Source organism: Mauremys mutica, chromosome 7 (genome assembly GCF_020497125.1).
Source record: "Mauremys mutica isolate MM-2020 ecotype Southern chromosome 7, ASM2049712v1, whole genome shotgun sequence".
NCBI classification, from domain to species: domain Eukaryota; kingdom Metazoa; phylum Chordata; order Testudines; family Geoemydidae; genus Mauremys; species Mauremys mutica.
In genome coordinates this window covers 48,541,733-48,685,276 of record NC_059078.1, presented here as the reverse complement: position 1 = coordinate 48,685,276, position 143,544 = coordinate 48,541,733, and the positions used below count along the sequence as shown (strand labels likewise).

The 143,544-nt window shown below is 48.7% G+C and overlaps 1 protein-coding gene and 1 long non-coding RNA gene across 7 annotated transcripts; both read left to right on the top strand.

Moving 5' to 3' along the window:
• The first annotated feature begins 38,692 nt into the window (after positions 1–38,692).
• GLYCTK (glycerate kinase) lies at positions 38,693–93,955 on the top strand. 6 transcript variants are annotated; one of them, XM_045024197.1, is made up of 5 exons: positions 38,693–39,152; positions 84,728–85,130; positions 85,574–85,725; positions 89,218–89,393; positions 91,042–93,955. In XM_045024197.1, the coding sequence occupies exons 2-5, from the start codon at positions 84,844–84,846 to the stop codon at positions 91,942–91,944; spliced, it is 1,518 nt and encodes a 505-aa protein (XP_044880132.1). In that variant the 5' UTR covers positions 38,693–39,152; positions 84,728–84,843; the 3' UTR covers positions 91,945–93,955. The 6 variants fall into 6 exon arrangements, with proteins under 6 accessions (XP_044880132.1, XP_044880133.1, XP_044880134.1 ...); XM_045024198.1 differs by lacking the exon at positions 38,693–39,152 and adding an exon at positions 68,389–68,507; XM_045024199.1 differs by lacking the exon at positions 38,693–39,152 and adding an exon at positions 69,327–69,345.
• A 1,444-nt stretch (positions 93,956–95,399) lies between these two features.
• On the top strand, positions 95,400–107,109 carry LOC123374784. The gene is made up of 3 exons (XR_006581199.1): positions 95,400–95,676; positions 102,898–103,084; positions 106,529–107,109. It is a non-coding gene; the product is annotated as an uncharacterized LOC123374784 (long non-coding RNA).
• The last annotated feature ends 36,435 nt before the right edge of the window (positions 107,110–143,544 follow it).

Here is a 143,544-nt window from a genome sequence, read left to right as displayed (position 1 = left end):
GCCCAGCCCCAGACATGCCGGTTCTACGAGGCACTGCATGCCATTCTCAATGGGTCTGCCCCCACTGCCCCACCAGTGTCCGTGGACTCTGACGATGGGATAGTGTCGACGGCCAGTTCCTCGGCGATGTTTGCAGACGGGGAAGATGAGGAAGGAGATGAGGAGGGGGGGGCAGTCGACAGCGCTTACAATGCTGATTTTCCAGACAGCCAGGATCTCTTCATCACCCTCACTGAGATCCCCTACCAACCCTCCCCAGCCGTTACCCCGGACCCTGAATCAGGGGAAGGATCAGTCTGTAAGTGCTTTAAACATGTTAACATTTATTTTTAATGGAGCAGGAATAGTTACTAGTTGAAAAGAAGGTCAATATATATGGGGATATAACAGAAATCCTCTTGGGAGATCTCCGAGAAGCTCTCCTGGAGGTAATTGAAAAGCCTCTGCATGAGGTTCCTGGGGAGAGCTGCTTTATTGGGTGCTCCGAGGTAGCACACTTTTCCGCGCCAGACTTTCATCTGGTACTCCGGGACCATTGCCTCAACGAGCATGGCAGCATAGGCCCCTGGTTTGTGCTCGCTTTCACGCAGCATGCGCTCTCAATCTCTTTCTGTGACCCTCCTCAGGGTGATCTCGCTCGGAGACTCCTGCATTTAATTAGAGTAATTTGTGTACTATTAGTATTGGGAGTGCTTCACTGTTCCTTTGCATAACAAGAAGCGTCACTTTACAGCCACGTGGTGGAGGCTGCAGAGTGGCAGCATACAGGGATCTTTCCCAGGGAACAGACGCAAGGGGGTGGAACAGGGGCAGAGTTTATGCTTTCAGGATTGCCTGCAGCAAGAGGACAGTGGTATACATTCACTTTTAAGCAGCCAAAAGTCTTTGGCTTACCATGCCTGGCTGCTCCATGGATTCTGCTGTCCTGCCCCGCTTGTCTGATCTGCCGTGCAATCCCCCAGGCAATGAAAGTGAATTCCGAAAATTCGAACTTTCCCTGAGTGAGTGCGCGTGAGATAGGTGCTGTGCATGGTCTTGTTCACAGAGACTAACTAGACTATGTTTCTTCTTTGCAAAAATGTATCTTTGTAAGGAATTCACTCCCTTTTTCCCATCACACAGCTGCAACTGTATCCCGACCTGCTCCAGCATGCCCCTCACAGAGGCTGGCGCAGATTAGGCGGCGCAAGAAAAAGACACGGGACGAGATGTTCGCTGAACTTATGGGCTGCTCCCGAGCCGAGGCGGCCCAGCAGAGCCAGTGGAGGGAGAACCTCTCTCAGCAGCAGCGCTCACACAGCGAACGGGAGGACAGATGGCGTCTGGAGGACCAGCAGGCGACACAAACGCTGCTTGGGCTAATGAGGGAGCAAACGGACATGCTCAGGTGCCTTGTGGATGTTCTGCAGGACCGCAGGCAGAAGGACAGAGCCCCCCTGCACTGTATCTGCAACCACCCTCCCCCGCCACAAAGTCCAATACCCCCCTCACCCAAAATAACAAGAAGGAGGTGCGCCAAGGGCCGTGAACACTGTCATTCCACCCCAGCAGAGTGCTCAAGTACCAAAAAGCTCTCATTCGCTAAATTTTGAGAAGTCCTTCCCTTTCTGGGTCACCCAAGCCCAAATCCCAGTTTCATCCCCTAACTGTGTAGTTGATTATTAAAAATAGTTTGCTGTTCATTACTGTTTCCGTCATGTTTCTTTACAGAAGACTTTGTGCGAAGGGGGCGGAGGGGTTTGGTAATTGCATAGGACAGTCACCATTACCAGGGTACAGACACGGGGGCAGGATCTACAGCAGGTCACACACACAGTGCAGTCACTAGGCACCCTGATCAGTCTGGGAGGTGTTTTTCATGTTCTGTGCATAGGCGGCAGGTGCCCTGCTCCAGCTATATTTGGAGCTGGGTCTCTCCCCTGGCCCTGCCTGGATCGGGCCCTGGCCCCCACGGGTCTCCCCCCGCCCCACCGCACTGCGTCCCTGCCTGACAGTAGAGCGGCTCCCCGCAGAAATGCTGTCTGCTGCCCCAGGGTCCTAGCGCCTGCCATCCACAAATGGCAAGGCAGGCTGCCCTTACTCTGCCCTTCCACCATAGCCCTGAGCCTCTCCAATGCCCCAAACCCTCAGCCCCAGCCAGAGCCCTCATCCCCCTACACCTCCTCCCCCTTCCCACACACCCCTCACCCCTTCCTACGCCCCGACCCCCAGCCCAGAGCCTGCACCCCTCACCCCTTCCTGCACACCCACCTGTAACCGTCCTCTCCCCAGTCCTCCCCTGCCACAAGGCCACATAGCCCCCGCACACAGAGTCCCGAAAAGGAGGGATGGCAGGCTTCGTTGAAACAACCAGTCCGGCAGTGCAGACCGCTCTAGGAGCAGGAGCCTGTCATTCCTCGAGTGTAGAAGCGGTCTGTACATCACTGCACACTCTACCCACCACAGTCTGCGTCCCTGTTTCAACCCTTTAACGCGAATTCATTAGTAAAGAAAACGTTGTTAATTAAAAATGTTCCATTAACTTTATTTTTAAACGTGTGTTGGAAGGGGGGAAATGTGGTGAACGGGGTATGTAACCGCAAAAGAAAGTCAACAGTAACTGAAACAGGGGCAGGTTCAGCTTCTCTGTAAAGAAACTGAACAGTCACAGGTTACCCTGCAACCTGAGGAATCTATCTTTCAAAGCCTCTCGGATGCACAGCGCTTCCCGCTGGGCTCTTCTAATTGCACGGGTGTCTGGCTGAGCATAATCAGCAGCCAGGCGATTTGCCTCAACCTCCCACCCCGCCATAAAGGTCTCCCCCTTGCTGTCACAGAGATTGTGGAGCACACAGCAAGCTGCAATAACAATGGGGATATTGGTTTCGCTGAGATCCGAGCGAGTCAGTAAGTTCCTCCATCTCCCCTTGAGACGTCCGAAAGCACACTCCACCACCATTCTGCACTTGCTCAGCCGGTAGTTGAAGAGTTCCTTGTCACTGTCTAAGGCGCCTGTATAGAGCTTCATGAGCCAGGGCATTAGCGGGTAGGCTGGGTCCCCGAGGATCACTGTAGGCATCTGCACATCCCCAACAGTTATTTTGTGGTCCGGGAAGAAACTACCTTCCTGCAGGCGTCTAAACAGACCAGAGTTCCTGAACACACACGCGTCATGAACCTTGCCCGGCCACCCGACGTTGATGTTGGTAAAGCGTCCCCTATGGTCCACCAGTGCTTGCAGCACCATTGAAAAGTAGCCCTTTCGGTTTATATACTGGCTGGCCTGGTGGGCCAGTCCCAGGATAGGGATGTGAGTCCCATCTATAGCCCCACCGCAGTTCGGGAATCCCATCGCGGCGAAGCCAGCTATGATGACCTGGACATTTCCCAGGGTCACTACCTTTGAGAGCAGTAGCTCAACGATTGCGTGGGCTACTTGCATCACAGCAAGCCCCACGGTAGATTTGCCCACGCCAAAGTGGTTTGCTACTGACCGGTAGCTGTCTGGCGTTGCAAGTTTCCAGAGGGCTATGGCCACTCGCTTCTGCACAGTCAGGGCTGCTCGCATCCGGGTGTCCTTGCGCTTCAGGGCAGGGGACAGCAGGTCACACAGTTCAAGGAAAGTGCCCTTACGCATGCGGAAGTTTCGCAGCCACTGTGATTCATCCCAGACCTGCAGCACTATGCGGTCCCACCAGTCCGTGCTTGTTTCCCGAGCCCAGAATCGCCATTCCATAGCATGAACATGACCCATTGCCACCATGATCTCCATGGCGCGGCGTACCGTGCTTTCTGAGAGGTCTGTGCCACTCTGTGACTTCATGTCCTCACCGCGCTGCCGTTGCCTCCTCGCCCGATTTCTCAGCATCTGACTGTTGAAGAGGTGTACAATAAGGTGCGAGGAGTTGACAACGGCCATAAGTCCAGCGATGATCGCAGCGGGCTCCATGATCGCAGTGGAATGCTGTGGCGTCCGCGCTGTCACTAACAGGAAAAATGTGTGAACTGATTTCCCGCCGGCGGGAGTGACGGTTGAATGCTGACAGTTACCCAAGACCACCCTCGACACAGTTTTCCCCCCAGCATGCATTGGGGGGAAATCCCAGAATTCCAATGGGCAGCGGGGAGTGCGGGAACTGTGGGATAGCTGCCCACAGTGCACCGCTTCCAATTTCGACGCTTGCCCCGTTAGTGTGGACTCACAAAGTTGAATTAGTGTCCTTAGTGTGGACACACAAATTCGACTTTGTAAGGTCGATTCTACAAATTCGAATTAACTTATATCGAACTAATCTGGTAGTGTAGACATACCCTTAGTCTGCAGAAGAGAAGAACGAGGGGGGATTTGATAGCTGCTTTCAACTACCTGAAAGGGGGTTCCAAAGAGGATGGATCTAGACTGTTCTCAGTGGTAGCAGATGACAGAACAAGGAGTAATGGTCTCAAGTTGCAGTGGGGGAGGTCTAGGTTGGATATTAGGAAACAGTATTTCACTAGGAGGGTGGTGAAGTACTGGAATGGGTTACCTAGGGAGGTGGTGGAATCTCCTTCCTTAGAGGTTTTTAAGGTCAGGCTTGACAAAGCTCTGGCTGGGATGATTTAGTTGGGAATTGGTCCTGCTTTGAGTAGGGGGTTGGACTAGATGACCTCCTGAGGTCCCTTCCAACCCTGATATTCTATGATTCTATGATTAAAGATGAGTGCGGCTCGATTTGAGCCGTGGCTTTGGGGTAAAAGTGGCCTTTGTCATTAGCGTGACCGAGTCTTCTCACCACGGAACTGAGTCAGAAAATTTCAGATGCGTTGTTGGGCTAGTACAGCTAAGAACGTAATGTGTGATTTCTCATTCAGAGAATCTGCAGGAACTTTGCTAGCCAGGTGGCCCTTTTATTCTGTGAGGGTGGGAAAGTCAGAAGTAAACGATCCTCAGAGTTGGTGCAAAATCCTTGGCAAGTGAAGTTAAATTTATTTCTCATGTTCTATCTTGAAACATTCCAAGTATGGAGCTCCTGGTGCCCAGTCGCCAGTTGGAGCAATTAAGAGCTCCCCCTCCGGCGGAGATAAATATCAGAACGACCGCAACTCGCTTACTGGATGCTGAAATGAAGTCTGTTCTTCAAAGGACTGACTTAGCCGAATACGAAAAGGCTAAACTTTACAGTGCCATGCTTCAAAGGTACCTGACGTACGTGAAGCAGAGCCATGCGGATAAAAGGAAAATAAGTCTGTTTCTACCAGTACAGGAACAGAGCGTGACTGCAAAACCTCCAGAAACACCAAAGACCTCAGACTCTGTTGCTCAGGAGGTGTTGGATAACATGAATAAGCGTTATAAGAAAAATGCGTTAGTATTGCTAAATAAGCTGGGCCAGGATAAAAAAATCTCTCTTCATGGAATGATAAAGGGGCTTTTGTGTACAAAGGCTCGGTCTCGGTGGTTAACAGTTCTAACATGCTCAACTTAGCCAGGGCCGTCATCCAGATGCACTCTGTTCCTAGAGGGACATGTCCCTAAAGGATGGGATGTGTTTATGAATACCATGGCAGAACTGAATGTACCATCTTCCGTCATGGGCAACGCGGCCAACAGAGATCTTTTGGAACGCCTGAGGGCCTCAACCGCCAACACCAGCGTTGATCAAGAAACACTGCCCCGCTTTTGGCCGTCTAAAAAAACGAAAATTGGCTAAAAGACCCGAATGGCTCAGTGTGTAATGTTTTTCATGTTCTTAAAAAAAAATAATTTAAAACTGGTAATGTTTTGCTTTAAATAAAACATTTCTATACTTTTAAAAAAAAATTGTCCTATGTGTACTTTTTCTGAATTGGTCTTTTCTTTTTTTTTTTTTTTTTATAAAGAACAAAAACCCACCAAGCATCAATTGGATGTGAAATTTAAACCCCTCGCCTGGGGTGCTTTATTGGGTAATGCGGCTATGAAAATTGTTGCAAGATGCACACGTCTGGGTTTGTTGAAACATGTTTTGAGCGAGGCTAGGCATGCCCGAGAATTTACATTTAATATTTTTTACAAAATTAATCATCATCCTGTTGTTTTGCACTAAGTCGTTAGAATACAATTTCAAAATCTGGTTAAAAGATAAACCCTTGCTATGGTGATGTAAGAAAAACATGGAGTGATAGCCGCAGGCGACGGAGCGGGGGTCTTGTAATTGTCTAGTGTGAAACGCAATGTAGGTGGCATTTTTGTTTAAAAATTTCATAGTGCTTCTAGGAAACAACACACTGTTCAGGGGGATGCCTGTATGAGTCAAAAAACTCTCCACGGTTACGTTCCGCCAGATACAAGGTAAGCCAGTGTTCACCTGGTTGGTTGTGCGGATGCGTGTTGACCACCAAACCTAGGCGTCTCTGAGACAACTTGCTGCCAGGGAGCCAATAGCAGGGGAACACGTCTAAGAAATTCTTTTTTGTGTAAGGGTCCGCTGATAAGACACGTGAGAGCTGCATGGTGTCCATATTCACATGTAGTCAAACAGAACATTTCACCTCTGATTTATCTCTATGATGTTGTCAAAAACTCCATACCCGATCATATTGACGGTGACAGTCAAAGCCTTCCCAAAACGTATTTCTGCTCTCAGGTTCCCGGTTTTAATCAGGGAATAGTGATCAGCACATTCCTGGTCAGGAGGCAGGTCAAAGGCAAACAAGGCCTCTGAATAAATCCATGGTATGCCCACATCTTGAGTACTGTGTGCAGATATGGTCGCCCCATCTCAAAAAAGATATTGGAATTTGAAAAGGTTCAGAAAAGGGCAACAAAAATGATTAGGGGTATGGAACAGCTTCCATATGAGGAGAGATTAATAAGACTGGGCCTTTTCAGCTTGGAAAAGAGACGGCTAAGGGGAGATATAATTGAGGTCTATAAAATCATGACTGGTGTAGAGAAAGTAGATAAGAAAGTGTTGTTTACTACTTCTCATAAAAGAAGAACTAGGGGTCACCTAATGAAATTAATAGGAAGCAAGTTTAAAACAAATAAAAGGAAGTATTTCTTCACACAACAGTCAGTCAACCTGTGGAACTCCTTGCCAGAGGATGTTATGAAAACCAAGACCATAACAGGGTTCAAAAAAGAACTAGATAAATTCATGGAGGATAGGTCCATCAATGTCTATTAGTCAGAATGGGCAGGAATGGAGTCCCTAGCCTCTGTTTGCCAGAAGCTGGGAATGAGCGACCGGGGATGGATCACTTGATAATTACCTGTTCTGTTCATTCCCTCTGGGGCATGTGGCACTGGCCACTGTCGGAAGACAGGATACTGGGCTAGATGGGCCTTTGGTCTGACCCAGTATGGCAATTCTGATGTTCTTATGTAAGGTGTAACCCTGTGCAAACTCCTCATGGTCGATTAACAGACAACGATCTTTCATGTGTTTGCCAGCCATCTGTACCAGAATCATGTATTCTCTCATGCAGTGTCCAACCTCAAAGTCTGGTTGCAGAGGTTTGGTTGGTATCTGTTCTCCATCCACATGCAAGGCCACAAAATTAATATCGTAATGTTTAAAATGAAAGGGGTTTTTAGCATAACTTCCACTAAAGGCATCATTATCCACAAACCCTAGGACAAACACTTTGGGTAACTGTCCCAAGAACATGTTGTCCTGGTTACTGACCCTGCTGCCTGTGGGAATGCTAAACACTTTCATTCCCACACGGTCAACGGGGTATTTGGCATTAGCGATAAGCAGGGCCTCCATGTTCCTCAGACAGACACCCGGGGTCACCCGTACTTTCTTCAGAAAAAGGGACGCTGCACTGCCCATTAAACAGAAGGTGTCTTTACTGCATGTCAGTTTAATTTTCACATCCACACCGTTCAACAAAAGTTTTTCTTGAAAAAACAGGTCACTATGTAGATGACCCAACAACTCCAGCTCAGGGCTGTCAGCTTTGCCCGCCTCACAAACCCTAGATTCCCGCCATCCAGCTTTGTTTATTTGTGTTGTCTAGGAGTGTCTTTGTAAAACAGGCTGGCGGAAAATTGTGCTGTGAGGGTGTTGTTGCTGTAATTGAGCACCGATTCTATAAAGGCCCTGTAAGGGTAATAGTTGTTGCTTTGGCTTACGAGGCAGTCTCCCAGCGTGACATCCAACTGGCTAAAAATAGAGGCCATAGGGTAATTCACCAGGCCCACCTCAGCCTCCCCGGCAAGTTCAGTTCCATCTCCTTTTACAATCTTGCAACATAGGTACAGCAGCATGTTGTTTAAATCCATATAATCTATGCCATTTCCTGCTCTAAAACAGTTGATGAGGGCAGTCTCCGTAATGGCCGAGAGAGGCGGCACCTCGATGTAGATGCTTTTCTCAATGCTGGTCTGCATAGGGGCTATTTGGAACAAGTCTAGTTCAGATTTGGTGCAATCTTCAGAACCTCTGTGAACAAAAGCCATGTTGATTAAAATACTCTCTACCTGGTAAAAGAGATATATCTCCTCTTTCACCCAGGCTTCCTCTTGGACTTTCACTTATGGCCGGCCCTGCGCATCAAAGCCCTTCTTTTAAAGGGTTTCAGGGGACCCATGTGTCGTGGGTATGATGCATTTCTCTTTCTCTTCCTCCTTTTAATGTACATCAGCCCCGATCCCTCCTGTACAGCTGTATTCCGCACCTTCTCCAGAACTGCATGGGGGACGTGGCCTACCACATCTTTAGCTATGTTTTGAGCGGCATTTTTTATGTGGGGTTTAATAATCTCTAGCCACCTCCTCAAAAGCGGTATGACTTTTTGAAAGAGGCTACAGAATATTCCGCCCACGCCAGCTCCATACATGACAGGGGCCCCATGATATCCAAGAAGGGCGTATCCAGCCTGGCCTTTGTAATAGTTGCTGTAGACGGTGGGTTGCCATAATTTTTTAGGGTCACCATAGTGCTTTGCTTTTTAGAAACCCCTCGCTTTCTCGGGGAATGCAGGTGCAGCTTGACGATCATCTTGCCAAAGCGAAATGAGATGTGTCTATTCTGATTGGTCTTTATTTCAATAGTGATGGTGTCAATATGGTGTTTACTGACAGGGATGTAATGAGATTTATCATAAATGATAGTGACAAATTCATTGTTTCTTTCTTGGATGGAGACACAGCGTAACAGGGGAATGGAAAAGTACCCCACAAACTGGTGTTCTATGATATCCATGTATAGATACAAGGCATGAAACTCCTTGTGATGTCTGCAAAGAAGGAGATTTTTTGGACGCTGCGCTTGGGGCCCAAATCCAGAATGTTAGCTAGCTCCCCGCCAGTAGAAAACATATAAGTAAAGTCGACGGATTTAAGTCTAACTTGTCTACCAACGGGGGTCGTAGTTCATGACCACCTCAGGTGGTCTGGGATGATGAGGCATGGTACTGTTCATATGATCCAGTAATTCGGGTATGGACGAGTAATAACCTCATCATAGGATGAAACTCCACGCCATATCTCCAAAGGTGATTTCGAAAGGGGTGTTTTCGTTGATAGTGTTCCAGCTGTGCGGGTATTGTATTTCCACTAACCCCACCTCCCAGGCACCTGGGAGATCCAAGGGCTTAATTAGCTGTATTGTAAATTTCGAGCGGGTGTTTGGGGGAAAAAAGTCAGAGCTGGCGTTGCTGGGGAAAGTGATGTAAAACCTGCCATCACTCATTTCTCTTTCTCTCGCTTTGCAGGAGGAATTGTTTTCGTTCGAAGGTTCCACCCAACTGTTAAATTTATCAGGCCACCCCAACCATTTCACCTGCAGCTGCTTTTTTCTCTCTTTTCCTTTCTCCACTAGAACTTTTTCAATCCTGACTCGTTTGGGGTTTACTTTTTGTAATTCTTCAGGGTAAAAAGATCCAGTAACTGCCTCACCCTCGTAATCTTTTAATCGGTATAAGATCTCTGGCCCTTGGTTAAGGCTTCATCCACTATGAATATATCATCGGTAAACATTTGTTTATAACCTTTTTCAAAAGCTCCTTTGGTTTTAGATAGTTTCACGTGGTTGCCTTTTCTAAAATGGGCAACAACCAGTTTTATTTTAAAACCGTCGCCATAAATGGTTTTCCATACCTTCACAGAATATGAAGGGTTAACATCAGTGGGTCTGGTATGTATAGTTCTGTGAAAGCTCTGGTTGTAACTCTTTATAAAGTCAGGTAACACATCGATGTAGCGAAAGGTGTTATGGGCTGCGTCAAGGCTGATTCCCCACTCTGATACTTTGAGTGCAGAAGGTGGGGAATTCTAAAAAATTATTCTGGCCACTCCAGGCTGGTATTAAACTCCCAAGGTCACAGCTTCTCTCTGACTTTGGATGGGTAGAGGCTGCCACCACCCAAGTGCAAAAAACCCCTTTGGAGCCAGGAAGGTGCGCTTGGGAATTCCTCCCTGTGGGGTACCCTCAAACCCTTTCACCCTGCTCCAGGGAAGAGCTGAGAAAGAAAAACAAAGGAAATCAGTTGTTGCCACCAGCTAATTAAACAATGTGCACAAACCTCTTAGGACACACAAAACCCAATCCTGTTCTTAAGATAAATTTGATTAAAAACAAAAAGAGAGAAAATACATCTGGAACTTAGGTTAATGCTAGATTTAAAAAGAGCAAATATAATAATTAAGAATGGTTTTCTTGAAGTTAAAGCTTAATGGTTACAAGCAAAACAAAAGCATTTGGGGGTTAGCACAGAGATGACCACAAGCCAATAAGAAAAAAAAAAGAAAGAGGTAAACCTAATTGTGTCATCCTAGACATTCCCTGATCTACTTATATATCTGGGAGTTTCAAATAAGTAGTTTCTAGGTATGATCTGATGTTTTTTTCATACCTGGCTTAAAGCTTCCTACAGCATAGTTCAGCCTTGTTCCTGCTCTGCATCTCCTCTCTCTGGAGAACAACAGACAGACAGACAAAGGGAAAGTTTTCCCCCAATTTTAAAAAGTTCTAGCCCTCCCATTGGCTCTTTGGGTCAGGTGCCCACTCCCTTCTTTTTACCTAGGGGCTTTTTTAACCCTTTACAGGTAAAGCAAGTAGAGAACAGCTACTAAAAGGGATTTTATAGCTAACTGGCTGGCTGGATGTCCATAAAAGGAAGCTACCGCCCCACCTTTCATTTATCACAGGCTGCAAAATATCTTCACATCGTAGTTTTTAAAGTTCTGTTAAATCACTCCACAAACCCTGCTTTGACTTCATTATTAGTAACAAAATGGCGAATGCCATGCCGCTTTAACAATCTGCTTAAAGGTTTGTTTAAAAAATTTTGAGGCATGTGACCTCAGCTGAAAATGGCTTTAAAGGCTTTGGATACCTCACCACCCGTCTTGTCTTTTAGGCCTAAGGCTCGGACATATTTGGATAGACTGTCTACCACTGTTAAGATGTACTTAAAACCGCTGTTGTGTTTGGAGAGCCAGTGCATATCCACTAAATCTGCCTGCCATTGCACATCCACATCTGAAACAATGGTCTTGTTTCTTTTAAAACATATTAGAGCCGTTTTTTGTAAAGTGTAAGTGTCCTGGTCTGAAAGCCAAGCTTTACCTGTCTTCTATTTAAAGTTTTACTATGCTTTTGGCCGCTTGAAAAAGAGGGTTCACCCCGCTGAAGCTCCCAGGTTCCCCGGGGGTGTAATATATTTTCTTTAACAGAGCTGTCTGCGTAGACATGATTGTTACTTGTACCATCTCTTATTAACACGACTATAGAGGGGACACATTCATATTGACAAATTTAAATAAGTTTTATTAAACACCTGGTTTAATACAATCTTTTACAGTTGCCTGTGAAAATGGACGCCATGACCCCTACCATTAGGGAGTCTGAACTGGTTTATTCTTCCATTTTGTCCTTTTCCAGATTTTCCTCTTGAGATCTATGTCTCAGACATGAGCAAAAACAGTTGATGCATGATAGATTTACTCCCACAGGGCTACTGATGTATAAGTTCTCAAAGGCCTCTAGAAAGGCATCGTTGAGCTGTCGAGAGATTTTCAGAAAAGAAACAGTGTAAGACCCCCACTGCATGTTTTTAGATTTACGCAACTCCGGGTTGGTTCCTATCCCCATTACACCCCATCCTCAACCGTCACTTCTTAATCATTCATTTACCTGAGTGATGTCTTTTCCGTTCACCTTGTCCACAGTGACTCCCATGAGCCGTTGTCGCCTTTCTCCACAGGGGTGGATAATGAGAGGCCATCTCTCTCGTCGGTCTGTCTCATGAGCGCTTGGATTTCAAGATTGGGTTTCAGCGTATCCATCAATGGCTGGGCCAAAAGGCTCCCCGTGGCCTCTCCCTCCTCAGAACTGTTGCTGATGTAGTGCTTCCTCCACGGGTCGAAGGCCCTTGGAGCTAAAACAAAGTTCGAAGTTTTTATGGGGTAGTGAAGGAGTCCATTTTTTCTCTCAGCATTTCCACGATTTCTAAAACACATGTTCTTGGAATGAAATGGCCTCTTCTGCATGGTGCTCTGACTTCTAGGGGCAGTGCTGCACTCTGATTTGTAGAGAGCGTTAGGGGGAGCTCTTAGAGGGGTCACACAACCCTCTTCTAAGTGGGTCAACCCACCCTGGAACTCCCCCCAATTGGTCAAATCCACTCTCCAGGCTGTCCTAAAGGAGCTGAAACACATCCTGATTGATAGAGGGTGGTGGGAGGAGTTCTTAGAGGGGTCGCATGACACCCTTTGCTTCCAGTCATGTGTTCTTCTTGACCCCAGAAGTATGCCGAGGGGGCGGTTCTTGGGGTGAAAGGTGAATGGTGCCTGATGAGGTAGGGGGCGTGGCCTATGTTTGATTGATGGTAGGCCCCTTATACTACTAGTGTGGGTGGAGGGGTCTTTGCTGGCTCTCTTGGCACATCTACCTGGGATATCTGCAGAGTTGCCGCTCATTATTCCTGGGCCATGGTACCTACATTTTGCTCTTTAGCGGCTGTCTGCCTCTGTACAGTGCCTAGTGGGATCCCATCTCGCTTGGGGTCCCTAGATGTTACCATAGTTCACATAATAACAATGAAATATGCTTCTCAGGCTAAGCAAGGCCCGAGAGGGCGTGCAGTACTAGCAGGGCTTGGGGAAAGGGGCTGCAACAGTGGGTGTTGAGGGAGATCTGGAGGCTGGCATGCATAGGATTGCTTACAAGGCACAGAAGTAGAGAGCTCATACACTTTGCTTGTTCTTGTTCTGCGAACCTCAAATGTCAGTTAAATGTCTGCTTTACATTAGCTAGCTGAGTTTATTCAAGCTGTACATTATAGTGAATTCCAGGCCTTGTCTGCTATTGGAAAGCATTACTCCAGATTTAAAACCTGCTTCAGCTAAAGTCAGATTGGCATGTCCCTGTTGTGATTCTTCCTGGGAGGGCTGAGACAGGCATAGCTGGGTGCTCCTCCACAGCAGTCATGCCTGCCCCACTTCCTATAATGCCTCTGGTTGAGACTAGCTAAGTGTGCCCTCTTAGCCAGAGCGTCTGTCCCATTCACTGCAGCACCTCCTACTGGAAGAAGCTGGGAATACAGTGGGGTGACCTTCCTCACTGTAAATACACCTTAATTCTCTGAGATGACTCCTTTGGGGTAGACACCAGACACAGAGCAGCTGGGAGCTCTCCTACAGCCCTCCTCACCATGGCTTCTGGAAGGAGAATCTGGGCAGGTGCAACTGGCATCTTCCCTTGCATCTTGTGCTCTTACATCATTCTTGACAGTGCCTCCTCCTGGAGAGTCTAAGAGTGGGACAGTAGGGCACTCCTGTGTCGCTATTCCCCCTAAACCATGCCTGAGAACACCATCTGCTGGGAGGGACTGGGGCTTAAGTAGCTGCAAATACCTTACTTTAACATGTTTTCAATGATGACCATCGCCTGCTGAACTCTCTTGGTTTCTGAAGTAGCCTCGGGTGACCCCTGGACTCTCTTCCTCACTGGCACTCAGTCCCACACCTGCATCTTATTATGGAACAGGGAAATATTTTTTGTTAAGGTGGCTCAGTGGGATACTTCTAATACCGTTCCCTAGGCCATCCAAGTGCCCTAGTGGAGGACATGCCCATTCTTGTTCTCAGGAACCCAAAGGGTTAACAAGAAACAGTGTAAGACCCCTCCTGTGGGAAAAGAACGAGCCCCTCCTCTTTATCAATCCTTTTGGTGCTGTCTGCTTTTTTTAATCATCTCAGACTTTGAATGCCTGCTCCAAAGATTGTGTGTGTGTGTGTCTCTTCCTCTTCCTCTTCAGCGGCTACCAGGTCCGGAGGCCTAATCAATGCAAGATATTGATAGCAAATCAATTAACTCAGACAAAGGATCAAAATGAAGGCGCTTTCACTAAATTAATAAGTGATCCTAAGTCTTTTAACAGAGTGTTTCAGATAAGGAGAGCTCAGTCTTCTGGGACAGCAGCCTCCAGTCCTCTGTTTCCAAAGGCAATAGCAGCAGAGAGCGCTCTGTCTTAATAGAATTTTTTTCCTTCTTAAATGGCACTTTCTCAATAGAAAGTGCTTAAAATGTGACAGTGGAGAGGATGCCAGGCACCAGGGCCTAGCTGAAAAGAGCTGATTTATTTGTACAAGCTAGCCAAGGCCTTGATCAGCTGACTCAAGAAAGATCAGTTATTTCAAAGGCCAGATATGTACAAGATACACCCAACATCAAAACAAACTCAATATTGATTTTCATAGTGAGTGTATGCGAGGCCTGGCTTATATTGGTGGTGATGTATATCCTGGCAATTTCAGTTTCATCTACCCTGTGTCAGTTTATGTTGAGAGTAGCTGGGAGCTCCTCCACAGCCAGCACTGCTGCCCCACTCTCTGCAGTGCCTCCTGCTAAGAAAGGGTGGGACTGGAGTAGCTGGACATGCCTAGCACAGCTAGTGCTCTTACCCCGTTCTTTACAGTGCCTCCTGCTGGGAGAGGTTGGGACTGGATTAACTGGGAAATTCCCACATCTAGTATTCCTGAGTCACTCTCTACAGCATCTCCTGTTTCCATTTTTTTCCCTGATGATTTGACCAAAGGAATTCCAAGGATAGCTCCTATACGGGAGAGGGAGAGTTTTACGTCAGTCATTGTATATGTAACTGATGCTGGCCTTCCCTCTTATTTTCCTACGTGATAAGTAGGGACAGGTTTCTATTCTTTGAAATGCCAGAAACTTTCCTGTGGTGACAATAATCAACAGGGATGCATACGGAGCTAAGAAGTGAATCACATACAAATACAGTACAGGGCTTATTCAAGATGAAACGTGATTCAGGGTCAATCCATGATTCCCTCCTGTAATGTCCTGGATAGATCCCCTTCCTGCTCTTGACTAGGACTTTGGAACAATCAAAATACAGACCATTCCCAAAGAATCCATCCTGGGTTTTACCTGACAGTCAGAGGATGCTGGGACATAACCTCAAGATCTTTATTTAGCACTTGCAAGCCTCTGTCTACAGGCATGCCATAAACCGGCTGGGGTTTATATTAATGTTGAGCCTTAGCTTATTATTAAATTAAATCTCCCAAAGACCTGAGGCACAACCTCTCCCACTGTCCAATATCCCTGTTTTGCCACTCATGCCTCCCACTGAACTTTACCTGGCACTTCCTGCCCTGACCCCATCTTCAGATCCTTGCCCTTCTATGCCATGTAGTTCCTTCCATAGACCCCTCTTTCTTCATAAGAACGGCCATACTGGATCAGACCAATGGTCCATCTAGCCCAGTATCCTGTCTTCTGACAGTGGCCACTACCAGATGTTTCCAAAGGAGTGAACAGAACAGGGCAATTTATTGAGTGATCCATCCCCTGTTGTCCTGTTCCAGCTTTTAGCAGTCAGTGATTTAGGGACTCCCAGAACATGGGGTTGTGTCCCTGACCATCTTGATTAATAGCCATTGATGGACCTGTCCTCTATGAACTTATCTAATTCTTTTTTAAACCCACTTATACTTTTGGCCTTCACAACATCCCCTGGCAATGAATTCCATGTGCTGACTGTGCTGTGTGAAGAAATACTTCCTTTTGTTTCTTTTAACCTGCTGCCTATTAATTTCTTTGGGTGGCTCCTGGTTCTTGTGTTATTTGAAGGGATAAATAACACTTCCTTATTCACTTTCTCCGCGCTAGTCATGATTTTGTAGTCCTCTATATCCCCCCTTAGTCATCTCTTTTCCAAGCTGAACAATCCAAGCATTTTTAATCTCTCCTCATATGGAGTATTCTGAGATCCTTTGTAACTCTTTGCAGTCTGCTTTGAGTACTATCTTGGGTAATTTTGTATCAACTGCAAACTTTGCCGCCTGTTTCCCCCTTTTTCCAGATCATTTATGAATATGTTGTACAGCAGTGGTCCCAGGATAGATCCTTGGGGGACCCTGCTATTTACCTCTCCACTTGAAAACTGACCTTTTATTTCTACCCTTTGTTTCCAATCTTTTAACCAGTTACTGATCCATGAGAGGACCTTCCCTCTTATCCAGTCACTCCTTACTTTGCTTAAGAGCTTTTAGTGAGGGACCTTGTCAAAGGCTTTCTGAAAGTAGAACTACAGTATATAAATTGGATTACTCTTGTCCACATGCTTGTTGACCCACTCAAGGAATTCTATTAGATTGGTGAGGCATGATTTCCCTTTAAAAGAGCCATGTTGACTCTTCCCCAACAAATAGATGAACACTATGTGTCTGATAATTCTGTTCTTATATATAGTTTCAATAGGGTGACCAGATGTCCCAATTTTATAGGGACAGTCCCGATTTTTGGGTCTTTTTCTTATATAGGCTCCTATTACCCCCCACTCCCTGTCCCGATTTTTCACATTTGCTGTCTGGTCACCCTAAGTTTCAACCAGTTTGCCTGGTACTGAAATTAGGCTTACAGGCCTGTAATGGACAGGTTCACCTCTGGAGCCTTTTTAAAAAATTGGTGTCATCTTAGCTACCCTCAAGTCATCTGGTATCAGGGCTGATTTAAGTGATAGGTTACATACCAGAGTTAGTAGTTCTGCAATTTCATATTTGAGTTCCTTCCGAACTCTTGGATGAATCCCATCTGATCCTGGTGCCTTATTACTCTATAATTTATCAATCTGTTCCAAAACCTCTTCTATTGATAACTCAGTCTGGGAATACCTCCTCAGATTTGTCACCTAAATACAGTGTCTCAGGTGTGTGAATCTCCCACATATCCTCTGCATTGAAGACCAATGCAAAGAATTCATTTAGCTTCTCTGTAATGACCTTGTCTTCCTTGAGTGCTCCCTTAGTACCTTGATTATCCAGTGGCCCCACTGATTGTTTGTCAGGCTTCCTGCTTCTGGTGTACTTAGAATTTTTTTTGCGGTTAGATTTTCTGTCTTTTACTACTTGCTCTTCAAATTCTTTTTTGGCCTGCCTAATTATATTTTTACACTTGACTTGCCAGAGTTTATGCTCCTCTTTATTTTCCTCAGTAGGATTTGACTTCCAATTTTTAAAGGATGCCTTTTTATCTCTAACCTCCTCTTTTATTCTGTTGTTTAGCCGGGGTGGTGTTTCTTTGGTCCTCTTACTGTTTTTTGGGGTATACATATAGTTTGAGCCTCTATTGTGGTGTTTTTTAAAAAGTTTCCATGCAGCTTGCAGGCATTTCACTCTTGTGAATGTTCCTTTTAATTTCCATTTACCGGTAAGTAGCTTCTTCATTTTTTTTTAGTTCCCCTTTTTGAAGTTAAATAATTCTGCGATGGGTGTCTTTTGTATTTTCCCCCTTGTAACAATGTTAAGTTTAATTACATTATGGTTGCTATTACTGAGTGGTTCAGCTATATTCACCTCTTGGGACCAGATCCTGTGCACTACTTAGGACTAAATAAAGAATTGCCTCTCCCCTTGGGGGTCCTAGGACTAGCTGCTCCAAGAGGCAGTCATTAAAAGTGTCTAGAGATTTTAGCTCAGCATCCCATCCTGAGGTGACATGTTCCCAGTCAATATGGGGATAGTTGAAATCTTCCATTATTACTGGGTTTTCTGTTTTTGTAGCCTCTCTAATCTCCCTGAGTATTTCACAATCACCATCACCATCCTGGTCAGGTGGTCGGTAGTATATTCCTACTGCTATGCTCTATTATTCAAGCATGGAATTTCTATTCATAGCGAATCTATGGTACTGTTCGATTCATTTAAGATTTTTACTATATTTGACTCTCTATTTTCTTTCACATTTAGTGCCACTCCTCCATCCACGCAAACTACTATCATTCCTATATATTTTGTACCCTGGTATTACTGTGTCCCATTGATTATCATTATTCCACCAAGTTTCTGTGATGCCTATTATATCAATATCCTCATTTAATACCAGGCACTCGTTTACCCATTTTAGTATTTAGACTTCTAGCATTTATATACAAGCATTTATAAAATTTGTCAATATTTAGTTGTCTGCTTTCATGTGATGTAATTGAATGGGACTCTTTTTCGTTTGACAGTTTCTCTTCAGTTCCAACCTGTACTTTATCAATTTCTATCCTCTCCTCTTTACTAGGATATAGAGTATCCCCTTCAATAAATCCTCCCCTCAGGGATGTGTCTGTCTGCACTGCGTGCTCCTCTGCACCTGTCAGCTTTCCCTCACCCCTTAGTTAAAAAACTCCTCTATGACCCATTCAATTTTACATGCCAGCAATCTGGTTCCATTCTGATTTAGTGGAGCCCATCCTTCCTGTACAGGCTCCTCCTTTCCCAAAGGTTCCCCAGTTCCTAATAAATCTAAACCCCTACTCCCTATACCATCATCTTATCCACGCATTGAGACCCTGCCTGTCTAATTGGCCCTGCACCTGGAACTGGAAGCATTTCACAGAATGTTACCATGGACATCCTGGACTTAAATCTCACCAAGCAACCTAAATTTGGCCTCCAGGACCTTTCTCCTATTTTTCCCTATGTCATTGGTACCTACATGTACCACAACAGCCAGCTCCTCCCCACCACTGCACACAAGTCTATCTAGATGTCTCAAGAGATCCGCAACCTTTGCAACCAGCACACAATTCACCATGTGGTTCTCCCAGTCATTAGAAACCCAACTATCTATATTTCTAATAATTGAATCCCCCATTACTATTACCTATCTCTTCCTAATAACTGGGGTCTCCTTCCCAGGAGGGGTATCATCAGTGTGAGAGGATACCATGACATCTGGAAGGAGGGTCCCAACTATGGGATCGTTTCTCTCTGCTCCACCTTGATGTTCTCCTTCCCTGAGACTTTCATCCTCCTGTAGAGCACAGAGGCTGGGGACTAATTTTATTGCCCTGGAGCACTGTGCTTCCCAGCTGGGGTGTCTAGGTGGGGGCTTGCTTGAGCCAAATTTGTATTTAGGGCTTGTCATAGGCTGGTTGGCGCTCTAAGGGAAGGTGGGCCCAGCCTCACCTGTGATGAGCAGCCACCCCCCCAGCTAATCCTAATGGGCTGGGCATCAGATGGCCCTGTTTGTTAGACCAAGCTGGGAAAGGTCATGGGATGCCTGCAAAGGGCTGTCTGAACTCACTTGGGAGAGTGGCAGAGGGATGATTGTTCCTTGTGACGGGCCCTGAAGCAAGAGGGTGGTAGGCTGGGGCAAAGGCCAGTTCTGAGGCAGGTGGTTTGGGAATAAGGATTCAGCCTATGGAGAACCAGAGTGAGGGAAGGATTCTGGGCAAGAAGCCCTGAGTGTCAGCAGCCCAGGTAGGACCTGGGCCTCCAGGCAGAAAGTCCAAAGGGACATCGCTCTACATGTGAGTGGGATGGAAGGATACCGCAGAGACCTTGAAGTTTGTTACCACAGATGGTCCTCCACTGGGACCAGAATTGACCCGGTCTCAAACCAAAGCAGCAGTGCTGAGGAGCTGCCAGGTGTAGAGACCTGGCACAAAGCCCTGATACAAGGGTGATTGAAGATCTCAGGGAGGGTTGCCAGCAGCAGAGAGTTTTGACTATCTGTTTTGGAACTGGGATGTTGTGGGAAGACCTGGAGGGAAACTGAGGCAGGCAGAGTAATGCCATGGTGGGCCACAAATGGATGCTGCAGAGGCTGACCCTGCCATGGGGCTCCACTGTGTCTTCTGTGCCCTGACCTGAGGATGGTGCTGCACTGGCCAAGGGGAATTCTGGAAATGTTCTGCCTCATGGAAACAGAATCACACTTGCGGCTTTTTGCATCCTCACGGTTACGCTCCCCAAAGATGCAGCACTCTAACCCTGTGTGACTGGCCAGTGCAGAAGGCGCATAGAGCCATTGCCATGCCCCCTTTGGGGTGTCTGACACTCCGGAAGGGAGCAATTCTTCAATATCTATGGGAGTCAATGGATACTGACGCCTGCCTTGTGATGGGGGTGTCAACTTTCCTAACCCTGACCCTGCCACATGAGGAAATAAAAGCTAGTCTCTTGACAGCACTGCTGTGTGCCAGGCCTTCCTTTTGGGGGCTGCTGTGTGCCAGAGGCTATACTGAGGAGCACAGGGTACAGGGAGCTTTCTTGATTTCTTCCCATGCATCTGGGGAGCGGCTGGACACAGCTACCATCTACCCAAAGAGAGCGTGTTGTGCCACCTGAACAGTCCTTTGTACTGTCAAAGCACCTGACAGAATTTCTGCATAACTCCACCATCCATTCCAGGTAGGCAAGTTCCTTCTGTGTTTGGGTCTGGAGTCTGCTCATGAACAGAGTAACATTCGTAGAGCCAGTTATAGGTGATCGCCTTCTGTGAAAATGCCAAAGTGTTATACAGCCAGGCAGCTGGTGGCCAGCTAGTGTCCTACTCAGCAGTCTGGTTCGAGGTGGGTGCTAAGTCTGAGAAGAGCTGATTTAGCATGCATAGATCACTATCTGTCTTTATTATAACTGCAGCATGACAAAGTGGAGGAGTGATTCTCTCGCTCTGAACTCGGGGGTCTGTGCCCGGTTGCGCGAGCAGTGGCGTGATGTTACCGATGTTTGAGAATTTGCTTCTGCACCTACCCACTGTATCGGGAATTATAGTCACTGCTGTGCTGTCACTTGCCTTCTCCAGGAAGAGTTTGCAGTGCAGGACTGCGATCTGCCTTCTCTTTCTACCGCTACTGCTTTCAGTTTCACCCACAAAAGCCTCCATTAGCTGTAGTTCTCTGCAGCTGCATGTCCAGAATAATTGTTTAACCTCAGAATCGTCACCAAAAGGATTGGATGTCATAAAGCCCTGGAAACGGCTCTTCTGTCCCCTTTCCCCTCCCCTGTACCTCTCTTTTCTTTTCCTGGGATATATGAAAAGCTGCAACTAGCAAATCAAAATCTATTTGATTTCTGTACTCCCTTGATAACCGGGCAGCTGATGTCTATCAACCACCTGAGGCTTATCTGCTGCCTCCAGTCTCACTGCTATAGCAATTGGTTCCTACGGGGACGGCGCTGGGTTATAGAGTGAGACTGATATCATGGGCAGGCTCTTGCTTTCGAACTGCATCCATTGTCTGGCTGAGCTAGAGACATTCCTGAGCAAGCAGCTGAGTGTTCCTCCTCCCAGCGCTGGGCCCATGTGTCACTGCTCTGCTCTGATTACTGTGGGATTGGGATGAGGAAAGAAATCAGAGGGATGTATTTTTAATTTTGAGCTGATCTTGGAAATCAACACCACAGGCTGGAGCCAAGGCTAATGTGTTGTTAGTATTAGCATTTCTTTGCTGCCTAAAGGCCCAAGTGAGATCTTTGCCCTCGTGCTAGGCACTGTACCCACACATAGTCAGAGCAGGTCTCTTTCCTGAAGAACTGAGGGTATGTCCACACAGGGATAAAAGACCTGTGGCAGGTAGTGGCTGGTCTGAGTCAGCTGACTGGGGCTTGCGGGGCTTGGGCTGCAGAGGTAAAAATCACTGTTTGGATGTTCAGGGTCGGGCTCTGGGACCCTCCACTCTCACAGGGTCCAGCCCAAGCATCTACATAGTGATTTTTCAGCCTTGTGAGCCTGAGTCAGCTGATCCAGGCCAGCCATGAGTTTGTTTAATCCCTGTGTAGACACAGCCTTAGAGTCCAAATAGTCAAAGGGCAGCAGGAGAAGTGGAGACGAAGTGGGTATTCACCCACGAAAGCTCGTGCTCCAAAATGTCTGTTAGTCTATAAGGTGCCACAGGATTCTTTGCTGCTTTTACAGATCCAGACTAACACGGCTACCCCTCTGATACTTGACACAAGCTTTAGCTAGTGCCAGAGACAGGATGCTAGACTAGATTAAGCAGCATTGTACAGGGCAGATTTGCCATCCTGGCATAAGCACCTTTCAATCAGTAAAACTGCATCAACTCTAGGGTGTTGTTGCAGCTTTAACTATACCAGTGCCATTAAAGTGGTACAACTTGTGTGTGTGTGTGGACAAGGCCTCAAAGTTGCTCTGTGCTAGTTTTGCCCTTGCTTGGTGAAGGAGGAAGTGAGTGAGAGAGAGGAGGAGAAGCAAAGCTGCCTTATTTTCCGTCCTTTGCACAGTCTGGGTAGTGGACTTTCTAATCTGTGATGCCAGAGTTGAAACTAGTGTAACCTTCTGGGTTTGGTGTTCTGTCCCATCTAGTGGCACCGAGACTGAGAGATATAGATATTAATGAGCTTGCTCTATAGCCTTAGCTAACAGCCAGTTGGCTTTTAGCTCATGCGGTAGAGGCTCATGCATTAAGGTCCAGGGGTCCTAGGTTCAATCCTGCCTGCGATGATGGGGGCTTGTCAATGTTACAAGTGGGGGCTTATCTGGGATTTCAACTGGGAAATCTCTGAAGCTTGGATGTGCTTCCTCAGCTAAGGGAAGTATGTAACCCACACCTCCTGGGTGTGGTGTTCTGTCCCATCTAGTGGCACCAAGACCACTTGGAGAGAGAGTAATGAGTTTGCTCTACAGCCTTAGCTAACAGCTAGTTGGCTTTTAGCTCAAGCGGTACAGGCTTATGCACTAAGGTCCAGAGGTCCCACGTTCAATCCTGCCCGCTGATTACCAGGGTATGTCAGTGGTACACTAGCACAGCCAAGGCTGACATAAGAACAGGCATCCTCTGCATTTATTCTTCTTGGTGAGGCCTGGAGATTTGTATCGTTACAGTTCAGTTTTGTCCTCTACTGATCACGGACCCACCACTACAGAGTACAGGAACTCTTCACTTAAAGTATCAGAGGGGTAGCCGTGTTAGTCTGGATCTGTAAAAGCAGCAAAGAATCCTGTGGCACCTTATAGACTAACAGACGTTTTGCAGCATGAGCTTTCGTGGGTATTCTTGCATCCGAAGAAGTGGGTATTCACCCACGAAAGCTCATGCTGCAAAACGTCTGTTAGTCTATAAGGTGCCACAGGCTTCTTCACTTAAAGTCATCCTGGTTAACGTTGTGTCATTGTTACGTTGCTGATCAATTAGGGAACATGCTCATTTAAAGTTGTGTAATGCTCCCTTCTAACGTCGTTTGGCAGCTGCCTTTGTCCACTGCTTGCAGGAAAAGCAGCCCATTGCAGCTAGCTGGTGGGGCCTTGTAACCAGGGTGGACTGGCAGCCCCCCTAGTAGCTCCCCTAAGTTCCCTGTGCTGCAGTTACCCAGCAGGCTATCAATTGCTGGGCAGTTCAGCTGTCCCTCCCCCAACTGCCATATCCTGCCCTCTGCCTTGGAGCCAGGGCCAGCTCCAGACCCCAGCGCGCCAAGCGCGCGCTTGGGGCGGCATTTTGCCGGCAGGGCGGCAGGCGGGTCCGGCGGACCTTCCGCAGTCATGCCTGCGAGAGGTACACCGGAGCCGTGGGTCCAGTCGACCTCCCGCAGGCATGACTGCGGACGGTTTGCTGGTCCCGCGGCTCGGGTGGACCTCCCGCAGGCATGCCTGCGGATGCTCCACCGGAGCCGCAGGACCAGCGAACCCTCCGCAGCTGCGGGAGGTCCACTGGAGCTGCGGGACCAGCGGACCCTCCGCAGTCATGCCTGCGGGAGGTCCGCTGCTCCCGCGGCTCCGGTGCACCTCCCGCAGGCATGACTGCTTGGGGCGGCCAAATTCCTAGAGCCATCCCTGCTTGGAGCTGCTCCCAGAGACTCCTGCTTGCTGTGCAGGGGGGGAAGGGGGGCTAATGTCAAGGTGTCCCCCTCCCTGCTGCTCCTGCACCCTGCTTACCCCTTCTCCATATAGAGCGGGGAGGGGACACCGATGGAGAGAGACAGAGAGAGCTTGGGGCAGCAGCTGCTGTCTCAACTTTCTGATCCACTTAAAAAGGAAATGCACTTAAGAGTGGGTCAGCTTACTTAAAGGGGCAGTGTGCATCTCTCTCTCCCACAGACAAGGTGTGTGTCTGTCTCTGTCTGCTATGCTGTCTCCCCTCCCTCGTGTTCGTGCTGCCTTGTGTGAGAGGCTACATTAACAACAATGTGTTAACCCTTGAGGGCTCAGCCGAGTGTTAGTTCATCATTTAGCAGCAAGGCATTCCCCAGGAAATATCCCTCCCTCTTCCACCTCTAACTTCACCACCTCAACTAAGCTTAACAATCATCATAGCTGAGAACAGTATTAAATTGTTTGTTTAAAACATATACTGTGTGTATATCTATATCATATATATTTTTTGTCTGGTGAAAATTTTTTCCCTGGAACCTAACCCCCCCCCATTTACATTAATTCATATGGGGAAATTGGATTCGCTTAACATCGTTTCACTTAAAGTTGCATTTTTCAGGAACATAACTACAACGTTAAGTGAGGAGTTACTGTACCTGTAGAGACAGGGATAGAAGTGACAAGCTTTGGCTCTAACGGTATGGTTTCCGTTTCAATAAACTAATAATGTATGCTTGCTTGCTAGCTTGCAGAAGTAGCAGTAGCATTTCCTTAACCCACTCGAAGGTGAGCCTGCCAGAGATTCAGGAGCAGATCTGGTTAGAACACAAGTTAATTGATTACAAAAGTAGCTCAAATATGGCTGATAACTGATTCAAATGAAATGTGGGTGTGTGTGTGTGGGTGGGAGGGGAAGTGCCTCCGGGCTTGCAGTATCTGCTCAGATTCACCCTGAAGGGAACTCACAGGGCTGAGTTATAAACCCCTCAAGCAGGGTGATAACTACTTTGGCTTTGCTCCCAAGCACTCACATTGACTGCTGAGACACACTTAGGGCTTGTCTACACTGGCATTAACAGCGCTGCAACTTTCTCCCTCAAGGGTGTGAAAAAACACCCCCCGAGTGGTGCAAGTTTCAGCGCTGTAACATGCCAGTATAGACAGTGCCCCAGCGCTGGGAGCTATGCCCCTCATGGAGGTGTTTTTTTTTTAGAGCGCTGGGAAAACTCTCTCCCAGCGTTGTGCTTCGACTACATAAACCACATTAAAGTGCTGGTGTGGCAGCGCTGCCATGGCAGTGCTTTAACGTTGCCAGTGAAGACATGCCTTACATACCTTCACTTCCAAATGAGCATGGCTATTCCCATAGGTGGCCTTAGTGTTTTAACTAGCTGGAGCAAACCAGAGCCTGGATTCACTCTAGCTCTAGGTCAGGGGTATTTTCAGACTGTGGTAGTGGCATTTGCGTTAGCACTTGAAAACACCAAATCACTTCATCAGACTGTGTCTGTAGCAGGCCTCTGGTCAACATCTCTCTACTGTGCTCCTGATTAGATACGGACACAGAGTCGTGCTAATGACTTCATGAGGCCTGGCAGTTCTAAGTGGTGAAGCAAATTCAAGTCTAGGTGTTTGAGGGCTGAGCCGCAGGAAACCTGCATTCAGGGATGGTTATATCTAGTGTTTAGGCATCGCTATTCATTAGTTTAGAAACATTATCGAAGTCTCTCCCAGGGAGGGAGGTATGGTTCCCCTCTTTTACAGATGGGGGAAATTTATAGCAACAAGCTTAAGTGAAATGTGTCCACAGTCACAGAAAAAATTGTATACACATTTAAAAAAAAATTCTCTAAGCATGCATGCACATTTGTGTGCATCAGAATTACGCACACAAAGCAGCTGGTGGGTACGTGCATGTGTGTACAAATCCCAGTGTAATTATTGGGGTTACTCTGTACCCCAGACCCAATGATGCCAGTAGCATGCCCAGTGTACTACAGGTGCTTTAGCAGCTAGGCTTTGTAGGCGCTAGCCCTGGTGGGTCCCAGTAACCACTCAAACACATGGCTTAGGGCAAGGTTTTATTGAGGCTGGCAGGAAAGGGAAAGGTCACAAACATGCTAGGTACAGCAGCTTAAATCGTTGCAGTTCAAGGTGAGCAATAGCCATTCCTGTGTGGGTTCTTGGGACAGACCCATGGAGAGTCAGGGTTCTGCAGGCCTGATGCCTGGGGTGCTCTCTCCAGTCCAGTTTCTGTTCAAGCAAATAAGCATTTGTGGGTTTCCAAGCCAGGCTCAGCTAGTGTCTCTCATTGGGGCCCCTTTGCACTGACTCCCTGCCCAGCCGCTGCTGCTTCCCCATAAACCCCACCCAGAGCTGCACCCAGCTGTGACGTCTGGCAGTCACAGCCTGTTCCACCTGCAGCTTTGGCCATAGTTCTGGGGCGTCTCTGCAGCTCCCTGCTGCCATGCGGCCCCCACTCCCAAACAGAGCCCTGGGCACTTCCTCATTCAGGATCTTTCCCCATATTTGACCACAAGGACTGGGAATTAGGAGGGGGCTGAAGGGAAACAGTCCCTGCTTACCCAGTAGGAACCGGATGTAGAGTGGGGAAGGGGCTGATGGGAGCTGTAGTGCCCTGTTTTGCAGATCCACCACACTAGTTTGCACATACATACATCAAGTGTCTTGTATATAGATAAGACAGAAATATCATAATGCCACTATATGAATCTATGGTACACCTACACCTGGAGTGCTGCGTGCAGTTCTGGTCACCCCATCTCAGAAAGGATATATACTAGAATTGTAAAAGGTACAGAGCAGGGCAACAAAAATGATTAAGGGTATGGAACAGCTTCTGTATGAGGAGAGATTGAAATGACTGGGACTGTTCAGCTTGGAAAAGAGATGACTAAGAGGGGATATGATAGAGGTCTATAAAATCATGACTGGCGTGGAGAAAATGTTTTTACCCCTTCACATAACACAAGAACCAGAGATCACCCAATGAAATTAATAGGCAGCAGGTTTAAAACAAACAAAAGGAAGTATTTCCTCACACAGCGCACAGTCAACCTGTGGAACTCATTGCCAGGGGATGTTATAAAGGCCAAAACTATAACTGGGTTTAGAAAGAATTAGATAAGTTAATGGAGGACAGGTCCATCAGTGGCTGTTAGCCAAGATGGTCAGGGATGCAAACCCATGTTCTGGGTGTCCCTAGTCTCTAATTGCCAGAAGCTGTAAGTGGACAACTGGAAATGGATCACTCAGTGATTGCCTGTGCTGTCATTCCCTCTGACACACATGGCATTGGTCACTGTCAGAAGACAGGATACTGGGGCTAGGTGGACCTTTGGTCTGACCCAGCATGGCCATTCTTATGCATACACTCTTTACAATTTGGGCCTCCTTAGCAGAGCTGGAATTAGAGTTTGGGATCCCTGTCTCTCACTCTAGTTCTGCCGGCTGGGGACACAGGAACTTTGTGGAGGTGATAGGTGGGACAGTTCACATGTCTGGAGCACTGTCATGGATGGATATAAACTGTTCAGGAAGGACAGGTACGGGAGGAAAGGTGGAAGGGTTGCACTATATGTAAGAGAGTGGCATGATTGCTCAGAGCTCCAGTAAGAAACTGGAGAAAAGCCTGTTGAGAGTTTTTGGGTTAAGTTTAGAGGTGAGAGCAACAAGGGTGATGTTGTGGTGAGCGTCTGCTACAGACAACCAGAACAGGAGGATTAGGTAGACGAGGCTTTCTTTGGACAACTAACTGAAGTTTCCAGATCACAGGCCCTGGTTCTAGTGGGGGACTTCAATCACCCTGACATCTTTTAGGAGAGCAATACAGCAATGCACAGACAATATAGAAAGTTTTTGGAGAGTGTTGGGGACAACTTCCTGGTACAAGTGCTGGAGGAACCAACTAGGGGCCGTGCTCCTCTTGACCTGCTGCTTACAAAAAGGGAAGAATTGGTAGGGGAAGTAGACGTGGGTGGCAACCTAGGCAGCAGTGACCATGAGATGGTTGAGTTCAGGATCCTCACAAAAGGAAGAAAGGAGAGTAGCAAAATACGGACCCTGGACTTCAGCAAATCAGACTTTGACTCCCTCAGGGAACTGATGGGCAGGATCCCCTGGGAGGCTAATATGAGGGGGAAAGGACTCCAGGAGAGCTGACTGTATTTTAAAGAAGCCTTATTGAGGGCGCAGGAGCAAACCATCTCAATGTGCAGAAAGAATAGCAAATATGGCAGGCGACCAGCTTGGCTTAACAGTGAAATTTTCAGTGATCTTAAACACAAAAAGGAAGCTTACAAGGAATGGAAATTTGGACAGATGACTAGGGAGGAGTATAAAAATATTGCTCGAGCATGCAGGGCTGTAATCAAGGCACAATTGCAATTGCAGCTAGCAAGGGATGCAAAGAGTAACAAGAAGGGTTTCTACAGGTATGTTAGCAACAAGAAGAAAGTCAGGGAAAGTGTGGGACCCTTACTGAATGGGGGAGGCAACCTAGTGACGCATGATGTGGAAAAAGCTGAAGTACTCAATGCTTTTTTTGCCTCAGTCTTCACAGACAAGGTCAGCTCCCAGACTGCTGCACTGGGTAACACAGTATGGGGAGGAGGTGAGCAGCCCTCAGTGGTGAAAGAACAGGTTAACAACTGTTTAGAAAAGCTGGATGTGCACAAGTCCATGGGTCCAGATCTAATGCATCCAAGGTCTCAAGTTGCAGAGGGGGAGGTTTAGGTTGGACATTAGGAAAAACTTTTTCACTAGTAGGGTGGTGAAGCACTGGAATGGGTTACCTAGGGAGGTAGTGGAATCTCCTTCCTTAGAGGTTTTTAAGGTCAGGCTTGACAAAGCCCTGGCTGGGATGATTTAGTTGGGTTTGGTCCTGCTTTGAGCAGGGGGTTGGACTAGATGACCTCCTGAGGTCCCTTCCAACCCTGAGATTCTATGATTCTATGATTCTAAGGGTGCTGAGGGAGTTAGCTGATGTAATTGCAGAGCCATTGGCCATTATCTTTGAAAATTTGTGGTGATCGGGGGAGGTCCTGGATGATTGGAAAAAGGCAAATATAGTGCCCGTATTTAAAAAAAGGAAGAAAGAGAGCCTGTGGAACTACAGACCGGTCAGCCTCACTTCAGTCCCCGGCAAAATCATGAAGCAGGTCCTCAAGGGATCCATTTTGAAGCACTCGGAGGAGACGAAGATGATCAGGAACAGTCAACATGGATTCACCAAAGGCAAGTCATGCCTGACCAACCTGATTGCCTTCTATGATGAGATAACTGGCTCTGTGGATTTGGGGAAAGCAGTGGATGTGATATATCTTGACTTTAGCAAAGCTTTTCATACGGTCTCCCACAGTATTCTTGCCAGCAAGTTAAAGAAGTATGGATTGGATGAATGGACCAGGGCTGCCCAGAGGATTCTGGGGGCCTGGGGTCTTCGGTGGAGGGGGGCCCTTCCATTCCGGGACCTGCCGCCGAAGTGCAGCCCGGTCTTTGGCGGTAATTCGGCGGTGGGGGGTCCCCGCCGCGGGTCTTTGGGGCACTTCGGCGGCGGGTCTTGGAATGGAAGGGCCCCCCGCCGCCGAAATACCGCCGAAGACCGGGCTGCACTTTGGCGGGGGGTCCTGCTTTGGCGGTAATTCGCCAGTGGGGAGTCCTTCCGCCCAGGCAGGGTAGGAAGTGACCCAGGGGCATTGTAGAGACTGACAGCCTTAAAGCTGCAGTACCGCTCGGCGTGTTGCGGGCGGATCCCCGCCGAGCGGGAGGCAAGGAGAACTTGCCACAAACAGGGCCCTGGGTCGGGGCTCGGTGGAGAGGGAGGGCCCGAGCCCCCCTACCCCACCCCGTAATACCCCACCCCGAAGGGGGTATTTATGGACTCCGGCCGCTAGGCCGCGCTACCCCGCCCCGAAGGGGGGCGGTTTGTGGACTCCGGCCGCTAGGCCGCGCTACCCCGCCCCGAAGGGGGGCGGTTTGTGGACTCCGGCCGCTAGGCCGCGCTACCCCACCCCGAAGGGGGGCGGTTTGTGGACTCCGGCCGCTAGGCCGCGCTACCCCGCCACGAAGGGGGCGCTTGTGGACTCCGGCCGCTAGGCCGCGCTACCCTGCCACGAGGGGGCGCTGGGGCACCTGGCCCATCACATTGCCAATTGGCCATCCAGATCTTTGGAGGTTTCATATCACTGCAGGAAGGGAGGGGAATTGTGTATTGTGCTACCCAGCTACATTAGAACAAGATTTTGGTTTGTCAATGCACCAAACACTGCTCCATCGATGGGAAGGGAAGGTGCTGTGAGCCTGGATAAAGCTGTACAGCAGTGACTTTTCCCAGTTGCACCAGTGTTTCTTTAACGTAGCATCAAACCACTTTACAACAATCCACACAGGCAAAGCCCGTTACAGTTAGTGACATGGTAGTGCACCATGGCCCCAACCACAATGGAGGCTCCATTGTGCTAGGGGCTGTACAAACATGACACGGGAAGAGACAGCTCTTGCCCCAAAGAACTTACACTCTATATAGACAAGATAAAGATTTGGAGGGGAAACAAAAGGACAGAGAGGGGAAGCAACTTGCCTATTTTACAGGGGAGGTTATTGGCAGAGTTGGGAAGAGAACCCAGTTGTCCTGGATCTGGGTCTAGTGCTGTTCCCACTAGAACCTGCTGCCTCCTGCTGAGCCCTGTTGTTACACTATTGGGGCACCATGCTATGCCCCAGCATGACCAGAATTGTAGACAGGACCTAAAGAGGAACCCCAGTTCAGGGGGCAAACTTCATTGCACCGCAACCCCCTTCTGACAACAAAAATTATGACACAACCCGACGATGGGGGACTAAAGCTGGAGCCCGCCTGAGGGTATGTCTACACTACGGGATTATTCCGATTTTACAGAAACCGGTTTTTAAAAACAGATTGTATAAAGTCGAGTGCACGCGGCCACACTAAGCACATTAATTCGGCGGTGTGCATCCATGTACCGAGGCTAGTGTCGATTTCCGGAGTGTTGCACTGTGGGTGGCTATCCCATAGCTATCCCATAGTTCCCGCAGTCTCCCCCGCCCATTGGAATTCTGGGTTGAGATCACAATGCATGATGGGGCAAAAACAGTGTCGCAGGTGATTCTGGGTAAATGTCGTCACTCAATCCTTCCTCCGTGAAAGCAACAGCAGACAATCATTTAGTGCCCTTTTTCCCTGGATTGCCATGGCAGACGCCATAGCATGGCAACCATAGAGCCTGTTTAGCCTTTTGTCACTGTCACCGTATGTGTACTGGATGCTGCTGACAGACGCGGTACTGCAGTGCTACACAGAAGCATTCATTTGCCTTTGCAAGGTAGCAGAGACGGTTACCAGCCCTATTACACGGTCTGCTGCTTTGGAAATTGGCGATGACTGTTACCAGACCTTTTGCACCCTCTGCTGCTTTAGAAATTGGCGATGACGGTTACCAGTCCTTTTGTACCATCTGCTGCTAGAAATTGGCGATGACGGTTACCATTCCTTTTGTGCCATCTGCTGCTGTCATGGATGCTCCTGGCTGGCCTCACTGAGGTCGGCCGGGGGCGCATGGACAAAACTGGGAATGACTCCCCAGGTCATTCCCTTCTTTATGTTTTGTCTAAAAATAGAGTCAGTCCTGCCTAGAATATGGGGCAAGTCTACTAGACAACCAGAGAGCACAGCCGCTCCGGGTCAGAGCCCCAGATATCCTGCAGAAATGATGAACTGCATGCCATTCTAGGATTGCCCCTGCAACAACACCACCCATTGCTTCCCTCCTCCCACACCCCTCCTGGGCTACCACGGCAGTGTCCCCCCATTTGTGTGATGAAGTAATAAAGAATGCAGGAATAAGAAACACTGACTTTTTAGTGAGATAAAATGAGGGGGAGGCAGCCTCCAGCTGCTATGATAGTCCAGGCAGTACAGAATCTTCATTAGACATGAAAGAGGGGGGGAGGAGCTCAGCCTCCAGCTGCTATGATGAGGACAGTTACCAAGCCTATTGCACTGTCTGCCTCTCCAGGAGAAGTTTAAAGAAGGGAATGACCCAGGGAGTCATTCCCATTTTTTCCCAGGCGCCCCCGGCTGACCACACTGAGGCCAGCCAGGAGCACTCATGGGATGATGAGGACAGTTTTCAACCATTTTGTACCGTCTGCCATCAGGAAAGGAAGGGGAGGGGATGCTGCTGTTCAGCGCCACAGCACCGCGTCTACCAGCAGCATGCAGTAGACATACGGTGACATTGAAAAAAGGCGAGAAACGATTTTTTTCCCTTTTCTTTCGCGGGGGGGGGGTGGGGTGGTAAATTGACGACATATACCCTGAACCACCCGGGACAATGTTTTTGACCCTTCAGGCATTGGGAGCTCAGCCAAGAATGCAAATGCTTTTCGGAGACTGCGGGGACTGTGGGATAGCTAGAGTCCTCAGTCTTCCGTCCCTCCCTCCATGAGCGTCCATTTGATTCTTTGGCTTTCCGTTATGCTTGTCACGCAGCACTGTGTTGAGTCCCTGCTGTGGCCTCTGTCTGGAGATTTTTTCAAATGCTTTGGCATTTCGTCTTCTGGAACGGAGCTCTGATAGACCAGATTTGTCTCCCCATAAAGCGATCAGATCCAGTATCTCCCGTACAGTCCATGCTGATCAGCGCTCCACGCTGGGCAAACAGGAAATGAAATTCAAAAGTTTGTGGGGCTTTTCCTGTCTACCTGGCCAGTGCATCCGAGTTCAGATTGCTGTCCTGAGCGGTCACAATGGTGCACTGCGGGATAGCGCCCGGAGGTCAATACCGTCGAATTGCAGCCACACTAACCCTAATCTGACATGGCAATACCGATTTCAGCGCTACTCCCCTCGTCGGGGAGGAGTACAGATATCGGTATTAAGAGCCCTTTATATCGAAATAAAGGGCTTCGTTGTGTGGACGGGTGCAGGGTTAATTCGGTTTAACGCTGCTAAATTCGGTATAAATGCGTAGTGTAGACCAGGCCTGAGTCTTGCCGCCCCAGTGGGAGGCCTGTAACCTGAGTCCTGCCACCAGGGCTGAAGCCTTCGGGCTTTGGCTTCGGCCCTGGGCAGCGGGGCTCGGGCTTTGGCCCTGGGCTCCGGTAAGTCTAACGCCAGCCCTGGTGACCCCATTAAAACGGGTCTGAGAACCATTGCCCTTTTAGTTGAGGAAGGAGCCGTCAGCTGAGGCTAACCGCAAGTGGCTGCCCCACTTTGGACAGCTGTACCTCAATACCGTAATAAAAAGTAAGAGTCTGGGTTCTTGTTGCTCCCCCTCCCTCTCCTTTTCCTTTGTATAAAAAGCCCTAAAAAGCCCTTTGCTAGTGAAGGAGTCCATGTGGGACTGTCAAATAAACACATATCCAGGAAACGTGCCAGGCTTACATTTGCTTTTTGTTTTTCCTTGGGCCACAAGGGGCTGCTTTAATTCTCCGCATTGAAAGCTCTCTGACTTCTTCATTTGCCGGGAGAAGACATCTCCTCAGCCTGCTGTCAGCAGCGGGGGAAGGCAGACAGCTGTTTTCAGCCTATTGGGCAGGAGCACTGGCTTGAATCTTGTGCAATAAAAAAAATTATACAAAAGAAGTAAGGACAGAAAAAAGCCCCACCACCATCATGAATATTTCAAGGTGCCTGAGATGCAGCGGGAGCATGGCTGCTCCCCTGGGCTGGATACGCATGGAGCTATCAATAATGAATCTCGCATCTCCGTGTATAAATGCTTTTAAAAATACCATTTCTCTTCTCTTCCCTCTGCCTTGCAGCAACATGCTCGCCTCACCACCTATAATCACACAAAATATTCTCTTTGCAAAGGGCAGCAGCTCATCCAGTATTTCCCACCCCCCAACCAACCAAACCCCCACCCCCAAATTTCAAATTGATTTTCTAGCAAAGGGAATGGAAACACTCAGTGCAATGTGGTTTGTTTGCTGAATGCACGTTCACCCACCTCCCTCTCCCCCTTGCTGTATTAAAGAAGTAATTAAAGGAACCAGCGTACCCTGACCATCACTAGCTAGCAAGAAAACTAAGTAGGTCTGTTTGTTTGGCAGCACTGATATTTTGGGGGTCTGTCTTTTGCAAACTGCCTGTGCTGTTGTTTTTTGGTGCTGACCAGGTTGGGATCCAGGCTAAGCTTGGCTAAGACCAAGGCAGAAAATAAAATGTTGGCAATCGAACATTTCTCTGAAGGGGATGCTGCTGGGTGGAAAATGCAGCGAGAGTGGAAGTTGCTGTTGCGGGAGAGAATGAGGATGAATTTTGGATGCTGACACACCAGCGGTGGCCCACGGCCATGCAGAGCTGAAGCTGTGTCTTTCTGCTTCATGTATGAAAATGCATGTGGGACAAATCTGTATCTCTCCCCTCTCTGTATGTAACTATAATCTTCTGTTCTTCCACCTCTTCCAATATCGTGAATGTCCAGCAGTTTTCCCCTGGTGGAAGCTTGCCTTTTTTATGTGGAAGGCTTTCCTTTCTATCTTTAATAAAGCCCTTCTCTAGCACTGGAGCATCCCAAAGTGCTTGCATACATGAATGAATTAAGCCTCAATGGCCCTGAGAGGTAGGGAAGTAGTATCCGCCTTTTGCATATATGGGGAAACTGAGTCACAGAAGTGCAGTGGTTGGCAGAGGTCATACAGAGGGTGAGTAGCAGAGTCAGGAACAGATCACAGGAGTCCTGCCTCCTAGCCTGTTTTTGTCATAAGACCACCCATCTTCCATCACATGGCCTTTCCTTCTTGTGGGAAAAAATGTGATGAGAGCAAAAGAAATGCCTCACTTTCTGCAGAGATGGGCTATTTATCGGGTTTGCCAGCGAGCTGAGTGTTTGGACACAACTCTGTGTCTGAGCAGGTACTTCACCTGAGGCCTGATCCAAAGCCCTTTTGTGTCAATGGAAAGACTCAACGTGCTTTGGATCAGGTCCTTGCTCCCCATTGGAGAGGCTACCTTGACCCACTAGCCCAAGGGTTGTACTTCATCTGTTGTTATGCTGGAGGCAGGAAGCTTTCTGCACCCATCTGTTAACCACCAACAATCACCGATTCCATCCTCCCAGTGTCTCCTGTTGAGTTCAGTCCCTGAGCCCACTCGCTCGACAGGCACTAGAAATGTGGGCAGCTGCCCAGATGCTCTTTGTGATGTGAGGGCTGGGAGGATAAATCCAGAGGAGACTATCTGGAGTCAGCCAGTGTGTCCCCTAAATGTTGTTGTTGGCATTCAGCAGGCAGTGGAGCGTTGGCTGCTTCCCCATCCTCTATCCCCAGAGAACAGGCTTTACTGGCCGGCATTGCCACATCTTCTGATTCCTTATGATGCCGTGTGACAGCCATGTGACTTGAACACAGGGCTGAAAGGACCTCCAGACCCCTGCTAGCACAGGCAATCACATCAGATAATGTCCATAAACTGTGTCACGATCCATCTTAAAAGTAATTAGGTATCTTGCCCCCACACCTCCTATGGGAAGGCTGTTCCAGAACTTCACTCCTCTGATGGTTAGAACCTTCCAATTTCCAGCCTAAATTTATCCATAGCCAGTCTACATGCGTTTGTTCTAGTGCCATTGTTGTCTTTCAGCTGCAATAACTCTTCTCCTGGCAAAGAGTTCCATAGGTTAACTGTGCTGAATGTATTTGTGCCCTGCCAAGTACAGGAGTACTTGTGGCACCTTAGAGACTAACAAATTTATTTGAGCATAAGCTTTCGTGGGCTAAAATCCACTTCATCAGATGCATGCGGTGGAAAATACAGTAGGAAGATATATATACACACACAGAGAAAATGAAACAATGGGTGTTACCATACACACTGTAAAGAGAGTGATCAGTACTTAAGGATCATGTCCTCCGTCACGTCTATCCCTGCAAAACTAGATCAAAGTTGTGGATGAGCTGATCCTGTTCCTGCTCCATATTGTGGGACAAGTGTCTATGCAGTGGAGTAGGTGCTTGGCAAGATGAGAGCTGACCCTTCTGCAGCATTTTCAGAGAAGTCGAAGATAGCAAGCCTTGAGGGAGGATTAACGTCCATTTTTGGCACTGTAGACAGATATGTTGAATGCAGCTATTGCCACTGGTGTATTGGTGGTTCTGGTACAGGAGAACTAGCATGGTGTAGTGGGATCCCACTGCCCTGCAGACTTGGGATAACCAGCAGTGGCTCCAGATCTTCTGCATGAGGAACAGACCTACATGGAGCCATGGGAGAAGCCTGCACCAACCCTCCAGTGCCAGAACGCTTGATGGAGGGAAGCCATACGGCTACAAAAGTGGGTCACTGTTTCCCTGTGGAAGCTGGCTACCCTTGACAATTACAGGTCCATGGCAAAACACTGTTGGAAGTGGAAAGGATGCTATTGAGGTAACGGTTGTGGAGGTTCTATGAGGCGATGAACAGTGTGGTTTACCCACAGATGGTTGGCATAAGAAACATTCCTGCAATAATAGCTGGTTTTCAGAGTATAGGGTTCCCAAACTTCCCTGGGGACATCGCTGGCACTCATGTGATCTTAGTTTGCCTGCCACAAGGGTGGCCAGTGGCAAGTTGTTCTCAACAGGGGTTGCTGGGACCGGTACCTCCAGATTGCCCATCACACCTGCAGGCCCAGTGTTGTCCTGGCCAGTTGCAGGGAAGGGGTTGTGCATAGAGCTGCCAGTGTGGTAGTACACTGTACTGCAGATGAGGAGGAGCCGACTGACGGGATGGGGTCTCAGCAGCAGGTGGATACTCTTCTCTGTCCGATATCGGTCCTATTAACCGCTCCATGAGCTCACGCTCCCTGTGCCGTCTCTCTTCATCTAGGCAGCAATCCATCAGCCTTTCCTCCCACTGCAGAGCAGCTGCTCGTTGTCCCTCAGGAATTCAAACTGTTCCTGATTCCTCCACTCCATCCCACCAAGCAGGTCCTCCATGGACCTTGTCTGTCCTCTCCCTTCTCTGGGGTCTTGTCTCTCTCTTTGGTGGGAGGATTTCCATGTCTACTGTGGAAGGTCCTGCCAATCCCATGAAGAAGAGAACATTATACTGTGTCTTGGCAAAACCTGAGCACTTCCCCCCACACAAAATATTGCTTTGCAGTAGAAGGCCACTCTTCTGATACTTTCAAACATTTGAGGAATGTAACTGTGCACCTTAGTTTTCAGAAAACCATTGCTGCCCATGAGGAAGGGCCAGACACACAGAAAGTGAGATGCTTATAATAGTATTTTTCAGAAATTCAGCTCTTGAGCATGTAGCTAGGTGGTGGTGGGGTGGGGAATTTGTCCTCAGCCTTTGTTAGTAATGTTACTTTCCTTTAAGCCTGGACAACCTATTGAGGATATACCTGTTGTGCAAGTAGCTGAGTGGGGAAAAAGATGCAGCTTTCCAGGTCAGTTGTGGGGATTCCTCAGTTTAAACCAGGGAGAGTTCTATGCGAATGGTCACCACACACCCTGTCAAGGTGTGTGGCCCTAGCAGATGCACTCCCGGGAAAACCTGACGGATCATCTGGGAGTTCATGCTGCATGAGGAATTTTCTAAAATAAGCTTCCAGGATTGGGAACAAATAACAATGGAAATAGATAAAAGCCTGCACTAGGATAGAGAGCTGTGACCCAGAAAGTGAGCTGAACCACCACCAACCCTGCCCACTCCCCAGAGCCTTGTCTGTGTGACTGCCTGTTGGCCAACGGAGAGAGAAGTACTGCAACTTTACTGAGAGTCCTTGGGCCCAAAAATGCACCAGAAACCTCTCTTTCTCAGACATAACTTCAAATGCCCGTGATTTGGAAAGTGGAAGTTTTTCTCTACACAAAGGGAGGTATTGGGGAAGGGGGCATTTTAACTTACCAGACGGGGTTCTGATCCCAGTCCATCTTCAGGGTCCTCCTCAAGGGTTTCTGCAACCTAGTCCTCTGACTACAATTGCAGAATCACTTCCTCCTGGTCTTCAAGGGTGTCCTCGATAATCTCAGCTGCATCAGGAGTCTTGTCACTGTTCCTTCGGGCAATAAGCCCAGCAGTGTTCGGCAGCACATCATGAGCGATGGTAGGTTCCATATTGGGGGGCTTGTACAGTCATATTCCTCCTAGAACGGGCATGTGGCAGGTGCATTCTCGGACTGGGTGTTGGAAGCTCAGGCCTTCCTGTACAGGTACTTTGGGTGCTGCATTTGCTCCCTGCACTGAATGTCAGTACCCTGAGTGTCCAACTCCTCCAGCCTGCTGGAAATTTGCAGGTACAGGTGCGTGTTCCTGCTGCTCCTCATGAAGTTGTGCCAGCCACTGTACTCCACCCAGATATTTATTAAAATCTGGGTATGTCCTTAGGGCTGGCTAGCTGCTCACTGAGCTGTTGCCATTGTCCCCTGTAGTAGCAAACTTTGCAGCCTGCAGCAGAAATCTAGAGAGATGTGCAGCACACGACAATGACTGCATGCTGGGGGAATGGGAACTTTATTCATTCAGGTCAGGAAGCAAGAGTACAATGCATTGTGAGAATGGGAGAGGAGCGGTATTGAAACTTGAGACATGGTACCTGCTGCTTACATCCACACTGCAAAGCGGGCTTGGTACAGAGCCGAGCCTCTGCCCTTACCTACATCCCATAGGAAAGCTAGCGGGTTCCGCATTTGCTTTCCCTGTGACATCCGCTGTGTGGCTTTCAGGGTGGACCACAGGATTCTGTTTGGCACAACCAAGGGCCTGGACACATGGAGAGTCACCAGTGTAGACATAGCCTTAGAGCATCCTCTGCTGGCTGCTCTGTGGAAGTAGCACCAGCAGCAGTGGTGACAGGTCTCTGCAGATGTACGCAGGCTGACTCAACCTCCCATCCCCTCTCAGTGGAGACAGGAATGACCATAAAAAGTAGGAATCAGTAAGTGTAGGAAAGTGACTTTTTTTCTCTTCCTGCAGCATCTGGCTCTCCCTCCATCCCTCCATGATATGCGTTGCTCAGCTGGACAACTTTTCAGAAAGTGGCTCTGCAACACGGACAGTCACCCCTAATGCTGACATGGCTGAATTATGGAGAGCTGAGATACCGAACTCCCGCTTCCTTCTGTCTCTGCTGGCTGTGCAGTCCTTGCCATGTGAGTATATGTACATCAAAGCTCTGTGGGAGGCCGTGGGTATGGAATGGGCTACTAGGAACCAAATTCAATCCGTCCTTGTCTAGGAGACCATTCAGGGCTGGTCCTTGGGCTAGGGTTACTAATTCGTATCTGGGCTGGTCCATATAATGAAGTATACAGTGAACTGCATGCACGTAATGAAGTACACAATTCTTCTTTACAAACTGGTTGCCTTTTCCATCTTGTGCCTAGACTCTATAGTGATTGGGTACCATGTAAATGCCAAGGTTAGATTAGACAGACTGCTCGATCTGGAGCAACTTGGGAGGGTCGGGTTACCTGTGCTATTGGGAGGAGGAAAATCCTTTACTAGCAGTTAGAGACAGACTCTTAAGCATGAGGGGAGGGGTCAGTCCTGCTCCAGCTGAAGTCAATGTGAGTCCTGCTATTGACATCAGTGGCTCGTAGAGATTGAAACCAGGCCTGGTAGGGAAGAGGAAAGGTAGCTCAGAGGGCAAAGTGGGGAGAAGTGTTCTTGGAGTGCTGGGTTCATTGGCAGAGCTGGGCATGCTTTGCTTGGAGAGATGTAGGCATGGAGTGAGAGAGAGGAAAGACGAAAGAGAGGGTACGTACTCCATGGCAATTCTGCTGGGGAAATTAGCATTTCTTTAGAGCCAGGGCAAGGGCAGAGCCTGGTTGCAGAGAGATAAGTGTGCGCAGCAGCCTCCCAGTGGGATTCTGCAGATTGACAATGGGTAATGTGGTGTTTAACAGTTTCAATGCCAGCTTTTCACAGGGAGGTGACATATGGGGTGTCACAGGTGGACGGGGGTGGGGTGACGAGGGCCTATGATCAATGGCATGGTACTGACACTGACAAATGTCCAGCAGTGATTATCCAGATGGGGAAGGAGGAGGAAGGATGTGAAATAACAAAAGGTTGGACAGGACAAAGGAACATAGGCATAGTGGTTGTGAAAACAAGAATTCCTAAGCATGGAGGGGTGGTGAGGGAGTCTGACAGGAAGCATTCTCCTAACAGCCTGCTGCATACTGTGCTTGCCACTCAGTGGGGCCTCTCCATAGTTGTCTTGCCCTGCTGGCCACGCTGGCAGTGTCACAGATTCACAGAAGAGATACTCTGATGTATAGGTAACAATCTCTCGAAGGACAGAAAATCCTTTTCAGGCTGCTATCCCATTATACACAGAGACAGCCCCTCCTCCAGGGCCTGCCATGATGACCCTCCTCCGAGACTGCTGGCTCTCCAATCTGGGATAGTCTTGCAGCAGCAGTTTAAGCTGCTACCCTTTCCAACTGGGTGACTCCATGAGGCCTCACTTACAGGCCCTCTCCCTCTTTCAAGACCCCAGCAGGTTCCTCCCCACAGCCGCCTGCTACTGATTGCTGGTATTTGGCCTTCCCTATGATCTATGACTTGTAGTTTCCTTCAGCTCAGCTGGACTGCTTCTGTAATGGTGACCTTGGCTGCCCACTGGCCTGGCATCCTCTGGCCTTGCATTTCCTTGGGCAGCCCCTGCACTGTCTGTTCAGATCTTCAAGCCAGGCAAGGTCCTCGGGGGTGGGAGGAGGTTTGCTTTCTGGCTGAGTAGACTCTAAGCGGGAAGATGTCTGCTGTGATTGAATTTTTAGGAGCCCTGGGATCTTAGTGGTCAGGAGGCAGCTGATCCCTTTCTCTCCAGAGGTAACCTGGATAATTCAGTGGGTGGGGGAGCAGCAGGGCACCAGTAGGCTCACTCTGTTGTCCCTCTGCTGTGGTCTCCTTTTTTGGAAGGACAGAAAGCTGCACCCACTCTTTGTTTGTGTGTCAATCCTGGTGCCAAGCAGTGACCCTAGATAGAATTTCAGATGCCAGCATCATGGTTACCTGAGGAACATCTCACATAAGGGCATGGATGTAACTGAGATGTCCCCTGCCACTTGGGTCATAAATTAGTCCTGGGCTGTCAGGCAGGTATGCCACACTGGTGGGACTGGCCCTCTCCTTCATCTCCAATTTTTAAATGGCTGCAGCTAAGTCCTATTTGGTTCTACAGCATGATGCTCCCAGACACACATTATTTCAGAGATGTATCTCCCAAGTTCTAGTTACTATGAGTGTTTGGAGAATGTCTTGGTTTGCTGCAATTAACCAAAGATACCCGGTTAGAATTCTGTGAGTGCAGCCACTGACTGTATTAAATTACTATGGTTGCAGGAAACAAATACAATCCACAGAAACAGGGTTGGCCAGAATAAAATGAAAAGAAGTGGGGAGTGACTTATTGCCTCCTTTAGATTATCAGATGAGCTTTTTGAGGAAAGATCCCAGATGGGATGAACTGATAAAAGAGAGAAATCATTGATCTAACTTTAATAACAATGCTGTTCCTCCTAACCTATTCCACCTCGCCTCTGTTGTCTTCTCTTTTATGTCTGTGACCCTCTTTCAATACTTGCATAAGAAAATAACTTGTCAATGATTCTGTAGGTCTTTAGTAACACGTGAATAATATTTAAAAGTTGCTTCTTGGAATGATGCTTTTTCTGGCACAATTATTCTCTCCTTGACAGTGAAATTCTGTGTCATGTTTACATAATTCACGAGTTCTGTAAATTTCAGGCCCCAAACCCCCCTGCCCGAGTGTCATTATTCATCTCCTTTCCACGCAGCTAAAAATGGATCTTAAAAAAATCAAGCATTATTCTTCCGTCGTCTGGCCTGCCTGCGTACATGATCACCAATAATCATCTGCACAGTAGCAGCTTGTTTTCTGCTATCTGGCTTGTTGGAGATGATATATGAAGTATAAAGAATAGTGTGAGATGGTTTTCTTAAGCTACGTTAAGCCCACTATGCTGACAGCAGCAAAATAGAATGTGTTTTGACAGGGAGCTGAGCTAATGTGACTCTGAAGCACAACACAGGAAGGATGGGGCATCTATATCAGGCTGTGGTGGTTAATTTTTCATTGGTAGGTCACTTTAAAAGGTGCATGTTTGTTTGGGTTTTTCCCAATGCCTATTCTCTGAGAGTTGTCGCCTGCTCCCAAGTTTATAAGACACTCCTGATTTTTTTTCCCTGTTGGTCTGTTTTGCTACCAGGACAATTTAAAGAAGCCTGGATTTATTTTCCACCTTACGACAGAGCATCGCAATGTTGGTGACATTGCATCTTTCTGTGGGGGTGAGGTGTCGGCAGGAGATGTTGCTTCATAACAGATTGATGCAATTTGATGGTGTGAAGACGGTGTCATTACATGGTTCTTTTGTGCCTCATAGCATATACAAAGAATTAGGAGCCCTGCGTGATTCTCTTGAATCATTAATCACCCTTCATCTTCTCTCTGCAAGGGAGGAATTAGTCTTCCTCAGGAGCATGGATCAGCTATGGCTTTATTTTGCTAGAGTCTTCATGTTGCAATCACTGCCCCAGGAGGTCATCAAGGCAACTATCATCACCAGAGTATTAAAAGAGCTGGATTATTTTGGAGCTAACTAAATCTCATGCTTCAGTGTATAGGCTGACCACCTTGCTGGGGTCAGGAAGGATTCCCCCTCCACCCCCATAAACACATGCATTATGGGGTTTCCTTCCTCTGAAGCATTAGGTATTGACTGCTACAAGAGTCAGGATGCTTAATGGACCAAGGCCCTGATGAGCTTGACAAACCCTAAATCCCTATATAGAGGGCTGGTCCCATGAATGGAATCGTGAACCCATTGAAGTCAATGGGAGTTTTGCCATCGACATCAAGGGGCCAGGATTTCACCCCACATTCAGAAAGCTGTTTCTCCCCCGACACTAGTTGAGATTCAGTTTAGCTCAGCCTCAGGGCTGTAGTAACTGAAAGTCACTCACTGCCCCCTGTTGCTGCTTGATGAGGGGTGAAAGTCCAGTTCCCAGTGGCCAGATGTCCACATAATGAACAATCACTGCATGGAGCCCCTGAGCCATCTCAGCAAAAAGGCAGAAAGGCTATATGTGGTATGGAGGCCTCAGACCTTTCTGAATGAGGTTGAGACATATTGTATTGACGGGGGGCTGGGAAAATATGAGGGAGTGTCCCCATGTGCTGCACCTATACTAAGGCTGCCGGCTCAGCAACACATTTGCTAAAAGCTGTAGTAGGAAGAGGGCCTGAAACATAAGCCCATGTATCAGGGGCCTGGTATGAGGCCTGAGGCCTGGGCTAAAGTAGTAGTCAAAACTTTGCTGATACAAAGCAAAGTTAAGTTGTGAGCAAGATGCAGGCCCTGCTCACAGAATCTGGCAAGAATAGGGCTGATATTGCAGAAACACATATTTCTAAGTAGTGCTAGGCACAAGAATATATATGCAAACACATTCCAGAAAGGTACCAGAACACCTTGATACCAAACACATTCCCCAAAGACATGTTGACTTATCTTAAATATAAGGTCAGGATGACAGCATGATGGATAGAGATGTTTTGATTGAACCAATATGTACACGGTAACAGGTGGCCCCTGGATATGTCAGAGGGGCAATATGTGACTTGTTTGTATCAGTATATAAAAAGTTATCTCAGAGGAAGTGTCTTTGGGTGGCTTGGGGATAATGGAAAGTCCCGCCATTAACCAAGCTAGTCCATTGCAATGGGCATACATGTGTTAGTGTACCTGTAACCATTGAGCCAGGGCATTATGACCATGCTTCATTGAGAATAAACCTTACCAAGTGCCTTACCAAGTGCCTTTGCTACAAACATAGTCTGTGGATTTATTGGGCAGTTTGATTGGAGCCTGCTGTACGGGCTATCTGGCCAGAGTCAGTACAGCATGTAGAAAGAACACACACATGCAGCCAAACCATCCCGATGTGTAGGAAGAAAAGTAAATATGGCAGGCGACCAGCTTGGCTCAACAGTGAAATCCTTGCTCGTCTTAAACACAAAAAAACAGCTTATAAGAAGTGGAAGATTGGACAAATAACCAGGGAGGAGTATAAAAGTATTGCTCAGGCATGCAGGAGTGAAATTAGGAAGGCCAAATCACACTTGGAGTTGCAGCTAGCCGGAGATGTTAGGAGTAACAAGAAGGGTTTCTTCAGGTATGTTAGCAACAAGAAAGTCAAGGAAAGTGTGGGCCCCTTGCTGAATGAGGGAGGGAACCTAGTGACAGAGGATGTGGAGAAAGCTAGTGTACTCAATGCTTTTTTTGCCTCTGTCTTCACAGACAAGGTCAGCTCCCAGACAGCTGCACTCTGCAGCACGGTATGGGGAGGAGGTGACCAGCTCTCTGTGGGGAAAGAATTAGTTTGGGACTATTTAGAAAAGCTGGACGAGCACAAGTCCATGGGGCCGGATGCGCTGCATCCGAGGGTGCTAAAGGAGTTGGCCGATGAGATTGCAGAGCCATTGGCCATTATCTTTGAAAAATCATGGCGATTGGGGGAGGTCCCGGATGACTGGAAAAAGGCTAATGTAGTACCCCTCTTTAAAAAAGGGAAGAAGGAAGATCCAGGGAACTACAGGCCAGTCAGTCTCACCTCAGTCCCTGGAAAAATCATGGAACAGGTCCTCAAGGAATCAATTCTGAACCACTTAAAGGAGGGGAAAGTGATCAGGAACAGTCAGCATGGATTCACCAAGGGCAAGTCATGCCTGACTAACCTAATTGCCTTCTATGATGAGATAACCGGCTCTGTGGATGAGGGGAAAGCAGTGGATGTGCTATTTCTGGACTTTAGCAAAGCTTTTGATACAGTTTCCCACAGTATTCTTGCAAGCAAGTTAAAGAAGTATGGGCTGGATGAATGGACGGTAAGGTGGATAGAAAACTGGCTAGACGGTCGGGCTCAACGGGTAGTGATCAATGGTTCCATGTCTAGTTGGAAGCCGGTATCAAGTGGAGTGCCCCAAAGGTCGGAGCTGGGGCCGGTTTTGTTCAATATCTTCATTAACGATCTGGAGGATGGTGTGGACTGCACCCTTAGCAAGTTTGCAGATGACACTAAACTGGGAGGAGTGGTTGATACGCTGGAGGGTAGGGATAGGATACAGAGGGACCTAGACAAATTAGAGGATTGGGCCAAAAGAAATATGATGAGGTTCAACAAGGACAAGTGCAGAGTCCTGCACTTAGGACGGAAGAATCCCATGCACTGCTACAGACTAGGGACCGAATGGCTGGGCAGCAGTTCTGCAGAAAAGGACCTAGGGGTTACGGTGGACGAAAAGCCGAATATGAGTCAACAGTGTGCCCTTGTTGCCAAGAAGGCTAATGGCATTTTGGGTTGTATAAGTAGGGGCATTTCCAGCAGATCGAGGGATGTGATCATTCCCCTCTACTCAGCACTGGTGAGGCTCATTTGGAGTACTGTGTCCAGTTTTGGGCCCCACACTACAAGAAGGATGTGGATAAATTGGAGAGAGTCCAGCGGAGGGCAACAAAAATGATTAGGGGGCTAGAGCACATGACTTATGAGGAGAGGCTGAGGGAAATGGGATTGTTTAGTCTGCAGAAGAGAAGAATGAAGGGGGATTTGATAGCTGCTTTCAACTACCTGAAAGGGGGTTCCAAAGAGGATGGATCTAGACTGTTCTCAGTGGTAGAAGATGACAGAACAAGGAGTACCGTAATGGTCTCAAGTTGCAGAGTGGGAGGTTTAGGTTGGATATTAGGAAAAACTTTTTCACTAGTAGGGTGGTGAAGAACTGGAATGGGTTACCTAGGGAAGTGGTGGAATCTCCTTCCTTAGAGGTTTTTAAGGTCAGGCTTGACAAAGCCCTGGCTGGGATGATTTAGTTGGGTTTGGTCCTGCTTTGAGCAGGGGGTTGGACTAGATGACCTCCTGAGGTCCCTTCCAACCCTGAGATTCTATGATTCTATGAAACATCTGACACAAAAGCCATTAGTGTTTGTGAAGCACTTCGAAGCTGTACGTGGTAAGTACTAATATCATTAATAAAAGAATTTAGGAAGCCATCTGACCTTCCTAACACCTAGCTCCCATTCTGCTTTTACGGACATCAGTAGCAAACCTCCCATTGACTGCAGCATGTGTCTATACCCAGTTGTATTGCTTGGGCAGCAATGTCAAGGAGTTGCCACTGAAGAAACACTGTAATTTTGGGTCCTGGCAGGCAACTGCAGGAGGAAGTAGGTTTCCAACATATAAAAATAATTGTGTGAGCTTTAGACCTTTCATGACTTAACCAGGTTTTTGGAAACCTCCTTGATTCACTATTCCAGGCTCAAGTTCCCATGACAAAGGAGCCATAGAAATGAATAGACCACTGCATGGAACGAGTCATTAGTCCAGTGTAAACTGTTAGGAGCTCTCAGTGATGGAAAGGGCCGATACAACTACAACTTGGATGCAGTTTAACAGCAGAAAACACGACAACGGGGTAAATGCGCCCGTGGTAAATCGGCCCAGCTCCGTTCAACTGAGTGAAGTCATAGCCATTTACAGCAAAGGATCGAGCTCTATCTCGTGCTAAGCCTGAGACCTGACATTCACGCCTCAGGGAAGGCCAAATACTTTGTTTTCTCTCCCTCCCATCCCTTCTTGACTTGCCAGGGGCCAGGCTGAGCACCCTTCCAGTCCTGTGATTTTATGTCAGTACGGATGTGAGGAAGGGACAGAGATGGGAAATATCTGGCTCCGATAGCAGTCAGTTTGGGCTCAGTGCTGGTGGAAAAAGATGAGAGCATAACCAGGTGGCTTCCCTTCTCTTGGCCATTGTGCTGTGTGTCTGTTTTATGTAGCTCTAGTCTGGCTATTATCCTGTACCACCTGCTCCACAACACTGTTTTGTAATAACAATCACACAAGCGCTCTGTGTTTTGCCCCAAGTTTAGACACAGGGCTGGTATTTACCTCCCTCTGTCCTGTTCTCTGGCGCACCGAGGAAAAGGTACAGAGATCAAGCTGAGAAATTCCCTGGAAATCACAGGCACTTGGCAGCTGTGGTTAGTAAGCTCAGAGCTTTAAGAGAATAAGGTTATGTTAGTAGCTCTTTGTGAGTGTGATAAAGACAGCTGATTCCTCCTCCCCCCCCCCCCCCATCAGAATGGTGGCTTCCCGGTAAGTTTTCTATCAGGGTTTAAAACACAGAAAGGAACCTCGCTGTTGAAGGTAACCTGGGTCCTCTCCAGCACAGAAGAGGTAACGTTGCTGGGATGCTATTGAGATCAGACGATATGGCCTGGCCCCAATCAAAGTATCAGAGTTGGATGCTCTTTGCCATTCCTGAATTTGGCCCAGAAATTGCCAAAGGACATGCATACCAGATCTGAACCAGGCCTAGGGCATCCAATTCACCAATCCCCTGCACTAGTGTTTCACATTCACTATGCGCTGGTCTAAATGGCTACACAAGGGAAGGCCGGGCAATAGTGAATTGGGGTCAGCATGTTTAATCTCTCCAGGGGTTTCCTTCCAGACTCTCCTGCATATCTACATAAAGATCACCAACCCAAGGCTGCAGACAGATGTTCCACCTGTAAGGGGACGGTTGCCCCCTTACTAACATTCAGTGGGGGTGTTTGGTTGCTAGCTCCCAGCACTAAAAAGGGAGGGGTCGATGGGAAATCAGGAGCCTGAGACTGACAGTCTCCAGGAACAATGTGGAGAGGCCAATGCTCCAGGTCAGCCTGATTGACAGGGCGGGCAGGCTAATCAAGGAGTCAGGAGGCCAGGGGGGTCATGTCCTCGGTGTGAGGTGAAATTGTCTGAGTCAGATGGAGTGGGGGCCGAGCTAAGGAGAGAGCAGGGGCCCAAGCTAAGTTGATGGGAGCGGAGCTGCAGCCCAAAAAGCCAGAGCACAGCCCAGAGAGAGCAGACCTGCCCTGGGAGGAGAGCTGCAGCAACCAGAGCCAGAGGGGCCAGACAAGCAGCCCAGGAAGCAGGTGAGAGCTGAGAGCAGAGTCACAGAAGCAGCCTGCAGAGCAGACCTGCCCTGGGAGCAGGGCTGTAGCAACTGGAGCCAGAGAGGCCAGAGAAGCAGCCCAGGGAGCTGAAGGCAGAGCAGCAGCAGCAGCCGTGCTGAGGCAGAGTGGAGCTGGAGCTGGAGCTGGGGCTGGAGCAGTCCGGAGCTGGGTGCGGTGAGCAGCTGGGGAGAGCGAGGGGGACCCTGGGCAGTGGGCCCAGCACAGGGAGACGCCTCAGCCAAGAGGCCCTGCAGGCCAGACTTGGGGGGGATCATAACCCTGACAGGGCGGGGGTGACACTGGGGAGAAGGGTCCTGTCACCTAGAGCCTGAGAGCATGTGGCCACCGCCAGAGCAAGTGTCCAACCCGCAGCGTCCCTGCAGCACAGCCAGGGCCTGAGAAGGTGGCCTGGGACCTACAAGGAACAGACTGTGAACTGCCCTGACATTCCAGAGACACTGTTTGTGATGTTCCCTGCCACAGAGCAGCGTAATGTGTTTTCCTTTAACCTTTCCCATTTTTCCTTATTCTTTTTTTAAATTAAGTGTTAATTAAATAACTTGTATTTGCTTTAAATTGTATGATGTGATCAGTGGGTCAGGGAGGTGCCCAGTGCAAAGAGAGTACCCCAGAGTGGGGACACCCTAGCCCCTGTCCTGGGTGACCACAGCAGGGTTGGGGGTCAAGCCCCCCAGGAATCCTGGGCCCAGCCTTGTTGGGGTTACGAGGACTCTGCCAGACAGGAGAGTGGAAGGGGAGTCCTCAAGGGCAGGGAGGCCTCTGGGTAAAGGAAGTGGGAGCGAGGACTCAGATCCTTTTGCTAGCCCACTTCACCGGGGTAGTGCAGAAGCCAGGAAAGTTCCCCACAATAGCGGGACCATTCCCCCACTTACACACCTCTGTGTACCTATATAATAACCCTCCTATTAATCAGTCCAATGTGGGGTTTAAGAGTTGATGCTGACTCAGGTTCACATAGAGGCTCATTGATCCCTCCGAGTCCTACCCAAAAGCCAAGTGATTAGAGGGGTCCTGCTTTCACACTGATTTCCACCCCTTTCACAGAAGCATTACAGATAGAGGCAGTGCCGAAGAGCATGTGCGTACGAGAACACAAGGCACTGAGTTGCATCTCCCGCCCCACTCGAAGCTGCTGGTGCTGCACCAGAGTTTGACACTTTAATAATAGATTTCTTTTGTCAGCTGAAATTAATCTTGGATTATCTGCTTCACCAATCCAAACACGGGCTCCTGTATTAGCTTCCTCTTTCCTTAGGCTTGAATCTTTCAGGGAATAGATGCAAATTGCAAAGGCTGCACCAGCTAACAAAACCTGTAGCATTCCCAGCTACATCACGAGCGAGTCCGGGAGGTGAAGAATGTTTTTTCAAACTACTTGCTACAAATTGAGAAGAAATGTTGCATTCCAGTGAATTTTATTAAAGCTACAGCTTTGAAAGCAGGTTTATTATTACAGGGGTCCCGTACTTGCAACCAGCTGCATTAGTTCTGGGAGCAAAAAGAAATGCTACCTACCTCCGCACAAGGCAAACCGAATCTGCTTGGCTTCTGCCCTGTGTAACTGATACAAAATAAATCTTTGTTTTGAAGGACTTAGCATTGCTACACCCACAACCCAAATGCAAGGAAATGTAAAGTTAAGGCAATTTTAGGTGTCTCTTCACTGTACAGATAGACCCAGGGCCAAACACTCAGGCTGAGCACCTAACCCAGCCTAGTGTGGGTGTGAGCAGCCACAGCCACCCCACTCTTTTCAGTGCGCTGCCTTGAGTACCCCTAGCGCAAGTCTGTTTACGCAGGTTGGGTGGCTCGCTCTCTGTTGCAGTGTAGACATAACCGAAGAGCATGTAGCCTCTGCTCCTCTACCCACCGGTGCAGGTACAACCGGAGCAAGTCTACACCACAGGTCATGCACAGCAACCTTCACTTGATGTTTACACTTCATATTACAGATGGGAGTAGTCCAGTCAAGTGAGCGCATGCAGAAGTGTTTGCAGGACTGGACCCTAAATGCCATGTCACCTTCATTCCGGAAACCAACAATGTTATTCTGGACTGAAGGTTCAGAGCACATGCCAGGAATTTAAGGGTTAAAAAGTATCACAGGAACATTTAATTATCCGAAGAACAAAGCCTTAGAATACCAGAAGATTTAGGATTCAAAGGAAGGATTAAAAGAAATCTGACTATGTTGGTGTATGGAAATGTTGTGTCAAAGCATCCAGCCAACCCTCACTCTGCCCTGCAGTGGTGCAATTATGAAAAAATTGTTTAAAAACTTAATCTATCTTTAGAAATCATCATATCTGGTGCTTAAAACACTAGCATCATAGAATCACAGAAATGCAGGGCTCAAAGGGACCTTGAGAAGTCGTCAAGTCCAGCCCCTTGGGCTGTGGTAGGACTGAGTTAACCTAGACCAGCCCTGACAGGTGTTTGTCTGAACTGTTCTTAAAACCCTCCAGTGATGGGGATTCCACAACCTCCCCTGGAAACCTGTTCCAGAGCTGAACTATCTTTATAGTTAGACAGTTTTTCCTAATATCTAACCTAACCCTCCCTTGCTGCAGATTAAGCCCATTACTTCTTGCCCTACATTCAGTGCACACAGAGAACAATGGATCACCATCCTCTTTATAACAGCCCTTAATATATTTGAAGACTGTTATCAGGTCCCCCCTCAGTCTTCTTTTCTCAGGACTAAACATGTCCAGGTTTTTGTTTTTTTTTGTCCTCATAGATCAGGTTTTCTAAACCTTTGATCATTTTTGTTGCTCTTCTCTGGACTCTCTCCAATTTGTCCACATCTTTCTAAAGTGTGGTGCCCAGAACTGGACCCAGCACTCCAGATGAGGCCTCACCAATGCCGAGCAAAGCAGGACAGTGACCTCCTGTGTCTTACATGTGACACTCCTGTTAATATCCCCCAGAATGATAGTAGCCTTTTTTGCAACTGCATCACATTGTTGACCCATATTCAGTTTGATCCACTCTAACCTCCAGATCCTCTTTCAACAGCACGGCCACCTAGCCAGTTAGTCCCCATTTTGTAGTTGCGCATTTGATTTTTCCTTCCTAAGCGAAGTACTTTACACTTGTCTTTACTGAAGTTCATCTTGTTCAATTCAGACCAATTCTCAATTTGTCAAGGTTGTTTTGAATTCTAATCCTGCCCTCCAAAGGGCTTGCAACACCTCCCAGCTTGGTGTCATCTGCAGATTTTAAAAGCATATTTTCCACTCCATTATCCAAGTCATTTATGAAACTACTAAAGAGTACCAGACCCAGGATTGACCCCTGCAGGATTGACCACTAGATAGATACACCTTCCCAGTTTGACAGCGAACCATTGATAACTATTTTTTAGTATGGTCATTCAACCAATTGTGCACCCACTTCATAGAAATTTCATCTAAACCACATTTCCCTACTTTGCTTCTGAGAATGTCTTAGTCCTAAATGTGTGGTTGTTTCAGAAACTCTAACCTGCTTTGCAGTCCTAAACAACTCACTGAATAATGCACACCTCTCACATTTCTGATTAGACAAATAGCTTAATAATGATGACAATCAGTGACCATTTTTCATTAAGAAAATGAAATGGGTTAGGCTCGCTTTTAGGAATCTGAGCCTAACCCACTTGCTTAAAATTAAGCACCATGTATAAGTGTTTGCAGGACCAGGGTCTCCTCAAAATTTCCAATTCCTTCATCTGTAGGACGCAAACACTGTTATGGGGAAACAACTGACAAAGAGAAATTAGGACACTTTTTTTTTAAATTTAGAATGTGCCCAGCCAGACATGAACTTGGTCTGAAAGTAAGTGTGTGTGTGTGTGTGTGTGTGTGTGTGTGTGAGAGAGAGAGGGAGAGAGAAAGAGAGAGAGGAGGTCTGTTATCACCCCCACATCTGCCCACCCCCTGCCTAGCAATTAATTTTACCCCAACCCCCAATCAGTTCTGCCTCTCATCCTGCCATCAATTCTGCCCCCACATCTGTTCTGCCCCACCCCCATATTTCTTAAACAACCTGGTTTTTAATTAATTGTCTGAGCAAAGCAAGGTCCTATGCTCAACTCAAAGGTGTTTCTTTGGCCTAGTCTACACTAGGACTTTAATTCGAATTTAGCAGCGTTAATTCGAACTAACCGCTCAACCGTCCACACCAGGAAGCCATTTAATTCGAACTAGAGGGCTCTTTAGTTCGAATTTGGTACTCCACCCCGGCAGGTGGAGTAACGCTAAATTCGACATGGCTAGCTCGAATTAGGCTAGGTGTGGATGCAAATCGAACTTAGTAGCTCCGGGAGCTATCCCACAGTGCACCACTCTGTTGACGCTCTGGACAGCAGTCGGAGCTTGGATTCTCTGACCAGCCACACAGGAAATGACCCGGGAAAATTTGAATTCATTTTCCTGTCTGGGCACTTTGAATCTGATGTCCTGGCTGGACATCGGGGCGAGCTCCGCAGCACCTGCCACGATGCAGAGCTCTCCAGCAGAGGAGTCCGGGCAATCCCAGAATAGAAAGAGGTCCCCAGCATGGACTGACCGGGAAGTCATGGATCTGATCGCTTTGTGGGGCGATGAGTCTGTGCTCTCGGAGCTGCGCTCCAGCAAGCGGAATGCAAAGACCTTCGAGAAGGTCTCGAAAGCCATGAAAGACAAAGGATACAGCCGGGATGCGATGCAGTGCCGCGTGAAAGTCAAGGACCTAAGACAAGGGTATCAAAAAGTCAGAGCGGCAAACGGACGCTCCGGAGCCAAGCCCCAGACATGCCGCTTCTACGAGGCACTGCATGCCATTCTAGGTGGGTCTGCCACCACTGCCCCACCAGTGACGGTGGACTCCGAGGACGGAATAGTGTACCGGGACAGTTCCTCCTCGATGTTCGCCGATGGGGAAGATGAGGAATGGTCTTTGGAGGACGGCGCAGGCGACAAGGAACCCACTCCCGCTTTCCCTGACAGCCAGGATCTCTTCATCACCCTCACAGAGATCCCCTACCAACCCTCCCCTGCCGTTAACCCGGACTCAGAATCAGGGGAAGGATCAGGCGGTGAGTGCGATAGACGTGTAAACATTTATTTTTTATAAAATATGTATATAAAAAATAGAAACACTATATAAAAATTGTAAATATTAAACTATACGAAAAGTAGGTCCACACAAAGAGGGATTGAAAAAAAATCCTCTAGCGACAATTCAACGAAGGTGTCATACAGTTCCTCGAAAAGCCTCCGCAGAAGGTTTCTTGGGAGAGGTGCCTTGTTGGGCGCTCCGTTGAAGCAAACTCTTCCTTGCCAGGACATCCGGATATACAGAGGGATCATCGCCTCCACGAGCATTGCTGCATATGGTCCTGGTCGGTGCAGCGCTTCCCTTAGCATCCTCTCTTTCTGGGCACGGGTGACCCGCCTCAGGGTGATCTCGTTCTGGAAATACTGCATCTAAGTAGGGCAATTAGTGTATTGTTACTATTGTTAATGGTTTAAAATTAGGTTGCATAACAATGACCCTCGCCTAACAGCCACGTGCTAGAGGCCACAGAGAACAAGCATACATTGATCTTTCCCGTGCAGTGGCGGGAGGGGCTGCAAAAGGCTCATCCTTTCTGCTTTCCACATTGCCTTTAGCAGGAGAGCACAGCTATCCACTACCTGATAAGCATTATCTACTGTAAGGCTTACCAGGACTGTCTGCAAGACGGATTCAGCTGTCTCTCCCCGCTTGTCCGCTCTCCTGTGCAATGGCGCCGCCAATGAGAGCGTACTCCGAAATCTCGAACTAGTTCTGAGATCTCGCGAGACTTGGTGCCCTGTATAGTCTTGCTCTCTTAAACTGACTTGACTGTGTTCACTGTCCGCAAACCTGTATTTGGTCAAGGAAATCACTTACTTTTTCGCATCACACAGCTTCGGCTCTTTCCCGGACTGCCCCGGCATCCCCCTCGCAGAGGCTGGCTCAGATTAGACGGCGAAAGAAAAAGACTAGGGACGAGATGTTCCAGGAACTGATGGCCAGCTCCAGAGCAGAGGAGGCAGAGCAGAGACAGTGGAGGGAGACCCTGTGTCAGCAGCATCGCACACACATCGAACGGGAGGATAGGTGGCGGCAGGAAGACCAGCAGGCGACTCAAACGCTGCTTGGTCTAATGAGGGAGCAAACGGACACGCTCCAGCACCTTGTAGATGTTCTGCAGGACCGCAGGCAGGAGGAGAGAGCCCCCCTGCACTGCATCTGCAACCGCCCTCCAACGCCAAGAAGTCCTGTCCCCCCCTCACCCAAAGTAACAAGACGGCGGGGCGGTAGGGGCCGTGAGAACTGTCACTGCACCGCAGCAGAGCGCTAATGTACAAGACACCTCTCGCGCTCTAAATTTGTAGAAGTTCTTCCCTTACAGGATCACCCAGTCCCAAATCCAAGTTTCAACCCCCCACTGTGTATAACATTATTAAAAGCGGTTTGCTGTTACTCACTGTTTCCGTCACGTTTCTCGTGTCAGAAGACTTTGTGTGTAGGGGGGGGGGATTTTTAATTGCAGTGCATAGCCCACATTACCAGGGTACAGACTTGGGGGCAGGGTCAACTGCAGGGCACACACAGACTGCAGTCACTAGTCACCAGGGTCAGTCTGTGTGGTGTATGCTGCCCCGGGTGATTCGTTGATGTGTATGCTTGTCCAGGGTCCTGGCGCCTGCCATCCCCGAATGTAAAGGCAGGCTTCCCTTACGATGCACTTTGACCGTAGCCACGAGCCTCTCCGCTGCCCTGAGCCCCAAAAAGAGCCCTCATCCAGGGACAGATACTCACCCTTCCCCCACACCCCTCACCCCTTCCAACGCCCAAACCCACAACCCACAGCCGTCATGCAAACCCCTATCCAAAGACGGCACCCCTCGCCCCTTCCTGCAAACCCACCCATTCCTGCAAACCCACCCCTACATGCACAACCACTGTAAACCGTCCCCCACCCCACAGACCTATGTAGGAGCAGGAGGCTGTCCGTCCTGTATTGGACAAGCGGTCTGTACATCAGTGCACACCGAACCCAGCACAGTATGCTTCCATGTTTCAACCCAGGAACAGAAATGCAAAGTCAACGAAAGATTTATTATTAATTACTGTTACATTTCATTAATTTTAAAACGTGCTTTGGAAGTGGGGGAAACTTGGAGAACCGGGTTTGTGAGCTCAGATCTAACTCGACACATACAGACACAGGCCCATGATCAGGCTCTCTTAAAATCAAGTGGACAGTCACAGGTTACCATGCTCTGCGAGGAAACTAGCTTTCAAAGCCTCCCGGATGCACAGCGCTTCCCGCTGGGATATTCTCTCGGCACGGGTGTCTGGCTGATCGTAAACAGCAGCCAGGCGATTTGCCTCAACCTCCCATCCGGCAAAAAAGGTCTCGCCCTTGCTCTCACAGAGATTGTGGAGCACACAGCAAGCAGCAATAACTACGGGGATATTCTTTTCGCTGATGTCCGAGCGAGTCAGTAAGCTCCGCCATCTCCCCTTGAGACGTCCGAAAGCACACTCCACGACCATTCTGCACTTGCTCAGCCGGTAGTTGAAGAGTTCCTTCTCACTGTCCAAGGCGCCTGTATAGGGCTTCATGAGCCAGGGCATTAGCGGGTAGGCCGGGTCCCCGAGGATCACTGTAGGCATCTGCACATCCCCTACCATTATTTTGTGGTCCGGGAAGAAAGTACCTGCCTGGAGGCGTTTGAAGAGACCAGAGTTCCTGAACACACGCGCGTCATGAACCTTGCCCGCCCACCCGACGAAGATGTTGGTAAAACGTCCCCTATGGTCCACCAGTGCTTGCAGCACCATTGAAAAGTAGCCCTTTCGGTTAATGTACTCGCTGGCCTGGTGGGCTGGTGCCAGGATAGGGATGTGAGTTCCATCTATAGCCCCACCGCAGTTTGGGAATCCCATCGCGGCGAAGCCATCTATGACGACCTGGACGTTTCCGAGAGTCACTACCTTTCAGAGCAGTTGCTCAACGATTGCGTGGGCTACTTGAATCACAGCAACCCCCACGGTAGATTTGCCCACGCCAAAGTGGTTCGCTACTGACCGGTAGCTGTCTGGCGTGGCAAGTTTCCAGAGGGCTATGGCCACTCGCTTCTGCACACTCAGGGCGGCTCGCATCCGTGTGTCCTGGCGCTTCAGGGCAGGGGACAGCAAGTCACACAGTTCAAGGAAAGTGCCCTTACGCATCCTGAAGTTCCGCAGCCACTGTGATTCATCCCAGACCTGCAGCACTATGCGGTCCCACCAGTCCGTGCTTGTTTCCCGGGCCCAGAATCGCCGTTCCACACCATGAACTTGACCCATTGCCACCATGATCTCCACGGCGCGGCGTACCCTGCTTTGTGAGAGGCCTGCGCCACTCTCCTCACCGCGCTGCCGGAGCCTCCTCGCCCGATTTCTCAGCAGCTGACTGTGGAAGAGGTGGACGATAAGGTGCGAGGAGTTGACAACGGCCATAAGTGCAGCGATGATCGAAGCGGGCTCCATGCTCGCAGTGCTGTGGCGTACGCGCTGTAACTGACAAGAGAAGGGCGCGATCAGATTTCCCGCCGGCGCTTTCAGGGAGGGAGGGCGTGATTGATGGTTCAATGACGACAGTATCCCAAAACCGCCCTCGGCACATTTTTTCCCCCAGCAGGCATTGCGAGCTCTACCCAGCATTCCAATGGGCAGCGGGGACTGCGGGAACTGTGGGATAGCTTCCCACAGTGCACCGCTTCGAAAGTCGACGCCGGCCCCGTTAATGTGGACTCAGAAGTTCGAATTAGTGTATTTAGTGTGGATACACAAATTCGACTTCATAAGGTCGAATCCACAAATTCGACTTAAGTAGATTCGAAATAGTCTTGTAGTGTAGACAAGGCCTTTGTCTCCAACGCAGTAACTTTTGAACTTCGCATCTGCCCAATTCCAAAGTTTTCAGGGAAGGCATCAGTGATCCAGAACAGGCAGATGATGGGGCAAGGGCTGTGGGATAGTCAAGCAGGTCTCCTGGCTCCTAATCTAGTGCCCTGTTCACTAGGTCACCTTATTTTATAGGGGCCTCCTAACCGTGCTCTGAGAGTTCTACCATGGACTTCCACTGGAGGAAAGTTAGACCAGTGCTGAGTGCTTTGGAGGAAGGACAGAAATGCTATGTCCTAATAGGTGGCTGTACAGCTACAAACATTCTTCCCAGGTCGCTCATAAGGCTTGGCCCTTTGCAGATGAGACACATCTGTACACCTGCAGTGCACAGCTGTACTGCACACCTGGCTTTGATCACGCTACAGGAGCTTTGTTTCGTTAGTGTCTGTTTTGCTCTAATCCAGCGACACTCATTTGGAAAGCATTTACCTTTCCTCTTAACAGCGTTCTGGGAGCCATATTTTTTTATAGCTGGTATAATCTGGAAATTGAGTCCTTTTGGCAATTTTCTATAGTCCCATATATCCTCAGTGTTCATTCATGCCACTGCAATTGGCCTTCAGTCTGCCCAGATCCAATTATTTCAAGTATCTCCAGGTGAAGCATCATGTACCATGTGTCCTTTTATTTTAAAACCAAAAAAATCACCACCAAACAGTCATTGTTTTATCTCTCAGGAGCTGTGTGCGCCACTCCTGGCTTTGCCCCTGACTACTTCTGTTACTTTGTCAAGCACATCATTGCTCTTTGCCTTGGTTACCCCAGCTGTAAAATAGCACTAGTGCTCACCTGCCTTTGTGAAGTGCTTTGAGATCTGTGCTGTGCCCTCAGTGGGGAGGAGGGGCAGGCATGCCTGGCCCCAGCCCAGTCATTGGAATAAACTCTGTAACACCAATCATTTTCCATAGCCTCTCCTGAGTGCAAAAGGTTATCTGGAAAGGATAACCACCACACCAAATCCTTCTGCAGCATGAGTAGTGGGCTCTGAGGCAAGTGATGCTGCATGAAATGGTGAAGAGTGGCCAGAGGGGCATGAAAAGTTCACTGGAAATTCACCATTTTCACTACTACTGGGAATTCATAAAGCCAGAGATTCCAAGGCCTGAATGGACCATTATGTTCATCTAGGCTGACCTCCTATATGGCACAGGTCACAGAAAGGCCCCAGAAAATAATTCCTAGAGCAGATCTGGTAGAAAAACATCCAGTTGTGAGATTGCCCAGTGAGGTTTCCAACAAACTTTGTGACGGACTCATGGGAGCCCCGGATATTAACATAATGGGCTCCTGCCTCACGTCTGAGCTGGAGACCAAACCCCAGAGGAGAATTTTCCAAGGAGTTATGGGCAACTGAGTACAGGGTTATCCTGGAATTCAACAGATAACCTTAACTGAAGGATCTGCTACTTCCAAGGCTTCTGTGCCTCCGCCGTGTCAGGCTGGTGACCTGTTATTCTAAGTCACAACATTTTGCGGCTCCCTTACTTATCCTATAAAAGTAAGCATAAAAAAGTCTGGACAACAATGATAAACCTACGTAATAGACTGGGGTGTGTGTTCCGAGAACCTGACCTTTAAGGGCTTTAGATCAGTGGCTCTCAAACTTCTTTGATCACACCCCCCCCCCTTTGTGTCTGTAGTAGTTTACGTCCCCCCTCCCTGCAAAGTACATATACCAATATAATACACTTCGCTTGAATCAGTTTTGGCTTCTTTGTTTTTCACTTGAGCTGGGTTTTTTTTCTCTGTTGCACGAATGAGCCAGCGATCCATTGTAATAAGAGCAAAAGCAAAACTGCAATTGCCGTCCGTGCTTACAATTAAATGGGCACACCGTGTCGTAGCAGATTCACATACGGATGGCCATGACATTGTATAATGCTATGCAAGCTTAACAAATCCGTGAAAATGCACAGCGCCATCTAGAGTCGAATGCACAGTGCCACATGAGGACATGATCTATCTGGAGGAATCAGCTTTGGTAGTTATTCATTGCTGTGGGTAAAATGTGCACAGTACGTTTTTTTCCTAAAGCTTCTCAAACTCCCCCCCAATGTATTATCCTCCCCATCCCCCAATTTGAGAATCTCTGCTTTAGATTGTAACAACATTTTCAGTGCCTTACAACCCCCAAGCACCTTTTGTAACCCTCTGACCCACCAGCTGAGAAACACTGAACTAGCTCATTACTGAGTCATGACTTCCTGTGAACATGGATCTGAACATCTCTGACCCTTGGAAAAAGTCTGTCTCTCTCTCTCTCTCTATTGGATCAAGTCAGGTGCACACCCTCCCCCAGCCACATGTGAACATCCACAACCTCGGGGCAGATTGGCCTGCAGTTGGCTGCCTGGAGGATTGTGTTGAGGAGGAGCTGTGTTATTTGAGTATCCCGCTCTGTGCATCCCACTCTCTGGGCATCATCAAGTAGGCTACAGACAATTTGGAAACTGCTGCCCAGAGGCAGTTGGTAAGAAGTCAATCCTAAAGTGTGTAGCTCAGCATCTCCAAGAGAAATCAGACTTAACACGTGTGTGTTAGAGGGCTGAACATTTAGGGACCTGATTCTCCACTACACTGCACCACATGTAGCCATTTAGCTCGAATCACCATGGTAGCATTTTACATCCAATCAGCCCTGGTGTGAATGACTACACAAGGTGCAGGGCAACAGAGAATCAGGCCCCTCATCTTCACCGTGTAGACAGAGCTCTGCAGTGAGAATTGCACTAGCAAAACCGCAACCCATCCCAGTGAAAAGACAGCATCTTAAAATGGGCCCAGAAGTCAGAGCCTTTTTGGGGAGAGCTGGCGTTTCGATGTGAATGTTCCCGCTGGCACCTGGGGTCTGTGCTGGGATGGCGGAAGCAGGAGGGACTGATTGGCTTGAGACTGGAAATGAAATACAAAGGATTTCACCGCTTCTGGTAGGTCCTGGTTTTGAATGTAGCTGAGGTTAAGGTGACCATCTGGTGGCTGTTTGCTGATCCTTAGGAAAGAAGTGTGTGGTCTCAGTCCATCACCCTGCAGACAGCTGCCCCCGTCACATCTGCGACTGCAACTGGCGCTAATTGCTCCCCTACCCATTGCTGGAAATCTCAGCAGACAAACGAAGGCTGGAACTGAGCCAGAGACACTCAGTTACTCTCTCACCCCTGGATCTAGTTCTTCCAAGTCTGGGGGGAAGCTCATTGGCAGACAGTGAAGGGAGCCCACATAGCCATTGCCGATGTCAAGAGAAGAGAGCTGTCAGCCGGCACCTGCATTGGGAAAACATCTTTACAGAGTGAGGAACATTGTGATGGGCTGGGACTGGGGAGCTGGGGGAGAGAAATTCAGCTACTTGAAACACTAGCACCTCCTGCTGGCTGATTTCATCAATGACACTTGCCTGAGAGCAACCACAAGAACAACCCAGAGCAGGGAGCTACCTGCACGAGACACCTGCCAGCCCTGAAAAGCCAAGGCCCACGAAGAGTTAATGCCGGCTGTTACAAATGAGCCAAGTGTATTTGGCAGTTTCAGAGAGGCGAGGGTGGGCGTGAAGCACTGTAGCATTCCCATTAACTCGAGACGGCTTCTCTAAGCCCACAAAGAAGGGCCCAGATTTTTTAGTCGATATTAATTTTACACTTGGCACCACAGGCCCATGTGAACCGCTGGGTTCACAAAGGGGCTGTCTAATAAACAGACTATAGAAAATCAGCAAAGTGAAGATTGAGTTCACTTTCCCTGGCACTGAGAGTATAATAGCAGCGGGGGCTGCGGAGGGCAATTGAAACTTCAGAGCTGTAATGAGGGATAAGAGGGCTGTGTGCAGCGGGGGGAATTTGGGTCTCAGGTGGATACTGGTAAAGGGGACAACAGAACATGGGATAGCTGCAGGTTTGTGTAGGGTGGAGGAGAATTTGGATCTGGAATGAAGGACAGATGAGAGGATTGATATAAAGCAGCAAAGGGGTGTGGAACTAAGAGACAAAAGCCACCGTGCTCCCTGCAGATGCACCCTAACCCCGATTCCCTCTGCCTGCTGCCTGTTTGTAGCACTGTCCTCTTTGTGTCACCTTCCTGGCTGTATTACACAAGAAGACCTTGTTTCCTGGTGACTGTGAGAGAGATTTCCCGCAGAATCTCAGACTTCTGGCTTCTCTCTTTCAAAACTACTGCTATTAGAAAAGCAAATACTGTACCAGGCAGGGCAGACTTTCTGCCAGAGAACCAGAGACGACTGGATCTCTAATAGGTCTAAAGGAGGTTCTCCTGGCACTCAGGGTAACTGCAGTGGAGGATCACATTGGCTGACATACTTCTCCATTCATTCCACCTTTAATCAAGGGAGTTTGAAGGAAAATATCTTGCTTTACTCGGCCTTGTTTCCAGCACTAGGCATTCCAATCAGATGATCGATTAATTTCAATCTGCTTTTATTGTAACAAATCTGCAGGCACTTAGGGCCTTCATGGTTGTCACTGTGCTACACACTTTGGAGACTCAGCTTCCGATGACAGCAGAGATGGAACTTGTCTCAGAAATTATTGGCTCCCTCACCACCACCGGAGAGGAAGGAGCCTGTTAGCAATAGAGCTGGCTTAAAAACTGAGTGCATTTTATCCACAACTTTCCCAAACAGAGCCATTTTTAATTCTTTGGATTTTTCTGCAGAAACGATTGTCACGTTTATTTTCATTTTCTGTTTTCTAAAGAAATCTTTTTTAATATTTCATTTATGAACATTTTTTATTTGACAAAATCCCCCCTGGGATGGAATAACCATTACTGACAATGCAACCTGCAGAGACCGAGCTGTGCAATCCCAGGCCCTGCTCAGAACCCTCTGTCATGATTGTTGTGCCTGCTTTTGGGGAAGATGTATTAAATTAATGTAGAATTGGAAAGAAACCTTTTAGAGGCTTGGCCCATATTAGCCCCTGACGGGGATTGAACCCACAACCTCCTGATCAGAAAGTTAGCCATAGACAGTACATCAACTAGCCAGCTACTGTGCTACTAAAACCTCTTGATTGAAAGAAATTTGTAAATTAGGTATCAAGCTTTTCTTAGTCTTTTGGAAAAAAGTTAACAGTACTATAATTTCCCCAGCTCCTGTACTGCTTTGAAGCTGGAAGCTTTCATAGCTAAAGCAAGATGCCTTTTCTCTATGCCAATACTGTGAGCTCAGGCCACTCATCCTGAACATAACTGCTACATTGGCATATTTTGTGACTCCACAGCTTTTAAAGTTCACCTGCACCTGGGTTCTACCTATATTTCAGGAGCATGTCCCACAGAAAACCTGAAATCCATGGTGAATGAACAAACCTCAGACCATCTAGATAATTTCTCTTCCCTTCTGTAGCACCACTTCTCTGCATCTCTGTACAATCATTAATGCAACCTCTCATTTTATTTCGGTGTTGCCTTGAAATAGCTGTTTAAAGGTAATTTTATTTAATTGTAACTTTTTCCTGTGGTTCTATTTTTAACTGCGCTTGCTGCAGCATTGGCTTGGCACCTAAGTGGTGAGATAATAACCATGGGCGTGATCACTCTCGCAAAAGCCACACCAGCCATTCTCAGCTCCTGCTGGGAAAGGCCTCACCAATCATCCAGCCATTCACTCAACAACAGTGCTATTGCTGTTCTTCCAGAGTGAAGGCCACATAACATAAACCCCACTCCTGCCCAGCCCCTCTCAACCCAATGCAAAGAAAAGGCTTCTTCAATGCAAAGAAAAGGCCCATCCATCTGAGCCACTCATTCCACTGGCTAGGCAGAGACCTCCCGCATGCAGAAGATATTGGCAGAACCTTGCTAGGCTAGGTCAAGAGTGAATTTGAGATCCATCCACTCCAATGACAAACCAGTGGAATGAATAGCTCATCCCTTTAGCGCAGAGCTGGATCCCAACAGCCATTCAGGGGCTTTGTCGGTGTCTATGGTGCCTGCACGGTTCAGTTCAGTACATGGGAAATGCCTCTTGCTTTTGCTGGCTGTCTCTCTAGCATCATTTGTCTTATGCCCTCTGAGGGATGGATTCCCCTTCCAGGCTGTTCCTTGAAGAGTGGGCCCAAGTCCTTCCCTAAAGTGGTTTTTAGTAGCTGATTGAATCACGCTAAGGATAAACCTGTCCCAGTCTCTGAATTTCCACAGAGGTTTGACTGTGGAGGGAACGTAGCCACTCACATGGGTGCCCTCACTATTCTGTGGCCAACATCCTTCCTCACAGATATTTAGGCACCTCATTCCTGTTTAAATCAATCAGCCTTTGAGGAGCTGAATATGTGTGCATCACCGTCCCTTTGAGGTCTTTAGCCTTCTGGAGTCCTATAGCACTCGCAGTTAGCAGCCAGCCCGACGCCCCAGAACGGGTAGACAAAACTGGGAGATTCCAACCAGCAAAAGCAGTAAGTCTGCTGATGGGCCATGTGTCCTCCTTGCCCCGCGGTTGCTCCCATGCTTTATGTCCAGCTCCCTCATCCCCCTCTTTGCAGCCACCATTGTTCTAATAGAGTCCTGTCCAGGAGACCCACCTGCACAGTTTCAGCTTTTGCAGCACAAGGTCTTTGTTGTGATGAGGGCAGGCTACAATGGGAAATGAAAGGAGTGATATGAGGAGCAATTGTTCCCCAGGTTGGCATGGCAGTAGCATTCCATGTGGGACTCAACCATCAGGGCAGGCTGGTGGAAAGGGGTGTCAGGGCTGGGGCCCTGTCTAGCCAATCGCTCCTTTATCATCAGCTTCCTTTGTCCTTCCCTCTCTTTAACTCCACCAAAGTCCCACTCGTACCCTCTTCTTTTGACCTTGGCTAATTCCAGTGGTGGGGTAGGAGGAGCCTCTTGGCCTTTGTCTATAGTTTTCTGATGTTCCTGGGGGGAAATCCTCTCTGGGGAAACTCCAGAGGATAAGCCCTTTGCCAGGGTTCAATGCAGAGTTGCAGGACCTGGTGCCCGACATTAAACCTATTCCCATGGGTTCCTATATCAGAGCAGGGCAGTCATGGGGACTGAGGAGATGGATGGAGCCAGAAGCGTGGGGCAGGAGAGAGGTGATGGAGCCAAATGTGTGAGTGGAGGGGTCAAGATGGCAGAGCAATGAAGGAAGAGGACATGGAGACAGACACCTGAGGGACAGCTCTGAGAAATTAAGGAGAGGGCCTGGGTTTTCACCACAAATATTCCTGGCATTTAGCCTCTGAGAGCTCTGAATTAGCTAAGACTTGTGCTATTAGTGCCTGTGTTGGGATTCAACTAGCTGCACACCTTTCACGGTGTCTCTGTTTGCAACAGGGGAGGTTTCTGAAGAAATGTGGTCATGTTTACACTTGCAGGTGTTATCTTGATAGCATATAGATGTGAAATTCACCTTTGCAAAATGTGGTGGGAGGGCCCCACCATGTGGACAAAGGGAAAACTTCACTTAGTGTTTTCCACATTGAGAGGCCCATGGGCTTCGGAGCAGGCCCTGAGTGACTCCTAAAAGGGTAGATCAAGGGATCTGTTCAAGGATAAAGGAACAGGGAAGCTTCAAATTCATCCCCTCTCCTGTACTTTCCCCTTCCTTTGCTCTCTCAATACCCTTTAGCCAAATCCAAAGGCAGAGGAAAATGTACCCCAGGCCTTGCTCTGCAGAGTCCATGGAGGGATAAATCTGGTATTGTGATGCCCCTTTTCAAGGGAAAAGGAAGATCAGAGAGAGAAGAGCAAAACAGTTGCTAGGATCTGTCAGAGGGTACTCTGCCCCTGTAAGGGACAGCAGGTGGGGGGCCAGCCAGCCCTGTTTAGAGACAGAGCCTCTTTCGGAACAGGTATCTGGGCCAGGTAGAGGAGATTAGCAGCTGCAGCTGGGAAGGGGTCATGTGATTCCTATAAAGGCCTGAAGGAGGAGCTGTAGGAAGCAGACTGAGTTCTGTGGCTGGTTTTCTGTGGGTCCCTACAGCCTGCTCTGGCAGGGAAATTGCCTGGGTTGGGTGTTGCTTTGTGAGTTGTTTGAAGAATAAACCATTCTTGAAGGAAGGGCCTGAGCCGACTGTGAGTGTGGTTGTAGCTCTTCTTGGCCTGGGGAGACAGGCTAGCAACGTGTAGAATCATAGAATGTCAGGGTTGGAAGGGACCTCAGGAGGTCATCTAGTCCAATCCCCTGCTCAAAGCAGGACCAATCCCCAGACTGATTTTTGCCCCAGATCCCTAAATGGCCCCCTCAAGGATTGAATTCACACTCCTAGGTTTAGCAAGCCAATGCTCAAACTACTGAGCTATCCCTCTCCCAAACCATCCTGTGAAGTTATATTTCAGACTTGGACTATACTGGTGTCTGTCTTGGTCCATTTCGGGAACTAGAGTCGTGCTGTCTATGGAGCCAGCTCATGTCATACTAGTCATGCCTGTTTGTGGCTAAGAGATAAATAGGAGGAGGGGGAAGAAATCTGTACAGCAGGGGGCTCCCAAAAGCTTGCCTCTCCATACCAGCTCTAGTATGTACAGCAGGGGGCTCCCAAAGCTTGCCTCTCCATACCAGCTCTAGGTCCTTAAAAATTTGATATGTGGTTGAGGAATATTTTATTTGGCTTTGCCTTGGGGAGGGGAGCATTTTCCCCCAAGGTTCATTGGTTTGTTATAAGCTGATTCTGAGGAGAGAACCAAAGTTTGCATTAGCCACCTTCCCTGTCGCACAGCCTGCAGTTGTAGCTCTGCTGTGAGCACCATGCTGCTTGGGACTACATACTTTGCACTGACTCTTCATTTCTAGACAGCCTAGTTTCATGAGCTCTCCAGCCTGACCTCAAGAAACCAGGCGCAGTTTATTAGCTGCTCAAACTGATCTGGCTGTCTCCAGTTTCCTTGTCACTATTTTAATGCCTATAATAAAATATTTAGAAACCGAGCGTGGTGCTGTTTGCCCACTCCAGCGTGAGAGACAGAAGCAGCAATGGAGCTTCAACATGATGGGAATACAGGGCTTTCTGGGAGCATGAATCCATCCAGCCTATATCTAAAGCAAACCTGCTCCATTTGTGCCAGCCTTTGAGGTCTATGGTCCCTTTCCACAAAGACCAAGGAAGGAGACAACGTCTGCTGAAACTCCCAGGAGATTTGCCATGTAGTCCTCTGAATAGTCTCATCAGGAAAGGGGTGAGGACAGGTTTGTCATCCAGTGTGAGCCCCCAAAATCAGAAGTACCCTGATTTCCTCAGGGAAATCCTCACCCTGTTGGGGCATCTCTGGATGAATGGGTCAGTATCCTCTTATGAGGGGCCGCTGTGCCTTCCTTCCACATATGCCACCTTAGATACACCCACTCTGTGCCTCTTCTGCTGGGTTAGCCAAAAAGAGAATCTGGTCCTACATCTGAGACCCCCAACCTCAATGGATGGGGATGTCTGGCTCCACACCAAGCACTCTATACCCACCTCCTTTATTCGCAGCAACTGGGGGACCCCATACAGACCTGCTTGGGGCTCTTAATTATTTTTGTGATTTATTTCAAAGGTGCAGCTTTAGTTCTATTAAACTACAGACCCTGCCACACTCAGATACTAAAGTGCCTGGAGGGTGCCTGTATAGACCCTAGTACTGGTCCCAATATAGACCCCAGTACTGGTCCCAGTAAGACTCTAGTACTGGTCATAGCACTGGTCCAAGTATAGACCCCAGAACTAGTCATAGTAATTGTCCCAGTATTGACCCCAGTACTGGTCTTAGTAAGACCTCAGTAATGGTCCCCGTCAGGGGTGAAAGTAACTTAAAGGACTTACAGGTATGCTGGAGTCCTGAGCAGGGGCGTAGCCTCAATCGAAAGAGGCGGGGCCTTTCAAGATTTAAAGGCCCTGGGGCTTCAGCTGTGGCTGGGAGCCCCAGGGCCTTTAAATCATCCCGGCACTCCCAGCTGCAGAGGTGGCTGGGAGCCCCGGGGCACAGGGGCAAATTAAAGGGCCTGGGGCTCCGGCCGCTGCGAAGCTCCAGGCCCTTTAAATCACTGCGGGAGCGCGGCTGCCAGAGCTCCGGCAGCACTTTAAAGGGCCCGGGGCTCCCCGCAGCAGCTGGAGCCCTGGGGCCTTTAAATCACCGCCACGGAAGCCGGTCCAGTCCGGCACGGCGTACTGGCTCTTGCCGGTATGCCGTACTGTATCGTACCGGCTTACTTTCACCTCTGGTCCCCGTATTGGTCCCAGTAAGATCCAATATGGTTCCCAGTATAGACCCTGCAACTGATCCCAGTTATGGTCCTAGTATAAAGATCAGTAGCTGTCCCACTAAAACCCCAGTGCTGGTCATTTTACTGGTCCCAGTAAGACCCCCAGAACTCGTCCTGTGACCAGCACTGAGTTCTATACTGGGACCAGGACTGGGACAAATAGTGAGGTCTATACTGGCACCAGTACTGGGGTCTATACTGGGAACAGTACTGGGGTCTTACTGCAACCAGTACTACAACCAGTACTACCAACTATACTGGGATCGGTACTGGGTCTGTACTGGGACCTGTACTGAGACCAGAACTGGAGTGTATACTGGGACTAGTATTGGGATCTTACTTGGACCAGTTCTGGGACTAGTACTGGTACCACTACTAGGGTGTATATTGGGACCATTACTGGAGCCAGTACTGGGTCTATAATGGGACCAGTACTATGGTCTTACTGAGATCAGTACAGGGATCTGTACTTGGGACCACTGCTGGGATCTATATCGGGATTAGTAATGGAGTCTTACTAGGACCAGTACTGGAGTATATTCTGTGACCAGTACTATGGTGTTATTAGGACCAGTACTGATCTCTTACTACCAGTACTGGGAACAGTAATGGGGTCTATAAAGGAACCAGTACTATGGTCTCACTGGGATGAGTATTAGGATGAGTTCTGGGGTGTCTACTTGGAATCAGTACTGGGACCAGTACTGGGACCAATTCTGGGACCAGTACTGGGATCAGTCCTAGGGCTAGTGTTCAGGTTTTAGTGGGAGCAGTATTAGGGTCTATACTGGTTCCAGTAGTGGGACAAGTACTGGGGTCTTACTAGGACCAGTACTGAGATCAGTACTGGGATGTATACTGGAGCCAGTAGTGGGGACTTACTGGGACCAGTGCTGGAGTTTTCCTGGGACCACTACTGGAACCATTATTGGAGTTAGTACTTGGACCATTACTGGGGTATAGTGGGACCAGTAGTGGGTCTGTACTGCCACCAGTGGTGGGATCTTGTTGGGATCGGTCCTGGAACCGGCGGCACAGGGGTGTGATGAAGCAGAGCCGCTGCCAGCCAGCACGTGAAAGAGTAAAGCTAGCCTCCTGGACCAGATAGCTCCGCCCCCTTTTGCCCGCAGCCAATGGCAAGCCTGGACGGATGGGACAAGGGGGGAGCCTCGCTCACTTCCGCGGGCTGGAGCTGCGTGCTCGCCCCTGTCCCGGTGCGCGCGGCCGCTGCCAGCTCTCGCCTCCCTGCGCGGGGGGTCCTGCTCTGCCCGGCCGGAGGCGCCTGGTTGGCCAAGCCCGGGACGCTGGTAGGAAGTAGCCTGGGGCCCTGCAGCGGGTCTCCCCCGCCCGGCCTTACAGACTGCGGCCCTGCAGTCGAGCGGGGTGTTGGGAGGCGCAGGCTCAGGCTGCTCGGCCCTCCAGGCCCCCGGAACAAGGGGCCAGTGCGGGGGACACGGGTTCCAGTACAGACCCCAGTACCGGTCCCAGTAGTGCTGGTGTCTGTGCTGGGACCAGTGCTGCAGCCGTGCTGGGAAGTCACTTAGAACGAATCTTTATCACGCCTACACTAACTACACACTTAAGTTGACCTATGTTAGTAATTCCTGTGCTGGCTCATGTCTGCATTGCCCCTCCTGTCCGCGCACCGCATCTTCCTCTGGCGTCAGAGGGGCAGTGAGGGGGCTGAGACCAGGCCCTCCCTAGGCATATGCAGAACATGCAGCTGGGTAGGGCACCATGAAATTGGGGCACCAAATTGCCACAAATTTCATGGTGCCCTAGGCAGCTGCATACGCGGCAGCACCGGCTCTGGCGGCCAGTCCTATCCTCCGGCTGGCCCCTCCGCGGGCTGCCCCCACTGCAAGGGACAGGGTTGTCCCTAGAGGGGTGTGGGGCTCAGGACAACTCCCTCTGCCCCGCCTTAATCTCCCCCCTTGCTCTGCCCCCATTCTACCTCTTGCCCCAGCGACCCCGCACTCACCAGCAGCGGCGGAAAGCGGAGCAACTCGGCCCCAGTTTGGTCCGCTCCGCTTCCCACTGCAGGTGAGTGCAGGGGGCGAGGTCCTTTTCCCTCCCCCAAGCGACGTGGCCGCGGCGGGGGAAGCAGAGCGGGCTGAGGCTGGGTCACATCACTTCCTGCTGCCGGTGAGGGGCGGACCCCTTCCCTCAAGTCCCCTTCCCCGAGTAACACATCTGGGGTGGGGGGAGCAGAGCGGGCTGGGGCCAAGTCGTTCCGCTTCCTGCTGCCCCCTGCTAATCCCCCAGGCCACTCTGGGCCTGTGGAGCTCTGGGGCCCCCCAAAGTGTCCCCCCCACAGCTCCTGCCTTCCTGTCCCTGCAGACCTTGAGCGCAGCCCAGACCCTCTGCGGTGCAGGGGGCGGGGGGAGCAGGTGCTCGGACTGCGTAGGGCACCATAATTGGTAGGGACGGTCCTAGGCTGAGAGCTTGGCCTCTCAGCTCCAGGTGCAGATCCCTAGTGGGCCGCCTCCCAACAAGAGTCCCCCCACCGCCCAGGGGTGATAGCCTGAGCTGTGGGGCTTTCTTGTCAATTTTTGGGCTCAAGCACCCAGCTGTGAAATTGAAAAGAATGACAGCCAATGTAAGTAACCCACAGTGTCTGTCACCCTAACTATGCTGACATAAGCTCTGTGTCTCATGGAGGTGAAGTATTATGTTAGTGTAGTAGGGCACTTAAATCGGGGAGAGCAAGGCTGTAGTGTATGTAGTCAGATGTTGGTTGCGTATGTGTTTATTTAGTGTGCTGTTTTAGCTCTGCGGAGATCGCAGACCTTAATTAAACTGCCCAATAAATTCATAGACTCAGTTTTCAGTGGAGGTACTCGGCCAGGTTTATTGTTGACAAAGCACGGTAATAGCACCTAGCAGACTCGACGAGGATACTAAGATATGTATGCTTGTGAGAGAGGACACAGCTCAGTTAGTGGCAGGACTTTCCACTGCTCCCTAGGCTGGCTAAAGATACTCCTTTTGAGATACATTTTTATACCTCAATACAACCAAGTTAGTACTCCCCCTTTGACATAATTACTGCCCCCTGACGTTGCTAGTTATTGTCCATTATTTTGTACATGTTGGTTTGATTAAAACATTTTTATTACGTACAGGCAGTCCTTGACTTTACGACATTTGAGTTACGACAAATGTGCCACTTCTACATTGGCACCCTGATTCGACTTATGACTATAGGTTTTGAGTTTACAATGCTTGGTCCTACAATGGAGTAGATTGCGGTTCCCTGTTCCAACTTTCTGACTTATGACACAATTGTAAGGAACCAATTGTGTCATAAGTACAAGGACTGCATGTACTGTTATTCTGACCTTATTTTTCAGAAGTGGTGAGTGTGTTCCTGTTATCCTTGGGAAATGTTTTTGTACCATCCTTGATATTAAGATGTTTTGGTACCGCTTGATATCGGGATGTGTTTGCGTAAGCACTCTGTAACTAGCATTTCTTAGGAATGTGTATTTCTGCAATATATTAGCCCTGTCCTTGCCAAATTCTGTGAGCAGGTCCTGCCTTATACCAGGCCTCTACTACAAGGGCTTATATCTTCCTGGTTACATTGCGTACACTGACATAATTAGGTCAACGTAAGTTGCCTTACGCATGGGTGGCAGGTTTGTAGAAATTTTGGTGGTGCCCAGAACCCACCCCTGCCCAAACTCCGCCCCCCAAAAAAACTCTGCCCCCCACCTGCCCAAGGCTCTGGGAGGGAGTTTGGGTGGGGAGAGGAGGTCTGGGGTGCAGGAGGGGTGCAGGGTGCAGGCACTGGGAGTTTGGGGATGGGAGGGGGTATGGAGGGAGGAGGTGCAGGCTCTGGGAGGGAGTTTAGGGGGGAGGGAGGGGGTGCAGGGATGGGGCTGGGTTTGGGGTGGGGCTGGGGATGAGAGGTTTGGGGTGTGGGAGGGAGCTCAGGGCTATGGTAGAGGGGTGAGGTGAGGGGTGTGTCTGGGGATGAGGGGTTCATGATGCAGGAGGGGGCTCAGGTTTGGGGCAGACGGTTAGGGTGCAGGGGGATGAGGGCTCTGGCTGGGGCTGGGGATGAGGGGTTTGAGGCATGGGAGGGGCTCAGGGCCAGTGTAGGGGGTGAGGGCTCTGTCTAGGGCTGGAGATGAGGGGTTTGTGGTGTTGGAGGGGCTCAGGGCTCGGGCAGAGGGTGCAGTGGGGTGTGTGTGAAAGCTCTGGCTGGGGGTGTAGGCTCTGGGGTGGGGCAGGGCTGGGGATGAGTTTGGGGTGCAGGCAGGCTGCTCCGGGACAGGGGCCAGAGAGGAGGACTCCCCCCAGCCCTTTCCCTGCTGGCAGCAGCGAGCTCTGGGGGAGGAGCCACCCTTTCCTGCCCTCCCCCAGCAGCACACTCACCCCCACCACTGTCACTGCATGTGCTCCTAGGGCCCCTCTCAGGTCCAGGAATCTCCCTTGCCTCCCCCGTGGTGGGTGCCGGGTGGAGCTGTGTGTGCCTTCTCCCCTGCTGTTGCCCCTGACTATAGCCTCACTGGGGATGGGGGATGGGGCTGCTTCCTTGCCCAGCATGGGGCAGGAGTGGTGACTGCACATGGGTGGGGGGGGGCATGCTGGTGGAGGGTCCTGCCGGAAAAGGGAAGGGTCTGAGGTGGAAGGGCAGGCTCAGAGTCAGTCTGCCCTGGGAGTTGATGTGGGGAGCACTAGGACCCTGCGGCGGCAGTTGCTGCAGGGAGGCAGCATGGAGCCGCATGGAAGAGGCAGGGACGCTCTGTTCCCTCCGGCCCGGGGCCAGCAAGGGGGGACCATGGGAGGTGTGTTGGGGGGCGGCAGGTGGGGCCAGGGCGGGGAAACCCAGCCCCAAACATTGGTGGAGCTGGGCCCCTGGGCTCTGAATATTGCTGGTGCCCAGGCACCACGTGGATATATAACTCTCCACCCATGGTACGTCAACCTAACTCTGTAGTGTAGACAGGGCCGGCTTCAGACCCCAGCACGCCAAGCAGGCGCGTGGGGCGGCATTGTCGGGGCAGGGCGGCATTTGGCTCCGGCGGACCTTCCGCAGTCATGCCTGCGGGAGGTCCACCGGAGCCCCGGGACGAGCGGACCTGCCGCAGGCATGACTGCGGAGGGTCCCCTCTTCCCGCGGCTCCGCTTGAGCTCCCGCAGGCATGACTGCGGCGGGTGCGCTGGTCCCGCGGCTCGGACGGAGCTCCCGCAGGCATGCCTGTGGATGCTCCACCGGAGCCGCGGGACCACGGGACCGTCCGCAGACACTTCTGCCCTTGGGGCGGCGTAATTTCTAGAGCCGCCCCTGAGTGTAGACCACACTTAAAACAGTTCCTTGTCCCACTGAAGTCTATGGCAGAACACCCATGGTAGTGCTGGAAAAGGAGGAAATGTACCCTGATGATCCATGACTTCAGTGAGAGGAGGGTGTGTGATAGTGTATTTTATGCACCAAAGAAGAAAGGGGAGTAGCAAGAGTGTGTAGGAAGCTCTAAATTAAATTAGACCACCCTCTACTTTAATGTACGCATTCTTACACCGTTGTCCAGTCTCCTAGCACATAAATTACACCAGTTCACACTCCCTTAGCCTCAGATTACTGTCTGTCTACCTAGCTATCTAATACTTAGCCCTGGTCTACACTATCAAATTACTCCAGTGTAACTACGTCAGTCAGGGGTGTGGATTATTCACACCTCTGAGCAATGTACTTATACTGATATAAGCACCGATGTAGACAGCACTATATTGGCATGAGAGCTTCTCCTGCTGATGTAGATGCTGCCTCTTGCGTAGGTGGATTAACTAAATTGATGGGAGACACACTCTCTCTCTCCTCAGTTTAGAGCAATAGCTCTCAACCTTTCCAGACTACTGTACCCCTTTCAGGAGTCTGATTTATTTTGTGTACCCTCAAGTTCCACCTCACTTAAACTACTTGCTTTTGAAATCAGACATAAAAATACAAAAGTGTCACAGCATGCTGTTACTGAACAATTGCTGACTTTCTCATTTTTACCATGTAATAAAATAAATCAATTGGAATATAAATATTGTACTTACAATTCAGTGAATAGTATATAGAGCAAAATAAACAAGTCATTGTCTGTATGACATTTTAGTTTGTACTGACTTTGCTAGTGCTTTTCATGTAGCCTGTTGTACAACTAGGCAGATATCTAGATGAGTTGATGTACCCTCTGGAAGACCTCTGCATATCCCCAGAGGTACATGTACAATGTGTTGAGAGCCCCTGGCTTACAGCGTCATTAAAATGCTACCGCAATGTGGTTGCATCAATGTATTTTAAGTGTAGACCTGCCCTTAGATTACACTTCTCACCCTGATACCTGACTGCTGGACCCATTCACCTGAATCTGGCTCTTTGCTTGCAGAGTTTGGTTTGATTCCAATTCCTAGTTGTTACCTAAGTTAATGAGAAACCGTCTTTTGCCTGTAGTTTATCATCAAGTCCCCTCCCTAGAAGATGGAAGTTGGGAGCTGAGGTTTTTGGTGTCTTGTGTTGAGAGAGTTAATCGTGGAACTTGAAGCTGGTGGGCAGCTGCAGATTGAGGAGCTTTATGAAGAGCGAGCGCTAGATCTTATAATGTTAATTTATGCAAATTAATATGCAGATTGGGGACATCATTCATTAATGGGAGCTCAGGAAGTTTTCATTTAAAGGGGATTAATCTAAACCCCTCACAATCCTCCTTCAATCTTCACTCAGAACAGGCAGTTCTCAGGATTGTTTTCCTCCAAAGTTTAATGTAGACTCTTGGACAACTTTCTGAAAGGATGCACCCCAAACCAAACGTTCTGTTAGGCCAGGGGAGGGCAAAGTATGGCCTGCAGGCCGGATCCGGCCTGTCAGGGCTTTCAGTCCGGCCCGGGAGATTGCCAGCCCCATGGCGCAGTGGAGCTCCCTGCCTGCCCTGGCCCCACGTCGCTCCCGGAAGTGGCCGGCACCATGTCCCTCGGCCCCTGAGGGAGGGAGTGGGCAGAGGGCAGGGAGCTTGCCTTAGCCCTGCTGCACGCTCCTGCCACCCCGGAGCTGCTCAAGGTAAGCGGTGCCTGGCCGGAGCCTGTACCCTGAAACCCTCCTGCACCCCAACCCCCTGCCCTGAGCCCCCTAACCCCCTGTTGCCCCCTCCTGCACCCCAGCCCCCTTCGCTGAGCTCCCTGCTGCACTCCACACCCCTCCTGCACCCCAACCCCCTGCCCTGAGCCCCCTGCTGCACCCCACACCCCTCCTGCACCCAACCCCCTGCCCTGAGCTCCCTGCTGCACCCCACACCCCTCCTGCACCCAACCCCCTGCCCTGAGCCCCCTGCTGCACCCCAGACCCCTCCTGCACCCCAACCCCCTGCCCTGAGCTCCCTGCTGCACCCCAGACCCCTCCTGCACTTCAACCCCCTGCCCTGAGCTCCCTTTTGCACCCCACAACACTCCTGCACCTCAGTCCCTTGCCCTGAGCCCCTTCCTGCATACCGCACCCCCTCCCACACTCTGCACTCCTTCCCCCACCCCAACCCCCTCTCCTGTATGCAATTTCCCCACCCAGATGTGGCCCTCTGGCCAAAAAGTTTGCCCACCCCTGGGCTAGGCAGTGGGGACTGAGGAGCATGCAAGGTCTGGGCCGTGGCAGGGCCTTGGGAATGTGACTTGGTCATTTCCACTCAGGCTATCATGGCTCTAAATGTAGAATAAAGAACCAAAAAGGACACAAAAATTAATATTGGAGTGCTCTTAAAATGACGTGAGAGTAACATTTTTAGTATAAAACACCATCTTCTCCAACATCCTCTCCATCAGCCCAGATGAGTGGGTTTATTTCCCCTACCAGCAGCCGGTGGAGAGAAGAAAAACCAGATGTACGATGGCATAACTTCCCTTATGCTAGGCACTGTCTAGCTCAAGCAGCTAAGTCATTTCCAGACCCGTAGTTCCTGATGGTGCCCTAAATGGCAGCATTTAAACTCCCGTTTTTTGCTAGGCTAACTCTGAAATAGGCATGCTGTTGAGTGGAGTTCTGCTGCCTTTGTTTCTAAAGCCTTGGTGAAATGAATAAGATTTAAAAAAATATCTGATGAATCTTGTAACTCTGACTTGTAACTGATGCCCAATGATATTTAATAGCTGGTGGCTGGTATCAATAAATAAAAAATAAGTGGATTAATCAGCTCATTAGTAGCAACCACTAACTAGGGCTGATAGCAAAGGGTGTTACACAGCGAGACTGTGCCTGTGCTGAATTCTGCTCTTGGTTACGGTAGTGTAAATTAAGGGCTTGGCTACGCTTACAAGTTGCAGCGCTGGGAGTTACAGCGCTGGTCATGCAGCTGTGTAGGGCCAGCGCTGGAGTGTGGCCACACTGACAGCTACCAGTGCTGCAGTGTGGCCACACTTGCAGCACTTTCCAGCGCTGTATTGAGAGGTGCATTGTGGGCAGCTATCCCACAGAGCACCTCGTCCCATTTTGGCACTGAGTATTGTGGGAAGGGGAAGGAAGTGTGTGGGTCATTCCGCTTCCTGTGCCAACGCCCCGTGGTGCATCGCTTCACATCCCAGCATTCAGTCTTTCCGGCAACGTTTGGCGCCATTGTGAGTGTCTTTCTGTTTTACTGTGTGTGAATCGCGATTTCTGTGGGAAATGGAGCCCGAGCTGCTGAGGACTGTGCTGATGAGTGTCGCCAGCACAACACGTTTGGCAGTCGAGCTATTCCTTCAGCTCCAAAGTGACAGTGAGGAGTCTGACGATGATATCGATATCGATTCTCCTGCCGCGTGTGACACTACAGTGCTTGTGGCATTCACAGAAATGCTCAGCACCGTTGAACGCCGCTTTTGGGCTCGGGAAACAAGCACTGACTGGTGGGATCACATCGTCATGGAAGTCTGGGATGACGAGCAGTGGCTGCAGAACTTTCGTATGAGAAAAGCCACTTTCATGGGACTGTGTGCTGAGCTCGCTCCCACTCTGCGGCGCAAGGACACAAGATTGAGAGCTGCCCTGACGGTGGAAAAGCGGGTGGCTATTGCAATCTGGAAGCTGGCAACTCCAGACAGCTACCGGTCGGTCGGGAACCAGTTTGGAGTGGGAAAGTCGACTGTTGGAATCGTTTTGATGCAAGTTTGCAAGGCAATTAATGGCATCCTGCTAAGAAAGACCGTGACTCTGGGGAACGTGCAGGACATTGTGGATGGCTTTGCACAAATGGGTTTCCCTAACTGGAGGGGCGATAGATGGGACGCATATTCCTATTCTGGCCCCCCCCCCCCACCTGGCATCAGAGTACGTTAATCGTAAGGGGTATTTCTCTATGGTTCTCCAGGCGCTTGTGGATCACCGTGGGCGTTTCATTGACATTTACACAGGCTGGCCTGGAAAGGTGCATGATGCACGCATCTTTCGGAACAGTGGCCTGTTCAGGAAGATGCAGGCAGGGACTTTTTTCCCAGACAGGAAGATCACAGTAGGGGGCGTCGAAATGCCCATTGTGATCCTTGGAGACCCCGCTTACCCGTTACTGCCTTGGCTCATGAAACCCTATACAGGGAAGCTTGACAGGAGCAAGGACCGGTTCAACTACAGGCTAAGCCGGTGCCGAATGACTGTGGAGTGTGCTTTTGGCCGTTTAAAGGCCCGCTGGAGATCCTTGTATGGGAAGCTAGACTTGGGGGAAAGCAGCATCCCCGCGGTTATATCCGCTTGCTGTACCCTCCATAATATTTGTGAAGGGAAGAGTGAAACATTCAGTCAGGCATGGACCACCGAGGTTCAAGTCCTGGAGGCTGAATATGCACAGCCAGAGAGCAGGGCTAATAGAGAGGCCCAGCACAGGGCTTCAAGGATTAGGGATGCCTTGAGGGAAGAATTTGAGGCTGAAAGCCAACAGTAATGTTTGCTGCCTTGCATGGGAGTGAAGTGCACTGTTTACACTGTTATTCTATTATCCCTAAAATGATTTGCAGTGCCTGTTTCTTTACTGGGCTAAGGTATCTTTCACTATCTGCTATAATAAAGACTGTTTTCAAAGCCAAGAATTGTTTTATTGAAAAGAAAAAAACTTCCTTGACAGACAGACAGACAGACAGACACACAACATTTCATGAACACAAGAGGGCAGGGGTGTGGGTTGGTGAACTGTACAGTCACAAGTTTGCATATGTCCTGTCTGGAGTGCTGTGCAATGAATCCTGCACTTCAGGGTGCATATACTGCATGGTGATGGGGGTTGAGTGCAGAGGGTAAGGGTTGTAGTTATCAGGGCTGGTTGGTGAACGTACAGGTGTTGGAGGCAGCTGGTGGTGGTAAGAACCTGGATGCTGGGGAAAGGGGGTTTGAGCTGACATTGGGGCACAAGGCAAAAAGCTTTGGGATGGGGGGGGCTGTGGGGCAGCACGGGACTGCTCTGCCTGCATGGCTACGATAGCCTGGAGAGAGTCCGCTTGGCGCGACAGGATGTCTAGCAGCTGGTTTGTGCTTTTCCTCTTTGCCACAGCGTTTCTCCGCCAATGTCTCTGGCGGATCCTGCTTTCCTTTTCTCTCCACTCCTGCAAGTTTTTACTCTCTCTAGCAGAGTGATCAATAACAGTTTTCAGCATGTCCTCCTTGCTCTTTTGGGGCTTTTTCCTCAGATTCTGCAGTCTCTGTGCAGTGGTAGATCTGGTCAGTCCAGCAGTCAAAGTCACTTTTGGAAGGCAAAAATGGCAACAGTTAACAGGGAAGCATTGTTTTCATTATCTCATCCAGACAGTAATTCCCACACACTGAAGGAGTTTTCAGTCCTCACCTTAGCATACTTTTCCCCCTCACATAACACAACAGAAGCCACGAAATGGTGAGTGAGGGGTGCTGCATAGAGGGAGAAGTGGGGCTTGAGTGATAGAGGGGTGCTGGTTGCTTCGGGGAAGTGCACCGAACAGCTGCAGTGATAGAGGGGTTGAGTGAAGATGCAGCTGCAGGGGTGATCTTCACTATCTCCCTATCTCTAAAGAGTCTCCCAACATTTTTCACAGGAGTTACTCCTGGAAGATATCTCCCTGCTGCGGGTCACTAGGGAAGAGCGGGAGGCTCTTCTACAGCAATGTGGATTCCGCCCTGGATCCTATGCGGGTTGCCTGTGTGCAGCAATGGTCCCACCACCCCTCGTGGCACAGTGGCGCGGATGCGTTAGCCTGACTGGGACAAGGACCACAGTGGTTCTCCCTATAAACCTGCGCAGGCACATTGCCCACGCTCTGGCTGAAACTTTTGAGGAGATTACTGCAGCCGATTACCGCGACGTGATAGACCACATCAATGGGCTATTCCACATCTAGGCTGGCATGCATGCAGCCCTAACCCCCCTTCCTCTCCAGAAACATTTCCACCCAGAAAATAAAAGCCGCTTACCGGTAACCCGATGCTCTGCTTGTCCTTCTGCAACTGCTGGCTGCTGCGATTGGGTACTTTCCTCCTGGCTTGAGAAGAGCTCCTGGCTGCATGCCTCCTGGGACTCTGGGGTTTCTTCCCCCATCCCAGTAGCTTCACTCGCGTTTTCCTCCCCACCGCCTCCGCCTCCTCCTCCTCCTCCTCCTGTCCCCCACCCTGCTCAGAAGTGTCCATCGTGGTCCTGGGATTGGCAGTGGGGTCACCCCCAAGTATCGCGTCCATCTCCCTGTAAAAACGGCAGGTCGTGGGGGCAGCTCCGGATCGGCGATTCCCCTCGCGGGCTTTGTAATAGGCACTCCGCAGCTCTTTAACTTTAACCCTGCATTGCAGTGCGTCCCGATCATGGCCCCTATCCAGCATGGACCTTGATACCTGCTCAAAGATATCGTAATTCCTACGGCTGGAGCGCAGCTGGGACTGCACAGCTTCCTCCCCCCAAACACTAATGAGGTCCTGCAATTCGCCAGTGCTCCATGCTGGGGCTCGTTTGCCGCGTGGAGGCATGGTCACCTGTAAAGATTAACTGATTGCACTCCACACCTGGCTGCAGCAAACAGGAAGGAGATTTTTAATTTTCCCGGTGCATTTAAAGGGCGGGTCACCTGAGGCCAGAGCAGTAGAGTGCAAACTGATGAGCAGAGTGGCTGAACAGGAATTCTGGGATAACTCCTTATTCCCTGGAGGACAATTAAAGCGCTGGTGAGTGTCCACACCTGATGAGCAGCGCTGGATCACCAGCGCTGCACTCCTTATATCCCAACCCGGATGGGTTTTCAGCCAGCGCTGCAACCAGGGAGTTGCAGCACTGGTTGTGCCCTGCAAGTGTGGACGGGGTGTAATTGCAGCGCTGGAAAGCCTCCACCAGCGCTGCAACTTGTAAGTGTAGCCAAGCCCTTAGAGTAACACTCAACTTCAGTGGAGTTACCCTGGGTTTATACCAATGTAAAGGAGATCAGAATCTGGCCCATTATGGATTGTGCTTAAAAAAACAAACCCTGTTGAAAGCACTGGAAAGACTCCCATTGACATGGATGGTCTCCTTGGGTCAGATCCTTTCTTGCATAAACATAACCCGAGTTCAAAATGCAGAAGACAGATTTACATCACTAGTAAAATAGTGTACCTAGCAATGTAATTACGGGTGCTCATAGGCAGATTGCTCTGCGTCTGCATCCTCTGTCATTGTGATCAGAGGTAGAGAGCCTCAGTGCTGTTCAGAGGAAATATTTCTATGGTCTCTGCTGCTGCCTGATTGCATACTTCTGGTTCTAAATGAGGTGTGTGGTTGACTGGTCAGTTCATAACTCAGAGGTTCTACTGTAGTTAATTATGGTCCTTCCTTTGAATCAACATGATGCTAAATGTTCTGCTGTTATGACTTGGGTGCCCTGTGCTGGATCTGTTGCCTTCAAAAAAGCTTTTACTGCTCAAACAGCAGAAATCATCACAATGATACTGGGTTGATTAGAGATTATGAGTTAGCTCCTCAAATGACTCAGTCTTTGCTAGATTCCACCAGGTGAGAGTCAGTGCGGTGATGTTAACCTTGAAGGGAAAGACAATCAGAGGCTATTTATTTTACAGCAGGTTTCTAAACATGTAAAATGGTATTCCAAGTGGTTACAGCCTCTTGAATTGTCTTAAGTGCCAGGTTTGATTCATTTTGCCTGGGGGTAAATTGTAGAGACAGTAGGAAAATGGTTGAAATATCCAACCTGAGTGAGGCTAAGGTTTTTTATAGAGGTCACAAGGAGGCCTAATTTTCTACTTCTTTGCACCAGTTTGATGCCAGTGTAACACAGTTAATTTCAAGCGTTAATTTTTATACTCGGGTAAAACTGGTGTAACTGAGAGGAGAATCAGGCCTAGAAATCTGAACAACCTGATGAAGTGAATAGTGTTCAGAGGTAATTCAGACATTGAGTGAAGAATCGTACATTTCTGTAAAGTGTGTTAAGGTGTGATTCTGTGCATGTTATAATCTTGTAACTGAAAGCGGCTCATTGACAAGGAGGAAGGATGGTCCAGTGGTGCGAGTGTTAGCCTGGATCTTAGGTTGGATTCCACGAGGAGCATGGAGGACAAAGAATGACCTGTCGCAGGACAGTTAAAAAGGATGCTGCTTTCATGGAGACAGCGTACAACGGACTCAGATGGTAGTGAGGAAAATGGGTTGCCACAGGTGCCACTAGGAACAGGAGAGTCTAAGGCTAAATGAGACTTGAGAGACCTGGGTTCCCAACTCTGCCACTAACTTGAACAGTCATTGGGCTGGAGAGAGTGAGTGTGAGAATGACCTTGTAGCCCAGTGGTCAGGGCAACCTTGGGTCAAGTCCCCCTTTTCCAATGACTCTTTCATTATTTACCCACAGCGGGACAGCGTCAACAGGGGAGCCTGAGGGTGATTAGTGTGCTCCCCTGAGATGTGGGAGACCCCTGTTCAAATTCTTGCTCCCCCTGTGGCAGAGAGGGGGGAATCGAACCTGGGTCTCCCCAACCCAGACGAGCGCTCTCCTCATGGGCCAAAAGTTATAAGGTGGGGAGCAGCAGCTCCTCCTCCACCAGTAGCAGCTGCCACTGCAAGGCACTTATCTGTAAGACTAAGACAGGGCAGGGCTTAGTGCACACCTTGCTGGTCAGTATCTGGCTTAGGCATGCATCCGATGAAGTGGGTATTCACCAACGAAAGCTCATGCTCCAATACGTCTGTTAGTCTATAAGGTGCCAGAGGACTCTTTGCTGCTTTTACAGCTGGCATGGTGGCTTTTGTGGCTTGCGTTCTGAGGCGCCTCTTGCTCCCCATTCGTTGCTTAGGGAGCCTGGGCACCTGACTTGGTTTTTTGTGGATCACAGTGGTGCTCCTGAGTTTTCTAAGCGCCTAAAAGCTGGGTGTTGCAACACTGAGCATCACAGCGCGTAAGTACCCTCCTGCATCCCTCCTGCTGTGCCTCAGTTCTCCATCTGTAAAATGGGGATAGTCGCACTTCCTAGGAGCATTGTGAGGAGAAATACACTACAGATTTGAGGTGCTCAGATGCTGTGGTGATTTGAGCAATATAAGTAGGTAGATTTTTAAGGCCAGCAGGGACCGTTATAATCTAGTTTGCCCTCCTGTGTAATACAGGCTAAATTCCCTACTAGGGCTATCACTGGTTCCACTGTATTGCTATTAGCTCTGGTATAGACCAGACTCTGGTGGCTTCTGGAGATCTTACCATCTTGTTAGTTCAATAGGAGTCTCACCAGTGCTAATGCTGCTGTTTAACTGGTTATAGCATCTGGCATAGGTGAGATCTTAGAGATTAGCAGCAGGGAAGGGAAGGGGGAAGCAAGCTCCTGTTGCATTCTCATCCTCCTGGGTGACCCACCAAGCGAGCTCCTTTAGGCCCTCTTCCCTTCACCCCTGTTATTTCACTTTGAAATGCTGCCGCCCTCAGCACTTAGCAAATCCTTGGTATTTCTCTCAAGCCCTTGTTCCACCATGGGGTTCGATCAGCATGCACAGGCTGCTTTGACTATCAAAGTCTGTGGGTTTGGAGGCTCTTAATGGGGGCTCTGGGTTTGAGCTACTCGGTGGCAGAAAGAGGCGCTGCACTGATCTGAGCTCAGAGGTGCTTTAAGAGGGCCTCACTCTCTTAATTATTAAACCCTTGCTACCTTGTGGGAGTGTTTTGATAAAGAGACCTCTGGACTCTTGAGCTCTCCTGGAAGAGCATTCACTTGTTCATTCTCTGGAGGAAGACGCAACTGGAAGGTAATTCTAACCCCCATTCCCTGTGACAGGGTGTACAAGTCATTCAGTGCCTCTAGCAGGGTACCTCAGCCTTGCCACCTCTCATCCCAGTGATGGCCCAGCTCTGAATCAGACAGTGGTGTGGTTTTCCTGGGTGAATTCCCAGCAGGGAGAGGCTCCGTGTGTCGAGGCAGCCAAGCGTCACTAAGCCTGCCAGGGCTCAGATCCTCAAAAGGCTGAGCTACTCTCACGAGAGGCAGAGACAAGAGTTTTGCCAGCTGGATCGCAGAACAGGGCCTGCTTGAGACAGAAGAGCTGCCATGTGTCCATTGTTTGGGGTTTACTGATTGCTAAACTGCAGGAAGGGAATTTGGCCAGAGACGTGGCTGGGTTTTCTGGTTTTGTTTATCTGGGCCACCCGTGAGTTCTCCCTCCAGCTGCTCACACCCCACTCTTTATTGTGTTGGGGGATAAAATGTCCTCTTTTTTTTTTCTAAATAGAGACTATCTCACAAAATAGGGTGGCCATTTCCTCTGTGGGATCTGCCCCCGAGTGTACTCAGGCTGATGTTCCCTTGAAGAACTCTGCCTGTTACGTTCCCTGTTTAGTGGATCATTGTTATTTCTGAGCGCTTGTTCACATACCATGTTACTTCCATGGCAAGCTACGGTGTGACTCTACAGCGCACCAGCATGCTGTGCAGCAACTTGCCATGTGACCACTGCCACCGTGCAATGACAGTCCCAGAGTGCCGCATTCTAGGACATTCACTGCGCTGTAGCGATGTCCACATGGTGAGGTGGTGGAAGTGTGGTGCTGTGGTGCCGGACTCGCACCCAGCAGAGCTGGGCTTATTTCCCAGCTTTGCCACAGACTCCCTTTGTGACCCTGGGCAAGTCACTTAGCCACTCTGTGCCTCGGTTTCCCATGTGTCAAATGGAGATAATGGCGCTTCCCTGCCTCCTGGGGATGTTATGAGGTTACATTAATTAATGACTGTGAGATGTGTAGCAGCTATGAAGATGGGGGGGCATAAACATATCTGGATAGGTTATGCGTGAAACAGGGTTCTCTCTAACTTCCTCAGTGTAGTGTCAAAGTACCTTCCCAGGGAGAAAATATCAGGTATTAAAGAGCTCTTTAATCTAGCAGAGAACGGCACAAGAACAAGAAGAACCCACGGTAGGAAGCTGAAGCCAGAAAAATTCATATTAAATATTAGGCACACATTTGTAATAGTGTGTTAACAAGCTACCAAGGGAAGTGGTGGGATTCTCCATCTCCTGATGTCTTCAAATCAAGACTGGCTGTCTGGAAGATCTGCTCTAGTCAAGCATACAAGTTATTGGGCTTAATACCCCTGTGCTAATGAGATGAAGTCTCCCTCCAAACTTGACTGTTATTGAATGTGACCCAAATGTTTATAGTAGGCCAAAGCCTACTCTCTTTACACTGAACTGGCGAGGAGTTTTGCCCGGAGGAGGAGCGCAGGATTTGGCTCTGTAAGAATACAAGCATGTCTGGTGTCTGAACATGATTTTAAAGAATGATGAGCCAGTAATAAAGCCAAGAAATTGGAGCATTTTTCTGTCTTCAGTTGATTTGCTTTTTAGTGTGAAAACCCCCATGACTGGCATCTTCTGACACAACCATCATCAAGGAGTTCAACCAGCCACAAAGATGCTGAGCCTGTTATTTTACCATAGGCTCCATCAGACACTGTGGGAGGGAAATGAGTAACTAACAGTGAATGATCTAAGATGAGCTTTGGGATACCACAGTGATGAGGGACTTTGCCTTAGCGAAAAGGTGGGCTGGGGGCTATGGTCTATCTGAATCTTCCCCCTGAAGGGTAGAGAACAGCCTGCAAATGTTGGGAAGTCATTAAGAAATGAACAAGTCAAAGTAATGGGCAGTGTTTGAAATCTACAATGAACCTGAAGTTAGCCAGCAGATGTTCAGCCCTCACAGGGGTTTGATGGGGCTGTAGGGAACATTAAGGGGATGAGGGGAGCTGGGAGCCATCAAGTTGTCTGACTATTAACCCCCCAAATGGCAGAAGTCTGAAAAGAAAGGAAATATAACTGCTATGGTGCTGTCTCAGACTATGGGGAAGGGTGTGCTCTGCAGATGTGGGTAGCATAGTGGATTTACCTGTGCTTGGAAGCCAGATTTCCATACTATGGGCCAAATCCAGAGCTTCTTAGTTAGCTCCTACTCCAGGCAAACACTCATTGGCTTCCATGGGAGTTTTGCATGAGTAAGACTGAGTATTGGGTTCACAGCTTGCTAGCTCACCACTTTCCAATCGAAAGCCCCACCTCTTGCTGGCTGAGTAGTTAACCATTCCTTCCCCTCATTACAGGTTGGATATGGCTGGCTGACCGACTGCTAAGAGACAGCGTGGGCCAGACATGACCTCAGCTCTCAAGGCTCTGCGTGATCCCAGCCTGTTGGGGGCAAGCATCTCACCCGCGCAGTATGTCCCTCTGGGAGCATGGGCTGCACCTCTTCCGCAGCGCCGTGGGTGTCGTCCTGCCAGCCCCCATGCTGAGAAGGGCCCTGGTGCTCAAAACAGACGGCTGCCCCAGGCTGGTCGTGAAGGACCGGGCTTTCCCTGTGAGGAGGAACCTGTATCTGGTGGGCTTCGGGAAGGCTGTGCTGGGAATGGCGGCTGTGGCAGAGGAGATCCTCGGGGACCACCTAATTCAGGGGGTTGTCAGCGTCCCCCACGGCATCCGGGCATGCCTGCAGCAGGCGGGAATGGAGTAAGACTGATAGTGCCTGGATATTCCAGTGGGAGGGTGCAGAGAATGGTGGGGGACAGGCAAACACAAAGTCCCAGGCTCCTGCAGAAATGTCTGCCTGCCATATATTTTCCCGTTGGGGTCACTGCTGAATCCCTCTTGGATCCTCTCCACCTTTCCCAACTTTAACCCTTGACCGTGGGTGCAAGACTCATAGCTCAGCCTTGGCTGGTCTCCATCCCCCTTCGTGGGCCATCAGATCTGTCCTTGGGGCTGTGTGTGCTGCCTCCATAGTGTACCTGGCCCCATGGGGGAGAGACCAGGATCAGTAAAGGAACCTGGATAAACCTCAGTCACAGGGTCCTCTCTTGTCCCCCAAATCCCTCTTGTGAGAGTGGGGCTCCCAGGTGGGCTCTGGATATGTGTAAGTTTCAGTGGCCTGATCATCTTTCAAACCCCTGCAGGGAGATGTTGCTGAAGCCTCACAGCAGGATCCAGGTCATAGAAGGAGCTAAGCACAACCTCCCTGACAGAGAGGCTCTGAGGGCAGCCAGCATGATTCGGGAGCTAGCTGAAGGACTGACAGCTGACGACCTCCTCCTTGTGCTAATCTCAGGTAGTGTCTGGAATCCCAGGAGTGGGGAGTGAGTTCTTGTGGGTCCCTGTTGCTGCCGTCAGTTGTTGCCCTCCCTTCTCATGCCCTATCTTTCCTCCCTTTATCTCTTCTCTAGCCTGGCTTCTTCCTTTCCTCGTGCATGCAGGAAACAGATCCTGAATCATGCCTGGCAAACTAGGTCAAGTTGCCTGTTGCAAAAGAAGATGAGGAGAGGCATAAAGTGGGTCAGAGCTGTTCCCATTGCTACTCCCACACCGGTGGCAACTCACTGCATGCATTCACGTTTCAGTACCTGGTCTTCTGGCAGCAGCTGTGAGTTGGCAGCAGCTTGGGCCCCGGGCAGACACACTTCTCTCCCAATCAGACCTCTCAGAGGAGCTTATCACAAGGATTCCACTATTGATTCCTTGGTCTAGAATCTCCCTCCTCCTCCAGCTGTTGCTTTGTACCCTCCCAGGCAAGAGGTGGCTTCATTCCAGCAGGGCTGTGTGTGAAGAGTCGGATGCGTTCTGGGATGGGAAATGCTATATTATTCATTAGGGTGTTGGCACACCAAGCATTTGGGCCATCCAGTTGTGTTGCTGTTTCTCTCCCTCCTCCCACAGGCCTTGCCCTGTGGTTCACTGCTGTCGTGCCTGCAATATCAATCCCAGTACATGCAGTTTGAAGCAGCAAGGCACCGTTTTGCCAGGTGGTGGTGCCAGGCAATCAGAAAGCACTGCTCTGCAAATATACGCCCATCCCAAGGCAAAGCACTGAGGAGAGGCTGCCTGAGCTGTATGGGAGGTCTGGATCCTGGGGCCCGAGTCTGCTCTGAGTTACGTTGGTTTGACACCATGAAGTCAGTGTAACCAGTGTCTTGTATTTCCATGTTTGTATTTGTAAAGACAGACCCTCCTGGGTCCTCTGATCACACAGCCATGTAGATGCTTTCTTCCCTCAGAATAGGAGGTGCCCCGTCCTTAAATTTGGGCATGTAGGCTAGGGCAGTGGTTCTCAACCAGGGGTACGTGTACCCCTGGGGGTACACAGGTCTTCCCAGGGGCACATCAACTCATCTAGATATTTGCCTAGTTTTACAACAGGCTATGTTAAAAGCACTAGCAAAGTCAGTACAAACTAAAATTTCATGCAGACAATGACTCGTTTATACTGCTTTATATACTATACACTGAGATGTAAGTACAGTGTTTATATTCCAATTGATTTATTTTATAGTTATATGGAAAAATTGCAACTTCCTCATTTTTACAGTAGGAGTGTGCTGTGATACCAGGGCCGGCTCCAGACCCCAGCGCGCCAAGTGCGCGCTTGGGGCGGCATGCCGCCGGTAGGGCGGCAGGCGGCTCCGGTGGACCTCCCGCAGGCATGACTGTGGAGGGCCTGCTGGTCCCGCGGCTCCGGTGGACCTCCCGCAGGCATGCCTGCGGATGCTCCACCGGAGCCGCGGGACCAGCGGACCCTCCGCAGGCACGTCGGCAAGAGGTCCCCCGGAGCCGCGGGACCGGCGACCGCCAGCGCGCACCCCGCGGCGTGCCGCCCTGCTTGGGGCGGCGGAATTCCTAGAGCCGCCCCTGTGTGATACTTGTATATTTTTATGTCTGATTTTGTAAGTAAGCAGTTTTTAAGTGAGGTAAAACTTAGGGGTACACCAGACAAATCAGACTCCGGAAAGGGGTACAGTAGTCTGGAAAGGTGGAGCCACTGGGCTAGGGCAGCAGAGCTCAGAACAGCAGTACAGGAGGTGCAGGTGCTTGGGCATCAATGCACGGGTTGTAATGGGGGACTAACTTAGGTACCCAAGTTGGAAAAATGAGGCCCCATCTGAGACGCGGAGTCACTGAGGGACTGATCCTGCAAGGGGCCAAATAGCGTGGCTGAGGTGCTCTGCATTCTCACTCCAGCCGCCCCTCTCCCGAAATCAAAAGGAGTCACTCAGTGCCAAGTAAGAGGTGCTCTGCACCTTGTAGGATCAGCCCCTAAGCACATGCATTTGAAACCCAGAGGCTCCTCCAGGAGCAATTGCCCCTTTAGTGCCTTATTCCCCCATTCCCGGATAGGGGGGCACACCTTGAGGGGATGTACTCTGCTTTGGGCGCATAAGCAATGCGGCAGTGCACTTGTGGGGTTTATTTGATTGGGTGGATATCCAGCTATAGACATGCCCCTGTGAGTAGGTGTCTCCAGTTGTGCAGCTCAGTGTTAAAGAAACAAATGCACTTGGAGCTGCTCTGTAGGGATTTTGGGGGGTTCTTGATTGTGCTCCTCAGCTGAGCGAGGTCTAGCTCGAGATCCTCAGCTGCCTAGCTCAGCTCAGCTGGCTGCAGTTTATTCTGCCATGGTTCAGAGAGAATTTTGTAGGATTATCCAGACAAAGATATAATTGGATTTGAATCATGTCTGGTGGGGATTCCCTTGAGTTTCCTCTTGTCCTCTGGCTACTGATATCTTCAAGAGACTCCTAGGCCATCCCAGGATTTGCAGTCAGCAGCAGCTCCCAAAGCATGCATACCTCCACACAGCCCCCTCTGGCTGCGCCTGCCTCACATCCAGATCCCTACTGAGTGACTGAAACTCAGGCACTTTCATTTGTTTTTCTTGTTCATCATATTTTATTGATGGTGCCTTTTCTCAAACCTCAGAGCCGGCTTTGCCCTTTTATGGTCGTTTTCTGATACACTGCTATACATACTCACCCTCTATTTTATCTATCTATTTTCCCCCTTTAGTCCTCTTCCCCCCTCCTTTTTCACTATATTTCAAGGGCCCAATCATGCTGTCAGTTGTGCTCTGCCACTCCCATTGATCAGATCACTAATGCACCCATCACCATAGTATCCAGCCTCATTTTTGTTTCCTCTGTGATTCTCCCTCTCTCTCTCTCTCAATAAGCTTTTTGCTGTAGTGCAGTTCTATATTTAGGTTTAGACATTGCTATATTTTTTTAAACACCACTCATTATGAATCAGGTCAGTGAAACGCTGAAGCCAGAAGTGTCTCTCTTTCCCTGCAGCTAAACACTGAGTGAACCGTGGAGTCTGCAGTCCTCTCTCTCTCAGACTAGCGGTCACTGAAGTCAGATTTGAGGCACATTCGCCCGGAAGCGTAGTGAGAACAATAGCACCTGGGCCTGTTTCTGCCTCGCCTTGCACCCCACATTCTCATTTATGCCAGACAAAGTAGGTGTAAAATGCAGGCACTGTTGTGAGCGAGCTCACTAAGCACAGGTGTAACTGACTGCCATGGAGATCCAGGCCTGCTCTGTGGACAAACAGAAGACATCAGACTCCAGGGCTATTAGTTTGGCATCTTTCATCAGCACTAAATCTCCTTACAACAAAATGGTGAGGGAAGAGAAGAAGGAAAACTCCAGCTGTAGGGTGGCCTCGCTTAGCCATTTGTCTGTGAGAGGCCAGCATTTGAGTGCTGGAGGGTTCCTCCCACCCTGCTACACACGTGCCTTCACTCACTGCGGTTTCTCCTGCATTATAGGAGGTGGATCGGCCCTACTCCCTGCTCCTACTCCTCCGATCCTCTTGGAAGAGAAAGAGAAGGTCACCAAGCTTCTGGCTTCCAGTGGAGCTACCATACAGGAGCTCAACACTATCCGGAAGGCTCTTTCTTTGTTGAAAGGTGGAGGGTTGGCCCGGGCTGCATATCCTGCACAGGTGAGTGTGGAAAACTTCTCACTTGCCCATAGCTTCTGCTCTAAGGCAGTTTTAAAGAGACACCATGAGATTAAAAGTCATGGCCAAAACAGACCTCAGTAGAAATGACCTGATGTTTAGATCAGTGGTTGTCAACCAGGGGTACGCAGAGGTCTTCCAAGGGGTACATCAGCTCATCTAGATATTTGCCTAGTTGTACAACAGGCTACATAAAAAGCACTAGTGAAATCAGTACAAACAAAAATTTCATACAGACAATGACTTGTTTGTACTGCTCCATATACTATACACTGAAATCTAAGCACAATATTTATATTCCAATTATATGATTAAAAATGGGAGAGTCAGCAATTTTTCAGTAGGAGTGTGCTGTGACACTTTTATATTTTTATGTCTGATTGTGTAAGCAAGTAGCTTTTAAGTGAGGTGAAACTTGGGGGTACGCAAGAAAAGTCAGACTCCTGAAAGGGGTACAGTAGTCTGGAAAGGTTGAGAACGACTGGTTCAGATGACTTCAGCTCCCAGTGAAGTCAGTGGGAATCAGCATCTGTGGTAATCACACTGCTTCTATTTAGCTGCCTGAATATGCAGTTAGGAATCAACTATAGGATTCAAAGATTTGGTCCATATTTACAAAACCAAACTAGAAAAAATCATTACTTACATTTTTCAATAACACTTGAGATTGTTAACACAGTTGTGTTGTGTTTTGTTTTTTCAGTCTGGTCACTCTCTGCATTTCTTTTGGCTTAGGGAATGAAAATTGGCTGGTCAGTTTACTTTTAATTTCTAGTCAGTTTCACTTTCTGGCACAATGCTGCAATGATTATTTGGGTTGAAAGCAGTACAGGCCAGTTTTCTTTGTTTAAAAAAACCCAACAACATTGTCCATTTGTAGCAGAACAATAGTGGAAATGTTTCTATTTCATTTAGGTTTCATTCATCTTTTCAAAACCTATGTTTTGGGCCAAATTTGTCCCCTTTAAACTGTCCAGTGAATGTGTGCACAGCCGGTTCAAATGAGAGTACTGGCCATGCTAATGACTGTAGCCCCCAGTTAATGTGCACATGCAGAATGCTGACTCCCCACCACAATGTGGCCAGATCAGCATTGAGGTATGAAGGAAATTCAGACTCCTTATTCATTCAACAGCAGCCTTTCCCTCACTATTCCACCACCATTATCTGATGGGGCCACTTAGCTGGAGTAAGTGGGTTGGAGCCTCAGCTGAGGTAAATCAGCAAATTCAGTCATCCACCGAGCTGTGTGGATTTACGCTAGCAGAGGATCTGGCCTTGTATTTTACTTCTGGGCTTTCTCACTGTATTTATCAGTGGAGCTCCATTTCAATCTATACCAGGTTAGGAGCCTGAGAAGAGTCACATAAAAACATGCTACTCTTTCCTATATTATAGTCCAACATTAAATGTCATTTGGGTTCCATGGGTTAGAGCCTTGAGAGCTCTTATTGCATTATCTTAAAACAGAATGGGCCAAATTTACTATCATTTGCACCCATGCATCTCCATTGAGATCAGCCGGATTGCACAAGCGTAACTGAATGCAGAACTTGGTCTCATCACTCTTGCATGTCAGTGAGTCTCTGCAGCAAACACTGCATTTATCTGTCATCCTTTCTGCTTCTAGGTGCTAAGCCTCATCCTCTCTGATGTCATTGGCAACCCAGTGGACATTATTGCGAGTGGCCCCACTGTCTACAGTTCCCCCAGTGTTCAAGGCTGCCTGCAGATAATGACAAAATACAACCTGATGAGCACCTTGCCCAGATCTGTGGAAACAGTGCTGTCCAGCTCCGTCTCAGATCCCAGTGGTCCGAAAGACTATTCCCACGTCTACAATGTTGTCATTGGCTCAAACACTTTAGCTTTAGAGGAGGCCAAACACCAAGCAGAGGATTTGGGCTACTGGACCCTGATTTTGAGTGCGGGGGTTTGTGGGGAAGTCAGCAGAGTGGCCAAACTCTACAGCCAGCTGATTCAGTTTGTTTGCTTGAGCACAGCTGGACTTGGAGAAGGTCCTCTAAGAGACCAGGTGAGAGGAGATCTTCTAAAGCTGGCAGCAGAGCTAGAGATCCCAGGTTTGAACCTTGTGGACTCTTTGAAGGCTTTGCAAGGATTGGAGTCTGAAAGATCGGTTTGCTTGCTGGCTGGTGGAGAGACCACGGTCCAGCTTCAAGGAAATGGGAAGGGTGGGAGGAACCAGGAGTTGGCCTTACAGGTGGCATTGGAGTTACACCGAGCTAAGGCCACTGGGGCTGGCTACGTCCTTGGGAAATGTGAAGTCCTGTTCCTCAGTGGTGGAACTGATGGACAAGATGGGCCAACAGAGGCAGCTGGTGCCTTCTCTAGCCAGGAACTGGTGGATAAGGCTGCTCAGGAAGGTCTCGATGTGGAGACATTTCTGAGCAACAATGACTCCTACACATTCTTCAGTAAGTTCCGAAAAGGACATCACCTTTTGCTGACTGGTTTAACAGGCACCAATGTCATGGACATCCAGGCTATTTTAATTAGGGCTAGAGACAGATAAGGACAGCACCTCTACAAACTCCTCAGTTGTTTTTAATTAGAGGCATTGGTGAAAAATGAGGATACCAATGTTCTGGACAAATCCAGACTGTTTAAATTAAGCACAGCTGGCGAGGGCACTAATATCATGGCTGTAAAAGCTACATTAGTGAGGCACATGGGTGGGTTACCATGACCATGTTCAATCTGTTAATTAGGATCAGAGAAAGGTAAAAAACACCAGTATTATGAGCATTGGGGCTGCATTAAAACCTTCCAGCCGAAGAATCACTAACATACTGCATTTTGGCTGTGATTACAAAGAATTCAGGAATGCAGGGCTGATGACTGGCAGGCAAATAAGGCTGGGATTTATAAAGGCGTCTTAGGGAGTTTGAGTTCAAGTGGGATTGTTGGACATCTGACGCCCAGCGTAAAGCTCTAGGTTGCCGTTGTAACTCTTATTCCATACAAAGCTAACAAGGTATATTAGACTAGTCCATAGGGCCCTAAATCCAGTGCACTCCCAAGTTCAGCGGAGATGAGCACATGGCGTCAGTTTAACCTTTGGTCTTGGATACATAGCAAAAACACACCCAGCTGTGGTATTAACACCATGTTAGGTGAAGAACGGTGTGAACCATGATTCAGATGCACTGGTGCAGAAACCATCTGAACATGAGACCTTCTCCCCAACTATGTAACCTTCTGTGCCCTGGTGTGGTGACATTTCCGCCCCATGGTTGATATTTCATGGGGTAGCACGCTGCACTCTGTGTGTGTGTATGCTACAAGCATTCAGAGTGTTACCACCAAACCGGTCAGAAAGCAATACAGCCTCCAGCCTGAGTCATTGACCTTTTTACTGTGTAAAGTCAGTAGTCGCTGTCGTTCTGATTAACTCCTCTCAGTCCATAGAACAAAAGGCCACAAAATCTGTAAATTCAACTCTCCTGACCCCTATTGCTGCACTGATCAAAGGGCAAAGCAGCTGGGGCCATTGCTCTGTCAAACAACAGATCCCTCCAGCCTCTGGGACAATGCGGAGCACCAGCTACTTCAGCTTTGTCATAAATTAAAATCAGATCCTGCCTTGCTATACTCAGCTCAGTTCCCAACGTGACACCTGGGGCCAGGTTTTTCAAGAAGCACAGCAATCAACGTCTTCATCTCTTATGAAGATCTGGCCGCTTATTGCGGTGCCTAAATGGGAGCTGAGCTCGCTTGAAATTCCAGCCCTGATTTAAAACATTTGATTCAAATGGTTTACAGACGGATGTAGCTGTGCCGTGTGGCTGATCTAACTTTGCAACTTAAGTATACCATCCTATTAATACCATAAACAGTGAAATCATTGCACAGTCATGCTGAGCAAGATTTAAAGAGGGACCGGACATTTATAATGATAACAAGAATATCCAAGAATAGTTAATGCTAATAATATTTTTGGAGGGCATATAAAACCTTATGCTTTTTGGTTTTAAATCAATCCCTATGGAATAGAGATTAGGATTGGATCTACATGTCTACTGAGTGATTTCTTGCGCCTTCCTCTGAGGCATCTGGGCACTGGTAACTATCGGAGACAAGATCCTGGACTATGTGGATCTTGAGTCTGATCTAGTCTGGCAGATCCTGTGTTCTGATGTGTGATCTTGTGATTAAGGCATAGATTTGGGAACTAGATGAGCTAGATCCTATCCCAGCTCTGCTAACACTCCCATTTATAAGCTTAGACAAGTCACTAACATTCTGAGGCTCAATTTCTTCTATAACATGGGGGTGACCATCTTTACCTACATCCCAGGGGTTTTGTGAGGCTAAATTTGCTAGTGGTTGCAAAGTGCTTTGAAACCCACTGCTGGAAGGTGCTAGAGACCTAGGACATATGATAAACTGGAGGCATGAATACAATGTCAGAGTGCATACTGTGGAGGGAAGTTTGTGTGTGTGTGTTTTTGAAGGTTTCTCAGTGGGGTCCCTGTGCATGACTGCAGTGAAAATAGCATGAATAAATGCAAAGGGAAAATGAATGTGTTCAAAGAGCTTGTTTATGGGTGAAGATAATTGATTGGACAGCCATGTTAATTACTTAGCACCTAATCCTGCTCTTTGTTAAACCAGGGTAAATCTGGAGTCGAGTTGGGTTAACTACGATGAGTTCAAAATTTAACCCTTAACCACTTTGTTGCTGGCACTGTACTGCACCTGCTCTGCTGTTCATGTCCATTATCATTTAATAGACATCAGTGGAAGGTAGGCTGTGGCTGGTAGATCTAGCAGCAGAGTAGGTGTGCTCCATCTGGATGTGTCTGAAACGTTCAGCACTGCAGCCAGTGTATATGAGTTATGAGCCCCATTTGGCAGCACAGCAGGTGCTTTCTGCCTGGAGGTACCTGGTACATTCTGCAGTTGACCAGGTGCCTTCTACCTGAAGGGGCTTGGAATGCTCAGCAGCCTACGTATGTTCTACGCGGATGTAGCTAGTACATTTAGCAGCATAACAGCTGTATTATAGAGGAGATCTCTGAAACGTATGGCATCACGCGAGTGGTCAACGGCACAGAAAAATGTTTGAGGATTTGTGCAAAATAAAAAGCGGGGAGGCAAATCTCGGAGCAGGAAGGAATTACATTATAGGCCAGATCCTCATCTGGTGTAGATTGACACCGCTCCTCTGACATCGGTGGAATGATTCTCATTTACACCAGCTGAGAATCTAACCCCCTATTCCCTCCCTTGCACTCAGAGCCCTGAAAAAGAATGCCTTTTCTAACTGCCAAGCATTGCTTGAGCCCTGTGAGATCATTCACAGTCAAGTTCTGAAAACTTTGGCTGGCATTCACTCCTCAAGGGAAGTCCCTGAGCTGTTAATAACACACCATACCACTCACATCGGCCCTGCTTTTTTAAACAGGAGCGTTTCACTAATGATTAAAATGAGCTCATCTTGTGGAGGGGGAAGGCTGATAAAAGGTCTGATGAAAGCATGCAGCTGTTTGAAGCACATTTCACATCTTCATTCACTTGGCTTCCTTTCCCCTACAAGTTGTTTGACTTATCCCTTCTGTTTTAATGAGGAAAAAGCAGGACCAGGGGCATTGGTCAAGGACGGTGAGGTTATATTAGCATTTTTACTCTTCAAGCTGTGTAGTCTAAGCTTCATCTCTGAGCTAACCTCAGTGAGGGGCTTGCACGTTCTCACCACGCTGCTCTGTAATGCACACACCTGGCTGCCATAGAACTGGAAAGAGATGTGATTTCTTCCTCCTAACTGTTTAGCACAGAACTGCAGCTATCTGTGTTATAACTCAGATTATAAAAGGTGGGAGCAGAAGATGGAAAAAGCTCCCTCTGGCTCTAAAGCCATTCACCAGCAGCAGAAGACTCCAATGGTAGCTTGCTCTCCAGGCCAGATCCTGCTCTTACTCACATCAGCATGAATGTGGAGTCATTGGGCCAGATTCTCATTTTCATTAAATCTGGGGCCACACCCACTTTAAGACCAGAACAGTATAAAGGGGTCTTAGTGGCTATGAGAATCTGGCTTGCTCTGTTTAATTCAGTGGGGGTTACTCTGCATTTACACAAGTGTGACTAAGAGCAGACTCTCTTACTAACTGCAACTTGTGTAGCTATTGGGCCACCCCTGTTGTCCTGGGAGATAAATAGTCCCTGTGCTGAAAAGCAGCATGGGAAAGGAGACTTGGGATCCTGAGTTCTAATCCTGGCTCTACCAGTAACAAGATCAGAGGTAAGTTATTTAACCTCTTGCTGCCTCAGCTTATGATTTGTAACAGGGGAATAGTACTGACCTACCTCACAAGTTTGTTTCTGAAGATTGATTAGTTAATGTTTGCATCACGCCTTGAGCCACAAAGTGGTATGTAACTGTTAAGTACTGTTATTACCTTCACCACATTCAAGAGAGGTTGGAGTCATCTCAGAGGTGTGATGGATCGACCTTCAGAGCCTTGAAGGCATCATTGCTGTCTTGGCAGTATAATGAATTTGTCTCCATGGACTCTGAGGGGAGGGAGTTTTATAGCTGAGTTTTGCCTACGTAATCCTGGAGTGATGATAGAGCCACTTCAATCTAGTCAGACAACTGCAAAGGCTGGAATCTGTGTTTATAATTATTTTATTTTAGTAACACCCAGCAGTTTCGAACCCCCCCCCCCCGACAGACAGACAGACAGACATGGTCCCTGCCCCAAGGAGCTTACAGTGTAAGACAAGTGACAGAGAATGGGGGAGAAGTTTACAATCAAATATATCTATCTATATACACATACACACACATTATTATATATACATTCTATGCACTGAAAAGATAATGGATACTAACCACCTGCAATAGACCAAACAGCTCCTCACCCTGTCCTCCCTGGGACCTGGCAGAAGTGGGTCTTGAGGGGAGAGACGAAGGTGGAGGAGTGAGGCTAGTGTCTTTATGGAACTCCAGGGAAAGGTGTGTACAGCACATGTGTGCAGAGCAGGCTCTGTGCAGCCAGGAACACTTCTAGCCGTAAAGAAAGTCCAGAAGTGCAAGTGAGAAAGGAAACAAAGCAGGGGTAGGAATGGGTACAACTGCTGGGAAAATTTCAGTGGCTGTACAGCCCCTCCTGCCTGTAAGGAGGCCGAGGGGGAGAGGATTGGCAGACACAGCAGCTGGCCACGTGCTTTCTGAGGGCCCAGCTCACTTCTGTAAATGGAACACTTGTGGCCAAACAGTGATAATGTTCAGGATAAGTAACCACATTATTAACTGGGGAAGCTTTTGGCAGTAAATTAAAAATCTTGGCTCCTGGCCTTGGCATTGCTCATGCCTCTTAGGAGACATTAATATCCCAGCTCCCCAGCATTCCCATTCTCACTTCATTAAGGAGCCAATAATGATACATGTTGATGGTTTTATTCTGCGTGGAGGCTGATTAATGGCTAATATTTCACAAGGTGTTAATGGGGTCCTTCCTTTATGAAGTGAGCGGAAGGGGTCCGCCTTTAATCTCTTCCACAAGCTGTGTAATTTTACCCATTTTCGCTACTGTGACAGATTTTACACAGACCTTTAAAGAGCCACGGAAGCCTTTTAGAAACTTTGGAAAACACTGTTTAGAGGTAATCCTGCCCAGGCAGCATAGTCTGGATCTCTTTCCATTTGTTCTGGAGCCCTAGAAACATTGGAGTAGCTCAAACTCTGTTTTTTTAAAGCCCTGTCTACAATGCAGGTACAACTGTCTTTATGTAACAAGTAGAGTGCGTCTTCATTACTGAGTTAACCCAGATGTTACCCATCACCCTACTCACCCTCTCCCCTGAGGTAGTGGTGCTTTCAACCCAGGCTAATTGGCCTGGCTGGGGATGTGGGTTAGAGCCCAGATTCTGCTTTTACTCCAGCTGGCAATCTGCCTCTTTTCAGTGAGAATGCAGGCTAGATCAGTCCTCCAACGCCTTCCCACAATTCCCCCTATATGCCCAGAAGGGCAGTGGAGTTCTCCCACCATTCACTGGGAAAGAATTCTACACCCACTTGGTTTAATTCAGCACAAAGGACCATGGGAGGTGCCCCCAGACGTCCTAGCGGGGCACACGGAGGAGCACAGCCCCAGGGTTGGGGTAATGGGTAGGGCTTTGCAGTGTGGTTGCTCGCACCCAGGTGTCAATCATCCAAACTAGTGTCCCTTAACAGACCATCCCTGGCCCAGAGAGCTTCCAATCTGAATAGACGAGGCGGAAGGGAAAATGGTGTGCAGGGTGAAGTGACTCCTGGCAGAGCTGGGAGTACCCAGTTCCACTGGCCCATTCTGGGACAGTCTTGTCTGAGCTGGTCAGAGCCACTCCAGGTGTGTCCACACAGCTATGTTTTTCACAACCCTCCCACATGTGCCGACACCTACCAGGTTGGCCAAGGCCCTGATCTGCTGCCATTGAAATCAGTGGGAGTTTTGCCATTGACTTCACTGGGAGCAGGATCCAGTGTTTGTCAATGTACTCCAGTCACACACCCCCCCCGACCCCCTGGTGGTGGTATCCTTTGGGTGTGGCCACTAGTCTGTTCATTTCTCAGGTGCATTCCCCAGTGGGTGGTTTGGCTCGCAACATTTACCTGAGTCAGGGACTCTGCGGGGCTGGCAGACGCCAGGTGTGGGGATACCATCAGAAGCAGGGCTGGGGTTAAACAGGCCTTGCTTTTTCTGGATGGGGACGACTGCACTGCAATCAGGGGTGTGACTGCAGCACCCGTAGATGTACCGGAGCTCCCTAGATCAATGGCAATTCAAGTAACAGGGAAGCCGCTGCAGCATAGGTTGTACAAGCCCACCGGAGCCCCTGGGGGTGTACTCAAGCAGCCAGCCTGTACTGACACACCCATGCTGGGGGTGTCGCTGCTAGTGGTACTCAAGCTTGCGTTGCTCTAGCTAGCTCAGCTACGTTTGCACATGCTGCAGACACCCCGATTGCAGTGTGGACGTACCCTAGGATGCCCAACCTAGTATGGTGGCAGCAGCTCCTGGCTGAGCACAGGCAGTTACTGATACTCCAGGTCTCCCCTATAGGGGCTGCTCCAGGCCCCCGAGCACTGGGGGCAGTGACCCAGTGCACCAGCAGCTCATTTTGGCGATGGTGACCCTTTAGTGGTGAGGTCTGCAGGAGCAGGTGACGTTCTCCGGTGGCCAGCCCCAGCGTATTGCATGGCTTCAATCCCTATATGAAATTAGCAGTATAATCACATAGGAATAAAAAGCCATAGAAGACAGTGGGACACTGCTGGCAGCAGACAGGCCTCTGAGTGGCATGCCATCAGGTGTGTCCTCCTCCCCCCCTCCTCTCTCTCTTTCTTGGGGAGGTTGCTGCTCTGATACCTTCTCACAGCACATCTGGCAGCAGAAGTGGCCATGGGTTAGCCTCAGATGGAAACCACCCCCTTGAACACAATGTGCAAAGGAGTCTTGATGGTCTTCGTAGAGTCTGTGCGGGTGGAGGATGCTGGGGGAAGAGAAAAATATTTCAGGAAAGGAACAAAGAAAAAAAGAGAGAGAGACTCAAGCAGAAGGGACCTGAGGTGGACTGGTTCTGGTAGCCGGGGGTGGTCTCCGGGGCAGAGTGCTTGTCCATATGCCCCTGAGCTCAGATCTCCACTCTAGATCATTCGGTAGTGATGAGTGTCATGCCCTTGTGGCATCAGCTTCTGGCTCCTGCCCAGGATTTTGGAACAACTAGAGAACTGTCCATAGTGTGTCCATCCCAGCTTTTACATTCACTCCATTGCATACTGGACAGGTCTTAGCCTGGGGCACGGGATGGTGAGGCTGGAAGGGTCGGAGGTTGTTGGACACCAATCTAAATATGCTCGGTTCTCTTTGGTGTAGGACTGGGGCTGGAAATGCTGGCATTGCTGCCTGCTCGGTCCAGTTTCTAGCACTGGCTGGTGGTGAGTCATTCACAGACGCTGCCCCAGTAAGTCTGTCTGGTGGGATTGCAGCCTCCGTTCCAACCCTGGCTGAATCTAAGTGCACAGAAATGGTGTGTGTGGGGGGGGGAGTTAGCTGAAATGTCTGGTCCCCAGGGGTTTGGTTCAAGGGAAAGGTGTGAGATTCAGGTCTCATTCCATCCTAGCCAGTTCACCCAGCCCTGCCTGATCTGCAGCATGCCCAGAGCAATCTTGCAATGTCTCCTCCCCACCCCTCTCCTCTCTTCCATCCTGCTCTCCTCTGCCCCTCACTCCTGCTGCTTTCCTTCTCTCCTCTGTAACCTACCATGAGTACACTGGCCTCAATCCTGCCATGTGCTGGGCATCCTCCCATCCCAGGGACTGTCAGCAGCATAAACCCCCTAGATCCTCAGAGGACCAGATCCTATGGTTGGAATCCCAGGCAAAATCCTGGCCTCCCCAAGGCAATGGGAGTTTTGCCATAGATGTCACTCGGCCCACAAATTCACCCTCATGCCTGAGAGCTGTGACGCTCTGGGCCACTGTGTCTGATGCAGGGTGACAGAATACACACACAGTCAGGGCCTGATTTCAGCTGAGCCTTTGCAGTTGTGCTCCTGATTGTGGGCTTAGTTACTACAGATTGGGTGTTTTCCTGAACTAGCCACTATAGATACATGCATCTATTTGGGCGCACTCCAGGCCCTGCATTGGGATGCAAACACAATACCTGTGCATTCAAAGCGGACTCATACGCATGCATGCAGTTTTCACCAGCAATTGTGTGCATGCATTTAAAAAAAAACCTAGGTATTTTTTGTCTCAGTAAGGGGCAAATCCTGACTTGCATGGGGGAGAATAGTGCATAGGGAGCCTCTTCCACCCCACACATACCGCAGGGTAGGATCTCAGCCTAGTGCTCAGTAATGGGTTGCAATGGGGCATGGGCCTAAGCTTCTAGGCTGGCTTGTTCCATGGCCATGAGGGGGGTGGGGCCAGATGCCCAGTCAACTAGGGTAGGTGTTGCAGCCGTGGCTAAACAAGGGTATATCCTTCCCCTTTGCAAAGTCTGCTCCGCTCTGCACTGCTTCCTCCTGCTCTGCACAGGCTAATCTGTGTTAGCATTAGGGCTCAGGTACCAGTGCATGGCCAGCACACGCCCTGGCCAGCACACGTCCTACCCACCCCCGAGGGGCAGGACTTTGCCTTACTCTAGAGAAGAGCACTCATGTATGCTCAAGCTCATGTCATGAGGGCAGAAGGTAGCTGCTCACTCACAGCTAAATTAAAGCTGCCTCCCTCCTTGCTAGCTTAGGCTGTGACTCATGGAGCAGGGGCCACGTTCCCTGCCCTGTGTGAAAAGGAAAAAGAAAGATTTGTAGCATGAATGCTGTGTTAACTTCTAAAGATTCTCTCTCTCTCTCTCTCTGCCTCTGTGCTCACACTCACAGTTCCACACAGCTGCCTCTCCTCTGTGCTCACACTTAGCCCTCCGTACAGTGTTACACACCTGCATCTGCTCTCCTGTGCCTGAGCACAAGCATGCCACCCACCTGTTGCATGCTCCCACATACCTGTGCAAACATTTCTTCACACCTGCTGACTCAGCTTTTTCAGGCTCCTTCAAGCCCTGGCTGGTGGAAGAAGCTCAAGGGGACCAGAGCTCAAGTTAGCTTGGCCCCATGATAAATGGTTCCCCAAAGGAAGGATCATGGAAAACACAGAATTAGATGGTGCATCTTAAGACACTCAGCTTGATCCTGCTGCTGTGCTGGTGGGTCCCTATGGTGCTTGATTGCGTAATCCTAATACTGGGTGTGGCTACTGGAGATCCCTGATTTGAAGTCGAGGGGAGCAGCAGGTTAATTGCAGCTCATCTTTCAATGCTGCAGCCCATGCTACCCTGCAAGGCCTGAGGTACCAGCAGACATGCCAGCCCCAACACAATCTCTTGGCCCCACATGGCAATGGAAAGCTACAGAAGAGCACATCACGGCTCATCGTCCGCCACCTAGCCACTCCGACAGGGTGAGAATGAGAGACCAATTTCCAATCCTGCGAGCACAGCGAGTCGTTCCAGCAAGCTGTCAGCACCTGGTACACACTCTTGTCAGAGAACAAATCCCCTGGCAGCCCATTAGAAGCAGCTCCAGGCTGGCTGCAGGATATCTTGACAGGAGGCCAGACAACAGAGTGAACAAACACAGATATTCTGTTAAGAAGGTGTACGTGGGTGGAATGAAATCTGGGATCTATTACTCTGTTAGAGGCCATTTGATGAATACTTACAGAGCTGCCTATCGGGAGGAGCGGAGCAGGGAAAAATGCTTCCTCTCAAGCATTTCTCCTGCCTCCATGGCATGAAAATCACATGCATCGGCCTCTTTCTCTCTGCACCAAGCTTGGGCTTCTCGTTAGCGTAAGTGGCAATAGTGGGGCCGTAGTATGGGGCCCAAAACTGGACACAATACTCCAGATGAGGCCTCACCAATGCCGAATAGAGGGGAATGATCATGTCCCTCGATCTGCTGGCAATGGTCCTACTTATACAGCCCAAAATGCCGTTAGCCTTCTTGGCAACAAGGGCACACTGTTGACTCATATCCAGCTTCTCGTCCACTGTAACCCCTAAGTCCTTTTCTGCAGAACTGCTGCCCAGCCATTCGGTCCCTAGTCTGTAGCAGTGCATGGGATTCTTCCATCCTAAGTGCAGGACTCTGCACTTGTCCTTGATGGATTGGTGCTGCAGCCGAGCCCTGCCCACAGTATGGCTCCCACAGGTGGTGAATTAGGGATCTCAGCTTTGCCAGTGTGGAGAGGGCTTTGGAGGCAGGAGTGTGTGTGTGGGGGGGGGGAAGCACAGTGCTAGCCCCAGCCGGGTGAGCATCCACTACCAGCCTGAGCCATGCAGAAGCAGTAAGATTGGCATCCAAAGATGCCCTGGCCTCAGACATATGAGTACGGGGCCTTGATGGCACTTTGTCACTAAGGCAGGACAGAGAGAATAAGTTGGGCCAAGAGGGACTTAGTGGGGTAAGCACACAGCTGGGAACCAGGAACTCCTCTGCAACTGACTCCTTCTGTGGCCTTGGGCTAGTCACTTGACTGCTCTTTGCCTCGGGGATAACACTACCTACCTGACAGGCAGGTATAGCCACTAGGTGCACAGCACCAAAGAGATGGGCCCAGGCTGCATTTCAAATCATCCCCTTGTTGCTTCTGCCAGAAGTATTTGGATCAGCCAATTATCCAGACAAGGATCAGCTGGCTCCAGCATGCTGGATTGGTCCCAGTTGTATTACACAGTGGGGCACAAGGAGGTAGTGAAAATAAGGCTGGGTGACCATTTATTATGCAGCACCCTGATCCCAAACTCAAATGATTACGAGTACTTGTGGCACCTTAAAGACTAACAAATGTATTTTAGCATGAGCTTTCGTGAGCTGCAGCTCACTTCTTCAGCTCACGAAAGCTCATGCTAAAATACATTTGTTAGTCTTTAAGGTGCCACAAGTACTCCTGTTCTTTTTGCGGATACAGACTAACACGGCTGCTACTCTGAAACCTGTCAAATGATTACGATTACCAACTCTGCCTGAGATCCTGTTGCAGAGGTGCTGCTGCTGGCTGCGGGGAACCAGGAATGACCTGGGTTGGTAACGCAGAAGAAGTGAAATGGCGGCTAAGGAAAAGCATTTGCTTCCCCTTTAAGGAAAATAAGTGGCTGGTGAGTACCAGAGTGGTTCCAAAAATGTTCCTTCAGCTCTCATTCACAATTGCATTGTAAGTTATTTATTGACAGCACAGCCCAGTTTGGCTTTTCCCTGAGTGGCAAGATCACAGACTTAGGGCTTGGCTACACTGGAGAGTTGCAGCGCTTGTGGTGGCTTTACAGCGCTGCAACTCACCGTCCACATTTGCAAGGCACATACAGCGCTGAATCTCCCTGGCTACAGCGCTGGCTTTACTCCACCTCTGCGGAATGGCCCTCACAGGCATAGAAAGAGCGAATTGTTTGGCACTCTCCCTCCCCAGTGTATGCAAGGAAAGGACTGTCTGTGAGCTTTGCTTGTCCTCAGAGGGATGGGCCCAAAGAAAGCTTTAAAAATTAACAGGACACTAAACCATATTACAATGTCATGGTCGTGGTCCTCCTCTTGTCAGATTTTCCTTGTGAAAGAAGCTGTAGAAAACCAGAAGAAAAAAATGTTTTGGTGACTTTAGGTTTAATTTCAAGAACATATGAAATTAGGTGGGTGGTGAGATTGGGCCATCGGAGTTAATTCAGCCAATCCACAGATTTTTATTAGGCCATCAGAGGTAACTTAGTTGATCAGCATATGTGGCTGCTAATTTGCTATCAAACTGTTTAACTTTAATTAAGGGCACATATAAGGATGAGCTGCAAGATCCAGACTGGGATTTCAAACCCCACAAAGTTCAGGGCTATTTGGATACCGGGTTTTGATTCATACTAGTCTCTTGATAAAATGCTTAAAATCTGCCTTGGGCTTTTCCCTACAGTTTGTCTAGGTTTGTATTATTTGGTTATGATAGCGCAGCAGCAAAGAGCAGTCCTTTGATCACATCATAGATCTGCAACACAATCTCTTTTCTAACTGACTGTGGGATTTTTTTGCTACTGGTAGCTCCTCATATGGAGTGACTGCCATCAGTGTGATCACCTGCATTTATCATTCCACTTTGGCCATCTCACCTGCCCTCTGCTGGAGCTATTTCTAGTATTCCAAACCTCTGAGATGCTTCAAACAGCTTTCACAAGAATGTTTTTCTTTCTTCCAAAACATGATATTTTTGCCTTTTAAATTGTACTTGAGCTAAGGAACAGGATGGGTGATTTTCAGACACTCACCGACCAAGGAACGGTCAAATATTTTGTGGACCACCAGGTTAGAAACATTTGCTAAAATATATATCAGTGGAGAGCTGGGGAATTCTGAGGTTTGTTAGAATGATCTGGCCTTATATGAAACTTCGGGTAGCACCTCAGTTGCAAGGAATGATAGGTGGAATCACGGAAAGCCAATACTACGTCCTGGATCTGCTGACCATTTTATAAGACTGAATCTTCATTTATCTAATTTTTTTGTGGGGAGGAGGCATATCAAAAGCACGACCCAGTGGATAATTATCCAGAGTAATCTTACTGAAATTTGGATGAAAAGGGGAGTTTGATTTAAAGGCGCTGGATAAATGGGCTTGTATTGTCTACATAATTAGAGAGCCAGTGCTAAGTAGTGATGTAGCTGCATGGCTTTCTACACCCAAAGGCCCCATGTCATGCAGTCTGTCTTTAGCCACGCCTACCTGGAAGTTGTTTTTTCCCCTAACTGCTAGTGCCACACACAGGCTCACGCTGGATCTAAGTCAGGTCTTTCCTTCCTGTGCATCAGTCCCAGAGCTGGCTGAAAATTTTCTGTCAAAATGTTTTTTTTGGTGGAAACAGCTTTTTGACTAAACATTGTGTTTTGTCTCCTGTTTGCATCAAACAGGTTCAGGTCTTCTTAAAAAAACAAAGTGGAAAAACAAAAAACAAGGATTTTTTCCCAGCTATTAGAACCTGAAATTGTTTTTGGTTTTGGGTTGCCAGAAATAGAATATTTTTCAGTGGCTGGAAACTGAACATTTTTGTTTTTCAGGTTTCTGATTAAAATACACACAATTTCAAAGAAAAAAATTGACAATGAAAAACCATTTTTGTTGTTTTTTTCCTCCCTGCCCCAAGAAAAAAAATCATTTCCTCACCAGCTCCAGTAATCACCAATGACGCACATTTTGCACTCAGTGACCCCACTGTAACCAAATTTCAGCCCTTGGTGACATCTACGTACCCCTATAACCATTGATGGGTTTGCACAGGGGTCACTGTCCAGAACTTTGTAACCAATTCTATGGATGATGCATGAGCAGCACTAAATTCCAGCTCCCTCTTCCATTATAGCTGGGCTGGCTTTGCAGGGTAACGGGAGTAAAAAAAGCAGAAACACTTTATTATTATTGCTGCAAGGCTCAAATATGACAGAATACGCATCTACTGAGCAAGGAATGGCTATTTTTACTCAGTCACTTTTCAGAACAGAACTGCACTTGGAAGTAACAGAGTTGGATGGTCAAGGAAGAAAACCCAAAAAAGTATTTTCATTTACAACACAGCAGCAAATCAGGGAGCAAGCCTCATGGTTTTCTGCTCAATGCAACTTGAGGGTTGTGTGGCTCATAACACAAAAAGACAGGAAAGTGGAAGGTTACCAAAAGCTGGATTCTTGGTGCTTTTGCTACCTACACGTTATGACCTGAAAAGTACTAAATTAAGTTACACAGGTAACAAAGAACCAGGACTAGGAAACAGGATGTTCTCTCTGCAATGTGCCTGAATTAATGCTGCCATTGAAACATTAACATATCTCCTGACTGTGATTTTTTTTAACTGCAAGCCTCATGCTGTGGCAATGCAGATTTCTGTATGTCATTTCCTTGGGTTAGATTGCCACCTTTCTTGCCCTCACCCAACAGAATGAACAGAAGTTAGGCCTATGACCCAGGGAGCTCATGGGATCTATCAGATGACTTTTCCCATCTGTCCCTCGCCACTGTCCCCTTCAAAATCTGTCTGTTGCCACCAATATCTACAATTCATCAATCTATTAAATCTGAGAGAAAATCGGAATTGCTATCCCAGAGGCCAGTTCTGAGAGTTTGACATTGGTTTCCATCCTGAATATAGGGATGAAATGTCAAAATATTTTTTTTCAATCAAAACCATTTTGACATTCCTGAATCAAAATGTTTCATTTCAGATCTGTTAAACATTGAACTGTGTCTGAGCTACTGGGTTGCCTCATGGGAGTTGTATATTAAATGCCTCTGTTAACCATTATGTGCCAGGTTCCCCAGTTGGACTACATTTCCCATGATGCACCAGTGTCACAGGACTCTAATGATGCAGTGCTTCAGCTAGAGGAGAAACCATGATGCATCATGGGCACCCGAATTACAACTCTCCGAGGCGCTGTGGCAGCTCAGGGGGACCCATCATAGTGTCAAATTGACCTGATATGAAACCTGCTGATTTGGTTTGAAAAAGGGAAATGTTTCAGCTGAGGGGGGTGACCTGTCACAAAACTGCTCATTTTGATTTTCCTGATTGCAGATTGAAAAAGGTGGTGAAAATCGAAGTTTTCCAAGGAAAGACTTTGCAGAAAATGCATTTTGCATTGAAAAACATTTTCACCACAAATTCACAGCTAGCTCATCTGTTTTGCACTGGCACCCATCCCCATAGCATCTGAATGCCTCCTAGAACAATCAGCATGGCATGTCTTTTATTATTATTACAGCAGAACTTTAACCAGCCCAGCCAGGGATCAGGGCCCCATTGCACAAATAATGCAGAACCAGTCCTTGCCCTTGGGTGTAGTAATCTCGGCTTAGATAATATTCAGTGGGTAGATGCAGGTGGGCAAGAAGACAGGGTGACTGCAGGGACAGGTGCTCTGTGAATCCTGTTGCAATTGTAGGGTCCTGGTAGCCACAGGTGGTCCCCAGCTTGAGCAACATAATCAGAGCACAGGCTGGTTTTCAGGAGGGATTTAAACGAGGCTGGGAGTGAAGCTGGATGTGGAGTCCTCCCAAAGTGTAAGGTGCAGCAAGGCCAGGATTTAGCTGATAATTCATGAGGCAGAAGAGAACTCAGCTGGCCGGCCCCTTCTCAGCTATGCCATGCCGCAAGACTACAGGAGTAGGTGTATCTAGAATGCAGCTGGCAGCAAGCTTCCCAGCCTGTGCCCGCTGGGCTCCAGCTAGTGCGCTAAAAATCGTGGTGTGGACACTGCGACTTGGGCTGCAACTCGCGCTCTGATGCCTTGGTGGGCTTGAGAACTCCAGCCGACTCGTCTGCACTATTTTTAGCACACTAGCTGGAGCCCTGCTAGTGCGATCTGTCTCCCTGGACTGGGAGATGTACCCTCTGCGGCTAGCACTGAGCTGCTCTGACCCTAATGCATATGGGCCGTGGCTCTGCTGAGGAGGAAGGCGCCGTTTTTGACACAGCAGCCTTTTCTACCTTCAGCGGCGTGGTGACTTCATTGTAATTAACGCAGCCTGTCTCTAAGCCACTGCCTGCTGCGGGAACCTGAAGACGTGGGCCAGCGGTCTCATTTCAAGCCAACCGGCTGCGCCTTTGATGTCTGTGGAGATGATGACCCAGCTCAGGCTGAGGCTGTTCTTGAAAGAGAGAGAAGCTGCTATTTAGCAAAGAAAATGTTTTTCTGCTTCTCTGCGGAGCCCGCTATGGAAATGGAGCAGGAAAAACAGATGTTTACTAAAAGAGCGGGAGGGGAAAAGCCCAGCCTCGCTAGCTTCCCTTTTGAGAGGCGCCTCCATCACAGCCGCGTCCATTTCAAAGAGGCATCAAAGAGTTAGCAGCTCAGGTGCAGGCTTCAGATCCGCACAGAATAGTGCCTGGCACTGTTTTGCCAGAACCTGCAGGCACGTAGCAAATCGCACTGGGACTAACAAGCAGTTGGCCACCCAGCTCCAATGTCTGTGCGCTGGAGCCGTGGCACGTGGCCTTCCCATGTGCAGGTGGGAGAGATGGAATCGCCTGCTTGGGCTGGGGGCTGTGTGACTAGTTGGCCTTGGGGCCCTGCTGAGCTGCAACCCAGGGGGTGGTTTGGTCTCCCGCTCTGGCAGCAAGGCTGGACCTGGAGCCAAGTCACTGGCTGATCTGGCAGTGGGAGTGGAAGGGGGGACTCGCTATCTGGGCACCTGTTCTAGCAGCAGGACAGGAGAGAGAGGAGACTGAGGCCTGGATTCCCACCCCTCTGCCCTATGGCAGCTCAGGGCTCTCAATGCCCTGCGGGTGGGGGTGGGGCTAATCGGGATAGAATAGCTGTTCTCTGCTGTGAATCTGAAATCCCCTAGCTCTTCTCAGGGGTTATGAATGAGGACAGCCCGGATGTGGGAGACGTGCCTGGCCCAGGAATGCTAAGGACTGAGCTGTGCCCTGGGACTGGTCCCTGAGAGATGGAAACACTTTGAAACTGTCTCTGACCCTCTTCTCCCAGCCCCCACCTGCTGCCTCCACCTTTCCTAAGTGCTGTCTGGCACACCCCACCTTTCCTGGCATGGTCCCCAGTACGGCACCTAAGGATGGGGGCTCTGCGGGAGCCCATTCTACCCCCACTGCCCTTTCTCAGCCAGCCTCGCTAGTGGGAAACCCAGCCTGGTAAGGATTTGGGGCAGCCAACCTCCTCTCTTCCCCACCTGCCTCACTGCTGCCTTGGAAGGGGGGATCTGGAGCAGCACCTTTGGGTGCTTCCTTGCCCCGGTGGGCCCAGACCCCGCCCTTTTTGAAACTGGTGTGAGCGGTGGGAATCGAAGGCCAGGGCGGTGGCTGCACAAGTCGCCAGCAGCCAGGGTGAGTCACTGTCGTGCCACGTTCAGGCTCTCCTTTTTGCAGGGAGGCCACACAGTGCTGAAGTGCACTGTGGGACGCAGGGGCAGGAAGAACCTGGGGCCCATCCGAGGCCAGGAAACAGCCCTGCTTTTATGTCAAAGTATCATCAGCCCAGGGCTGTGGGAGGAGAGCCCAAGGGAGCCCTGAACTCTCAGCAGATCACATTGTTTGACAGACCCCTCTAATGCTCTATGGCTGGGAGTTGATCCTGAAGGGACAGCTGTAGCTGGGCCATGATATGGGGGAAGCTAGATTTATGCTGGCAGGACCTCAGGAATATCCCCTTTGATTTGATGCCAGCTGTGTGGCAGCTCCTCTCCTTCCCAACGCACCCATATCTTCATCCTCCCTCTTTGTGACATGCCCTTTCCTGGAGTCAGGGTTCCAGGAATCCTGCCGTACCTCAGGGCCCTTGTGTGTGGTGAGGACACCAGGCCAGTTCTGGTCGCAGATTCAGCCTGGGGGAGCACAGCGGGTGAGTGGCAGGATCCCAGGAATTTACCAAGCTCTGTAATCACGGCATCATCTACTGCCCACGGGCAGGACGGTGGAAGGGCCCAACAAGGCACCACTGAGAACGTGGCAGTCAGCTGCAAGTTCCAGCCCCGAGCCATGCCAGCCTGCATCAGCTTGCTAGGGGGAGGTGTTCTGAAAACTGTGTTACTGAATATGCGCAGCATGCCAGGCCTAGCTGCATGTACACTGCTCCCCTGGCAGGGCTGTGAGATGCAGAATGTGGTGATCACCACTAGAGAGCTCATGCTAGTTAAAGGGCTATGACCCTATTCCTATATACTCTGGGCTTGGTTTCACTGGGGAGAGGGGACCCTTCCTCAGGTATTGTCTGTCAGTTACATTTACAAAACCCTTATAAATGACTCTCAGATTTGGATTGCTGTGTGGCTCACTCTGGAAGGCAGCCCAGTGCAGAAAGCATGATGTGATTAGCACTATTTTGTGTTCTCCAGCTAGCGAGGCACCTGGCAGCACAGAACACTAACCCACGGGCCCCACCCCGAGGCTCTGCTTATTGGGTCTCAGTGACTCCCTAGCCAATTGGCTCCACTCATCAGTAATCAGACGCTTCCCTACATGAGCCATCTTCCCAGGGGCCAGGTACAATCCCAGCCTGGACAGAGAGAGTGCGTGGGCTATGTGAGCGGAGGGCCGGGTCACCATCTCCCTCCCTTCTCCTGGGGCGGCAGAGTGAACCCAGCCAGGGAGGAGCACAGAGGCGTTACAGCTGCTGTGCCTTGGGAGACTTTGCATTTGACTTCAGGAGCTCCTGCAGGGCATGTCTGGAAGCAATGGGAAGTCTGATCCTCTGCTGCCCTGCATCTTTTGTGGTCATTTACCCCAGAGCAAAGTGGGTAGGAAACACTGGCTAGCTTGGAATGGGTGGGTTATGCACCCTCTCTGCATCAGGGAAGGGCAATAAGGAATCCTGTAGCTTTCAAACTCAGCCCTTGAGGCATCTGGATCTAAAAATCGAGCTGGCTTGCTCCTAAGCTTGGACACTGCTGCAGTCACTGCTGCTCTTCTGGCTTGCTTCTAGCTCAGGCTAAATATTTTGCCAGTCAGATTTTTGTCTTCAAAATGGGTTTGCACAGGTGGAGCTCAGCCTGTTCATGCCTCATTATTGATGATGATGTGTGAGCCAAAAGCAGCCTACCCTGGCACTCTGCTCCCAGGCTGAGTTTGTAGGAGAACCATCTTTGCAATCATGAAATGAATCTGTGAGAGGCAATAAACATGGACCCATATGGTGCTGTTTGAACAGTCACTTTTCTAAATGGAAACTCATTTTAATGGACAGATCCTCAGCTGCTGTACTTTGGTGTAGCTCCGTTGACGCCAGTGCCCAGTTACACTACCTGAGGATCTAACATATGTTTCAAAAGGCAGGATTTGATGCTTACAAGGCAGAGACTAGCATCCGCAGTGACTCTAGTTAGAGCAAGGTATCAATCCCTGGGCTCCAGGCCATAAGTGGGTCAGCTAGGGCAACCACACAGCAAATGTGAAAAATCAGGACGGGGGCGGGGGGTAATAGGAGCCTATATAAGAAAAAGACAAAAAAATCAGGACTGTCCCTATACAATCGGGACATCTGGTCACCCTAAGGTCAGCGAGTGACCTCTCCCACCCTGGTACAACATTACAAGATGAATTACTTTACTGGGGCATTCTGCCTTGCTCTGTAGCATCTGGCATTGGCCGGACACCAGCCTAGATGGACCACTGGGCCATTCCAGCTAGCTACATTTCCTGTTCTTAAATAGACCAAATCCTTTTAAAGAACAATCACCCTGCACTCAGAGGCAAACCCTGCCTCTGCCTCCACAGCTGCAAAGGGCCCTTTGCAGTGGAAGCAGTTTGCTTGGAGGAGGGGCAGAATTTGGGGGAGCAGTTCAGCATGGAGCCTGGTGCTGCAGTGGATCTTGCATGTCAGGGGATGGGTGGAGGCTGGAGGACAGGTGGGTCTGTGGGATCCTGCACTATGTGGAGTCTGGTCCTATGCCAGGTGAGGCGCTTGCCTAGACTATTTCCGCTCTTGGGCTGCAGTAGCCTCCAAGGAACGGCTCTGAAGCCACTGCATGGATTGTGTTGGGGCATTGCCGCCTGCCCCAGTCTCCCATGCATCTGCCCCGTGCCTTGCTGAGCTTCTCGGGCTGGTTGCTGGTCATGGGAGTTGCCTCTTGGTGCCTTCCGTCCCATGCTCTCAGGAATGACTGGTTACTGACGTGTAACAACTTACGGCTAATTGGTGCCTGACATCATTCACTCCTGACACTGAGGTTATATACTGTGCATGGGGATCTGCTGATGCAACTGAGAGGTTAAAGGGTCGATGAAACCAGCTGGCTTGTTGCCCAATGACACTTGATGGGGGGTCAGGAGACCTACCTTCTATACCTCATCTGTAAAATGAGAATAATAATACTTGCCCTCACTTGTAAAGCGATTAGAGACCTATGCACAAAAAGCACCATAGAAGAGAGAAGTATTTATTGTGCAATTGCCACTCCATAGTGTTGCAATCAGCTTTGAGCAGAAAGCCCTACTATAACTTTGGCTTGGAAAACTGGTTTGGTTTGAAAATTGCCAGGTTTACTCTGCAGGCAGAAGAGAATGTTTGTTTGTTTCTGTAGCATTTAAAGGGAAAATCCCTTAAACGGAGTGAGTTACAGGTCACTTCAAAATGACTCTGATTTGAAATTTGGACTTCAACCTAAACTGTCTTCCATTTGCCCTCTCTCCCAAAAAAGTGTGGCTGCTGGCCATTTCCAGGTAGCGATGTTTCCTGGAAATCTCACTTGCTGGCTATATTAGAAGAGAACAGGTTGTAATTAACAATTTATGTTTTGGATGATTGCAGGGCCGCCCGGGGGTGGGGGGGGGCGGGCAAGTGGAGCAATTTGCCCCAGACCCCGGGCCCTGCAGGGGTCCCCACGAGAGTTTTCCGCGGGTCTTCAGCGGCAGGTCCTTCAGTGCCGCCGAACAGACCCGGAGTGAGTGAAGGACCTGCTGCTGAAGACCTGGAGCTTCTTCTGCTCTGGGTCTTCGGCAGCAGGTCCTTCACTTGCTCCGGGACCTGCCGCCGAAGTGCGGAAGGACCCCCACCACCGAAGACCCCAGGCCCCCTGAATCCTCTGGGCGGCCCTGGATGATTGGGGTCCTTGCCCGCTGATTTCAACTGGAGGTTTTGCATTCACTTTGCACAAGTGTGAATGGCTACCAAGGATGCAGAGAAGGAGCGGCTCAGACTCTCTATATGTATGACCACGTTGCCCTCTATTTGCTGTGTGCAGCTCAGAAAGAATTTCAAGTGCCGCCTATAGGTGGAAGTTAACAGATATTGGGACTGATCAAAAAATGTCCTGATTTTTCCCCTCCTGACTACATCTCTCATGGTGCACCATAGCCAGGGACTCCCATAATACATTGCTACCCTTTCCAAGGAGGGAGACCATGGTGCGTCATGGTAGATGTAGTCCTATCAGGGATCACAGCCTGTAGAGATAAAAGGGAGTGCTAGGCACTTGAACTACAACTCCCAGGAGACACCATAGCAGCATTTCCAAAATTAGAATATTTTGGGTTTTCACCAAAAATGTTCAGGATTCAACTTGTCAATGAAAAATTAAAATTTTCCAAGGGCTGGACACCAATCAGCATCTACAGACTTTCTGCAGCTCAGCTAGTACAATACACAACACCTCTTCTTCGTGTAACCTACTGATTAGTCTAATGAAATAAAACGAAACATGATGTCTGATTTTGTGGCTAGTTTCTTAAACATTTTTATGTTTTGATTCAATTGCTTAGTGATGTAATAATTATTAGGTAGCTAGTTCCTGATATGTGCTAGGCACTTCTCACATGTAAGACATGTCCCTATCCCAAAAGAGCTTTACAAGGGAGAAATCTTGATTCCACTGAAGTCAATGGCTATTTTGCCGCAAGTGACAACATATAGACAAAAAAGAGGAGGGGAAAAGAATCAAATAGGGAGGAAGGAATATACAGAGTAGCTTAAGAGGCTGCAAATTTGGTATATGATGCATTATGTTAATTCTTGGTTATTTTTAAAATTACTTCAAATATGTGCATAGGCAATTAAGGGATTGTTGTTTGAGGCATTGTGGGAAAAGGTGCATTTATGAATCACTTAAAAATACCATTTGGGCTATATTTTGAAACAATCATTCTCAATAATTGTGTGAATCATGATATGTAATTGTTCTAAAAAATACAAAGATGATAACTGGAGGCTAAACCAATGTCTAAAAGCAGCTCAAGCTGTGGTACGAGGAGAAAAACGGTGGGGGAAAAGGGGCTTTAAACCAGAAGGGAAAATAGAATGGAGAGAGGAGAAGAGACCGTCAAAACCTGACTCTATTATTAATTCATATTTCTGTCATATTTATCCACAAGTGGTGGCTGCATTTCAGAGGTGGGTGAAGTGTTTCCAGTATAGTTTGAACAGTCAGCCAGTGGAATATTGAAAAGCCCATTGTGGCACTATATAAATGTTTGATCATTATTACTACACTGGAGATAGTGTACAGCTGGTAGTTATATGGGTATTGATAACAATGGTGTTACTGTAGGTACACTCTTGTCATTTGTTTGGTCCTTGGAGTTTTGCAGATTCTAAGTCCATGTCTAGGGCAGGAACTGCATTGGAAGAGTTGTGATGGGGGTTTTGTACCCAGTGCCAGAGTGCACAGTGAAAGGGTTAAACTCCTTAAGTAGGATAAGGGAAGAGAAACTGCCTAGTAGAGATTGGTTTGGATCAAGAAGTGGCCTCTAAGGGGTAACAAACAGCTTGTTAAAGGCCTCCTGAAAAAGCAGGGCGAAATTATAGTTTAGAGCTGGTCAAAATTCTTCATGCAGAAAGTACAACACAACTTTGTTGAAACTAAATTGTTTTGCAGCAAAATGTCAGTTCTGACACAAACATTTTCCCATGGGAAATTCTGAAACACAAAATTTCATTTTTAAACTGACATTTCAAAACATAGCAGAAATTTTCCTCTCCATTTTGAAATGCTGTTACATCACAGTTTTGCGACGTTAAAAAAACCTCCATAAGCAAAATGGCATTTTAAGGTGCAATATTGATTTTAATAAAACAGTGAAATGAAACACTTGAAGATGAAATGACAAATTTGTGTTTCTGTCTGAAATGTCAATGTGAAATGAAAATTTTGTTTCAAGTAGGTTCTAAACTTCCCACGAGGAAACAGATATTTTTCAATTGAAAATTTTCAAATGAGTTTTTTTGTTCTAAATTTCTCATGGCGGGGGGGATGTGGAATTGGAGGAGAAGTAGGCAGGATTGCAATTTGCTCCAGCCCCAGGGAAAAGGAAACTGGTGGCTTATCCAGCCCCATTTTAGATCAAGTGAATTGTTTTCTTGAATGCACCATGTTAAACCTTTCTCAAGGCTCTAGCATTTAAAATCACCCTGTTACGCATTCTAACACAGTGTGGCATTTTTTACCACTTGCAGTGACATCCCAGGTTAGGTCACCTGCAGGGGCTGAACCCAGAACCTCTGGATCTAAAAGCACATGCCTCTGCAGCCTCAAATACAGGAGCAGGAGCACTACATGAACATGTTATATGTGACCCAGCCACTAGAGAGGGACAATGAGCCTTATTGTATTAGCCTGGGTTTGCCAATAATATCCAAGATCAATTTTTGCCTTGTTATTTTTAGGAACATGTGGGTGAGAAGTAATCAAGGTGGCCTGAGAACAGCACTTCTATGCAGGCATCTCTGCACTTACATCAGTGGAGTTGTTCCTGCTGTTGTACCTTGTCACCTAGCTCAGAATCAGGCCCAGCCTACCCACAGGGCTGTATAAATACTTGGGATCTAGTTCCTTCACATAATAATGTGAAAGTGCCAGTTCTGCTGTTGCATGTTAATTACACAGCCTTTCTTGCTGGGAAGAAGATTGAGATTTCTGCAGTCTTATAAGTGCTATCACCTCTGCCCTCATTAAAACCATGTAGTTCTTATTTCTTTAGCTTCCACTGTCACCAAGATTACAAAATCAGACTGCGCGACAGAATAGCTGATAACTTTGGTGCATTGCTATTCCACAGATGTTCCAAATGACTAACGAGAGAACTTCACTCAAGAGAAATGAGGGTTTTTTTTTTAAATCTGCTATGTACAAACCTCACTCGAGAGAAATGAGTGTAAAAATAATAATCGTGCTATACACAAACCTAACTCCACATCCGCTGGCCAGTCAAGCCCCAAACTCCAGGCTGCTGACCTGAGCTGAGCCCTTGCCAGTTTTGGGGAGAAAGGGGTGCGAGGGCGGGACCTCAGGGCAGAGAGCGGGCAGGGCCACAGCCTAGGTTAGGGGAGGCTTAGCCTCCCCTGGCCTATTATACCCCCTGCCCATGATAGATGCAGCTAGGTTAATGGAAGAACTCTTCTGTCAACTTACCTACTGCCTCTTGGGGGGTGTGGGGGGAGAAGGATTAACAATATCGATGGAAAAACCTATTTCATTGATGCAGGAAGTGGCTGTGCTACAGCCGCATGGCTGTGGCACTGTAGCTGTGTGGCTGTAGAACACGTACTGTAGATGTAGCCTGGTTGTCAGAGTTGCTGAGCATCCGCAGCTGCTGTTGACACCGGTGCGAGCTGTGACATCCAAGTTTGGAAATATTCACCATAGGGCCCAGCTCCTCAAAGGTACTTAGGTGCCTAGCTCCCATGTTAGGCACCTAAACACCTTTAAAAATCTGGCCCAAGCTCCCTTAGTTTTTGCAGCATGAACTTATACCTTAAAAGCTGCCTTTTCCAAAGCTCAGTGTTGAGATATACCATCCTTGCTTGAATATCTCAGTGGTGGTGACTAGGGTTGTTGTGTCTGTCTGTCTGTGAACGTTTCTGTGCTCTCACCTGAGTGATACTTCCCAGAGGGGTGCTCCTAGTGTCGGTGATGCAAAGTGGGGGTGAAGGAATCAAGGCTTCCCCTCCCCCCGGAAAGCTATGGGGATCCCACAATTCTAGTTATCCTCAATGTATTTGTCATTCGATGCTTGGCTTGATGACTCTGAAATTAACCCAAGCAATGTTGAAAGGGAAGGGCTAAATAATTTAAACAATGCTAGGACTCTGCCTTCCGACTCCAAAGCCAGTAGGGAGGAGAAAGCACTAGGTTTTGTGTCATTTAAAATCTAAGGGCCAGCTTCTGGAGCTGTGTGAATAAGCGCCAGCTGAGGGCCTGTCTTTTAGTCTTGGAAAATAAGCAGTAGGATCCATACCTTGTGGGTTTGTATCTCTCTGCGGGCTGAGCAGCCAGGTGAACAGAGATGAGTAGCCACATTTTGAGGGGTCGCGTGGAACAACTGCTGAGACGCAGGGTCTGCATGGAAGAAAATAATGCGGTTCAGAACTGCCAAGCTATGCAAGACCTCTCTTGGCTTCTGAATCCCTCCAATAGAAGGGACCCCTTTTGCTCCCTGCCTGTGGAATGCTAGCCTACCAAACACAAGAAGGTGTCTGTGTCAGCCCTGCAGGGCTACAGGGATGGGGACAAATTGCAGGTGCAGTGCCATTGAGGCCAGTAGACTGACACTAATTTATGTCATCAGTGAGTTTGGCTCCATGTGTCTCATTATGCCAGCCAGTAAATGAAAATAAAGTGAGGTACCTTGATTGGGGTAGGGGGTTGGGGGGCAGGAGGGGGTGAGGGGGTGCAAGAGAGGGTGAGGGTACGGGCTCTGGGAGGAAGTTTGGGTGCTGGTTCTGGACTGTGGCAGGTGGCTGGGGTGTGGGAGGGGGTGAGGGGTGCGGGCTCTGGAGGAAGTTTGGGTGCAAGATGCGGGCTCTGGGCTGGGGCAGGGGGTTGGGGTGTGGGAGGGTGTCAGGAGCGTGGCACGGCTCCCAAAGCGACCAGCACACACACCCCTCTGGCAGTGGCTCCTAGGTGGGGGAGGGGCAGGGGGTCTCCATGTGTTGCTGCCCAGAGGCGCCGCCCCTGCAGCTCCCATTGGCTGCAATTCCCAGCCAATGCGAGCTGCGAAGTCAGCGCTCGGGATGGGGGCAACGCGTAGAGACACCCTGCCAGGGGCCGCAGGGACCTTCTGGCCGCTTCCAGGAGTGGCGCGGCACAGGGCGAGGAAGGCAAAGTGGGCAGGGAGCTGCCTTAGCCCCGCTGCGCTGCTGCTGGCATGTCTCTGTGTGCCCCTAGCAGGGAGGGGGCAGCGGGTCTCCGTGCGCTGCCTGGGGTTGGAGCTGTGACTGGATCTGCCTCCTCCCTCCCAGGGATGCGTAGAGATGTGCCAGCAGCCGACCCCTTCTGGGGATGGTGTGGGGCCACCAGCCGCGGCATGCAGGCAGTCTGCCTGCCTGAGCCCTGCTTTGCTGCCATGTTTTGGGGCCCCCCCTGTTCTGGGGGGCCCTGTGCCACTGCATGGTTTGTTTAATGGTAAATCTGCTCGTGCAGTTGAGTTTTACAAGTATAGAGTAATCTCATGTTGTCCCAGCATGCGATACGTAGAACAGCTTGAAGCTTTTAGTTTCCATGTTCCTTCTGTGGGTGTCAGGATGCCCATGTGGGTGTAGTTATAAATGGCATAGTGTAGCCAACTCAGGACTCCTATCAAGTATTAAGGGGAACTTTTTGCACATATTCATTCATTGGTTATAATGCAGTAGCATGTAGTTGCAAAAGACATTCCTGCACACTTAGGTGTCACATCCCCGCAATCTGGTCTGTGTGGGTGGATCCCTGCACCTGCATGAAGTCCCACTGACTTCAGTGGGACTCTACATGGGGTCAAGGGTCTGTCCATGGAGCCTGCAGGATCAAGGCCTTAAATAGAATCATGGAAATAACTGGGCATTTCTTTAAGCATGAAACTATCTCTAGCTTAACATTTCTAGTTGTGTGCCCAGTTGGGTCAATGCATTGGCTGGGTCATGGCTTATTTCCTACAAATCAAATAACTGAATCTTGAAATTCTTTTGTACCAAAGTTTAGAAGACAGCTGCAAAGAGAGGACCCAGCAATGACAAAATGCATAGAAAGGTGTAAATGTAGAGGGAGTGGGATGGGGTGGGGAGAAATGGTGGTGTAAGATGATACAGAGCAATGTTAATGAGAGCCAGCTAATACAGTCAGGGCCCAATCTGTGCCATTTACTCTAGAATCCCCCCACCTGCCTGCAGAATTATGCTCCAGAATTTCAGCTTTCATTTAAAATAAAAGTATGCTTTTAGCCGCTATCGCTTTGGAGAAACAGTTGAAGACATGAATGCATGAAATGATGTCTTCTGTGCTTGCAGCGAGCTTGAATTAATGGCCTGAGAGGTGTGAACTGCCCCATCTATATCAACACATGTTAATTCTGACATCTTCATTGTCAACTTTGGAGGAGATTTTCAAAGTCACAGAGGGAAGTTAGGCACCCAGCAGCCTTCACTGACTTATAATGGGAGTTGAGTGCTTAACTGCCCTCTGTATGTTTGTGCTTAGCTGTCCATACTGTTGACTACTTCACTACTGATCTCTCTGAAACAAGTCACACTAGCTGGATGTTTGCATTAAACTCGCTAGGTGTTAAAAGTCCGCAACTGTCCCTTATTCAAATCCCCAAAGAGTCAGGTCTTTGTTGTGAGAATAAAAATAAACTGAATTAATGTCAACCTAAATATACAAGGAGCAGCAATACTGATTCTGTTATTCTACGTCATTATCTGAAAACCAGCACTTCTAAATTAGCTGCCACAAAATCTCATTCTTCAGCAAGGTTGCTAGATTCCGCCGGAGTTTTTAAGCCCTGTGTGCCTTATTGTTTGTATTATGGTAGCACCTACAGACTGCAGCTGAGATTGAACTATGTGTACAAACGCACATAGTAAGGGACAGGTTCTGCCCCCCAAAAGTACGAATATTTAACTGAGCAATGAAGTGACTTTCCTAAGGTCACGCTGCCTCAGAGCTAGGAATAGAACTCCATGCTTCCTACGCTCCAGGCCAGGGTCTTAGCCTCTGCACCTCCCTGCCTACTAGAGCCCCTATAGGCCCTAAACATAGTTATAAAAACATGCCACAGACCTGTTTCTGCTCTTGGCGACCTCAGCAGCAAGACCCTCTTGGACTTCAAAGAGAGTGGTAGGCTTGAGCCCCTGTCTCTCTATATTACACTAATAATCCTGTGTGGGTGTGTGTTTGGAGAGAGAGATTCAAATTATACCTCCCAGTCCAAGTAAATATGAAAGGCTGCCAAATCTGTCTCTCTAAATCCCAAGGATCTCCAATGTTTTCTCATTTGCACTGAAAATAAATCAAAGGTGTGATGGCTTTTTAAGAATTTTTATTTTGTTTTTGCCTGCAAATGGAGACTAAAGGGTAAGAGTTAGTCTTTCAGAAGTGTATTTATTTCAGAGTTACTGGCTTGGTAAACAAATGATTAATCTTTGTGGCATATGTAAAGGGAATCAGGAGAAAAAAATGTTAATATTTTAAAGTAATTCATAGTGCTGCCTGAGCATCATGGAAAATTGCCTTCTGCCCTTTATTAATGTTCATTTAGTTTTAATAGGTCATTGAACGCTTGGTGTGAGGAACTTTCACGAGCCAGTTGCAAAGTATAAGTGAGAGGACGAAGAGGGGAGACGTGTGAAGCAGCAAAGGGGATGGAGATTGGTGGACACAGTATATTTCCTTGCCTTAGTCTCCGTATGTGACTGGAATGCCCCATTTGCTGCACACCCGCATGTACACTTTGCTTATTGCTCTTGTATAAATATTCAGGGTCAGATTTTGTAACTGCCCCGGGACAACTTGTGTGACGAATTGCTCACTAGAGCTGAACGAATCTCTTTAATGGGGTGGGGGAACCCAGAGATTTGTTTGCATTCTACTTTTTTTTTTTTGTGAAAAATTTTAATTTCCTTTTAGAGGATGGGGGAATGACTTTTACTTTGAAGCTGTTCTCATTGGAAAACAATTAGTCTCTTTCCATGTTTAACTCTCTAAGTGAGAAAGTGATCTTTAAAAGAGTGATTTTTAAAAAAAAACTCATCCCCACCCAACTCTTCTTGGGGGTGGGAGAGAAGAGAAATGAGAAGGTGGATATTTCCCCACAACTTTGAAATGAAATTGAAAATTCCCCCTGAAATCTTTCATGCTGGAATTTTGCAATGAAAAAATGTCCTTTTCCCATTAAAATGGGATTTTTCTAATGGAAAAACATTCTTCCAAAAACTCTTCAACCAGACTTGTTGCTCACCAATGTGACTAAGGAGTTCACGGTCTAGCAGATGCAGGGCCAAATTCAGAAGTGATTTTAACTGAGCCTAAATCAGCAAGGAGTCTAAACTGGAGTCATTATCTCTTCTGATCCCCTCAACAGGTAGATTTCACCAGCTTAAGCTCCCTCTGGATTCCCCTGAGTCTCTAATATTTAGGTCAAAATTCTCAAAAGTGGACCCTGGTTTTGGGTGTCCCAGGTCCTGAGGCACCTTGGAGCTGTTTTTTCAGAGGTGCCAAGCACCTGCAATGCCAGTTGAAATCAGTGGCAGCTACAGCTGCTCAGCTACTCTGAAAATCAGGCCCTGGGTGGATACCATAAGCTGAGCACCCCAAAAAAATCCAGGCCACTCCCCCAATTAGTGGCCATTACTGAAAATGTGGCTTGGGGTACAGTTCTCAAGATTTACTCCCATGAGACTTCCATAAAGTACACTTCTGTGTGAGTAGGAGATGCAGAATTGGGCCAGCACCGAAGCGCTGATGCTAGGGTGTGATCAGAATCTGGTCCTGACCTTGGCCAATCTAGCCTAGTGTCATGGTGCCAAGGCTCATATGCCAAGGGGCCAGAAAGAGCCATCTGTAGCCAGAAAAGTTGCAGGGGAGGAGAAGGCCACCACCTGCTTTAGCTAACATCATTTTACACTTTCTTCTGGCTCCTTTGCAGGTACATCCCAACAACCTAGGCTCTGTCGCACTCCTCCCACACATCAGGAAGTTGGCTTGTGGGAGGCTAGGGCTCTGATCCAAATCCACTGAAACTGTCAGACCCAATTTTAGTGGGCTTTGGATCAGGCCCTACTGAATGGAGGAGAGAATACCAGCATGTACGGGAGTCTGATTCACAGTGTCTTGCATGTCACCTCTGAACTGGGACCACAGATTACAGGGAGGGGAAAAAGCAAGACAGTGATGTAAATGTCTAGTTTGAGGCACAACTGAACTGGTGGCTGCTGATAGCTGAAGCTGGTGTTTTCATCAAAGCTTCTAGCGCAATTTGTCCTTGTAAACTTGTACACTAAAAGGGAAGGGACGTTAGAGGGGCAGAAAAGGCTATTTATTCAGCACTGGCCATCTAACTGACTTGGCAGAAGACTCAGTGTTTTCCCTGAACTCAGTTGCAGCCTGCAGAGTTGCATTTCTAGCATGTGTGATCTCCTTAGCTCACATTACTTCAGACTTCAGCATCACTGACCTATCAGGTTGCAAACAAATGCATCACATAACCTAATAGGCCTCTTCCACTTCTATGGTGTCATGACCATATTTGGCTAATTATGAACTGGGATTTTCCTTTATGTGTTTGTGTTATGGTGGTACCCAGAGGCCATACCGAAGATCAGAGTTTCATTGTGCTAGGTGCTGGACAAATTCATAATGGACCGATCCTGCCTCAAAGAGCTTAGTCAAATAGACACAGTATTATCCCCACTTTTCAAAGTCTTGGACCAGAGACTTAACCACAAGACCATCCTTTCTCTCTAACTGTCCGTGTGTGTGAGAACCTGAAGCTACAATTATACCATCTTGCACATCTTAAAATTGTGGTCTGCCAGGCCTGTGAATTAGCTCACAGTCTGTGTGGGCAACAGTACAGCTTAGGAATTAACCTGCAGTCTCTCTGACAAAGATGCATACTCCTGGGAATAAGTCCACACTGTTCCCAGAAAGCAATAAGCTATACACTGCATTCCCTGGGAATGCATGCACACTAAATACTAGGGAACAATAGGATATTGTCTCCAGGGAGTCACTTCACAATCTCTTTAGAGAGATAATAGGATTTATTCTGTAACCGTTAGGAATCTCTGCAACAGTCTCTTTAGGGAGTAATAGGATTTAGTCTGTTCCCTTGCCTCTGGGAATGGTTTCATAGACTCCAAGGATAGAAGCAGGATTGTATCCGCTGGAGAATTAGTCCACAACCTCTCTATGAAGCAAAATGATGGAAATGTCATCTCTTGGGAACTGAACAGCCGCCTTTAGGTAGCTATAGGGAATTTCTTTGTGGTTATATAAAATAACAACTGTTTATCAGGCCAGCATCGTTCCTTGGTAACTGCTCTTGTCTTAAGGCATCCCACTGTGTCCTAGAAATATACTTTCATCTTGTGCTGACCTGGTGATGTAGAGGTGAATGCACCATCAGTCTTTGCTCACCTGAGCCAGAATTTCTAAGGAGAAGTAGTAATGTTTCTGGGACTAGAGTTTGCATTTCTCCAAGGGCAATAGTTCATTTTGGAGTTTGAGGCTTGACTGAAATAAGGGCAGCATGGCCGGTGTCATGTGAGTGAATATATTTAGAGCTGTTTCTGATTTGGGGAATGCTTATGGGTTAGTATCAGAGGGGTAGCCGTGTAAGGCTGTATCCACAAAACCAACGAGGAGTCCGGTGGCACCTTAAAGACTAACACATTTATTTGAGCATAAGCTTTCGTGGGTAAAAAAACCCCACTTCTTCAGATGCATCTCCTTGTTTTTTTTATGGGTTAGTGTTTCAAAGACATCTGGCTGTGGTATGCTCTAATTATCTCTCCATTTTACTGTAGATCTCAGATTTAGGAAATCACTAGGATTAGTCAGTTTTGAAAGGCGATTAAATTAATGGCATTTAGAAATGCCATTGATGAGGGAAAATTGCATAATACAAGACTTGGCAACCAGGATTCAGTGCTGCGTAAGTGACACAGCAATACTCTATCTATGGTGTTACTCCTAGAATGATGTCCCCTTGAGTTGCTCCTTCCTGAGTTAGCAATGTCCTAGAGGGTGGCGCTAGGCCATGAAAAATCTCTGATTGGGCAGAACATTCTCTTGGCTGGCCCAATGATCTGTTTTCACCTAACGCAGCTATAATAATCTGGCCAGAGCCCCTCCAGATTACTGACCAGGAATTGGGAACAGGTGATGAAAAGAGGCCCCAAAGGAACCTTTGCCAGGTTTTTACATCAAGTCCTGACTGTGCTGGAATGCTAGGAGTTCAGAAAGTGCCGTGTAAATGGGAGCCCGATAGCTAAATGAACACGTAGGCAGTGCCAATTGGATCAAAAAGGAAGCTAGCTCCACCTTTCAGAAATAAATCTTCAAGTAGATCCGTGTGACCTGAGATGCTACATGGGTGAGTATTGAGCAGTATCTGTTGTGTATTTGGTTGTCATGGGTTTTGTTACTATGGCAACTGAGTTAGACTATTAAGGGATAGCTCAGCCGGTTTCAACCGGCTGAGTGAGCTCTCTGTTTCTGTAAATAAAATGGAGGTTTTGGTTAGCTGTCTGCTCTCTGGCCTCAAGTGATTGCTTCCTACACCGGCTGCCCCTAGGACATAACACTGGCGACGAGGATGGGATTCCGGTGCTGCTCCAGTAACAGAAGGAAGTAGAAGTCAAGGTAAAGACCAAACAAAGAAAAAAAGCTGCTTGTTTGCACTGACTGTGAAAGTGAAACTAAAAATCATGGCTATTCTGACCAGGCCCCTGGAGCCTTTTGATGAGAATACAGAGCAGTGGCATGTGTATACTGAGCGTTTTGAGCTTTTTGGTATTGCAAATGACATTACAGAAGCGAAGAAGGTGCCAATATTCTTAACTGTTGTAGGGGCTAAAACCTACTCCCTGCTACGCAGCTTACTACACCCTGTTAAGCCTGAGACTAAATCTTACAGTGACATTGTGGAAATCCTGGGGTCTCATTTCTCCCCAAAACCACTGGTAATTGTTGAAAGATATAGGTTCCACAAAAGAGACCAAAAGGAAGATGAAACAGTTGTACAATTTGTAGCCATTTTAAAAAAGCTAGCAGAACACTGTGAATTTAAAGAGATGTTAAATGATGCCCTGCGTGACAGGTTAGTGTGTGGCCTCTGCAGTGAAGTTATACGGAAGCGCCTACTGACAGAGGCTCAGCTTACATTACAGAAGGCTGTTGATATTGCTGTCTCCATGGAACTGGCTACAAGGGAGGCACAATACATCGGTGCATCCCCTAGGGTGCAAAAAGTGTCACAAGAACTGACCCACAAAACGGTGCAGAGTCAAGAATGTTACCGCTGTGGTAAGCTGGGTCACCAGGCATCAGAATGCTGGTGTAAGGACCTGGTGTGTCGACACTGTGGCAAAAAGGGACACATTGAGTATGCCTGTAAACAAAAGAAAAAGAGGCCTGTGGTCTGGCCGACAAAAAGAGGAACCTTGCATACCCTAGAGCAGACCCAGGATGATCAAGGTGACACCTCCTCACAAGAGGAAGTGCCACTGCATGTTTTCTCTTTGGCAGCGGGCTCACATGAATACTGGGTAACCCCCTTATTGGAGGGCAAACCTATATGCATGGAACTAGACACCGGTGCAGCTGTCTCGCTGGTTCCTGAGACTGTGTATAAGGAAAAGCTACAGCATCTTCCGCTTAAGGCAACAAAAACTGTTCTGAAGACGTATACAGGTGAAGCTGTGCCCATGTTGGGCAATATTGATGTTAAGGTGGAGCTCAATGGACAGGCGGCTAAATTGCCACTGTTTGTGGTGAGAGGTGACTACCCAGCCTTAATGGGTAGGTCTTGGCTTGGGAAGATTCAGCTGAACTGGGCAGAAGTGCACCGGATGACTAAAGAAGAAACCAGTCTAACCCCTATACTAAGGAAACATGCTGCTGTTTTTGGAGATGATTTGGGAAGTATGAAGGGAATCACTGTGACATTGAACATTAAACCTGGCAGTCCACCAAAATATCTGAAAGCCCGAACTGTGCCATATGCCATCAGGCCAAAAGTTGAAGCAGACCTGGAGCGCCTGGTCACCAATGGAGTCCTAATACCAGTTACCCATAGCTCATGGGCCACTCCTATCGTTCCAATAGTGAAGAAAGATGGCTCTCTCCAGATTTGCGGTGATTTTAAAGTCACTGTCAACCCAGTGTTGTGTGCAGAGCAATACCCGCTTCCCCGCATCGATGACCTCTTTGCAGGCCTGGCTGGGGGACAAAAGTTCAGTAAGATTGATCTGAGTCAAGCATATTTACAGATGCACGTCGATGAAAAGTCCCAAGAGCTGTTGACTATTGTGACTCATAAGGGGCTTTATCGATACTGTCGCCTACCCTTCGGAATCACATCGGCTCCCGCCCTGTTCCAGAGGGCTATGGACCAGATCTTGTGTGGCTTGTCAGGAGTTCAGTGCTATCTGGATGATATCCTGGTCACTGGAAGAAATGAAGAGGATCACTTAAAGAATTTAGAGGCTACCCTACAAAGACTGGAAGAGTATGGCCTACGAGTTCGCAAAGACAAGTGTGAATTCTTCAAGCCCTCTGTTGAATATTTGGGACACATCATCGATTCTGCAGGTCTTCATAAGGCCCCTGCAAAAGTTAAAGCTATTGTGGAGGCTCCCCCACCTCGAAATGTAAGCCAGCTACGCTCATTTCTAGGACTACTGAACTATTATGGAAAGTTCATCTCACAGTTAGCCACACTGCTAAAACCACTTCATGAGCTCCTTGGGCAGAACAAGGGCTGGAAGTGGACTGAAGCCTGTGATGTTGCATTTAACAAAGCTAAGGATGCATTGTTAAATTCTGAAGTTCTAACGCACTTTGATCCATCCTTACCCCTGCAATTGGCCTGCGATGCTTCCCCTTATGGAGTGGGAGCGGTCGTGTCACACATTATGCCTTCGGGAGAAGAAAGACCTATTGCTTTTGCTTCACGCACTCTAAGCAAAGCAGAAACTAACTACACCCAAATCGAACGTGAGGCATTAGGAATTGTTTTTGGAATTAGGAAGTTTCATCAGTACCTGTTTGGGCGAAAGTTTACTCTTCTTACAGACCATCGACCTCTGACATCAATTTTTGGACCCTACACAGGCATTCCCCCATTAGCTGCTAGTCGTATGCAACGTTGGGCATTGATACTTTCTGCACACACATATGAAATCAAATATCGGAAATCCACTCTGCAGGGCAATGCAGATGGCCTCTCAAGGTTGCCTTTACCGGTCAAACATCAAGATAGTGCCCAAAAGGAAATCTTCTACTTTGAACAGGTAGAGAATACACCCATCACTGCTACTCAGATAAAGAAGGCAACCCGCGTTGACCCAGTATTATCCCAAGTTATGGACCTGGTGATGCATGGAAAATCTCGACAAACCTCTCCGGTCTCACCCGACCTTGTTCCCTACATGTCCAGGCGGACGGAGTTATCGGTCCAATCTGGTTGTTTGTTGTGGGGGAGGCGTGTCATTATTCCACCACCCCTGAGATCACAGATGTTAGAACAGCTACATTCCGGTCACTGTGGAATAGTGCGCATGAAGGAAATTGCACGAAGCTATTTTTGGTGGCCTAGATTGGACAGTGCTATTGAAGAGAAGGCAAAAGCTTGTATGTCATGTCAGAGTGTAAGAAATGCACCCGAGTGGGCACCCCTACACCCATGGGACTGGCCTGAAAACCCGTGGCAACGTATTCACGTTGACTTTGCTGGCCCCCTTGAAGGAAGCATGTTCTTGGTGGCAGTAGATGCCCATTCTAAATGGCCAGAAGTCTCTATAATGCAGTCCACTACTGCAGAGAGTACTATCCAAAAACTACGAGGACTCTTTAGTCGTTTTGGTCTGCCAGAACAACTTGTGAGCGACAACGGACCGCAGTTCGTCTCTCAGGAGTTTCAAAATTTTATGAAGGCAAATGGGATACACCACATCATGTCAGCACCATATCATCCGTCCACCAACGGATTAGCTGAAAGATTTGTGCAGACAATGAAAAACGCTTTGAAATCAGCAAAGGGACAACACTCCATTCAAAAGCATCTGGATACCTTCTTACTTTCCTATAGAAACACACCTCATGCTACGACCCAGGCTTCCCCAGTCTTTCTAATGATGGGACGACAGCTGCGCACTTGCTTTGATCTGCTGAAACCTTCTGAACCCAGACAAACTGTGCAACATCAGCAGCAATATCAAGTAATCAGACGGGCACCCAGAGCAAAAGACCGAACCTTTAGCCCAGGGCAGCCAGTTTTGGCTCGGAATTATACTTCCAGAGCTAAATGGGTCCCGGCCACAGTCATCACTCAAACAGGACCTGTTTCCTATACAGTCCGGACTGCAGAGAATCTTACCTGGCGGCGACATGTAGATCAGCTGTTGCCAGGTCATGCCAGTCTTCAGGACCCATCTGCAGTTGAGGGGTCTGACTTCACCCCTCCTGGTGAGACACCGAATCATGAGTCACCTGTTCCTGACTGTTCTCCTCCATTACTGCCGGCAGCTGAGATACCCCTTTGCCCAGCACGAGCTGATACCACCTCCTCACCTATTCGTGCTGCGGACCCTGAGCCCCTAGTACTTTCGGGTGCAACAACACCAGAAGTTCGCCGTAATCCACCTAGAGACAGAAGGCCTCCTCATCGGCTGGATCTTTAGTTAGGGCGAACCCACGGTTATGGGGCAAAATAATCCCCAGGGTTTAGCCGGGAATGGAGGCAGTCTACCCTCCTTCTCTAGTTTAGTGTGTGTTTTATTTAGGGGATGTTCTTATTAGGGGGGGAGGAATATGTTGTGTATTTGGTTGTCATGGGTTTTGTTACTATGGCAACTGAGTTAGACTATTAAGGGATAGCTCAGCCGGTTTCAACCGGCTGAGTGAGCTCTCTGTTTCTGTAAATAAAATGGAGGTTTTGGTTAGCTGTCTGCTCTCTGGCCTCAAGTGATTGCTTCCTACACCGGCTGCCCCTAGGACATAACAGTATCGGCACCAGACCTACCCTGATCTGGGTGGCGGTACAAACCGTCGGCCAGTTCTGGCTCATATCAGGCAGTTCTTGCCTTGGCTTGGAGCTGTATGCCTCCGACTTCTTCATCCCCATGTTCTCGCTGCTCCGATTTTGTTAATCTGTAATATGAGAAGCCTGGCCCTGGGGAGTGAAATTATCAAATGGCATTTCCTAGTTGTTGGGCTTCTAGAGGCTTTATTGATGGGTGGAGGAGGAAAGCTAGAGAATTAACTGGGAATTGAATGAAGAAGACACAGTCCTGGCTTGGGATTTCCAAGGACTACAGGCTCTTAACAGCAGCAAAGAGTCCTGTGGCATCTTATAGACTAACAGATGTATTGGAGCATGAACTTTCGTGGGTGAATACCCACTTCGTTGGATGCATGTCACATCCGTCTGTTAGTCTATAAGATGCCACAGGACTCTTTGCTGCTTTTACAGATCCAGACTAACACGGCTACCCCTCTGATACTTGACAGCTCTTAACAGACTCTTCTGGAGGCCCCAAATATCCACTAACTTATGAGGAACATAATCTGGTGAAGAAGGTCTATTGAATCCTAATTAGCTCTTTAAAATTAATGAGTTGGCATAAAACCAAATGAGCCCAAGACAAACTCTTCAGTCAAACACTCTACACTGCTTTTGTTCTGTTGCCACAGAGCCAGCCAGCAAAAGGGAGCCCAGCCCAATAACACACCTTCCCAGCAACCAAGGCTGTGCATATATCACAGCCGTGAGCCTGCCCCCAAACCCAGCCGCTTCATGTGATCCCCACTGCAACCAGATAATCCTGGCTCAATCTGCTCTGGCTGAGCCTGCTGCCCCAGCTTCCCAGACAGATCCACAGCATCACCAACCCCAACTGTACAAAAACCATCAGGCAGGCCCCAAAATCAAGAATGGCTTAAAAACCATGTGAGGGTTGTTGGTTTTTTTAATGATAAACATTAGGCTCTTTTTGAGCCATTAGGAGATCACATTTCCCAGCATTCCTCTGCAGTCATGAGGTCTTGAATCTTACCTTAATTTGAAAAAATGAAAGCAGAAAAATCTCCTGTAGTCCCATGACTCCAGGAGCTGGGGCTTTAAGAAACTCAAAGCATTGCAAGAATTGGCAACACTGCATTTGCTCTGCTCCCCACTGGAGCCCAACTCCTCCAAGGGTCCCTGCTAAGCAACCCCTTAGAATCTTGCAGCAACCCTCGTGCCTCTGCTCCTTTACCCACAAAGGTCTGCTGCAGTCCACTTCCAGGCTTCTGTCCCAGATAGAGCCCTGCTCTGATGACAAAGCTCCCAGAATGCCTTCCCAGGTAGTGCCCCAGGAAACCAAAGTCCTACCCTACCTGGCAACTCTTAATACAGCATGTGAGCTTTCAAGACCAGGGCTCCTGCCCAGGGCTCATTCCTCCCAGCTGTGACCATGTAATAAAACAATCATTAATACATTACTCTCCTACCACACCTTCCCTCTGAGGGTCCCTATGTGTCACTCATGCCCTGGCCCAAAGATGTTCAGGGCCCTGTGTGACCTAAGTGAGACCATTTCTAAATATACATTAAGGCCTATCACAAGTCCCCACCTGCCATAGTGTTAAGGGGAGGAGGTCTGATACACAGGCCAATTGGTGGGGGAGAAATACTTCTACAGCTGAGGACATTAAGCACCACAATATGTGCACTGCAGGGCGATGCGGATGCAAAGGAGCTCCCAAATCCTAGCAGGAACCATACCGAGGTCTTATCTAGCACTTGTCCTCCGTAGATCTCAAAGAGCTTTTCAAAGGAGGTCAGAATCATTATCCCTTTATTATACCTGGGAAAACTGAGTCACGGGGAGGTGAAGTGACTGGTTCAAGTTCACCCAGCAGGCGACTGGCAGAGCTAGGACCAGAATCCAGGTCTCCTGAGTGCCAGCCCAGTGCTCTATCCACTAGACAACACTACCCACCACATTAGCAGGTCTGGGACTGTCTGGCAGCAGACTCTTCATACTTTCTCTCCTGCCATAAACAGTTACCTTTTCATAAAGAATAATTAGGAAGAGGGGAAAACTGAGGCATAGAAATCCTATGATTTGCCCAAGGCCGTAGACAAAATTGGGAGCAGAACCCAAGTCTCCTGCTGACTCCTAATCCATTGGTGGCAGGGGGGGGTGTTAGACAAATAAGTAGCCAAACCAAATACAGTAGCCAGGTTAATCTGAGTGTGTAACTGGGGGAGAGGGGAGAAAGGGGGGGAGGAATTGCAATTTTTAAAAAATGCAAAATTGGTCGTAAACAGTTTAACTTATTATCCAGTTTGGAAGAAAGGATTGTAAAAAGAGAAAAGTGGAGGGGAAAATGAACTCCAGAAACATCTCACCATGTCCCATTGTGAGTGTTGGGACTATAACCCCATATTTCTTATGCTGCTTCCATTACTTTTGATTGGCCTTAGCCCCGGTCCTGTGAAGACTTTTATGCATGCATAGCTATAGCAATATAACTATTCTGCTATAGATGTTCCAACTCCCCATGGGGACTCTCTAGTCTGAAGTGACAGGACTCCAGAATCAAGTGCCCACAAGGAGGAATTATACTAGAAAATCTACTCTGCCATAGCTACACTGGTCGACTTCCCCCATGTAGACAGACCTAATACATTTAATCACTGGGGAATTTCCTCTGAGAGTGAGCCAACCTTTTCCATGTCATTCTGTTATGCCCTCAGGTACTTAGATGGCCTCTGTTACCATGGTATCTGAGTGCCTCATGACTTGTAATGTATTTAGCCTCAGGATACCTCCATGAGGCAGGGAAGTGCGATCCTCTCCATCTTACAAGCCAAGATTCTCAAAGGAAGTTAGAGGTATTAGATTTCTGTGGCAATGAGGATCTGGGTGAGAGAGAATATGGTATGTCTACATGGCAAAAAAGGTAGGTTCTTAACTTGGATTAAAATAGCAGTGAAGACACAGCAACTTGGCTTTGTAGCTCCAGTTGGAGCCTGTGATTGAATTTGAGTTGGTGGGTCTCCACTGCTATTTTAACTCATGTTAGCTAATGCAAGTTGACTAACTCAAGAGTACACCGTCTTTGGCACTACGGATGTACCCTAAGTAACTTGCCCAAGTCAACACAGGGAGACTGAGGTAGACCCAGACTTAGTGCCCTAACCACTAGACCATCCGCCATCTCAAACCTCTTTGTTCATATCCTCTTTAATTATCCTAGTCACTCTCATCTACGTCACAGCTTTTCCAAGCAAACAGAGCTCTGTGTAGAGGTGCATAACAATAGTTTATAACAAGAACTGCAGTGATTATCTCAGTTACCCTGTTTGACCAGCCGTTCTGTTGGTCTGAGACATTTCTTATTCTTAGAAGGAAGGTTACAAACAGGCAGCACTTTGGGGATATGAGTCTTGGGAAAAACTGGCAGTGCTCCAACATTCCTAAAAGCTTCATAGGACACCTTGCCGTTTTTCAAAGGTACTATCAGACCCCAAGACTGGCCAACTATCAGTTTCCTTCAACAGGACTTTCATCAGGTTTTCTAGAGATCTTCACTCAGGTCTCCATGAATCCTAAGCAAGGATTTCCACCCCAAGCTGATGAGCTCAACCTTGGAGGATTCAGCCCTGGAAGGCTGGCTAACAGGATCTTGCTCCTATTTTATAACCAATGTAGAGGACCCAATAGCTTGTATTTCTTCTGTATTCCCAATGGAGATTGCATGCTTTCAAACTTGCTATTCTAATCCTTCCCTGGGTTAGCTCCAAGTTTCTAACTAGCATGCATGGAAGAAACTGAATGGGCCAGATCCAGAGCTGGTGCAAATCACTGTGACTACGTGTCCTCTGTCGACAGCACTTAATGGCTGGGATATAACAGGCTATGGATACTCATGGAGCATGTCAAGAAGAGACTTGCTTTTGTGCTGACCTGTGGCTTCTGTCCCAGCCAGATGTCCATCTTTGGAGATGGTGCCTCTGGGAGCAAAAGTGCATCCAAAGGTGAGTCAGTTATCATCCCTTTAGAGAGACTTTGTCTGCAGACAGCTCCCCTAGGAATGATGCTGGGCAGGGGCGGCTCTAGCTTTTTTGCTGCCCCAAGCTGCCTTTGGCAGCATGCCTGTGGGAGGTCCCCAGTCCCATGGATTCAGCAGCTTGCCTGCGGGAGGTCCGCCGGTCCCGCGGCTTCGGCATACCCGACACCGAATTGCTGCCGAATCCACGGGACCGACAGGACACCCCCCGCGGCTTGCTGCCCCAGGCACATGCTTGGAGTGCTGGTGCCTGGAGCCGCCGCTGATGCTGGGAAACATAACCATTTGTGTGGCCATCAGAGTGAAGCAAAGGCATGTCTAGGGAAACACCCACCCTGACCATGGATTGTGGTTACTCCCCTGGTCAGAGGTCTATCACTCTTCTTGAAGTAGCATTGGGATCTCTGCCCTCTGGAGCCCCTCACACGTACATGATGGAGACAGGTTTAAAAGTAATTCCATGTAGGTGTTTGGTGGCACTGTGGATGAATCTTAAGCTCTATAGACCTGAGGTGAAACCAGTTCTAGGACAGAAGCAGAATGAGTTATGGGGTCTCACACTGAATCTCAGTGGATGATTATCTGCATTACAAACCCACAACAGAATCTGGCCTGACTGGCAGTTGCTTTGCTCAGCAGGAGGTGCTGGAGCCTCAGGAACAAGGTGCATTAGCATAGCTATGTGTGGGAAGTTTCTGTAACACCTGCCTACGCTACGTCTGCCTTTAGATGGTCTCTTTCTCAGAAGCTCTTAAATTAATCAAATTTAAAATTAAATTACATGCTGCTCATCTTTGTATGTGTGTGTAAATGAGGAGTCAGGGAAGCAAGTCTGATAATGACCTCAAAATCCTGGAGCTTTTCTCTGCGTGAAATCAGATAATCCAGCTACAATTGTGGGCCTGTCAGACTGGCACAGCTGCCTTGGCATCACTTTGGAGACAGGTTGGGGGCATTTTGCCCATCTTCCTCTACTCCCTATCTCCCTTTAGCATGTGGCGATGCTAGCTGTATTTATAGCAGTTACTTAACTCCTGAGTCATGGCGCCAGCGTATGTTTAGCTAATGAAAATACAACAGTTCTTAGGGTTTGCAAGGAAACTCAGATTTCTTTTTTTCACCCGCGCGCTCAAACTCACTTGCCATGTCTTAGCCCTAACATGCCACCATTTTGTGACAATTCCATGAAAAGTGGTTTTTCTCAGGAAAACCTGCAAAATTTAAAAATTTGCTCATGTTTGGATGTGAAAGTCGATTGCTGAAAGGAAGTTTCAAATTTAAAAAAAAATCAGAGATTTTGCTTTAAAAAGAAAAGACCAATCTTCAGTTAGACCCAGTGGGTCTAATTGTGAGTTAAAACCTCACAACAGTTTGCAGACTGGTTTTGAGGTTTTTTTACAAAATTGAAAGTAAAGGTAAAATGCTCAGGATCTGAGGGTTTTTGTGTGTGTTTTTTTTTCCAATTTCATGATAAATATTTCTCTTTTTAGGTACATATTTAACTTCCTTTACTAGAGCACCTCAAAATCCTTAACATATTTCTCCTCATAGTCCTTTTGGAGGTAGAACAGTGCTGTTTCACAGATGGGAAACTAATGTGTAGAGAGATTTAGGGTATGTCTACACACAGAGCTTAATTTGCAATGAAAGAGGTGCTGGGGCTCAGGCAATTTTTTACCTTCATAACTGATGCAGCAAGCCCCAGAAGCAGGGCTGGCTCCAGCGTTTTTGCCGCCCCAAGCAGCGGGGAAAAAAAAAAGCCGCGATCGGCGGCACTTCGGCGGCAGCTCTACCACCACCGCTTCATTCTTCGGCGGCAATTCAGCAGCAGGTCTTTTCTTCTGAGAGGGAGTGAGGGACCTGCCGCCGAAAAGCCGGATGTGCTGCCCCTTTCCGTTGGCCGCCCCAAGCAGCTGCTTGCTGCGCTGGTGCCTGGAGCCGGCCCTGCCCAGAGGTGCCGGGGCTATGAATTGTCAAGCCTAGAGATGCCGGGGCTCAGCCCTGGCACAAATTAAGCACCATCTACATAGCGTTTCGGAGACAGCTTCTCAGCCTGCTACTGACTTGGCTAGATGGGCTCACATCAGTGCTCTAAAAGAACAGCTGTATAGACAGCGCTCTGAAGTCATGGCTTGAGCTCTGAAATCCACCCCCCTTCCTGGACTTCAGAGCCCAAGCTCCAGCCCAAGCCATGACTTCAAAGCATTGTCTATACAGCTATTCTTTTAGAGCACTAGCACAAACCCTGTTAGCCGGAGTCGGTCAACCTGAGCTGGGAGGCTCACTCCAAATAGTCCCACCATAAAGACCAGATCCTCAAAGGTATTTAGTTGCCTAACTCCCACTGAAATCGATAGGAGTCAGGTGCCCAAATACCTCTTGAAGCTGTGGGAATAATGTGCTGTGCTTGTGGTTACACAGGAAGTGTGTGCCAAAGCAGGGAATGGAGCCAGGGGTCTCCTGAGTTGCAGCCAGCGCCCCAACCACTGAGCCATCCTTCTTGGTCAGGTAAATGGGGGTGGATGGACGGACAGATTACGTGAAAGTTGCTCAGTAGCTGCCATTGACTTAAATAGGGTGTGCTAGTTCTCAGGCCTTCTGCAAATCGGGCCAGAAGCCTAGACGTATTGTACATGCTTAATTAGGGGACACAGATGCACTGTGTGTCTATGTAACATGCACGTCCACTATGTATTAGGCCAGAGCCTATAAGTCTCACAGCTCTGGCTCTGGAGCAAAGAGTTTTAAGTGCTGCAAGCCAAATAACACTTACCTTCTTTGTACTGCAGTAGTACCTAGGTGTCACCACCGGGGGGGAAAGCACCCTGTTGCACTAGGTGCAGTACACCCATACAATACAGTTCTTGCCCCAATTTTTTTCCTTTTGAGGAACAAGGTAATAAAATGCCAACAGATTGCTTGGAGACTGTTAAAATCACAACAAGCTAAGAGGCCAGATCCTTACTTGGTGTACATTTGTGTGACTCCACTGAGGTTGCAGACAGTCCCCACTATGCTGACCTACACCAGCTGAGAATCTGGCCCAAGAAATGCAAACATTAAGGTTCCAACAGTACCGTTAACTCTGCAGGGATACACATGGGCGCTATTGTCTATTCTGTTTTTCCTGGTTAAGTGTCTAGCTTAGTATCTTGTTGACTATGCTGTTAAAGGGATACCACAGAACATCCCCAATGTGCAATGTGGCCAAATTAGCACTGTCGTCAGAGCCTTAACTTTTGCAATTTCCTGGTATTGTGTGAAATTAACCATGCAGCCTTCATACAAAACAAGGATTTTTTTTCTTGGCAAGAGGGAGGGTCTGTATTTAATGGTGCAATATAGCTGATTCTTTTCCTAGTAAAGTGAATTGGCCAATCAGATTACAACTAATGAGAGCTCAGTGCTTAAGGCATCCAAGGGGTACATAGGAACGGCCATACTGGGTCCATCTAGCCCAGTATCCTGGCTTCTGACAGTGGCCAATGCCAGGTGCCCCAGAGGGGATGAACAGAACAGGGGTAGTCTCAGAATATCACTCCCTCAAACTCAAAGCCTTTTGTAGCCCCCTTCCTGATCTGAGCCTTTGTTTCCTGCAGCAATCTCCACCCCCCCAAGCCCGCTGACAAAGGCACAAGAACTGAGCACAGAGACTCCATAGGTAGAAACGAGCTGCTGATGCCTTCCTTTAATTAAAGACTATTTGTCTTTCGAATGCGTCAGTGTTGCCCGAGAGCTCCAGGGCGCTAGCTAAAAGAACCTCTCCTAATAAAACCAGGGCTGGCTGAGCAGTGCTCTGAATCGAGACACCTGTGCTCAGTTCTTTGCGAAGTCATCTGAGACATGCCACCAGCCTCCCCATGACAGGTGCACGGCACCCCTCTCCTCTCTCTGGCTGGCTCCTTGCCTCTCTCGTGTTGCATACAAATGCAGCTGCTTGTTACTGAGCACCATGCAGGCTCCTAGGACAAAGTCCTTCAAAACCCAGCTCGTCTGCTCTGCATGGATGCTAAAGAGCCACCGCAGGGGCCTGTCTTTGTGCCTTGAGACAAAATGCCCCCCTCTCCCAAAGGTAGGGGCCCCCTGCTCTAGCTGCCACCTCCAAGCCGAGAAGCAGCTGTATTTCAGTGGTGTTAGGATCCTACGGGGTCTGGTTCTCTTACCCCTATTGAGGCAAATAATCCCATTGAGGCCAATGGGCATGCTTGTGGGGGATGGGGGCAGAACTGGGCCCGCAGTGGGATGAAAGGTGCTATGCCATAGAGAGCGAGGAAGGAAGGTCTTGTGCACCTGGAGGTCTGGCTTCAATTCCAGCTTGATCACAGACTGATTTAATCTCTCAGCCCCTCTGGTCCCCCTCTGTAAAACGGGGATGATAATTCTGCCTTGTCTGCTTAGACTGTCATCTTTCTGGGACAGGGGCTTCTTACCCTCTCTTATAAGACCGAGCACCAGGGCACCTCTAGGTGCTACTGTAATACCAGCAACATAGCCATGTGCAACCTCCGTGCGTCATTGCTAAGATTTGTGATCCCACAGTAATGGGTGCCATAGGTATGTCTACACTGCAGTAAGACACGTGTGGCTGGACCAGGTCAGTTGACTCGGGCTGGTGAATCTTCGGCTGCAGGGCTGTAAAATTACAGTGTAGACATTCGGGCTGGAGCCTGGGCTCTGGGCCCTCCCCCCTTGCAGGATCTCAGAGCCTGGGTTCCAGCCGTAGCCCAAAGGTCTACACTGCCAGTTTATGGGCTTGTAGGGCTTGAGCTACGGGGCTCAGGCAGCTGACCCGGGCCAGCTGCAGGTGTTTTGTTGCAGTCTAGATGCACCCTTAGAAAGAACCAGGTGGTGAAGAGCTATTTCTCCCTCCTATGGCATTGGAGTCTTTGTTCTCCACACCATCCGCCCACCCCCCCTTTGCCGGGGAGATGAAATCTGGCAAACCTCTCTCACTGGCTCTCGGATTCGAAAATGCTAATGGAGAAAACTCATTAGGAAAAGTTAATCATCTTGTATCCCAGGCCTGCTGTGCTGTCCTGAAAGGAGAGCAGGAGCTGCTGTGGTCCTCAATTCAGGGAGCCTTTTTCTTGTTTCTTTGGCAGAGTGTGGGTTGCCGTCAGCACTGTGGCTCAGAGATCTGAATACCCCTCCCCCACAGTGGCTGTTCTGCTCAGAGTACCATGCAGAAAGCTCAAGTGTGGGCACATTGGGGGGGAGGAGAGGGGACAATCCTATTGATCAAGGGCTCTGATCCAAAGCCCTTTGAAGTCAAGGGAAAGATCCCCAGCCCACAATCCTTGATGGATCTGGCCCTTGGCTATTGCTCTGTTTAAACATCTGGTCAGAGGGGGAGGGGGGCTGCTGAGGCGTGCCTCTAATGCAGTCTGAGGTGGGGGGATTGGAAATGGGAGAGAATGAGGAAGGGGGATGATTACTTGCCAAGAGATCCGAGCCGAGAACTGGAGCAGGGTATCTTGGATCAGCGGCTGGACATTTGCTGTTTGAAAGGAAATATGGGTGCCAAGGAGAAGGGGAAAGAAAGATCCTCTCCTGTCTGCTTGCACCTTTTCATGCTCCCTTCTTTCTCTTCTCCTTCTCCCCTCCAGACTCCTCCCTGCTTCCTCTCTTGGGCCCTTCTTGCCCTGCTCCCTTCTCATCCCTTTGCAGGCTGTGCTCTTCTGTGCCTGCAGTTGTACAAATGCCCCAAGGATGGTAAAGTGGAGGTGGAGGGAGAAGAGAGAGATTTGGGAGTGGTGCTGCAAAACCATTTGCTGTCTGCATCACCAGAACCCCCAGAGAGGGGGGAAATGATCTGGTGGTCACTCCCCACTGGTCAGGGTGTTAGCCTGGAACTTGGGAATTAAACCCAGGTGTCTCCTGTCTGCCAAAGACTCCATGTGTGTCCTTGGGCAAGTCTTGCTGCCTCGGTTTCCCCATCTGTAAAATGGAGATAATATAGACCCTCACTGTCTAAGTGCTGACACTAGAACGGGGGTGATATAAGTACATTAGAGAGGTAGATTGGGCCAGCAGTAGAGCTTTTTATCTGTCGCTCCCCCATGAGACATGTACTGGACCTTTGTGGATCAGATAACAACAGATCCAAGATCTGAACCAGCCCTGGCTTGGGTTCTACAGAACTTGACTTGTCAGTAGAGCTGATCAAAACCCAATTTTCTCTTGCAATTTCAAAGACATTTTCAGTTCTAAATGTTCAAAACCAACCTGCTTTTCAAAGATTTTTTTCATTCATTTTCAAATCCAAAATGTGATGGAAAATGGTTACAAAACTTTTCATACCCTGAAAACCTGGTTATCAATAAACAAAAAGTATTTAAAAATATTGGGTGCAGGAGGGGGAGTACAAAATTCTTCATGAAAAATGTTGACACCATTGCTAGTCTTGCAAAAATTGATGTTGCACAACAAAAATCACTTTCAGAACTGGCCGTCTTTCAATGGAAAACACTTATTACAAAACAGAAACTCTGCCCAGCCCAGTCACAGCGCAATCCAACCCTTCCCTCCCTGGCCCACCTCTCTTTTCAAGGTAAAACCTCAAATGGAACCATGTTAGCAAAAACTTGGCTCCAGATTTCCTTGTAAGTTGCTTGTTGATGAATCCAGGCTGTCTTTTCAGTAGGTAGAAGGCCAAAATAAGGAAAATGTCCCATGGTGCAGAGTTTTAATGTGATCCTGTCCTAGGGCACTGGCTTCAATATGACACAATCGTGTTTAGAGATGTAATAACATCATGTTGCCCTCTCCCGTCTCCTTCAACACCAGGATTTCAAAGCATGCTATGACCCCTGGAATTAAGCCCCATACCCCCTGCGAGATGGTCCATGTCACAATCACCACTTCACAGAGAAGGCAACAAAGATTAAATGACTTGCCCACACTGGTACAATGAGTCAGTAGCAGAAACAGGAATAGAAGCCCAGAGACCTCCCTGCCTGTGCTGCTACTTGAACCACAAGCCCATCTTTCCATTGCCATCTATGGCACCAAGGTCCCTAACTGGACCATTTTTAAGCCTTTTCTTCCCCGGGCAGGGAGGAGTTTTTCTAGGCATTAAGACAGCAGCTAAGAGGGTAGCAAGTTGTATATACTTGCTGCTGTGTGTTAGATGCAGATCCTTCTAGGGTAGGGGGAGACAGGGCAGGGCAGTGTGGATCTCTGCCTGGATAACCGGCTGGCTGCTTTTGGAGCAGTGGCCCCGGTGAAGGGGGAGATGCTGAAGAGATTTGCTCTGACTGGCTGTGCGCATCAGCTTTGTAGGGGGACTCGGAGCAGCCTTTAGCCAGCAACTTGGCCCTTTCGCACCCAGCCAGCGTGGGATGGACCAGCTCAGCAGATCTACTGTCCTTGATATTTATGTGGCATCTGGGGGCCTAGAGTAAAGCAAGGCAGCTGCTGCTGGCTGCAGGGATCCTTTATTTATCAGACATGCTGCTCATCACTGTCCACAATACATGCCCCGGTCATGAGCTTGTCTAATAAAGAAGCAGGAGTCCATATTGCCAGCTACCATAGACACTGCCTGTGGCCACTGTGCCCAACAGGTCAGCAAGAGCTACCTCCACGCATCATTTGCCCTTATTGATTACTAGCCCGTCAGTGGTGTGAACACAGGGTGTGGCTACATTGCGATAAAAGACCTGCAGCGCCTAGACTCAGAGCCTGGATCAATTGATTTGGGCTGCAGAGCTAAAAATAGCAACGTAGAGGTTCAGGCTCTGAAATGTATCAAGCCGGGGGGGGATCTCTGAGCCCGGGCACCAGCCCGTGTGGAAATGTCTACGCTGCTATTTATAGCCTCACGGCCCGAGCCCAAGTCAATCAACCCAAGCTCTGAGACTTGGTGCCACGAGTCTTTGATTGCAGTGTAGACGTATCCACAGTTATTTGATCCTGTCTAGCCCATAACTCCTGTCTTTGGGTCAGACTGGAGACACAGCAAAAAGGGAGGAGAGACTCTTCTGAGCTCCACCCATAAAATAATCCCTACCCATGTGGTGTTGCTAAAGCGACACTGCCCATAGTAAATCATGCAGCTCCCTGAGCTCCCCTGGCTCCTTGGGCTCTTGGGTCCACTCAGAGGGCTCTGAATGTGCCCATGGGTTCTGCAGGACTCCCTGGGTGGGGAAGTACTGGCGCATTTCCCAAGTGCCACCCACTTTTGGTACCACATGAAGACACCGCTCACAGTAAACTCTGTAGATCTGGGACCCTCCCTCTTCTTTCTGACATGAATGAAATATGCCGGGGAGCTGTAGCCAGGTCGGTCCCAAGATATTCGAGAGACAAGGTGTGGGAGGTAATATCTTGTATCGGACCAGCCTCTGCTGGCGAGAGAGACAAGCTTCCAAGCTTACATGGAGCTTTCTGTAATAAATAATAGACTGACATGTCACTGATCATCACTGGGTGCCTGAGCTAACCCCTTACTGAGCTAGATGGGGAAGTTCACACCAGTCTGAGCTATTGGTCCAGGCTCAGTCAGACATCCTGTGCACCTGGTAAACTTGGTTCACACTTCTCATGTTTTGTGCTCCTAAAAAAAAATTGCTCTAGCTGTTAGATAAAAGCTGACCAAGTTACTAGCTCCAGAGCGGTGCCACCATGGTGTGTAGCAGCATAGCAGCTGGTTCCAAGCCAGCTTGCTCCAGGCATCTCTTCTCACCCAACTGGCTGGTGGGTTTATGCCCGGTTGCCCCCTACTGGTCAGAAACAGAACTGCTCAAGTGTGTGTCAGGGCCTATACTGCTACCAGCAAATCTCTTCGAGCTCGGGTGGCAAAGGGGGCTTTTGGCTCTGTGCCTGGGAAGGAGTCATTCAGATTCCACCCAGCAGAGGGTAGCTGCAAACCACCACTAGCCACTTCATACAAGTAGAAGCACCAAAGCTCATTTTGCCCAGTCCCTTTCTTTGTGCCAGCCACAGCACAGAGCCAGCAAGAAGGCCGGGTGGAAGCCAAGTGCCATCAATTAGGCTGGCACTCAAGGCAGGACTGGCATATGAGTTGGTGGCTCCCTGATGGAAGTGGCATCTGGGATGGCACAGGAGAAAGGGCGTTGAGTGTTAAGGGAACTGGCAAGCCTCCTTTTATCTACACTGTACAGGCCCTCGTATCTCTCCGAGTCAGACCCCAGTGCTGGCCTTGTCAGCCCTGGTCTCATTACTTCAGGGCACACATTGTGCCACTGATTGCATACAATGCTAGTCACACTGTACAGCATGGATTAGAAATGCGGGTGTGCTGAAATATTAATATTTAATACTGCCATTAGGAAAAAAAACATCCTGCTTAAAGTGACTCCAGCAGGGGATGACAGGGCTCCAATGAAAGCCAAAGATCGACAGTCATTTTCATTTGGGGGTGTGGAGAAGGATCCTAAGGTTTGTAATAAAGGAAGGGATGCATTGGTTGTTTTTTCAACTAGCAGGAGGCTCGGGGGTGGAGGGGTTGGTCTCTACATTCAGGGGCATTCACCATGGTGGTCGGTGCAGCAGAAGAACCAAAATAGAGGCAAGTTGCAAAATTCTCAGGCTGCTCACCAATCTGAGTTTGGATCTGGGCTCAAATCCCCGCCCCCCCCCCCCACCAAAAAAAAAAAGCCTGGGGGAAGTATTCAAAGCAGACTTAAGCTTGACCAAGCTGTAGCAGTGACCAGATGACACTTCAGACCCAGACCTGAGTTTTAGTGACCCCTTAAAGCGTTGGAACTGTATAATGCACCCAAAGCTTTTGCTGCAGACACTGCCTTTTAGGGAAGGTGGAAGATGCAAGCCTTTTATTTGTTACTGTTATTTATGTAGGGCTGTCAACACACACACACACACACACACACACACACACACACACACACACACACACACACACACACACACACACACACACACACACACACACACACACACACACACACACACACACAATGTGTGAGTTGTGCCAACCAACAACAGTTCCCTGGTTTTTATGCAGCATAGTCTCCCTCTCTCCCCGAATAAAATGCACATGCTACAACCAAAAGATGAAGCGGGGGGAAAGGGAGATGTGCTCACAGTGAGCAGGAGCTGGAGTATGCTGCAAATAGGGATAGAGCTAAAGAGTCAGTGTGCTGTGCTGGGGAGAGGATAGAGGCTGAGTAGCGGGTTATGATGGTAGAGAGGGGCACAGGTGCAGTGTTTAGATGGCACCGGGCATGGAGCTAGCTGATGTCTGTGTGATGATGGTGGAGCTGTCTGGCTGATTAATGGGTCCAGCAAGCAGCACACGGGACCCAGAGCTGGACCATGTACCGCTGTCCAGATAAAGCAGGAGTCTTTCTGATGGCTGGATAAACCAGGCAGACAGATATTGCAGTGAGGCTGACAGGTGGACAGAGAACAGGCAGGGAGCCTGTGTGACAGATGAATCAATGCTTTCTCTGACACTCCCTTTCCATTGTTTGCCTCCTAATGTGAAATAATTTAAATAACAATGGGCTGAAAGGCCGGGGTGAGTCATAATCATAAAGCTCTCCAGGATGATCAATATACCAGCTGAGAGAGACACTGCACTCTTCTGGGGCTGAGCCATGCAACAAACAGACACTCCAAGGCCAAATGTATTCAAAACCCCCGTTGCTGCTTCTCAGTCCTACCAGCCAGAAAGCTGGGCTTGGGGCTAATGGGTCCTTGTGGGGCACCGGCCTGTTCTCAAAAACCTTCCCTTTGTACAGCTGGAGAGAATACGAGCGGCAACCCAGCTCCGCACGCCTGGAACTGAGAGGCCAAGCGCCAGTTCCCACCCCCAGTCCTTAGAGAGCAGAACGGTGTGCTGATGCTTTCAGACACAATGGAAATAGAATCCTAGATGGCTAAGTCCTATTAACCCAGCTCACCAGCCAGCAGTGTGTTCTCCAGTGCTTTGTTCAGGGGTAGATTAAATATTCCAGAACAACAGAACTCTCTCTGCTTCCCCAGCCTGATGGAACACACTTACCGTACTGGCAAGGTCCTCTGCCGGTGGGGTAGATTAGCATCGCTTCACTAATTTCCGTGGAATGCCACTGATTTGCACCAGCTGAGGAGCTGGCCTGTGATTAACTTTTTCCCCCGGCT

Excerpts from the sequence above, each read along its gene's own strand:
- GLYCTK (XM_045024197.1), top strand. The coding sequence starts at position 84,844 with ATGTCCCTCTGGGAGCATGGGCTGCACCTCTTCCGCAGCGCCGTGGGT. Across the intron at positions 85,131-85,573 it reads CTGCAGCAGGCGGGAATGGA|GGAGATGTTGCTGAAGCCTC; the intron begins GTAAGACTGATA and ends AAACCCCTGCAG. Across the intron at positions 89,394-91,041 it reads GGGCTGCATATCCTGCACAG|GTGCTAAGCCTCATCCTCTC; the intron begins GTGAGTGTGGAA and ends TTCTGCTTCTAG.